The following is a 103,511-nucleotide window of genomic DNA, read 5'->3' on the forward strand; positions in this document are numbered from 1 at the left end:
TGGGATGCCCAGGGTGCATGGATTAATGAAAGTGGATTAATTAAACAATACTCAACTCCCATGTGGTTAATCTCACCTAGAACTGAGGCAACCCTCCTTCACTTTTGTTTCATTCTCTTGCAAAACCGCAGAGGGCAAACCAAGGCATTGGGCTCCAGTATGGATAAGTGTGTCTACATGGGGGCTTAATGTGATTAAATCCCCTCCAGGCTAATTGACGCCCATCTCTCTGCAGGTTCCCGCGTGGGCAGAGCGAGGTCCGGTGTCTGGTGGCTGTCTCGGCTCCCCTCGCACAGCCCGGCATCCGGAGTTTGGAGCCGGCACAGGAGCCAACAGCTCTCACCCAGCTCTTCAGCCCGGCTTGCCGGCTGCAACGCTGCACGGAGGACAGCCGTGGGTCCCACCTCTGCCCTCCTGCACCCCCGTCAGCTTCTACAGCTGCCTGCCCCCCCAAGTGGGACAATCTGCACGACCCACTTCATGGCCCCAGCCATCGCAGCACCACCGGCACCCCCCAGCACTGGGTGGCCCCCAGCCCGCTCGTGAATCACCTCCCCCACTGCAGGGTGCTGGGGTCCCACTGGGTCAGCTCGGGGGCGGCCTGAAGGGCTGTCCCAGCCTTGCCAGGGTGAGACCTGCCTGTCCTACGCAGGCAACACCCCCTCCCTGGGGTGCCCCGGGGCACCCAGAGGTGCTGGAGGTGTGGGAGGGTGTGGGGGTGCAGAGGTGTGGGGATGGGGGGATGTGGGGATGGAGGGAAGGGGGGGTGCAGAGGTGTGTGGATGGAGGGAAGTGGGGACGGAGGGATGGGCTGTGGGGACAGAGGGAAGTAGGGGTGCAGAAGTGTGGGGATGGAGGGATGTGGGGATGGAGGAATGTGGGGACGGAGGGGTGTGGGGATGAGGGCTGTGGGGATAGAAGGAAAGGGGGATGGTGGGGTTCAGGGCTGCAGGGATGGGGGGCTGTGGGGACGGACGGGGGCGGGACGCGCCGCGACTCCCTCCCTCCCTCCCTGCCTCGCTCACTGACCGATGGTGGTGATGACGGTGATGGCGAAGTAGAAGGAGCCGGCGAACTTCCACTGGCGGCCGGCGCGGTGCGGCTCGGCCTGCAGCACCAGCCGCTCCAGCTCCCGGTAGTCGTCGGCGGAGAAGCGGTACTTCCTGCGCAGCTCCCCGCGCTTCTGCTCCAGCAGCCGCTTGCGGCCGCTCTCCGCCTCCGACTCCAGCGCGTCGAAGACGGCGGCGCCCACCAGCAGGTAGGAGAAGATGCAGAGGATGAGCGCGGCCGTGCGCAGGTTCTGCCGCTTCATGGCGGGGGGGCGAGGGGCGGCACAGGCGCCTCCGACCGGGCTCCGCGCGGCCCCGCGCGCCCCCCGCCCCGCCCCGGCCCCGCGGCGCCGCCCACCCGCGCGCGGCGGGACCGGCTCCCGCGCGCCCCGAGCCCCGCGCTGCGGGGGAGCCCCCCGCGGGGCCGCGCCTCGGTCCGCGCCGCTGACGTCAGCAGCGGCCACGGCCACCGCCGCCGCGACCGGCTGCGGGGCCCCGGGCCGGGGGGTGGTCGAGGCCCGGGCGGTGCGGGACGGACCCGCGGGTTGTGCGGGACGGTCCTCGGGGCTGTGCGGGACAGGCCCCCGGGCTGTGCGGGAAGGACCTCGGCGCTGTGTGGGCCGCCCCTGGTCCCGCAGCCCCGCCGTGCCGCCCCCGCGCCGGCAGCCCTCTCCCCGGCGGCTAGATGCGGCTGCGTGCGTGATCCCCGCGGTAGCCGGGCTGCCGCCGTCGCGGGAGGCCGGGCCGCTGCACCCGGTCCCGCACTGAGGGAGCCGAGGAGACGCCGGATCCGGTGTTTCCGTCGACTTCTCCGGCGCGTCCGTGGGCGGCTGCGGGCATGGGGGTCGCGGGGCCACCGGTCCGGTGCTGGCGTGGGGGGCGGCGAGCGGAGCCTTCCCGCGCCGGCGCGCTGCGGCCAGCCCGGGTGGGCTCAGGGGTGCGGGGGCATTGGCCGCGGTGGGGGACGGAGCCCACAGAGGCCCCGTTGCTCACACGGGTCTCCTGAGCTTTTGTTTCACCGGATGTTTCACTGTCCAAAGTGGCAAGGTGCGTCTCCGAGCTGTCTCTCGTGGGACGTGGGATCTCTGCGACAAAGAAACCCTCCTGCTTCTGACCGGGAATAAAACCAACGAGGGGAACAAACCAGCGGGCAGGCTGAGGGCCCGCTTCACCCGTCCCGCTGGGGAGGACACGGCGCTTTGGGCTTTTGTCGCAGCGAAGGAGGTTTGAGCTGGGCCTGAGAAAAACTTCACCGTGAAAACAGTGAAGCGCTGGAACAGACTGCACGGGGAGATGGTGGCAGCCCCGTCACCGGGGGAGTTTAAAAATAAGCTGAGCAGATGTCTGGGCGTCTGCTGACAGCGCTCTGGGAGCAGCCAGCGCTCCCCTGGAGCAGGGCATGGCCCGATGCCCTCCAGGAGCCCCTGCCAGCCCAGTCCTCTGCGCTTCCACGGACACGGTGCCCTTTCCCGTTGTAATCGTGAACTCTTTCTCACCCTGGACGCTTGCCACTTCCCTCCTCCTTGCCAAGCCTCCGTGCCAGCACCATTAGTGAAAGTTGTTACCGAAGAAAAAATACCGGCTCCGGCATCCGTCACCAGCAGCAGAAGCTGTCGGCGGACGGCTGTTTGACATCGCGGCGCTTGCAGCCTGCTGAATCCCGCAGCAAAGCCTGCGCTGGAGGGACGGGTCTGGTTTCTGTTCGCCGTGGTGGTGTCCGCACCCCACGAACGGGGCCTGGGGGGCTGTCAAACCTCCGCACCCGGAGCGACGTGGGGGCCGCCCGCGAGAGAAGATGCGCTTCGCCTGCTGCCGCCCAGCTGCTGGTGATTTTTTCCACTGCTTGTCAATGGGATCCCACCTTGAAGACAGGAGATGGAGTTGCTGAGTGAGCTCCTGGTTGTTCCGTGACAGAGAGAGCAGATCTCACGGCAATCGCATCGCTGTGTGCCTGGCCCACATCTCTTAGGAGGGGTCTGGGGCCTCCGGTGCCTTGCAGGCCAAATTCTGGCATCCCCAGATAATACGTGGAGCAGAAAGCTGATGCTGTCGTGCATTGTCTGCTGCTCCATGCAGATGTAGGGCCAGTGTGCCGGTGCAGATTCAAGCTTGCAAAACCCTGGGAGATGGTCTCCAGCCACGGGAGAAGATAGGCAGAAGCTACACGTGCAGTTTCCTCTGGTGGCAGCATCAGTGCTAAATGGCCATGGACTGCCTAAATCCTCCGGTTTGTTTCCGAGCACGTGTCTGTGATGATAGCCAGCAGTGCTTGGGCAGAGAGGGCAGAGCATGGCCTTCTCAAAGCGCTACCTGCGCAGGGAGGGGGTCTGGAGTCTGATCTCCCCCTCCCTGTGGCTGGGGCTGCTCGGGGCAGGGCCCCAGACCTCTGCCCCTGCAGAATGGACAGCTCGCAGCGCTTCCTCAGCATGCCTTCTGCTAGCACTCTCCTCTTTGGTTCTTGTGGTGGGCAGACCTTGGTTGGCTCGAAGGTCTTCTCCTGACCACAGAAGAAATCATCACCTGGCAGTGTCTTGTAGCAGGGGTCTTCCCGCAGCACGGCCTTTCCCTGCCGCGTGGGGAGTTACAGAGATTCAGGCAAATCCTTTTTATGGAAATGGGGATGCCGTTCATGGAGCAGCACTGGAAGAGGGTCTCGTTCAGCAACGGGCGTGACAAAACGGCTGCCATCACTCCCACGGGGGCTTGGGACATCACCGTCTCCTCCTTTCGGGGATTGCTTTGACCTCGTGCAGGACCCAGGCCTCTGTGGAACAGATGCTGCTCAGCAGGAGCAAGGGTAGCAGGATCCGTCTCCTGATCAGAAACCCCCCAGCAACAAACCCAGCGCTGCCGAAGCCAGGACCCTGCGGGCAGTAACGCTCACAGCGCTGTGTCCTCCGTGGGGCGGAAGCTTCACGGTGAAGGCGATGCCGAGATCAGCCTGCTCTGCCGTCTCACTGCTCACGCGTGGCCTTTTCCCGCATGCAGCACGCACCGGGGCAAGAGCGAGACCAAACTGTGTCAGATGGCTGCTGAGCAGGGCCGTCCCTCCTGAGGGACGGGACAGTTTCCCGCTTTCCCGCTGGGAAGCTCCCTCAGCTCAACCTTTGTCTTTCCCCTGGCTTCGCTGCGCTTGAGAAAGGTCAGGCTGGAGCCGCAGGATCAGGCCAGGCAAGATAATGTGCTTCATCATTGATTTCCAGTGAGAAGTTGCATTATGAGATTAAATGTCTCATTTTTATTGCATGGGGAGGCAGAGAGAAAGCAAGAGCTCTGAAAATAAAACAGAAGTCGAAGTGTTTCTGTTATAAGGGGCTTGTGACCGGGAACCAACGTACCTTGTTTGTTCGGTGCTTTGGAGGTGAACTTTGAGAAGCTGCTTCCTTCTGAGATTGGTAAACAAAGTCAAACCTCATCTGTGTTTAAACCAGTGCCTAACTGATGTGTCTAATTGGCCCACATCTACTAATTCGAGGCTGGTGGGGGATTTATTAAAAAGCTTTTCTGGTTTTAATGGATTGAAATAAGCAAAGCTGCTTAACCGTCTCCGACGAAAGGCGCGAAACAGGGACCGGCAGCGCGGGTGTGTTGGAGTCGGTCCCGCAGCCCGAGGGACGTGGGGAGAGGTGGGGGCATCCCGCCAGCTTTGCTCAAGCTGCTGCGGGCATCGACGTTGCCTCGGTCCGCGCTGGCCTGGGCCGACAGCTCCTGGTCCCCGAGCAAAGGGGTCAGCGTTAGCAGGCGGTGCAGTGCCGGCGGCCATTGCTCCTGCGCCTGCGCTGCCCACCGACGCACGGCTGGCAGCCGGGGCCGAGGGCGGGCTCGGGCAGGCGTCAGCCCCCTCCCCGGGTTTCAGCCACAGCGTGCTCCAGCTCTCCAGGGGCTCGAGGACCCTCTTGACGTGCTCTACCTCTTTTGGTTATTTTTAAAGACCAAATAGATGTTTTGTTTTGCCTTAGTAAAAGCACCAGCTATTCTGGCTTTCAAGCCATTTAATACCGAGATTATAGCCACGCAACACCACAGGATATTTTTAAAGCAATGGATTAGTTCATTTCTAAAAAGGATGAGATACCGAGACACGAACAACAACCAGCCGCAGCTGCCCAGAGGAGAGCGGGACTCCAGGCACTGCCCGGCTGTCCCCGGCCAGGCGGCACCGAGAGCCGGGCACAGAGAGCCAGCCCTGCTCTCCGCACCAGCGTCACGGCGAAGCCTCCTCTGCGGACACAGAGTCCCTGACCGGATCCAGGCTGGCGCAGCAGCGTTTGCTTCTGCCCCATGACTCCGTAAACCTTCCTGTAACACACTGTCCTGCTAGCCAGAGCTGACTTGTCTCTGTCCTACAGGCCATGCTCAGGGCTACTGGAGGCTCAGGAACCTCACGGCTCGCTCTCGGCGCTGGGATTTCCCCGCTGCCTTCCCTCCCTGACTCTCTGTAGCTCAGATGGCTGCAGGCGCTTTGCTCTGCGTTGTAATCTGGAAGCTCAGCGAGGGAATTAATGAAGCGCTGGATATAAACTGGTGGCGAATGCGGATTGCCTCCGCAATGGGTGCCCTCCATCCAAGCCACAGATGTGGCTTGCAGGTTTCAAACCCCAGGGCAGGTGGAGACAGCTCCACCTTGCCTGGTACCAGCCATACTAAACCTCTGCCGTGCCTCCCCCCGATACCCCACAGCCCGTTGGTGAGCCTTCCCCAATTCCCCTTCCTACCCAAAACGGGTCCTGCAAGGGACCCCACAGCCCCATCCTCCCCACCCCTGCTCCCCCTGGCAGCCTGACCTGCCGGTGCTTGCACACGAAGCAGACCTGGGCTGGAAATGCTGACAGTGCTCTTGACAGTTTATGGTCACAAACTCTATTTTCAGCCTAATAAGTTTTTTATACGGTTGGAAAGCTGTCAGTTGAACATCAGCCAGGCACAAAGTACCTGCCATAAAGTGCCTGGACTGCGACCAAACGGGAAAGGTGCTGCTCTGCTTTAGCAAGTTCTGGATCTCAGCCGCTTTAGTTGGTTCGTTTATTTGGTTTGAGGATCCTGGCTTTAATAATAAAACAATAAGACAAAATAATAATGCCCCTGCTTAATAATTTGTGGAAATATTTGCTAAGCCTGTTAAATCAGAGCTGACAGCCAATTTGGGCTGAGGGTGGCCCAGCTCGCCTCAGGGGTGCTGCTGCCGGTGCTGGGGTGGACCGGTCCCTGCAAGGAGCCACCGGACCCCAGTGACGAAGGAGAGAGGCTTTGGGAACGTGTGTGGAGAAGGGTCCCGCTCCCAGGGAATGTTAATCTGGAGGTGATCTGCCACAGCCGTGACCGCAGTCTCACCACAGGAACACGGCCGCGTCAAACCCTCAGCCAAGAGCAGAGCGGGGCCTGATCCTGAGCACGCCTCTGCTCCCACCGCAGCAGCGTCGCGTTGCTAGAAATGACTTTCCTGCATCGCAGCGCGCGGGGCTGCCGGGAAGTTCGGGGGGGTGGGGGTGGGCAAAGGGTCTGGGAATGAATTGCAAATATGCGAGGCTCTTTCAGAGGGTGCCCCGGTGACAGCTTCGCCCCTGTCCTGGCACTGCCACCGCAGGCACGGGAAAGGTCCTGGACCGCTGCAGGGTTCCTGTGGGTTCCCCTGGGCGAGCGACGGGCTCCGGTGTGCTGCGTACCGCATCGCAACCCGCGCCGGGAGCCCCGCGGGTGGCTTCAGTGCCGAAGGTGCCTGCCCGCACGGTCACTGCGCTGGCCGGGTCCCCGCGTCCCCTGGCACCGTCCATCCCGCGGCCGCAGCGGGTCCCGCCGCAGGGCACCGCGGGCTGGCTGGGGCGGGAGGACTGCGCGCGCCTGCCGGGGGTCTGCGTGCGTGTGCGCTCGAGGGAGCAGCGGCGACGGCTCCCGTCCCGCCGGCGAGCTGAGCCGGGGCGGCGACCTCGCGGCGTGGGAGCTGCGGCCGCCCTGTCTGCTACCCCGGGGCTTCGCTTCCCAGGCAGGCAGTTTGCAGCGAATGGCTCCTTCCGATGCTAAAAATAACCTGGTAGGAAGCAAACTGGCCCCAGCACTTCAACTGGGGATAAGTGCATTTATTAGTAAAACTCAAGGCGACCTTTCCTGTTCTGCCTCTGAAGCTCGGGGAACTGGTGCTGAGCTGCTGACTGCACCGACGTGTTTCGATGCAGTGCTGGGTTCCACCAAGATGCGTTTCTCTCTCCCTGCTAGCGATGCTCCACGGGCTGCTCCCAGCCTCAGGGAGCAGCTCCGGCTTTGGGGCCACGAGCAATTTCCCAGCCGAGGGAGCTGTGATTCGCCCTGTGAAAATGCTCCCAGCTGCACCGTGCCGGAGAGCACAGCAGGTTCCCGCTGACGAATGAATAAACCAAAATGAAAATATTTATTTTCTCTTGCAGTGAAAGCACCATGTTTGGGCCAAATTTCTTCCCCTACCTCAGAACTGCAGATATTACGAAGTCCTATTTGTACGCAGAGATTTTCCAGCTGCTTCTCTCCAGGCTTTGCTCTGGAAGGATTATCTGGGGAGATGAAACACGTCCCCTCTGAACTGCAAATGCAAAGACGTTCCTGTGTGCGCCTGGCCCAGCGGTTTGTGCCCTGCTCCAGCCCTGGCCCTTTCTTTCCAGTCATGCTCAGGGCTGTGCGGCGTCCCTGGGGCAGAGCAAACGGCGGCACAGGAATCGCAGCTGTTCCGGGCATCAGGACACCAGGTCTGCCATGAACCAGCTACGGGGAATCAAATTAACACGAGGCTATTCTGGAGGAAGCAAACCACCCGAGCTAAACGGGAAAATAAACCGGAGACTTCTCTGGGTTCAGAAATATTTTGCTAACTCTTAGGTCCCTTGTAGGAGTGTCTGTTGGGGCGGGAGCAGAGCAGTGACAGGGGACAATGCTTGTCTGGGTATCCCCTCAGGCACCTCCACACGGGGCCAAGTGGCAGACTCAGGGCATGGCCCTTTTTGGGTTTCTGGCTTGGGAACCGCGTTTGAGTGGTCGCCTTCGTGTCGGGGGATTGGGAGCTGCGAGCTGTCCCCCAGCCTGGGATTTGCAGATGCTGAGGCGACTGCAAGTCCAGCGCCCGTTCCTGTGCTGTGCCTTTGGGAGGTGATGCTGCCCCATACTCCCAGCCTGAGTCTGCTGCTCGGGTTCACCCACAGACCACCCTCTGCTCCTCACCTTTGTGGCGCTGGAAAGGAAAAGAAACCCTCCTCTCGCCTTCCGTGCTGCTGGGTTTGCTCCCGTTGGGGCTGACCAGACCTGCTGGCAGTAAATCTGGAGACAAGGAGTTACAAATGGAGACCTGGTGAGGAGAGGGAGGGGGCACTGACCCACCCAGTGACTGGTTCCTCCACCACCAGCTGTGGCCACAAAATCCAGCCATGGAGAGATGGCTCATGCTCATCCCTGTGGACAGGTGGGTTAAAACACAGACTTCTCCGTAATATTTCAGCTCACAGGGCCTCTCTCCTTCACTGTGCACCTTGCGCTGCTGGCAGCTCTGCTCTGCAGCCGGGCCTGGGGAAACCTGCCCGAGGGCTTCCCCACCTCCCAGCTCAGCGCGGTGGGGTAGTGGCTATGGTGATGGGACCGTTGTTTCTGCTTTGCGCACAGAAAGATGCTTTTGGGAGGCTGCAGCATCGCCTGCTGGGTACTGCAGATCCGCTGGGGTCTTGGAGAGCCCCAGGCACCCAGATGAGCTGCACCCCACAAGGGCTCTCGTGTCACTGGCTCCTCTGGGCTCTCAGCACGGCCCTGTGTTGCCATCCCAGCATTGCACACACTTTTATAGGGGGATTTTTGCCTCCACAACCAAATAACGCTTCATTCAGTGAGAGCAAAATTAACTCTGTCCCAGCCAAAACCAGGACAGAGTGCCTGGCTCTTGGCATCATCACCACCAAACCTAGCCCTGAGCTCTCCTCTGGGCCAGCAGCTTCCCGATGCCATGGGACCTTCCCACCTGGAACGGCCTGGATCGGAGGCACAGGGGTGCTGCAGGCTGCTCTGGGCTGGTAAGCGCTGACTGGGGGCTGTGGTGTGCAGTTCCCCACCTCTGCCGAGCAGCACCTCAGCATCAGAGCAAAGGCAGCCAGGATGGAGTTAACCTGTCTCCTGCCCTTGGGTGTCCTCTGCACAGCATGGAAGCAGCCTCTCTGAGGAGGAGCTGTGCTGCTACTGAGAAGCCTGAGAGCTTTCTGGTGCTCCTTAGGGTAATGTTTTTGCCCATGAGCCCAAACAAGCAGAAGAATTTCACGCTGGCTGGGCTGCGCCCTGGCACGAAGGGCTCTTCAGGGAGCTGGATCTGACCTGAGCAACTCCTGGTTGGGACAGAGTGGAGATGTTCGGGGAAATTCAGACGATAGTCTCCTCCCAGGTTGCTGAGAAGGCAGCGCAGGTCGTGATGCATGGAGCAGCTCCGGGGGGTTTCTCGCTGCCCTGCTCCCTGTGCTGAGCCCTGCCTTGAGCAGCACTGATGGCAAGGGGTGCGGAGGGCTTGCCGCTGGGGGATGTTCGGAGGGACAATCTGAAAAATGGCACATCTCTGTGAAGCCTGGGCTCCCCACGTCCTCCAGGACAAATCGCTGCCTGCAGGGCGCAGCCGCTCTGTAACGCACACACAAAGTGTGTGATGGCTGCAAGCTGCGCAGGGCGGCCGCTGCCGAGCTGCAAGCGCGTGCCTTCGCTCTGGCTCTCCCCAGGTCCCACGCTACATGGCAGCACCTATTTATAACTGCATACACTGCAGGAATAATATTAGAATGATGGCCTCACACAGTCACGCTAAATGTTATTCTATTTATGTGATTTGCTCTTCTTCGCAAGCTGTTGGTCTCCCAGATGCCAAAACACTCTGCCTAGCATAGACAAAGACTCAGATTTTTCTCTTTTATTAAAATCTTCACCAACAGCACCCAGTCCCGGGTATATTTACCATTTTTTTCCCAGGTCATCTGGAGTAATTGCATCTACTATTCCTTCGCCAGTCTGATCAATATCCTTGGTAAATAACATAAACTGTCAGGTCTGTTGTCCCTGTAGCCAAAGGTACTTCAGCAATGAAATTGTTTTGCTGAAGAAATAAATGCCTCTCGCCGAAGCTGAGGATGCTGTGACCTTTCATTAGTGACCTGGGTGACTCATGCCTTTTCGCGTGCACGCTGCAGCCTCCCACCCTGCCGCAAAAGGCGCACCATGACGTCTCGCTGCCTGGTGCCCGGCGTAATGGGGAGCCAAGACCTGCGGGAGCCTCCTGCTCTCGCTGCTGCTCCCACTTCACACGTGGTCTGCACGCCTCTGCCCAGGCCTGGGGGCTCTCATGTTACGGAGTTGCCCTGTTTGCATGGCCGGGACCCCGTGGTGCAGCATCCCGGGGCTGGCCGAGCGTTTGACCCTTTGCACCATCTCAGTCCCACAGCGATGTCCCTGGCACCCCCAACCCTTGGCCGAGAAGCAGCTCCTGCTCCCCTGGGCAGTGGGAATCTCTTGACAGAGTGACAAATGCATAAGCCCATGTTTTCAACCCACGTTTGTTTAACAAGCAGGGCTTTACTGGCCTTACCAACCCCCCTGAAGTGAGGAGGGCAGCTCGGTCAGAGCCAGGTTTCAGCCAGAGGCCAGGTATGGCACGCTGTGAACTTTTATATTCATGGGTGGGGGCAAATTGTCCTCCTCCAGCGGGCTGGTGGCTGAACCTCGGCAGCCGGCAGCTGCCGAGCGAGGCCTGGCAATCATCTGCCGAACTCGAGGAGTCTCTGCGGCTGCTGCAGCACTCGCTGCTCACTCCCGCTCCCCACCGCCCGCGCCCAAAGCCTCTCCCCCCCTCGCTTTGCCGGGTGCCTCTGGAAACACAAAGGGCCTGCAGACACGACGTGTTTAGTCTCTGTTTAGAAATCTGTGCAAAGTGGAATAAAGAATTAAACAGGGTTGAGCCCTATGCCTTTAGCTGCTGCTGCTAGCCATACTTTCTTCTTGTAGAGTGTTTTGCTTGCCAAGAAAAACAGTTTTGCATTTTAGGGAAAGAAAGCGGTTGTACATCTGTGCATCTGCACATGTGCCTCTTAATTCTGCCTGAACAGCTTCCCGAGGCTGTCAGCTCAAAAGCTCTCTTTAATGTAACGAATCTTGACTGTGTTTGCAACAAATCCTCAACCAAGAGGGTTTTGTTTAACGAGACAAGAAACGCTGCCAAATTTCCAGGCTTGATCCCAATCCCATTAATGTCAGCGGGAGAGTTCCCACCATGTTTGGTTTGTTGGTTGTGTCTAATCTGGGCAAGGGAGTTAAAAATCTGTTCTCGGGTCATATTCGCAGACGAGTTCATTGCTCCACTGTGCTGTGCCAGAGAGGCTGCGGGAAAAGCAGATGGTACAGGTGGGATTCCTCTCGCCTGGCCTTAGGCGTCTTCAGGTCCAGCAACAGATAGCCAAGGGAGGGAGAGAGGCCATTCAGATCCTCGTAAGCCAGAACCCCAAAAGAGGTGAAATTAATTTACTTCTTCCCGCAGAGCCATTTCACCCCATGAGGATCTGCAGCTCGTGTAAAGGAACCTGACAGCGCTGGAAGGTCTCTGCAGCAGAGGGGAAAGGACCCTGCTCAAAGGCAGTCCCTGAGCGGGTGGGTGCCGACCCGGGCGCTGCCGCAGGTCTTCTGCTCAGGTCTGCTCCCTGCGCCTGTGCCAGCCAGGAGCCGAGGCTGACGCCTGGTTCAGGATGCAACCACGGCACAGCAGCTCCCGTGGGCACTGACCCCCTCCTGCCAGCAGCAAATGCTTGTGCACGGCCCTGCCAACAGCTGGCAGAGCTGCTGGGAGAAGGGGAAGGCGGAATATGGCAGCTCCCCACTTTCCCTGTCCCCTTGCCCGCTCTGAAACGCACGCTACCTCCTCCCCTCCCCATGCTGCAAGTGGGGACTGGCACAGAACAAGAGCTGCCCGTGCTGGTTGCTCTGGGGACAATCCCACCGCCCTGCTCCCAGGGGATAAAGAGCAGTGGGGAGGTTTGGAGGGGTCAGCAGAGCCCACCTGTTTTCATTGGGTCCCCAGCGGTGACTGCACACCTGCAGTGTCCCACGGAGCGCAGCGGCTGCTCTGTGTGAGGGAAGGAGCCTCCTGTGACAGCGAGGGCTGGAGGAAGGAGGGCTGCTTTGCTGCTCCATCACCAGCTCTGAAAGCTGGGCAGCAGGCTCATGTGCCAGCGGTTGGCCCTTAATTGCACATATACCTAATAAAGGGAAGGAGCTTGTTTCTTCACTAGGGGAAGCAACAATATCTGAGAATCCAGGGGACTGCAAAGCAGGAGACACCAAAAAACTTACCGTGTCTCAGGGCCATCATCCCAATACACAGCTCCTTAATGGCTTTTGCTGATTTGACGGATGCAGGACACAGAAAATTAGCAGATTTACGGCTGCAACTGTCGCTGGGGCTCAGAGATGCTTCTTGGGATACAGATCTTTAGATCCTCCTTAACAATGACACGAGGGGGCACTGGAGAAGACAGAGTTGGGCATGGAGATGCAGGGGGTGAGAGCAGAGTTTGCTGGCACTTCTCACGCAGCGCTCCCTCGCCGGGATGCAGTGATGCTTTATTTCAGTCACTCGTGAGCCAGATGGGTGCAGTGATGGGCTGCTGCAGCTCCCATCGGCTGTGGGGGGCCGAGGCCAGTTCTGTGGGGAGCTGTCACACCTTGGATGGGGTCCATGTGTGAAGATGGAAGAGCTGGACAGCTTTTGGAGGTGTCGGTATTTTTTTCAGGAAAGGAGGAGAAGAGCTCAGAGCTCTGGGGAAGCCGAGCCAGGCCTGCTCCTAATGTCCCGAAGATCTTCCCTACTGCAGAGACAGAAGAACATCTCATTTGGGAATCTGAGCTTTGTCTTTTGGTTTCCCCTGGATGAGGTGGGAGCTGACAGTTTTGGGGCTTTGCTGGCCCCTGCCAGGTGCTGAGCAGATCCTGGGGACCTACCTTAGAGCATGCCTCACCCAGCACTGCTCTGTGCCTGCTGCCCGCAGTCTCACCGCACAGCTCCTCGTCTGCAGAGCCCTGGGAAACTCGTCACTGCTCCCCGCAGCCGGCGGGCCTCTGCCCCAGCCCGCAGGCCGCCTGGCTCCCGTGTTCCTGTAAAGCCTTAAAAGAAGCCAGGCGACTCAGGACTGAAAGCGCAAGGTGTTTATTTGCACTTCAGACATATTAGCTCCGTCTGAAAGCCAGCAGCAGGTCCCTCCGTGCAGCAGCAAAGGTGGGGCTGTGCGAGGACCATGCTAAACATCGGGCTTCGGTCCAAAGAGCGCAGCATCCGTGGGTCGGCGCTTTCCCAGGGCTGGCTGAATTTAACTCGCTATCCACAGCCTGTAGCTGAGCTGCGAGATCCGCTGCTGCAAATCACGTTGCTCCTTTCACAGGACCGAAGCATTCAAGCTGTTCATGGTGGGGAACGCCAAGATCAAAATCCAAAACGCCTCTCGGGAGCCTCTGCTCCCCCGAAGCAGAGATCCCCCCGCCAGCGATGACACACGGACTGCGCTCGCCATCGAATCTTGCCTTCACGAGCCTTCACACCAGCGTTGCCTCTCTTTTTTTATCATCTCTAATTTTTAGTTGACATGCCTAATCCCCTCACAAGGCTGGATGCAAGAGTAAGATGCAGCCACCCACCTGCAGAATTCGGAGCTCTCCTGGGATGTGCCCGCTGAAAGCGGCGGTTCAGGCTGCTGCAGTCATTCGCCTTGCAAAAATCCAAACCCAACAGCCTCCAGAAACTGGAAAGTGCCAATTTGCTGTCTGCTATATGCGCTTCCAAAAAAGAGTGAGTAATGCTCAAATACTTTTTTCTTCTGTGAAGGAGGTGGGCAGGAGAGGATAACACAGATCCTGAAGCAGCTCAGTCACCCAGGAACAACTAACCCGGGAACTGGCACAGCTTAGTCATATATTTAAAACCTGATATTTTTATGAATATTTCCATATCCAAAGCACTTCCCCCTGCAAAAATTCACCCTCTCAGCTGTCCTGCGATGCAGGGAGTTATTCTGGTGCCCTCTCCTTGGATGAAGGAGGGAATCCTGTCTCAAACCCACGTCCATTGCGGGAGAGGGGATGCAGTGGGGGTCAAGGCGTCGTTCACCCCCATCCCTCACTCGCTGAGGAGCTCGATGAGCAGCCAGGGAGCCAGGGGATGTTAACTGGCTCGGGCTGCTGCATCAGGGGCTGGACTGAGGAACGCTTCAGGGCTGGAGGAAACGCAATGTTCATCTCTTTCCGTCTCCAGGCGTGCTGTGGGAAAAATGGTTGAGTTGAGTAGTTTTGCTCTAAAACCTGGTCCCAGTTTGCTCTCTGATGCTGACAGTCCTGTCTGTCCCTTGTGCGAGATTGGAGCCAGGGAGGCTGCAGTCACCATCCCTCTGCAAAAGAGGCATCTAGGGGGGGGGCTGCTCCCGAGAAGGGGCCAAGCACAAGCAGAAGTTCAGCGTCCTTTGGAGGGGTGCTGGGTACCTTAGAGCTCATCAGAAGCTTCCTCCTCACAAAGAATGATGCTCATCTTCCTCTCATCCGCCTGGCAGGAGGTTTTTCTCCCAAAGGTGGACCCCAGGGACTGGCTGGCTCTTTGGTGGATGGCCCTCATATGTGACATACAGTCTTTGCTGGTCATCACGTAGAGCAGGGGGTTGAGGGCGCTGTTGAAGCTGGCCAGGCCCCTGGTCACCTGGTAGGACACGTAGATGTTCTTTGAAGCTTGTGTGCAGGACCCATGCAGCTGCCAGCCTCGAGACAACAAGTTGAGGTTTCTGAAGATGTGGTAGGGGAGGAAGCAGATGGAGAAGAGGACCATCACCAGAATCACCAGTCTGATGCTTCTTCTCCTGAGCCTGAGGTCCATGGTGTCATTCCTGCAGAGCACCACCACCACGTGGCAGTAACATCCGATGATGATGAGGAACGGGATGATGAACCCTGTCACGGTGACAGCTGTGGTGTATGGCAAGTAAACGCCAAGGTTCTCATGGCCCGTCGTGTCATGGCACCGCGTCCCCGTGTTGTCCATCTTGCTGAAGGCAAAATCGGGAGCTACCTGTGCGATGACCCACGCCCAGACCGTCGCGCTGAGCCACGCCGAAGACGTTGCGCCATGGCACCTGCCCCGTGCCTTCAGCGGGTGCACAATGCCCAGGTAGCGGTGGACGCTGATGCAGGTGAGGAAGCCGATGCTGGCGTAGAGGTTGAGGTGGAAGAGGCCCCGGGTGACGCGGCACCAGCCCTGCCCGAAGAGCCAGGCTCTGTCCCGCAGGTAGTAGCTGACGAGGAAGGGCAGCGTGCTGACGTACAGCAGGTCGGCCAGACCCAGGTTGCCCACCAGCAGGCTGAGGGGACGGCGGGCGCTGCGCCGGGGCCCGCTGCAGAGGTGCCACAGCCCCAGCCCGTTGCCCGCCAGCCCCACGGGGATCACCACCAGGTAGACGGCGGGCAAGAAGCGCTGGGCGAAGGCGGTGTCCACGGGGCACAGGGCCCCGCTGCCATTGCCGGGTCCCGCGGCGAGACCCTCCATGGCCATGGGGCGCTGGGCGGCGGGTCCTGGTGTGGTGCTGGTCGTGGCCACGCTCGGGGGTGCCGGTGCCGGGGACGCAGTGCCCAGAGCGGCAGCCCCGGCAGCGCGGCGTGTCCCAGCCGCCGCAGCAGCTGCCCGCGCCTCCCCGCGCCAGCCCACTGGAGCTATTTTGAGCCGGGCGCCGGGGACACGCATGGCCACAGTTATTTCAGATGCCAGGCGTGCCGGAAGGGAGCAGGGAGCAGGGAGGGTGGCTCTGCCTCCGGGCGGGTGGGAGATGTGTGATGGTGGGGGGTCAGAGCTTTCCACCTGCTTCTGTCCTGTCCCTCTTGCGGTGAGGAGAAACCCCGCCATCGCTCCAGACCTGGGGCTGGAAGGCTGCAGCCCGTGAGCCACCCCTCAGTCCCACTCCCGAGGGGCTTTCTCCCGGCCCCACTGCTCAGACCACGCTGCCCACCCAGCAGCGCCGGGAGCGGGGGCAAGGCAGGCTGCACCTTCCCCACAGCACGCAGCGCCGACCTGCGCTTGCTGCCTACTGCTATATGCTCCCCAAAATACAAAAATCCTCTTCCCCACCCCCTTCTTCATCTCCTGCCTTCCCTGTCGCAGGGGATGTCACGCAGAAGACACCCAGATACTGTGAGGCTGGGGGAAGAGCTAAAGCTGCGACCCCAGAGGAGACCCCCGAGGAAAGCCAGCCCCCTCTTTGCATTGCTGAGCAGCTGCTGCTGCATAAACCAGGCCAGAAATATCTCTGTCTCCAGGCGCAGGAGTAAACAATCAGAGGGGAGAAGGTTTACCCTGGCGAGCTGTATGGAAATGACCTTGGCAAAACAACTTCAGTTGGAGGGCTGGGGCCAGCAAGGGCCAGGGCCACCTGCCTTCCTGGAACCTAGTGTAGGGCAGGGCTTGGGAAGAGGCTGGTGTCTCCTCCACTAGCAGTCCTGCTGAGCTGTCCTGACTGCCCTCCCGTCCTCGGGAGCAGCTGAATGTCTGTGCTGGACCTGGTCAGGCACGGCAGATCAGGGCCAGCGTAGAGAAGCCCAAGACATGGTAGCTGCTTGTGGTGAGTATCAGTCTGTTGACTCCAAGAAGCGCTTGCTGGAGCAGATAAGCGATGGGAAAGGCTGCAAGTTATTTCCTGCCTGCATGATAAAATCTGCCTACTATAGGTGTGCCCTGAGAGGTGAAACTTTAAAGCAGTTTGAATGGGGCGAGGATGTGGCTTTTCTGAGGTTTGCAGATGCTCTGGTGGGACTGTACTCCTGAAGCAGCAGCAGCAGTGGAGGGGGTCCACAGGGGCTGACCCCTCAGCAAAGCAGTCCTCCATCCTGCCCCCTCAGCCTCCACACATTCCAGCTGCTTCTGCGGTCTGGGGTTGGGGTGGCACTTGCAAAGTGACTTTATAGAGGTGTTGAAGTGCAGCGAGATGAGAGGGACAAACCGGGAGCAGTCCCCTTTGTCCCAGAGCATCAACCATTGGGGAAACGGAGGCAGGGACAGCAGCTGGCTGGGAGGATGGCTGTAATCATGGGAAGGGTCAGCAGCTGCTCTCAGCAGCGTAGGCAAAACTTTGTCCCCAAAATGAAGGCTTGGGGCTGGGTGCCTCCTGTCATGGGAAGGGAGGAGCAGGGCAGGGGAGCACTCCACATCTCCTGCTCCCTGGGCCTGCTGGAGGCACAAACGTGGCAGCACGGCTCCTCTCTTGTGTCTGCCTCGTGTGTGCTTAAGGTGCTCCCTTGACCCACCATTTCACTCTCAGTGCGGGCGCTACCACCCAGCTCTGCCTGAGCACCCCGCACTGGGACACTCTCCCTGGTTCCCGGCTCCGGCACGCGGCAGCGATGCTGCTGCCAGCACGTGAGCACAGGGCTGGGAGAGCTCCTGCAGGCAGCAGACACGTAACCTGAGCGATGGGCCTTCAGGCAGCCGCTCAAGGCTCTCCACCAACAGCAAAACAAGGGCCTTGGTCTACTTTTTTTATTGAGCACTGCGCTCGTGTGCTCGGAGAGGTATCTGATAACGTTTAGCTTTAATCAGGGGCTCGTCCAGCCCTTTCTCAGCCAACTCCATGCATTTAAAAATCATCAGTCATGAGAATGGCTTGACAGAAAAACTCTGATGCAGGTTGTTTACTCATGCGTTACCGCAGAGTTTCTCCTTCAGCTGCTACGTGCGCGCGCGCTGAGATGAGCTGTGATCCGTTGCTCACTGCTCGTTCGGGAATGCAGTTGTCAATCACGTGCCCTTTATGTGTGCAGAAGTGGCACTATGCCTCGAGGACAGGGTGAGTTGTCTGCTGGTTTGCAGATTGTTTCATCCTTACAGCTGACCATAATCATCTGTGGATGGCAGAGTATTTACCCACCGCCCCACAAGAACGGGCAAAGCCCAGGGCCCGCTGCGTTGGAGGCTGCAATAAACGTCACCCTCAAATAACCGCATGTTTCCAGGGTAGCAGGGCTTTAGAGGAGACAGCAAATATTGTGAGACTGGCAATCAAATTGCAAGAGCTGATTTCCCTGAATTCTTAGGGAAAAATAATTCTGTTTTATTCGGATTCATTAATTCACTATTTAGATGTTTTCTGCTTAGTGAATCAGGGAGAAATGGCATTTTGCAGGGGAAAAAAAAAAAAAAGATTATAGCAGAGGTGCAGTGAGTCATTTCTGTCTGAGGAGAGAATTGCAGGTTGCTGCTTAAAAAGTGACCTTTTGATTTTCGCCATTACCCAGAGGTGGCTGGGCAGGCTTTGGGAGGGGGTGAGAGCCCTGGCAGCACTCTGCTGGCAGCTCACTCGGCCTTGGTGGCCGTGCCCCAATGTGTTCAAACAAGAACTGGCTGGAGAACAGGATTTTCAGTACACAGAATATGTCTTCTCCATGTGAATCGAGGAATGATGTGGGTTTAAAGTCTACATGAGCCTTGTGTCACCGCTTTTTGTCACAGTCGTCACAGAGGTGAAAAAAGCCAACAAAAGCTGCGGACTGGGCCACGTTCATTCTGCGATTTGCTGCCTGCCAGAAGTTCACCACGTCCCCTATATCAAACTGAATTAATGATTTTTGTTTGGGCAGAGCACCAGATGATCACAGTAAATAATTCTCTTTGTAAGCAATGTTTCACTGCATGAGTAATGAGATAGATATTTTTTTTTTTTTTTTTTTTTTTCCTTTCCCCCCCCTAAGAGGTGACTGAAAAGCATCCTTGACTTTAATTTTATTTTCAGCACTTTCCAGGGGCCGGGGGAGTGGGCGAACGGCTGCCTTGGCCCTGCTGCCTTCCCTGCTGCTTGTGGGGGGGGCTTTTCCCTGGGCAGGAGAGGGGAGCTCCCTCTGCCATTCAGCCTTTTGCCCCTACACCCCCAAATCTGCCCCGGTATGGCATTGGCCCGGGACGAGAGGACGGTCAGCTGGTGACGATGGTGGCACGACACTGGGGAAATCCTGGCCCAGGCTGAGCAGAGGAGGTTTGGGGCTGCCGGGAGGAGGGGTGAGTTATAGGGGGAGAATTGGGGCTTTGGTTTTTGGGAGGCTGAGAAGAGGCACGGTCTGGTCTGTGCCCGGGGCTGCAGCCCCAGCAGTAACGCAGCCAGCACCATGCCGTGCTCTCCTGCGCATCCCGGCAGCGAGTGGAGACCCCGCTGCCGCTATGCCAGGGTCGCTCCCATCGGCAGAGCGGAGGGAGCTCGAGGCTGGGCAAAAGCAAAGGGGCAGAATTTAATCCAGCATATAATATACTGTAATAATGTTTTCAGTGCTTTGATTCACATATCTTTTTCTTTTTAATTTTCTTATTCTAAGCAGCCTGAACTGAGGTGCCTCCAAGCTGCCCGGCCATGGGTCAGGCCTTTCCTGCAGCAGCCGAGATGGCCGTGAGCAGCAGGGCTCCCGAGGGCACACCGGAGCTGGGCCCACAGACAGGCTCAGACAAGCTCCACACCTAGACGAACACATCTTTATTCTCAGTTCCACGAATACGCATCTAAGCCATCCAGATCTCGCCTGGACACGTCGCCTGAACCACTGCTCCTTTCCAGCTGCCCTTGTCGCCCGGCGGTGGGACGCGCGTTCCCTCCGCACGCTTGTGCGAGGCCGTTAGAGGGCATTTGGGTTTCATTTTTCAGTCACCCAGCAGGATTATCGCTGTGAGAAAGTAAAGGCAGAGCCGCCCAGCAGCCCTCCTGCGCCGACTCTTGCACAGCTGGAGCGGCTCCAGCCCATCGAGACACGGCCCCGACTCATCTTTACAATTTGTCTTCTCTTTTTCCTGCTTTTCTCTTGGCCTCGGCTCGCGGGGTATGTGCTTGGACGGCAGGCGGTATGTCTGCTGCTGCGGAGCGGTGTCTCCTGCGTCTGAGCTCCTCGCTCGCCGAAGCCCTGCCAAACCGCCAGCGCTTTGGAGAGGAGGAGGCCAGGCGGAGCAGGAAGGTTCGTGTTTGTTCTGGAGTGGTGCGGGGAAGGTGAATTAGAGCTGCCATCAGGAGCACGCCTCTGCCTGTGCCCAGGAAGGCGGCTGCGGGGTTGTGGGGTGGGTTATGGTGGGATGGCCGAGCTCGAGCACTGCCGAGCTGCACAGCCTGGTGTGGCGGTGACCTGTGGTGCTTGCCCGATGTGCCTACCCCTACCCCGGCGGGCTGGCGTGCGAGGGGACCCCGGAGTCATGGGTCTTGAGGTGTTGGAGGTGGTTCCCCTCGCGGCCTCCACAGAGCAAGCTGCATGCGTGACATGGTGGAGGAGCAGCATCACCTCTCCAAAAGCCTCACTTATCCAGGAAAGGACCAGTTCCCAGTTTCTCGGATGGGTTCATGCTCATGCAGTGGTTTCCCCATTTCGTTCAGCCTAAGACACTCGGTAACCCTGCCTGTAACCCTGCCTGGGGCAACAGGGTGCACAGAGAGGGCAGGTGCTGCATGACATGGGGGTCTTGTTCTCTATTTCCGCCCTCCTTTGCAGCCAAAGTCCATCGGTTCTTCCCCAGTTTCCCAAGCGACGCATCCTCCATCTCTACTGAAAGCACAGTGCGGCGGGCTTGTGCCAGACTCTGCCAGGATGAGGCGTTGGCTCCGGGATGTGACTGGGGTGGGTACGGCTACAAACGACCTCCTCTTCCCCTCTGGAAACGCAGAGCAGAGTGACAGGGAGATGGAGCGGGGTGCTGGCATGTCCCCCATGTTTAGGGAGCAGGGGTATATAGTAGAGCGGGCGCCTGGCCCCAGAAAGCGCTGGCTGCATGTGAGCAAGGTGGTTTTGCACCGTGTCCGCACTGGGGCTGTGCCAGGCTGATTAAAGGGGAGGCAGCGCTGCCTCGTGGGTGTACCCAGGGAGCCAGGCAGGAGCTGCAAATGCATCTCTGTCCATAGGGACGGGTCAAACCCACCTGTGGGGCTCAGGATTATGTGGGATCCACGGTGCTCTCGGATTCAGATCACCAGAGACCCCAAAGTTCAGGTCTGCACGTGCCACCAGCTGTTTTCCAGGCACAGTTTCAGGAGATGGTTTATCTGTCCCTGACACACGGTCAGGTCGTGGCTGGGGAGGGGGCGTGGCGTGCCCACAAGTAATCGGGGGTCCTATGGCTCGTGTTGGCTGCCATTTCCCTTTCTTAGCCAAACGTTTTGCCCAGAGACGCCCACTTACCGCCGGGGATGCCGCCGGCAGAGCCGGGCAGGGTCTGGCCATGCAGAGCCGCCGCTGAGTCTCCAGCCGGCAGTAGCGGTTCTGGTTGGAGACGCGGGTGGAAAAGCCCACGCCGCAGGTAGCCGAGCAGGCGGTCCACTCCGTGCCCCACTCCTGGCAGGGGTACGGCAGCAGTGGGGATGCTGCCCCAGGGACTGGATGAAAAAAGATGGGGAGAGAAAGGGTCGTTGGAGCCCGGCGCTGCACAGCGTGCCCCGCGGGTGCTGCGGGCAGAGCCCTGCATGGCGGGGAGTTCTGCAGTGAGGTGTCTCCTGCTGGTGTTTGTGATCTGGGGTGAGGGGACCACCTCCAGCGACCTGTGTGGGCATCCCCTCGCTGGCATGTCGTGCATCTTACCTGCCCCAGCATCCCGAAGGAGGTGCCGGTCCCGGGCCTCGCAGATCCACTCAGGGCAGCACTTCCCCGGGACCTCCACACGCCGTGGGTAGGGGCAGTCCGGGGTGGGCAGCCGGACGTCCTCCTGGCAGAGCGGCACGCAGGTGAAGCCCCCGTCCAGGCAGCGGCACTGGAGTTTGCAGCTGGGCTGGAAAACCTCCCCGTCCCGATAGACCCGGCCGTTCAACTCGCAGCCCTCCTCGCTGGCTTCAACTGCAAGCGACAGCCGGGGAGCCCGTTAGGGACAAAGTGACGGAGAGATGTGGGTGGCAGAGGGGACTGCGGGGGGGAACTGTGGGGCTGGCACGGACTGACCTGGGGGACTACAGAAGTGACTGAGAAGTGCGTGGAGCAGACATGCAGCAACGTATGTATCGCCCAGCCTCCTCCCCTTCCCTGCCTCCTCTCCTCCTCCTCTCTCTGTGTTATCAAAGCAACAGCTCAGCAGCTGGTGGGAAAACCACTGCCCTTCACCTCCGACCCTCCCATTCAAGGGTTTCAGGCTAGAAGAAGTTTGTCTGAAATTTCCCTGCAGGACCCCCAGGCTCCAGCCCCGGCAGGGTGACAGCAGCATCTTCGGGACCCCCGTGCCCCCCCTGCTCCAACCACCCCGACACCCCAGCTGGCCGGCGGCTCGCTGCTCACAGTTGCAGGTGGCTCCTGTCCCCGCGGCTGCTGTGCTGTAGTCACAGACGAGGCCCTGGCTCTGGTCGCAGACGTGGAGGAAGTCGCAGGGCTCTCCCAGGCGCCGGGCGCAGATCCTACAGCAGCCGCAGCCGTCCAGGACCAGGGGGGACCCGCGGGGGCAGCGGGGGGGCACCCAGGGGCAGTAGCATGGCCTCCGGCACAGCTGGGCGCACACCTGCGGAGGCAAAGCCATCGCTGATTCCACACCGTCTGGTTTTTAGCTAAGGGCTGCTGTTGCACTGGGAGAGCCAGGTAATTCTCTCTCAGTCATGGAAACAAATTTTCAGTGGAGGAAGGCTCTGCAAATCCGTGGGAATACGGTGGAGCAGCCTGGAAAGCTGTTGCCCTCTAAAGGTACAGTGCGATGGGCACCCATGGAAACCAGGGAGAATCAGGGATACTCAGCACCCCGCAGGGTGGGGATGAAACTCCTCTGAGTACACAGGAGGAGGATGGAGCTGCAAAGCCAACATCCCAGGTAGTGGTGGTCATTCAATGGGGCTGGCAGCCCCAGAGGCAGCCGCGCGCTGCCCTGAGCAGCCCCACGGGAGGGGGGGAAAGCAGCCGACTGCTACGCCTGCCACCGAGGCAGTGGGTTGTGCCCAGCTGGAGGGCGGCTTTGCAGGGGCTGAAGGCACATAGTGAGAGCACAGCACCTTGCTCCGAACGGTCTGAACAGCTCTCACTCCGGTGGCAAGCAGGGCCTCGCCTCGACAGTGAGGGAGCTGAAGCCGAGCGAACCTCACTGCTTTCCTTCCTCCTCCAGGTGCCTCCTCCGCCTGTCCCCCGCTGCAGCATCCTCCGCTGGCGAGGAGCCCTGAGATGGGCTTGTTTTCGAGGCCTGGGAGCTACGTTTCCCCTCCTAGCTAGACTGAGCGATCGCTGCGGCGATGGTTTCCCTGCCCAGGAGGCTGCTCGCAGGGCTGTGCCTGCAGGAGCTCACCCGGGCGGGTGGCCGTTTCCATCCACGGCCCGTTCTGCTCGCGCCATTACCCTGGCACGGGCAGCTTTCACAGGCGGCGCTTGCGCTCCTGCCATGCCGTATCTGACAGGGCTGCTGCGTGTCGGGCCTGAAGCCAAGTGAGCCGGCGCTGCGGTTTGGAAGTGAATTCCGTGCCCGCGTGGGATGGCAGCACGTGAGCCCCGCGCCACAGCCCTGTGCAGCCCTGTCACTCTGGGGCCGCACCACCGGCACGTGAAGCGCAGGCAGCAGGTCGGCAAACGTGCAAGCAAAAAATCCAGCCCTGAGTTGGTCCAGACACTGGTATCTCTGCTGAGGCTGCCAAGAGATCGATGGGTTCGCTGGACCTTGTGGGTTTTAGATACCATTTTTTTCCTTTCTCTTTTAGCTTCTCCCCGTAGCATCAGGTCTGACGTGACCAGTTAGAGAAGGTAGGTACTGGTGTGCTACCTGTTCCCTATCTGCAGCAGTTCAGATGCTTTTTATGGGATTGTAGAAATGTCAGTGACAGCTGGAGATAAAATATATACAAAATGTGCTGGGCAATCTGTCTTGTTCTAGTTTTATCAAAGAGCAGCATTATTAGCGTGGCAGAAACCAGAGAGACACTCGTGGCAGGGCCCAAAGGACTGGCTGTGGTGGCCAGGTTTGGGCTGGAGGCACGAGGGCCCTTGGTGGTTCTCCAGACACTCATGAGCACCTGGGGCAAGAGTCATTTCTCTGTCACAGCTTACCCAGGCAGCCAAGGGCATTTTTCATCTTTCAGGAGGTTGCTATTACAAATCAATGTTTTAGAAAGATTAGCCAAGCCAACTCCATTAATCCATTTCCCCTGCTCTTTATAATTAGCTTGTCTTTAGATGACAGTGTGGCTCCTGTCAGAGATCTTAACTCTCTGGGAAAGGAGTCAAGCAGGCATGATGCTGCCATGATCTCCCTGCTTGCAGAAGGTCTGCTTTGGGATTCAGGCAGCAATTAGAACTTGTAGCTGAGATATCCCAAACTTTTCAACTTTCCTGTTCTCTACACAGTCAATTATTTTCACACAGAGTCCAAAAGGGGAAAAAAAAAACCAATCACTACAACAACCCAAATCCTGTCAAAGGCATTGGCTTCGCATGAGCATCCCGGGGAGGGGTGAGAGCTGAGTAATGCTGAGGCTGGTGCTCGCTGCTTGGCCCGGGAGCCTGGGCAGGGACCAAGGAGTCTGCAGGAGCCGCTACCGCCGAGCTCGCCCACTCACAGGGACGCAGACCACAGCCTGGGAGAGCTGCAGGGACGGGCGAGCAAACAGAGCGCATTGCTGTCATTCCTGCCTGCTCCGTGGGCTTGCACAACGGATGCCTTTGGCTCATGGACATTAAGCCCCTGCTGCTCAATTACGAATGTCTCTCCCAAGCAAAGCTCTGCCCCTGTGGGACTGCATAATTACAGACGGTTTGCCAGCCGGTGTTAGCCACCGGGCTCGTTCTGACACCCCAGTCCTCCCTGCATCTCGCTTTGCAAGGACGGGGTGCTTCCCCCAGTAAGGCTAAAGCCACCCCAGGGCCCCGTCTCCCTTACCTTGGAGAGGATGCAGAGGAGGGAGAGGAAGAGGAGCTGCTTCTCCAGCTGGAGCCTCATGCTGCTCTCCCCTCCGCCACTTCAGCACCTCACCCCCCAGGCAGTTTGGAGGCAGCGGCGTGTTCGCAGGTTTTAAAGCCCCGGGTAGGTCCCGCTGGTGTTTATACTCTCCCCGTTCTGATGTCACTCACAGGCTCCAATATAAACATCAGTAGGTTTGGACAGGCATCAAGATTTTCTTTTTTTTTTTTTTCTGTCTTTTTTTTTTCCAGCCCACATTCCAGCTGCCATTTCCACTCCCCTCAAGGTGAGCACGCGCTGCCCACCGAGATGCGAGCGCAGGGAAGGGCCGCTCGCCCTGGGGAGCACCGGAGAGGGGCTGGGGAGCCAGGCTGGCGGGGTGAACCGGCTCCTTGCTGCTAGCCGCGGCCGGGAGGGAAGGTCCACGCCTCTCTCTACTGATCAAGGTCTGCCCAGACAGAGCCGGTGTCTTCCTCCTGGGTTTGAGGGGTTTGATGGGGCTGTCCCTGCCACTGTCTGCTCGGGGACATTGCCACGACTGAGCAGGAGCGGGACACCCACCCCTACATTTTGAGCAGAGCACAGTGCATGGCAGGCTGTGGGAGAGGGCTGAGGTGCCCACGCTGCACAGAGCCTTGAAGTCAAGGGCAGGATCCTGACCCTCCGTCGCTGGGGACAGTGTGTGACTCGCTTTTGGTTGCCAGCAGTTTTGAGGTTGCAGCAGTTTGCCAGGCAAGCTCTCCAAGCAGCAGAGGTGCGATTCCCGCTCTGTGTCTCCGGCACAGCAAGAGCAGGAAAGGGATTTTCTACCACAGCATCCCCCGTCCTGGCTGCCCAGGGAGGCTGCTGGGGCAGGGGGCCCGTCGGGTGCATGGCAGGTTGTGTTGCCCCGGGTACGTGATGCAGAGAGGGCTGCAGTCTGGCGCTTGCAGAAGCACTGCTGATTTCAAGCCTTGTAAACCCAAATTCATCTCCTGAAAAATTATGACCGTCTTGAGCAATCACGAGAATTTAAAATCCAGTTTCAAGGAAGAGGAGCGGGTGCTCAGGATTTGCCTCCCAGTGCTTTACCGCAGTCTGGCCTGTGCGAGCTTTCCTCTCGGCCGCTGTGTCTGGGGTTTCAAGGCTGGCTCTTAGGAAAGAAGAAACTAAACATCTCAAGACCCTCAGGAAACTGAGCCCCTTCTCCATGTTCCCACCCCCCAGATCTTATCACAAGATGCAAGAAGCAGAGTTTGTGAGTCCAGAGCTTGAAGGAAAGGCCTGAGCTCATGTAAGGATGCGCGGTGCCCTGCAGCTCTCCCCAGCCCCTCTCCTGCACCCCCTTGCCTGCAGGATGTGGTCTGGGGGCCAGGAGCTCTGCTTCTGCCCTGGCTCAAGGGACAGATCCTGGCAGCTGTGCACAGACTCCGTATCTTGCAGGAATGATGAGAACTGCTGCTATATGTTATATGACATACGCTGGCAAACACAGAAGGGGCTGGGTGCTGTAGAAGAAGAGCACTTGAATTGTGCAACTAGGAGGGATGCCCCATCACTCCCACCAGCCTTTTTTTCCCTTCTTTTTCTTTTGCTTTTGCAGAACAGGTCCTCAGTCACCTGAGCAGCAGTCCCGACCTCAGCTCCGCTGCTTGCCGTAGCCTGGAACCAGGGCACAGAGCAGAAGGGCAGAGCCCAGCAGGGAGCAGCACGCAGTCTCCCGAGCCTCCACTTTGGTTTTGCTTCGTTAGCTGCAATCAGTCTGTTAACGAGGTCATGGCACCTTATGGAAACATCAGGATACCTTCCAAAGGCTGCTGTAACTTCCCCCAGCGCTGGAGTCTCCACTCCTCGTGTTGGAGCCCCAGCTCCCTGCATCACCCAAGCCATGCCCGGAGATCCAGGGCTCTGCGCTGACAGTGCTGCCCGTCGCAGGGGACGTGTGAGGACCATGCATTGCTCCATCCTCGCTAGCAGGTGGGTGCAGGCCCTGCCGACGGGTGCTCACAAGCCGGAAGGTTCGATACCAAAGGCTGGAGGAACATCTCATGCTGCTGCTGTGTCCCCCACTCCCTGGAGCTGGTGCCCTCCCGCCGGCCACTGTGCTCTGGGTGCCGCAGCCCAGCCAGACCTCCCGGAGCTGGCTGCAGCGTCTCGATCAGCAACGGCTCGAGAGCGGCCAAAGCGCTGATCCAGCCTTGCCGCAGGGGGATGGGGCGTTCAGCTAATTATTCCAGGCTTGTGTTCATTAGGGACTCCTGACTAATGGGCATGACTCCTTTTCCCAGTTGGAAACCAGGTGAGAGTGCTCGTAAGGGAAATAAAACTCTCTCGTCGCCCTTAGTGAGCAGCTCTGGGGGCAGCCAACAGCCCCAGGGGTGAGGTCTCAGGGGGCAGCAGGGCTCGGGGTTGCCTGGGGAGCCCACTGCCTGCCCTCTTCTGGGAACAGGTTGGCTCTTTGGGGTGAGGACCCCTTCTTTACCCTCTCTGGCAGCTAGGGACAAGAGGGGACATTGCCCCACCTCCACCTGATGTCACCATGATGCTGCTGTAGTAAGGTGACATTGCTGTGATGGTGTGACATCACCGTGATGGTGTGACATCACCAGGAAGCCAGCAGAGCTCAGGCAGTGACAGAGAGCCACAGCACCAAGTCCAGCAGCCAGACAGGAGCCAAACGCACCGTCCCGCACCCAGCCAGCTGCCCGCACTTCAGACGGCATCGGCATCGGTGGTGCTTCTCTGGGGTTTGGGGTGCCCAGAGGAGCCAGCTGCAGGGGTACCCACAAAGTCCACCTTGACTCTGCCTTCCCGAGGAGGCTTTTCCATGGGTGACATGGGCTTGAGCTTCCCTTCTCCTGGCTGTTGGGGTCCCATGTGCCCACCCAGGTCGCCGTGCCGGGGTGCCAGGGGCTGCAGGCAGAGCCCGGCAAGGCGACATAGCCCTTGCGCGGGTTTTGATTTGCGAAGCCACACGAGAGCAGCACGTTAGCAATTCATTTGGTAAATACTCAGTTATAACTCTTCCCCTCTGGAGCATGTACCCCATATGTGTTCTGCACCATACATGGGATTTCATAGCTAGTAATTAAGTCCATATGTTGGGCTCCGCAGTTTCCATGGTATTATTCTCAGGATTTTTTGGGGTTGTAATTTTTTTTTTTGTGGTCAGTTGTGCAAGAAAATAGTTGATACAGGGATCTGAATACATCTCCTTTGAGTCAGCCGCTGGCAAGCTCTGCTGTTTCTATAGACAAGAAGGAACTGACCCGGTGAATTTACATTTTAGACAGCTGGGGGTCTTTTCATGTCTGTGCCATTTAACGTGCCATCGCGAATAACTCTGCAAAGTTCTCATTTGTGCACCCTGCTCTGCTGAAATTGCATCCATCTGTGATGGATACAGACCACGTTCTCCTGCCACCCCCTTCCTTTGCTTGAGATTCTCCCCTTCTTTACTCTATGCCATGTGTTGAACACCCTCTCTAGAGCTGGCTGAAGTCAGACCAGGGTCTGGATGTTCGTCTCTGCTGGGGAGAACCTAGGCTGTCCTGGGTCCTTGCTGACTCTAATCCTCTTCACATCAGCAGTGGAATCGCGGGTCCAGGGTGAAACCAGTTCCATACCTTGGTGGAGAGGACATTCCCTTTTCTTCTGGGCACTCCTGGCTCAAATCCCTGCTGCAGGGGAGCAGGGCTGTCCGTGGAGGGTGGACAGCACTGGTGGGAAAGCTGGACAGACACCCAGCTTGGAAAAGCCAAGACCTCTGAGATGAAAAGGAGACATCTCAGGTCTCCCTCAGCTGATGGACACTTTGGGGTGGCTGTTGGCTGTTTTTCATGAGACTTCTGGAAACACCTCGGCTTTGGGAAACTTTGAAATACCTTCATTTTTGGCAGGATGGGAAAGTTGTTTCCTACCCAGAACGAATCCAGCTCCAGTTTCAAACAGCAGGAGCCGAGAGAGATGGTGATGGCCATTTCCATCCTCGTCTAGCCATTTTTATTCCCTCTGGTTCTTGCACCTTAACTGGAGAGTGGAGCCAGACTGGGAGAACTGGCCACCCCAAGGGACGAGGGACAGGCCAGGCAGTCTTTTACCTTGAGGTCACTGCTTCCACCCCAGAGCTGGGCTAGGAGAGACTGAAAGTATTTACCATCTGGTGCCTGTCCAAGTGACTTGTGAGAAAAGAATTCAGGGCTGCCGTCCAGTTTCTGATGGTCAGGCAACTACATCAGAAAACCTCGGCTTCATCTGGGACCAGCTGACCCCTCCAAACTCCCAGCCGCCGCGGCGAGGCCGGCGAGGGAGCGAGCAACAGCTGGGCATTGCCCTCTCCCAAGGAGAAAGGGGCTTTCGGGTGGGGAGTGGTGCATGGTGGTGGGGACACTTGATCCTTCACCATTTCCCAGGCATTTTTAAGTAGATTTCATTAGAAAGAAGCACTGATAAATGGGACTCAGTGCTGGTTCTGGTCTCAAAGTCTGGCATTGCCGAGAGGAAGGAGCTGAGCGATTACATGGGGAGCAAATGGACTATCACAACCAAGCAAGGGCCTGCTTAGCCAAAACTGTAGTGAGATCTCATCATTCAGACTGTGGGGCTTCTCATTAGTACAGCCCAGCCTTATATCAGCTGTTGTGAAAGGACAGCGCTTTTTCTTGATAGACATATCAAACCCTGGGCAGTAATTCTGTGTGATTTTTTTTTCCTCAGTCCAGATGAGAGCAATTCATAATTGTCCGCCTAAGTTAAACATTCAGATAACCCAGAGAACAAGACTTTTGTAAAACAAAGCCTGGAAACTTCAGCCAGACGAGTCTTTCCATTATTATTTGGAAAACAGTGTCAGAAATCATCATGTATCAAACATTATGATCCTCTGAGAGTTTATTTTTGGTATCAAACATTGTCAAACATAAACTTCTTTAAAAAAAAAATCTCACTAGAAGTTTTGTCTTTCAGACAAGATACAAACCCCAGATCCTAACCCTGCATGGCTAACTCATGTTTCCTGATCAAATTGCTCATTCTTTTTGACTATCTCTGTGTTTCTTGTGGTTTCAGGCTAAAATAGACAGTGTTTTTCCTTCAGTTCTTGTCTTGCTCAACTGTGCTATGTGTTCTCAAGCAGCTGCCACGTCCCTTGCAGCATCAGATAGGCTGCGGATTGAGGCATCCACTAAGGTACAGCCAGTGGTGCTGTAAGGTCTCGCCAAACTCACCTTTTAATTGCAGCCAGCTCCGCTTTAGGGCGGGAGAGCTTGGGTGATGTCTGTCTTTCCTTCCAGCCCTATTGTCTGTGACTTTGCGAGAACCTCTGAGGATGCAAGTGCTGCACCCGTGCAGCAGCTAGTGCTGTGCCTGGGGAACGGGTGGTGCTGGAAGAGGTTTGGGTGACATGGGTTGTGTCTGTTCCCAAATGTCACAGCCCTTCACATCCCTGGGTCTGGCCTTGGCTCACCATCAGCAGGAGCACTGCGAGCTGGAGCAGCTCAGGGCGCTGGTGGATTCAGGATGCTGGGACTGTGTGCAGGGAAGGGAGCGTGACGGTGTTGGGACAGGATGGTGCTGGGGAGAGGACAGTGACCTGGGGCAAAGATAACCCTCTTCGACTGGCATATCTCCAGCAGATGCTCAGCACAGCTTCCTTGCAAACTCCTGGTTGTTGCTGGGACCTTCCCAAAGACCTTGTGCACCAGGCACTTCTTAGCATCCGTGTTGCTTGGAAGGAGTCTGGCCCGTGCAGGGAAGGGGCTTCCAGCTTAGACACTGGGCATATGAGCAGGGCTCAGTGCAGTCAGCTGCTCTGGGGAGGCTGAAGAGCTGCCAGTCCACCTGCCTTGCACCAGGGTTTCATTCACACCCAGCACTCAAAAACCCCGAATGACTGGTCACCACCCAAAACCAGTTGGCAAGGGAACCTGCTGCTGCTCCCCAGGGCTCACGCTGAAGGCTTTGGGGGTGAATCCCGCTTCCTACCTCCACCCCAGGGAATGAAGCAAGGGCTGGGCTTGCTCTCCGTCTCCTGAGCAAGACTAGAAAGGCTGAGGCCAGTGATGCCTCCATGTGCAGAGGGATGCCAGTCCCCCAGCCCTCCCCCACGCCCCCTCCCCGTGCCGGAGACATCTGGAGACAGGTCCCAAGCATGCACTTCACATAAACCACCTCCTTTTGTCCACATCCCCAGCCAAGTCAATAAAGACACGATTGAAACCTTTAGTGTGTGTGTGGGATCCAGTTGAGAAAAACAAACCTCTCGGTCTCACTATGGTTATGAAAGCAACGATGTCGCCTGGAAAGTATGTACCAGCAAGCAGAGAGCTGCCTGTGTCGAGGGGCGAGCGGAGGAGGTGGGCACCAGCTCAAATATGACTCAAAATCAGGGGAAATTATTTCTGATGAATGTAATTACTTCGGCTCCAGCCCTGATCAATATGAGGAGCTAAAATGCTCATAAACCGGCCGGGAATGCGAACTATGCAGAATGATTTGTAAAAGGTGTTTGGCTGGGCGCGCTCTCGCCTGGCTGTCAGGCTGCCCACGGGGCAGGGTGACCTGCTGCCGTGGGAGGTGGGAGAGCCGCGACTTGCTAATTGCAAACCGGTGGCCCCTAACGAGAATTCTCCACTAAGAAACAGGGAGGCAGCTGCCTCACACAGGTCCCGAGTCTAATTAAAAGCAATCAGCCTGCTTGGCCAGGCTGCTTTTGTGCTCTGATCGCAGAGCAAGAGCCAAGACTGGCCCTTTACAGCCAGGCTGGCTTACGCTGGCCCCCGTGGTGTGGGGAGGTTTCGGTGGGCTGGCACCCAGTGCAGCCCAGGTAGGGGCTCTGCGTGAGCACGGCGGGGGGCTGGAGACCTGCAAGACCATGGGGACGGGGCTGGAGCGGACGGTGTCCTCAGACCTCATGCTGGCTGAGCCCCAGCTTTGTCAAGCGTGGCGTCGATCTGAACGGGAGAGATGCTTCCTCCTCGGGGGCATGGCTGTGTCTTTGGGAACCGGACCCACAAAAGCCGACCAGGAGGAGGAAGCGCAGCCTGGGAGATCCCCTGCAGCAGGCTGGTCATCGGGTGGTGGCAGGAATTTCCTCCTGAGAAAGCCAGCAGAGACTGGGGGACGGTGTCCTGGGGCACGAGAGTCTCCTGTGAACTGGTGGTTTCCCTAAGGTTGGTGAGGAGAGGGAAGGAGAAAGGCTGTGACAGTCTCATTTTTGTCCTGCTGTTGCCCAGGGAGACTGGAAAACCCCACTACAAATGTCTCCCACCACCCAGGCTGCTTCTCAGGAGAGCGTCCCCAGAAACCACGGTGGCAGAGAGGCAGAAGCAGGAAAAGAAGATGAGCAGAGCCCCTGGGCTGGGAGCTACCTGCAGCCCAGCACCGCGAGGCAGGAGGAGATGGAGTGATGAGTGCTTCACCTTCCTGCTCGAGGAGCACTGGAGCTGCTCTGCTGCCCATCAGACAAGGCGATGTCTCCATCTTCTGTGGTGACAGCTCCATCTTCACCTGGCTGGGTGAGGCTGGAAGTTACAGCCACCACGTGCTGCTGCTGCACTGCAGCCATCCTACCTCGCTCCCACCAGCTGCTCGCTTAGGCCTCGCAGGAAAACTCCCCCATTCTTACCTAATGGGACTCCGTCGGCTTTCAGCTATGCAAGCCCTGCGTGAGGTCCCTACACCCACGACCCTCCTAGCCATGGGAAGGGAGACTGTTCTGGAAGATTTTCTTTCTCTGACTGAAGTTTTTTGATGGTTTTCTTAAAAAAAAAAAAAAAAAAAAAAGTCCGCTCATGACTCGTGACTCACTGGGATGTGTCACGTTCTGGATTAGCATCTGCTCTTTCTGGGCTGGTCCCCTTCACCGCAGCTTGCCTCTTCTGTTTGTTTAACTGGGCCAGTTCTGTTTCTGGAACAGAGATCGGCACCTCGCTGGCCTCAGCTGCACCACTGGGAATGGCTCCTCCAAGGAGGCTGCTGGTGAGCTCCCTTTGAAAGCTCAGACAGCTTGGGGTGAGAGGAGCCCACCGAGCATCACAGCACATCACCGAGCTGGCCACAGACATCATCTGGGAACATCTTCAGAGACATCTCAGCGAGGTGAGCATGGTGGTGCTGTGAAAACCATGTGTGCCTTGACAGTGGCCCAGATCCCTGCAGCCCCAGGCGAAAAATTGCAGGAGCTGCTGCCGGGGCTCACTGAGCAAGGCTCCCGCCCGCAGCCATCGCCTCTGCCTTGGGGAAAAATCCCCACGGCTCGTGGCGGAGCCGCAGTGGGACTGCCTCCTGCCCTCAGCCATGCTGGGAACTGGGATGGGCTGGGCTGGGAATTGCAGGGCATCCTTCATGTGGTCCTCAAATCAAGACCCTTTGGGATTGGGTTACCACCTGCTGCAGGGCTTTGAGGAGGGAAATACAGAAAAAGAGTCTGGCTGATGAGACTGGCTAAAGCCAGTTGCCCAGGGCTGCCGATGGGAGCAGCTCCCAGGACAAGTCGAGCTGCAGCCAGCCAGGCTCCCCTTGCTGGTTTGGAGTCAGCTGGAGCCCCAGGGGAGAATCGCACAAGGCAGCTCCTCTCATGGACCAGACTCCAGGAGGGGAAATGCAGCCAGGAAGCCCTGGCACTGTGGGCCAGGCCAGACGTCTGCTCTCTCCGCCCCGGCTGAACTCAGTAAAGGTCGATACGTCCTACAAGGGCTGCCAAGGCAGAGGCTTAGAGCGTGGAGAGCTGGGTGTGCATGGGGCAGCCAGGCTGCTCTTCAGCCCTCGCTAACGGCCCAGGCTGGAGGGAATGCTTTGAGGTGCTTTTGGCTGCCATGCACGCTGTCCATGACGCATTTCTGATGTTATCTCTGTCCCCTTCCTGGGGCAGGGAGCTCCCTAGGCCACATGGAGAAATCCTGGTCTCCCCACGCTGTGCTTTTGCTGGAAACCACATCTAGCACAGCATGGCTGGGGTTAGGAGAGCTGTTTCACCGGCAGTTGGCTGCTCTCTCCACTGCCAGAAGCTGACCGCATTCAAACCCTGGTTTTCTTTACATCCCCTGGTCCTGCTGAGATGTGGTCTGCTGCCTGCGCAGGCAAAGCCACTCCGCTGGCCTGCCATCCAGAAAACATGCTCTGGATCTCCTGTTTGAGAATTAAACACAACCGCTTTGCAAACCACAGTGCTTGAGTGTGAGGCAATGAGCTGAGAGCTGTCAAAGCAAAGGGGAAGCTCCTCTGCGCTGCGCAGCCAAAGCCGAGCCAGCCTGGTGCGCGCAAGTGGAGCAGCCACACGTGCAGAGGCTGTGGCTACGAGCGACGTCAGCCACCCTCTACACGCAGCCCCGGCCTTGAGATCTCACTTTGCTGCTGCTGCTGTTCACCAGTCCCGCGTGTGACCCCTCCACGGAGCGGGTGCTGGGCGTGAGAGGAGACCAGCGGTGCAACCTCTGCTGCAGACCAGCCTCCTTCTCCAGCGGCTTGGCCCAGGGATGCTCTGCACAGCCCAGGGTCCCGTCAGCAGGGCAGAGCTGTGTCTCCAGTTTCGGCTGCCGCAGCCTCTCTCCCCAAAACCTGTCCCATGATGGTGCCTCTGTGCCTTCCCCTGCGTTACACTCACCCTGATGCCACCTTTGAAGGCACCAAAGGTGCTACAACACACAGAGAGGCAGCTTGAAGTCTCTGCGGTGGCACACAGCTTCTGCTTGGACCTGGCCACGTCCTCCACAGCCTGGTTGTCCCCACACGGGGCCACAGGCACCTGCTTTGAGCCAGTTTTCCTCTCCCAGGACCTTCCCCTGCCTGGGCTGCTCTGTGGGGTGAGAGCCCAGCCTCTCTCCTCCTGCCTCGGAGCCCTGGCCCCTGGAAACAGCTGCAAGGAAATAGCTGAAGGTATTGAAAGACGAGGCAGGAAACGCTCCGAATTTTTTTTTTCTAAATATAATGACACTAATGCTGTTTGCAGTGTTAAAAATAGCAGTGGAGGGAACCTGCCTTTTTCCTGTTTGCTTTCAGCTCTTGCTTTCCTGCCTGTCTCTGCGTTCTGGGGATCTGCATGAAAATAAATCCAACAAAAAAGATCTCAGCAGCGTGCAAAGCAAAGCCAGATGGATTTGGCCTTGGCTCCAGCTTCCCCCAGCAGGGCCGTGAACCCCTGTGCAGCACGGGGGTCTTGAGGCTGCGAGCTCCCCGCCTCGGGCAGTTGTCCCCCAGCTCCGTGCTGTGGTGGGACCGTGTGCTGACCCTGCTGCTGGGGACCTGGTCACTCTGCTGGGTGTCTCTGGGAGCCGTGTCCTGGCTCTGGTCGCTCTCCTGACTTTCCCAAGAGCCTCAGTGCAGCGAGTTGGCTCTGACCACCACTGCTGCTCTTCCTCCCACGGCTGCAGAGCCATGCTCGTGCCCGGGGCTGGGTCTGAAGGTGTGCGACCGCAGGAGCCCTGGGCAAAATCGCCCTGTGCCCAGCAATCCCACTGGAGATGTTTCTCCAGATGCCTGTGGCTGGGCAGGAGCATGTCCCTCCACTAAGCCCTGCATGTGCCCGCTCCCAGGTCTCCCTCATAGCTTCCTTTGGTGCATTGGGAGGATTTTGCTGCCAGTCTCTCTCCCGCTCATTAGAAAGCAATGGCCACGCTCAGCACCTGCATCACTGAATGCAGAGACTGATGCATTCAAGCTCACTTTGGCAGCACTGAGCCGGACCAGGGAACCCAGAACTTGAGGAATCAGGATGTGGGAGCCAGCTCCCTGCCCTCTATGGGGGAAAGAATAATGCCGAAGCACAGCGAACCGGCCGGGGAGACAGTGTCTGAACAGCAACGTGCCTTTCGTTCAGGAGGCGATGCCGCACCCCGGGTCAGCGCGGCTGCCTGCCGGCTGCAGGTGTTCAGATGGAAAGCTAGGCACTCACTTTTCAGCCGAGCAAACCGGGGTGTGCGTGTCTTGGATGGAGGCTGCTGCCTGATTTATTACAGACTCAGCTCTAGGTGCCTCAGGAGAGTAAGTCCTGGCAGAGGATGAGAGGCGAGCGTGTGTATGGATGGATTGCAGCGCACAAAATGCTGCATTGTAGTAAGACTGCCTGGAACGCGCCAAAGCTGGGAGCGGGGAGGATGAATGAGTCCTCCAGCCTGGTTTGCATTCCTCTGCCCTCCCCACTCCTTCCTCCAGCTGGTGAACGGGGCGGGCGGGCAGCCCTGGGCTCTCGGTCTGTCTTGGGAAGCCACGAGGCAGACGAGCGCTGGCTGGGAGCGTTGCTGGCCTGGCAGAGCACGCGGAGGGTGCTGGCAGTGCCGGGGGACCCGCTCCGCTGTGAGCATCCCCCAGAAGGCTGATTTTGGCAAAAAGTGGTTTTCCATACAGTGACAGCTTACCTTATTGACCTCAGGTTGCTCTTTCAAAAGTCTCCATTTAGCTGGAAATTAGGTGCTTAAAATGTCACCGGACTGTCATGAGTCACTGTCCAGGCCACTTTCATACGACAGAGCCAGTTCTCCCATGTGTCACTGGAAAGTCCGCGCTTGAGCCTGGCGTGATGTGATTTTAAAAACACCTTCACGAGAAGCTGCTCTGTTTCCTTCCCCCCTCCAGCTGCTTTCCTGGCCGTGCTGTAGCCCCGGCCCCTGGTAGCCAGCCCACCTCTCCTGCGGCTGTTCGGCTGCCGCTTCCCTGCCAGGTGTACATGGTCCTGCTAGCGCCGGGTCTCTTTGCGGTCAGGGACTGTTCGGGTCTGGCAGCAGCGGTGTGTCAGCAGTATCTGAAGGGGTCATCGATTTGCGGAGTGTGACGATGTCCTGGGCTGGTGGATCACGCCCAGCTGCTAACAGGGCACCCCTCTGCTAATGGGGTTTCATCAGGGGCTCGCTGACTGTGCTTTTAGGGCTGATTTGGGCACCAAATCTGTGATGGGAATGGGATCCTGACCCCACCTGGTGCTCATCAGCAGCCTGTCTTCGTGATAACTGGGGCTGAACCAGAACCGTTGACAGGGGATGGACATACAGCCACGGGGACTGACAGCCCATCCCTGCGAGCTCCTGGCTGCTTAGTGCGTTGTGTCTGCGCAGTCGCTCTGTAAGGCACAGCGGGGTGCCTGACCCTGATTTACAGACGGAAGCTGAAACGCAGGGACTTCCCAGGCTTTCCCCTGTGCCCGCTCCTGCTGCTGACCTGCAAGATACCCCATCCACAACCGATGTCTTGGGTGCGAACAGGGAATGGGACGCAGCCTTGGCATCCGGGCTGCCACCAGAGGAGAAAATAGCCCTGCGAAAGGACTGCTGTATTTGAATGCTCATCTTCTTTTCCCCAGCCAGGCCTGGCGGGTGAACCGCAGGTCCCGGGGGCAGCGGGAAGCGATCTCGCTCCGGGACCACCGGAGGTGGCTGGCCTTCCCGCGGGGCGTCTGCTGCCCTGCTGAATCGGGGCCCATCACCCGCATCGCCCCGGCTCCGGGGGGCTGGAGCCGCAGCCTGGGGTGGAGGTGCGGGCGGCAAGGGTGCCGCAGCCCTGCAGCCCCGGCCCCACAGCCCCTGCAACCCCAGCCCTGCAGCCCCCGGCCCGCAGCCCCTGTCCAGCAGTCCCCGGCCCTGCAGCCCCCGGCCCCGCAGCCCCGCTCCCGCAGCCCCCGTCCCGCAGCCCCCGCTCCCGCAGCCCCGGCCCCGCAGCCCCTGTCCCGCAGCCCCCGGCCCGCAGCCCCCGGCCCCGCAGCCCCGCTCCCACAGCCCCTGTCCCGCAGCCCTGTCCCCACAGCCCCTGTCCCGCAGTCCCTGTCCCGTAGCCCCGGGCCCGTAGCCCCGGGCCCGCAGCGGCGCGCGGGCTCTGCCTCCCCCTGGCGGCCGCTCTGCTCGGGCTCGGCCCCGCATCTCCCCCCGGCCCCCCCGCCCCGGGCCCCCCTGCCGCCCCCCGCTCCCCCGGTGGCCCCCCCCCCCCGTGGCGGGGTGCCGGCGGGTGCGGGGCTGCGAGGCAGAGCCTGCTCCTTCCCCGCTCAGCCCCGTGCCTGCAGCTGCACCTTGCGCCGGTGGGCAAAGCCCGCCCGCTGAACCCGCAGCCAGCCTTGCGTCGGCCTGGGGAGCGGGAGGGAGCGCAGCCGGCCTCACTGCAGGCGGCTGTCTAAAAACCGAAGCTGTTCTCTTCCCAATCATCTGTTTTCCATTTCTTCTGCAGCCGTTGAAGCCAAGCACAGAACGGAACAAGAGCTCCGGGAGATCCTATAGAATATTAATGGGGTCGGGGCCCGGGGTTAGATGAATTAAAGGGTCTCCAGAAATCTCCAGCTCAACATGCCGAGGGTCGGTTTCTCTTCAAACATTTTTCGCTGGAGCACGAGGCCGTGCCCGGTCTGCCCTGGGGCTCGCAGCCGCCGTTCGCCGGGGCAGCAGCCAGGCAGCCCCCTGTATGCCCCAGCAGCACCGTCCCTGCGGGGAGCCAGCACTGGGGAGGTGGGTGGGAGCGCCCGGCTGTTCCCCTGCTCCCTCTGCTTCTGCTCCCCTTCACCTGCCTCCCTCCCTTCCTGCTATTTCTCCTTTTAACAGCATCCGATGCGATAGCCCCTGGTGTGGACATTTCTGCTGGTGGTCCGCAAGCCCGGTTTGAGGAGAGAACAACTCCTGGGACCAGGACCCCATGTGTCAGTGCTGTGATCACTTGGGATCAGCCAGACCCTAGCTGGCATTGCAAACTGGGTGATCTGGGCATCCTGGGATGGCAGCCTTGAGCTGGGACCAGGGAGGACAGTTGAAGTTACTGCTCTCTGGGCATGAAAATAGCTCCTGTACCTGTGAAACCCACTGAGAGGTAGCGTGGAGCAGTAGCGGGGATGGACCAGTGCCAGGACCAAACCCTGCTGCCTGCCAGGTTCGGGGGCCCTGCAGGGTCTTGCTGCGCCCTGGGTTGGGGTGGCAGCGGATGGAGGGAATCCCCCAGCTTTGCTTTGCAGGATGGGTCACTGCAGCTGTCAGAGCCCTGGGAACACTAACGGGATTTACTGGCCCTGAGCAGCCTCACCTGGTGGGCCCAGGAACTCTATTTAAACTCAGCCCAGGGCACCAGGCTCTTCCTGACCTGAGCTGGAAGAGTGCTGGGCTCTAGCTCAGCTGCAGCAGGACCTGGCTACAGGGCCCTTGGTCCTGACCTCAACCTGCTGACTGTCTTCCTGGCTTGGGGTCAGCCCTGCCCCATCCCTATGGACCTGCCTGGTGCTACTGAACCTGATCCTAGCCATGACGGGTGGACTGACTTCCCCGTTTGACCTGGGACCTGCCTCATCGCTGTGATGTTGCCTTATGGTCTGTGCTCTTGGTTGGACCTTGCTGCTGCCTCTGGGTCTGTGCTGCTCTGTAACACCTGGATTTGGGCATAGATCCAAACATCTGGACTGGGATGGAGATGCAGGTGGGTGACAACAATGGACTCCTTAGCCCTGGCCCACGGGTGCTGCTGGGAAGACCAAGGACCCCCTTCAGCTCTGGCACTGCCATGCTACAGCCTGAGCAGGATGGCTTGGTTGCAGCTGGTGGAATAACACAGCACTAGATCCCTGATGTGGTGGGGTTTCAGACAGCGGCAATGCCCTCTCCCCCGGCACTGAGGGGCCCACGGGGAACCTCTCCCCATGTGTGACCTGTCCCGTGCAGTGCCTCCTGTGCCCCTGCAGCAGCTGGCCAGCCCCGCTCCCATCCCTCTGCCCCCAGTCCCACCCCGAATGGCTGCATGGTGAAGGGCTGAGAGCTCCGTCAAAACCCCTGAAAAAGCACAAAGCTGATCCTGTGGATCCCTGGGGAGGAAAAAACAGGCTCCAGAGGGTGGCACGCTGCGGAGAGGTGAGGCACGGTGTGAGAGCGGGAGCTGGGAGCTCGCAAATCCCCTTGGGGCCTGCCCGCCCTGGGCAGCGGAGCTGGGCTGGGGACCCTGGGGAGATGGGGGTTCTCCCGCTGTGACAGCACCCTGCTCATGAGCTGAGGCTGCGATGTTAGAAAGAGTCGGAGGGGGGCAATACCATGCTGCTGTTTTCCGCTGCTCGGTCCCAACCAAAGTTCTCTAAGAAGGTCGGGTTTGGCAGAAGCGTTCTCCCTTTCTTTAGTGTGCCGTTGCAGTGAAGGTGGGGTGCGTGGTGCTGGCCTGTGGCCTCTCGGCCCTGCTGGGACACGCTGTCCTGGGCTCCCCTCTGTCCAGTAGCAGCCCGGGTGCCAACGTCTGGCTGAGCGCTTGTAATCTAATTACCTGGCTTATGCTGGGGTCTGGAGGGCAGCTCAGCACCCCCAGCGCAACACGTGCAGCTAAACCCCAAGCGCGCAGAGTCTCGCTGGGGCTGGGGAAGCTTGTTCCTGCTGGTCGCAGCTGCCAGGTGTGTGTACAACACCCTGGCCAGAGGTTTCATTTGGGATCATTGCTACTCTTCCATAATGCAGTGACTCTGCAACTTTTAGACAGAGCTTGGCCATGGGACAGGGTGTGACACCTGATCTAGCTCCTTCACTGCTGGAGCAGCCTGTGAGGATGGAAATCTGCTCCCAGCACAGCCCTTCCTGGGAGGAAGAGGTGGGAAAGCACCATGGGTTTGGGGCTGCAGAACTTTGCATACGTGTAAAACTGCACAAGCCTTGGCTCTCTGGGTCCTGCCCTGCAGAGATAAAATCAGAGGTGTCAGCCCATGTGTCTCCTGGTCCTTGTTCAAAAAGTGGGTTTGAATAGAGACAGTGTTAACTGCCCACAGCTGGGCTTACACTTAGCTGAATCTGCATTGCTCTGCTCAGTGACCCCCTCACAAGAGCAGGGCAGCCTGCTCGGTGTGGAATTTCCTCGAGAGAAGTCCTGCAGGAAGGGGTGTACAGGGGAGTTGTTCTGGATGGGGCTTGGCACGCTTCCCTCCGCTCCTCCCCAGCAGGTCCCAGTGCGACGGGCTGCGCTGTGGGTGCGGGGAGCTCTGAGCTGGGCCCAGCAGGGCTAGTCCAGCTCCGCAGGAGAGGTCAGGCGGGTCTGAGTGGGACACTGGGATCATGTTCCAGCCTCAGCCTGGACGCCATGCTGCTGCTCCTGCAGATGTTTTGATCTGCAGGTGAGCTGTGCCTCTGGAGACAGTGGTGAAAACCCTCAGGAAAAGCACGTTGTGCCAGGCTGGGCTGAATTTGGGTGCAAACCTTGGTCTCTGGTGCATGGTGAGCACTGGTCTCAGCAGAGCAGGGCCTAATCCTCTCTGTCCTCGCAGGACGGTTCCTCCTCCTGCAAAACGGCGAGAATGGCTCTGCCCTGCGTCATGCCTTGGCTCCTCAGAGTGCTGCTGGAAGGCTGTGCTCAGGGCAGCGGAGCTGTGGTGCTGCGTCCCAGCTCTGTTACGCCCAGTGCCCTGAATAGGGGATGTGTGTGTTTAATCAACAACGTAACAGAGGAATGTGCCCAGCAATGACCCCACCTCCTTATTGCTGGGAATTGGACCGAGCTGCACTGGGACCTGCCCCAGCATGACATGGGGACCCACTGGGATCTGCTGGAACACGCCCGGCTCACGTCCTGCTCTTGTCTCTGGGTTTCCCTTTGTGAAAATCAGGGCCAGGGCAAGGTGGGGTGGGTGTGTGCATGGGCTGGGCTCCCCTGGGGTGGGACAGGAGACCCTCTCAGTGCCTGCACATGGTGGAGTCTCTGGGCACTGACCCAGACAGTGGGGCAGGAGGGGGGATCCCTCATCATCCCAAGCTGCTACTGCTGGGAAGGTGGCTCCAGTCCTGCAAGTAGCATCAGGTTCAGTAATTCCCGGGCAGCAAAGCCTTCCTCCAGTACCTGAGGCATCTTCCTTTGTGGTGAAGGAGGTGGGCTTCTTCCAGTGTGTTTGGCCAGGGAAGCCTTGTACCCACCCACTGCCTTATCTCCTGGCCTCCTTGGGATGATCTTGGCTGATAATGATGTTGGCCTTAATCTGGGAAGAGGTCACATCCCGGTGAGGTTTCTGTCTGAGCTGCTGTGCATGGTTCAGGTTTCTCTCTGCTCCTTCACTCGACAGCCTGGCACAAGAGGGATGGGGCCATGTCTTTCCACAGGTTGGAGCTGGCTCCTTTTCTTCCCCCCCAGGAGGAATCAAAGGGCAGCCAGAGCCCAAGGGCCCAGGAGGAGATGAGCTGTCTGCACCTCGCCACCGTGGCACAGCAAAGTGGACCCTGCTTCTGTTTGTGGTGCTGTTACCCTTGGTCTTGAACTTGCGTGCTTGATTTTAATACTGTGAAACAGGCTGACAAAGCGGGCAGGGCAGCGGGAAGGGTGGTGCTCCGCCAAGGAGAAGCAGCCCCATGCTGCAGGGACTGTGTGCTTCTCTCGCCTGTGGGCACCGGGTCCATCTGCACCCTGTGATCCGATGAGCTGGGTGAGAGCGGGGCTGCCTCTATCCTGAGATAATCCACAGCTTCCAGGGGGGCCCTCATAGGCATTTCCAGGTCTGAAATGCTGCCGGATCCAGACTACTGCTCTTTTTCACAGCGCAAAGCACTGGCTCTGTATTTCTCTGCTATATCACCTTTGAAGCTGTGCTGTACCCTTGTCCTGTGGGCCCTGGAGGAGCCAGATTTCCACATAGCTCAATCCCTTCTGGTGCAGGAGATGTTCAGAATAGGTTGAAATATATTAGCAAGGCCCGATGCTTGGTGCAGATTGGCCCTCTGTGTTAGTCTTAATCCGGTGAGGGGATTGGACTGCTCAGTGACCGGGCTGGCAGCAGCCCATGTGGCTCTGCCAGCGGCTGCATCCCGGGATGTGCCTGTATGCCCAGGTGTCTCTGCTGGGCATGTTGTCCTCAGCCCGGTGTGCATTTCTGTGCTGCTCAAAAATGCACTGAAATGGGAAATGCAACCTGTTTACAGGGTAGACTCATCTGTATGTCTTGGGGGGAGTTTCCACTGTGGACGTTAGTAGATCTTTCTATTTTCAGGCTAGTATTGCATTTAGCGTGTGAAGGTTGTGGTTTCTGTGGGAGCAGTGCCAGGCAGGAGCCCCCAGCAAGGTCTGCCCAGCGGCAGCTCTCGGGCATACCCAGGTAGCCATCAGCCCTCCAAGGAGCTGCTCCGTGGCACCGCATGGTTGCCTTAATGCTCTTGGGGCTGCAGTTACATGAACATCCCTAGGAAAAGCCTGTCACCCACTCCCTGCTGGCAGAGAGCAAGGGGAAAGCCTGCGTGGGACCACAGTGCGATGCAGGACCTGCTTCTGCTTTTGGAGGCCACTGTTGGGTCTGCTTCCAGCTCCTTTGCAAGGAGAGGGCAAACAAAGTCCTTTCAGGGAGCAGAGTGGTTCCTCAGCTGGGTTTTTGCCTTTCCCACTGACTGCAGGGTCCCATGACCCGCAGCAGGAACCGAGTGGGTCACAGCTGAGTTCCCACCAGTGACTCCAGCATGGGCACTGGTGATGGCTTGCCCTGGGGCAAAGGTTTTCCCTGCCCTGTGGGGAAGCTGCGGAACTTAAATGGGAAATGCTGAGATATGTTAGGGCTTTGTCTCAAACACAAGAATTTTGCAGAAGCAATGGATGAATGGATGTCTGGGCTGAGAGTGTCCACGCTTGCAAAAATAACCAGTATAGCAGTATGTTGTGGTTATGCAGGACATCAGCATTTATAATCCCTTACTGGTAGAGTTAATCTAAACACTTTTTCCTCTTAGCCACTTACAACAGGCTGTCGTGTGACACTTTGGTATCTGGTTAGAAAACAGAAACAAACAAACAAAAAACCCCAAAATGAAACAGAAGTGCTTTTTTTTTTTTTTCTTAAATCTAGGCCCAGTGTAAGCACATTCTTTAGTATTTTCAGACAGTTGTTTGCAGGTGTCAGCAACCCTGACACACAGCTGGCCTTAACCTGTAGGGGCAAGAGAAAAGGAGCAGGCTTTTCATATAAGCCCTGGGAAATAAGCATTGGAATATCTTCCAAGATCAGTTTTATCCCTACTTTGTTGCCTGGGATATTCCTAAAAATACAGAAGATAAATAATCAACAGCAGAGACCAGAGCCATGGGCAGGCTGTGCAGATGAGCAGTCGCTTCCCCTGGGGATGGCCTCAGAGCATCCTCATGTGGTGCCTTGTATGTGGCCAGACCACCCCAAGCATGAGATGTGTCCCTGTCCTTCTCACTGGCCCTGCTAGTCTGTGGTGGCTTCCATACATGGTAATTCAGCCTGGGGTGCCTCTTGCATCCCCCAGTCCTGTTAGTGTGTGCACGGATCCCTCACTCTGGCAGCCCTGGGGAAGCAGCAGAGCTGGTGCTCCTGCAGCTGCCCAGATGTGCGTCCTCCTGCCTGGGACTGCATCCTCCTGCTGTTTTCGCAGGTCAGGAGAGCCTCTGAACTCAGGGCAGTGACATGAACTGAGTGAGCAAAATCACACTGGGGTCTTTTGTAACCATGTTTCCCCCCAAGCTGTGGTTTCCTTTCTGTTCCTAGCAGTGAGCTTCTGGGGAGCATCTGCTATACTGAAGGGACAGAGGGGTTTGGTCTCTTCTCCACGCCAAAATGCCCTTCCTCAAAACTGAACCAGCACAGGGCTGTCTGTCTTTACCAGTGACTCAAGGGTGTGACCAAAATGGAAGGGAAAGCAAGTGAGGTCTGAAGTGTTGGGCTGACACAAAGAGCCAAGCAAGGGTTTGGGTGGAATAGAGGTCCCTTTCTGTGCCCCTCTGCCTTCCCAAATAAGAAGTCACCATCAACCATTAAGTAACATACTCTTGTTCTTGAGCCTTTTGGCTGCAGGGAGATGTGGTGTTCTCCATAGGAAAACATTCAATGAATATCAACAGCACAGCAGTCACCACAGCCACCTGATTAAGCCAGTGGTAAAGATGGATAAAGTGGATCAGGGTCAGGGCAATCAAAATCAGCCCAAGCCTTATTACTAAGGCTCTGCAACACAGCTGCGTGCAATGAATGCTCTCCTGGTGTTGACACTTCTGGAAACAGCTGAGTCTGCAGTGCACATATATTTGCTAAGCAGAAAAAAACCCTCAAAAGACCCTTACTGCACCATTCCCAGTTGGTGGGGCCAGTTCAGCTGCATTTATCCCTTTCTGACCTTTGCTAACAACTCTTCACCTGGCAAAAAACTGCACAGATGCCATTCTTCACCTCATAATTTCCTTTAATCTCAAATAAAGGATATATATGACCTCTGTCCTCCCAGTGTAGATGACACATCACGCAAGGCTGTGCCCGCAGAAGGCCATTAGCACCATGCAGCCACACTGGGACCATTTATGCTGGAGGTGCTTTGAACCAGAAGTCAGACCTCAAATAGGTGATGCTGGACATTCTCCAGGCAAAACAGGTGTTTTTCAAGTGCCTGCTAAAACAGCTCCTGATGTGGAGGGGAGACGGTCCATGTGAGCCGGGGCTCACCTTGCCCAGGGACAGTTTCACACCCAGTTGATAATCTGCACACTCAAGCATTTTATTTCTGCCTTCTGTGCACACCCAGGGGAGTTTTACCCAAATTCAGCACTTGCAAAGCTTTGGGAGCCTGGAAAATTTCAGTGGCTCCAGAAATCACAAGTTTTAGTGCAGAAAGTACCTGCTGCTTATTCCCACCAGTTTCCCGTGAGCCTGGCGCTGCGGGGCTCCATCCCACGGGCTGCTGAAAGCCCCGAGCAGTGCTGGCACCACGCTTGGCAGCGAACAGTTACTTTCCCCTGCCAGTCACTATTTTGTAAAGAATATTTTTGCCAGTTAACTGTGGCTAATGTGCTTTCATCTCTACAGTACGGATCCAGTCAGGGCATCTCTGAAAGGTGGTACTTAATAAAAGAGAACATGTTGATGAACTTTCCTCCCCAGCCAAGCCCTGTGCTTTTCCCACGGGCTCTGCTGCAGTGCACAAACCCAAATGACCTTGGGATTCAGGCTGAAAAACTCCTGTTTTCTCAATGCCTACTTGGCTTTGGGGCAGAAATTCCATCACTGCTCTCATGGCAAAGCTGGGGAGGAGTGACAAGGGACACTGGTGACATTTCCTTGTGGAGCAACGACCAAGCAGCATGTTCTGTGTTTACTAAGCGGTGCCTAGCACCAGTTTTCAGCCCCCACCTTCAGGGCTGCTCGCTCCTTGGGGCTGTTTCACGTCACCTTGCTGGGGCAGCAGCGTGGCTGTGACAACGTGGGGCTGGAGGAGCGCCCAGCCCTCCCGGTCCCGCTCCGGCATAGCTAATCCCCTGCTGCCAGCTTCAACAAACAGCGTCCCTCTGGTGTAAACACAGCTGGGGAAGGAGAAGAGGAAACTTTATTTTCCAACCATTTGTGGTAGCGTTCACGCCTACAGCCCGGAGCGCTTTCTCTGCTTACATGGCAGCGCAAGTAATAATAGTGTTTCACATTGGCGTCGTGGTTTTCATCTCCACGGCTCCCCACAGAAAGGGCCTGCGGTTTGGGGATGGCCTCACCTGAGCAGGTGATCTCCAATCATGTGGAATGAACCTGTGGTCCTTGGCTCTGCAGTGATTTTGGGAACAGCACCTGCCTACTCAGCGCCTTCTGGGCAGCTTGGAGTTCATCTCGCCCAGGGCTGCACCAGGACCCAAGGGATGTTCACAGAATCACAGAATGGCAGGGGTTGGAAGGGACCTCTATGGGACATCTAGTCCAACCCCCCTGCCGAAGCAGGGTCACCTACAGCAGGCTGCACAAGACCTTGTCCAGGCGGGTCTTGAATATCTCCAGAGAAGGAGACTCCACAACCTCCCTGGGCAGCCTGTTCGAGGGCTCCGTCACCCTCAGAGGGAAGAAGTTCTTCCTCGTGTTCAGACGGAACTTTCTCTGCTTCAGTTTGTGCCCATTGCCCCTTGTCCTGTTGCTGGGCACCACTGAAAAGAGTTTGACTCCGTCCTCCTGACACCCACCCTGCAGATATTTATAAGCATCTGTAAGGTCCCCTCTCAGCCTTCTCTTCTTCAGGCTGAACAAGCCCAACTCCCTCAGCCTTTCCTCATAGGAGAGATGCTCCAGTCCCCTCATCATCCTTGTAGCCCTCCGCCGGACTCTCTCCAGTAGCTCCTGATCTTTCTTGAACTGGGGAACCCAGAACTGGGACACAGCTCACTCTGGGGAGTGGTTCCACCTTCCAGATTTGCCTTTAGCTAAATGGGCGCGACTTAGTGGGTGCTCCAAGACCAAAAGCTCTGCGTTCTGCATGCTCAGTGGGGAGGAGCAGGACTTTTTGTCCCGGTGTCTCTCAACGATGCAGGCTGCCATGTGCACCTCCTGTGGGAGAGGAAGGCAGAGGGAGCAGAGTAAAACACGGCCAGGTTACTAAAGATAAGCAAGGAAACGCCGAGCAGGAGTTTGCGGGAGCTGAAGGCAGGCGTACGACGGACCCAAGTCTGCACAGCCACGGAACGGACCCGGGGAACCTCCGGGCAGCAGCTCCGCGAGCAGGAGAGCGGGTGAGAGATGATCGCTCCCGAGCAATTAAGTCCTTTTTAGGCGAAAATAAATACTGCCGCATTAGCTTAAGCCTGCGATCAAATCCGCCGATCGCATTCCGGTGCTGCGGGCCGAGCCCTCGCGGGGCGGGGCAGGGGGCGGGGCGCGGGGCGGGGCGGGGCGAGCAGGGCGCGGAGCGGAGCGGGGCGGCGGGCGCGGAGCGGGGCAGCGGCGGGGCGGCGGCATGGAGCGGGGGCTGTGCGTCTTCGGGGACCCTAAGGTGAGGTGGCAGCGCTGCCGGAGGCGCCGGGCCGGGAGCCGGGCGCGTACCGGGGCCGAGGCGGTGTGCGCCGGGGCGGGCGCCGGAGCCGAGCCGCCGCGCACGGAGCCGGGGCGCGAGTCGGAGCGTGGCCCGGGGCGCGGCGGCTGAGCCGGGAGGGCCTGCCCTGAAGTCCCGCTCGGCGGTACCGGGCGGGGTCTGCGCTGCCCCGGCCCGGTGCTCCCCGCAGGGACGGGCGGGAGCTGCCCCGGTGCCCCCCGGCATCCCGCCCGTTGTCCCGGCATCCCGCCCGTTATCCCGGCATCCCGCCGCCGGCGCGGTGCTGGGGCCGGCTCCCCGCCGAGGGGACACCCCCGCGCCCAGCCAGGGTCCCTGCCCCGGGGGGGGATGCGCTGGGGGCCCGGCTGGGCACGGCGGGGGAGAGGCAAGCGCGGAGGGGTCCAGCCCTGTGACCATTGCCTCGGTCCGCCACAGTGAATGGTTTCTCTTGCGTTTTTTGTTTGGTTTTGTTTGAGGGTTTGGTTTGGTTTTCTTCTTTTATTTTTTGGTGTTCTGTTGTTGTTTTATTTTCTCTTAAACATTTAGTTCAGTTACTCCTCAGATACCCCAGATACCGTCTTGGTGACTCCTGTCAGAGGGTGCTACCATCTTTCGCTCTCACCACACGCTGTATAAATACATCTCAAGATCTCAGATAGGCTCATACAGTAACAACTTCATTAGTCAGATTATAGCAGAGTTGAGAAGGAAGAAGATGAAGCCGATGTGGTGAGCAATAACCCTGCATCTGATGGCAGAGCGCTGCCTGTGCTGCAGGACAGCTCAGCTCTTAGGTTGTGGTCCCGGTAAGCTGGCATACGGGGACCGGCTTCTCTCTGCCTGGCTGCCTTCGGCCTCTGGCACTGACTGCCGGGCAGGGCTGGGTGCTTGGTGGGCAGCGAGTGGCTGGGGCAGAGGAGATGGAGAAAAGTGATGCGAGGGTCATGGTAGTCTCACTTTGGGAGAACCTGAGTGGTGGCAACTGTGTGCAGCTTTCCTGGGGAAGAAGGTTGCCTGCAAAAACCCCAAAGGCTTTTTTTTTTTTTGCTTCTGTTTGCATCCTGTAGCACTCCCAAACCACTTATTTCTCAGTTTGTGCTCACACCAGGAAAGTCTAGCATACTTGGAAAGGCCTGTGTGCACGGGCCTGATTCATGTTTCATTCCATCACTACGTGAGGTTTACTCCTTGAGGAAGGTGACCCATGCAATAGCGGGCAACCCTTGATCCCAAAATCCAGGGAATGTTGACATCTGCTAGTGGTTAGAGCTTTTTTTAAGGCTACTTCAGTTTTGGGAGATGTTGGTGTTTCATCAGCTCTACTGAGAACAAAAGCTGCTGGTTCACCCCAGTGATTTTAAACTTCTGGCTGAGAGAAGCACATTAAGTTCTGCTTTCACTTGTGCTTCTTCCTGCTTTTCCAGTGCGTGGGAGAGTGGGATGCTGAAGAGAGAAACCTAGGAAAAACCATGCAGGGTTTGACCGCTAAGATCAGGCTTCTGTTGTCTGGTTGCCAGCAATTATGAGACTGGTTTTCCTGAGTCAGGCAGTCCCTTTCAGTCCTGTGAACCTGCTAAGTCAGGCTTGGGGGAAAAAAAATGGGTCTGAAGGCAGTTAAAGAGCCCTATTCATTGCCCTGGACCCTCTGCCATTGGGAACCATCAGTTTTGTGTTTTAGAGATGTTTCTGGTAAAGGGAGCAGCTTCCAGCCCCAGCTGAACGCGGGGCCGGGGCTGCCTCCGCGTTTTTCGGGAACTCGCTGACTCCCAGCGACTGCAGCGGATGCACAGGGAGCTACTGGGGCTGCCGGAGGGCGACTTTGAACCCTGCTTATCGTAGGCCATAAAAGAGCGGAAAAGACTGCCATTCCTTGGACGCCGACCATCAACCTCTTCCCTCTCTGCTCCACAACCAGAGCAGAGACCGCATCCATGTCCTCGCTCGCTGCTGGCTCCTCTCCCCGTGGGCCAGCCCCAGCCCGGGGGCTTCGGGACACGTGGCTCTCCCTCCTGCAGCTCCCGTCTGCCCTGAGCCGCGTTGCGGGGAGCGGGATGGGAATGGGGGCTCCTGGGGTCAGGCCCGCACCCTCCCAGCAGCTGGTGCAGCTCTGCCCCTGGATACTTGTTTCTAGAATCACCATCAGGTCACGCTGGGCAGGGGTTCTTGCAAGCCCCCCCCGGGGCACGCTGCATGTGTCACGGCATGTGGGGGTCTGTCCCTATCCAAAGGGAAGCAGTTGTCTCCGACGGGCACAGGAATTGGGAGAGGTGGCCAGAACTGGCTGTAGCTGCGTGTGTCCCCGTCAATGGTTGGGAGAGCACTGGGTGACCAAACCCGGATGGCCCCAAAGGTGCCCGCTCTGCTGCAGAGTGCTGGCTCTACCCAGGGGGGTTTGGCTGGGCGTCCTGCCCTGCTCCCTGTAACACCACAGCCTCCCCCTGCTCGAGACAGACCTCCCCGTCTGCGCCAAGCTGATAGCACAGGTATTGGCCTTGGGTACGAAACTGAGAAGAAAAAAAAAGTTTAGAAAGGTGATCCTTATTGCGGGGAGTGCAAGCGCACAAGGGTGTGCTGAGGATGACGTTTTCTTCGGCTCACCCACTTCTCATGCACAACCCCTGGCTGTCTTGGCACGGGTCAAAGCCTGGTGCCGGCGAGGCTGCACCAAGCTGAGCCGTGCCTCAGGCAGTGGTGTGCGTACTCACACCCCCAGTGACCCCTGCGGGCACGCTGTCTGGTGACCTTCCCGCCTCCGCTTGTCAAACGCGATGGCCGTAAGAGGCTGGCTTGCTGCCGCTCGAGGTGCGAGGACTCTGTTCCGGCCGTGCGCGGGTGCGAGGTCGGTGACAGCTCGGGGAGAGACGTGGCCCTGCGTCCCCGCAGGAGCCATCCCCGTTGGGGGGGGGACACGCAGAGCCACCATCTCCTATTAACGGCACCAGGAGCCTTGTACCGAGGTCGGCGGAGGCTGAGCGGTTGGTGCCAGGAGGAGTGGTACGAAAGGGAGCTCCGCATGGGAGCATCCTCCTCCTCAGCCACCAAAGCCGTGTGTCGTGTGAATGCTTCTCTAGAAAGCAGGAGCACTTCCTGCGACGGAGCAGTACGTCGTGTCGGTCTCGCAGTCTGTGACATTCCTCTTTTAAAGGCTCAAACCTTAAAGCATGTGGCAGATTCGTCTCCGAAAAGCGTTTGTGAGTGTTGTCAGGGTTGTGGATAATACTGCGCCTCTTCTACTTCACATCCCTCTTGATCCGGTCCCACCTGGTGCGTCTAAATAGTGTTTGTGGTGAGTTTATGATGAGGAGAACTCGGGTCCTGGCACCGCGCTTGCATAAAACCGGTATTTGGGCAGCACCGTTCTTGCTTTTTGCAGTGGGTAGCACCTGCCTTATCTCTTCTTGAATTTTGATCTCTACTAACGTTTTCCTGCCACATGTATCCAACAATTGACAGATGACAGCTGTGATTACTCTGTTTTTCAGTTATTGAGATCAATAGAGTGAACTTTAAATTGCCACCTTTTAATGTGCTGATAAATAATCCTGGGCAAAGTCACTGCTCAGGGTTTTAAAATGATGCAACTTTAGCGGCTGCCTGGATTATCTATTAACATCTGCTGGAAACCATCGAAAGAAGAGGTGAGATGGGTGTTACTTTTACCATGGTGTTAGGGATGACTTTGTTCATTGAATATATTTTTAAAAAGACCCTAAAACCACCTAATACAGAAATTCCCTCAAATGCATTAGCCTGGATGGTTCTTTTTATACCACATAATGGGCAAACTGAGCAGTTAACTGCTCTGCCATGGTCTGCTGAGCAAACCGTAGAGTAATAGAGAAAATCTGTTGGTTGACTGTAGCTGAAAATACTTTCAATGTTTGGTTAACTTTTCCCTCTTTATTTCACTAAATTGAAAATAATCAGACTTGATCTTTGAACAGAACATTTTTGTTGGAAGTACCTCATTTTCTGTTTGAATTTATTTTTGAAGCATATTCATTTTCAAAGAAAACATGACAATATTTTCAGAAAAGTCAAGCCAGAGCCCTTAAAACTTCTCCTTTTTTTTAAGCTAAACCAACTTGCTGATAACTGCACTAATGAGTCACGTGCTGTGCCTGAGCGAAAACTTGCATTAAAATGGAAAACGCTCAGTTTGCTCTGGTGGCCTTGCTGGGGATTGTCTGTGCTGAGGGCGCACAATTTGTGGCCAATTATGTCTTTTGAACTCATCCCTCTGGCTTTGGAGCGCTCTTCAGTGAAGCTCAGAGGTGTTATTGAATTGCGCTATGGTTTGTGGATGCACTGGCCATTGGTCAGTGAACTCGCTCTCGGCTGCAGCGCCGTGGAGGTGCCGGAGAAGGGCTGAAGGGTGGCTGCACAGAGTTGGTCCTGAGGGCCCTCGCTGCAGCTGGGGGAAGAGCAGAGCTTCTGCCCCGGGAAAGCGCTTGAGACCTCCTCTACTTTCTCGTTCTTCACCAGAACAAACGTTGCCACGTGCAGGTTTGCTGTGAAAAAGGCAGGCAGCGCTGGTTCCGGGGTGGCTGAAGGCTCCTCTCTGGTGCTGGTGCAGCCTGTGGTGCCACTGGGGTCCTGGACCAAGTATCGAGATCCCTATTTAATCTGTGTGTGCAGGCTTCCTCTCCAGATAAACTGGAGGGCTTGGGGTGGGAGGCCACGAGTGTGTGGACCTCTGTGTGCCGAGGAGCAGAGCCAAGGAAGACGCACTCAGCTCCTGCGTTCACATTATTTCTGCTTGCTCAGGCATCGTCTCCTGGAGCCACGGTTCAGAGAAAGGTCTTTCGTCTTTATCTGGGTACTTTCCTTGACTTCAAGCAAGGTCACGTCACCCACTCCTATCTGGAAAAGTCTTGTGCTTTGTTTACCCAAAACAAACACGCAGGAAGAGAGCTGCAGCGTAATCTGCGGCCAGCAGCCGCCCCCGGACCTGGAAACCTGCGGGGTTTGCGAGCGAGGCGCCTGGGGGAGCTGAGCCGCTTGGGGTTTGCCTCTGCTGATTGCACCCTTATCTGGGGCCAGCTCTCGGGGGAGACCCTTGTAGGCACAGACCTTTACTTCTTCACCTGAATGCCCCTTGATAATCTAAATAGCCTAGATTAGTTCCCAGCTGCAGAAAACAACCTCCCAAACACTGATCTTGAGGAACCCCACAAAGTTTTGGGATGAGTAGCATTGCACAAGAGGTTTTTAGCACTTGGTTTAAGTCCCTCCAGACCCAAAGAAATGCATGATGGTGGAGGAAATCTGTTGCTGGTGCTGGAGATGAACCTTGCTGCTTTACAAGCATCTCACCGGCAGCAGCGGCAGAAGGAGGTGGCTTGCATGAGTGAAGGAAACCACTGCATTTGCTTTCTCATTGATGGCAGTGTAACGTTGGGATATTCTTGCAGGAAATGCTTGGGAAATATTTGGAGTGAGAAGACCCCAGTAGGTTCAAGTTGCTTGGGTTGCTTGGTTTTTATATCCAGCATGAGTGAGTTTCAAGCCTGCAGCTCCACCAGAAAGTGACCTTGAAGGGCTCTTGAAAACCTCAAGGAATGGATCTTGCATGGTTTTGAAATAGGAATCAGAGCTCAAGAGTGGAAAACATGCCAGGCGGCCACATCTGGCCATGCAGATCATGTCCAGACTCTGTTATTTTATCTGCTGCTTCTCGGGACATTTAGTCCTCATGAGCAGGATTGTGTAACTCGAGGTGGGGGGCAAGATCAAGTTTTGCCCTTTTAAAATCTTCATCCCTGTAGATTCAGATCGTGTCTTAAGGGTAGGAGAAGTGACAGGTATATCTTTTTACAACCTGCTAGTAGGGGGGTCAGTGGGGATATTCATGACCCACGGGCCAGCTGAGTGCGACAGTGGGGGGTCACTAGCTCAAGCTGCCCTGAGCCTGGCACCTGTATTTTGCATCCCACCAGTGCACGTTTCAGTGGTAGCTTCATGGGCCATCCTACACAGGTGGCCTGAACCCAAGCCCTGTCCCACCCCAGCAATGGTGGTCTTTCGCAGCAGAAGCGGTCAATGACAACCCTGGCTGTGAGTCAGAAGATGGGTGTCTCTGCCTGCATGGCAGGCATCAAGGGCTGCGGGAGGAGATGGGGATGGGAGCGAGCTCATGGGCATCAGGGCTTGTCCCAGAGACGGGCTTTGCCAGCTCTGCACCAGGAGCTGGGCCAGCGGCGTCGAGCTCACGTCAGCTGCTCGTGGATGCCTCACAGGAGAGCGGGAGGATCTTGAGGTGGATAATTATGCATTGCCTTGCTTGTAGAGACAGCTTACTCGTTTTGCTTCCAGCTCCTCGTAGTTATTGTTTGATACATACCCTGATGCCAGAGGGTTTGTGGATTTTAATTAGTAACCCTGGGTGGTTTAGTTGCTCATGCAAATATCCAGTCGTCTTCTGAACCCTACTCAATTCTTACCCTCAGGATCCTGCAGCAGTCATCTACACAAGAAAATTTCAGTGTTATAACTGACAAGAACTTTGTGTATTAAGTTGCTGCTCTGCAGTTTCAATGAAAAAATAAAATTAAATTAAATGTGTATTTTGTAGGCTATTCTGTTGCTTAAAAGAAAACAGTTCTGGAAATACAAAGATTTAGCTGAAACGTTTTACAGCTAATATTTTCCTTCTCAGTTTGACTTCCAAGTTACATCTGTCATGTTCCTCCAAAAGCCCCAACTGCCTAATGGAAAAAGCTTGCTTTTGTTTTTCTGGGGCTCTTTCTCCAAAAATCTGTTGTTTCAGCAATAATCAGGAATTGGGGCTTCAGAGTGAAGAGATCTGGGTTACTGTCCCATTTTTAATGAGTAAAAATTCAAGTGTTTTGTTTTTAAACCAGCTTGTTAGCTCTCCGGGGCAACTCTTGTTCTTTTTATTTTTTGCAGCACTTTGTACCATGGGACTGACTCCATGCTGAGGATTAGAAAGCCTGTATGCTCTGATAATACCAAGTAATTAACAGTATATCAGGAGCTGATTCTTGGAAGTGAGTCAAAGGTTTTGTGTAATGACTCTTAGCAAATTAATTGATGCTTGGGTGTCTGTGGATTCAAGGAGCAAGCTGGAAAGCGAAGGTTCTTGGTCTTGGTTTTTTTCAGTCTTCCCAAACTCCAGACCATGTGAGCTAAATAAGGATGGGACAGTTCCTGAAGATTACTGGAAACAGAATAAATTTCTAAAGACCTGTTAAATGTGTGAGCTACAGCAGGAAAAAGAAAATACTTAGACAATACTTAGATATTGAAAAATAATCTTTATAATGAAGGTGTTTTAAAAATGAATGTTTTTGTGCTTCCTTGTCATTACTTTGTCCCTGTATTGGCCACATTTATACCTGTGTTAGCACCGGCTGCTTATCTCTAAACTTTTGCTGCAGCTCTAAGAGCACCTCATTGATTTCTCGTTATCTTATTGCAGGTCGAACTTCACGTCCACCTGGATGGAGCCATTAGACCAGAAACCATCTTGCACTTTGGCAGGTGAGTTATGAGGGGAAGAAACTCTGGGAGCTGCAGTTCAAAAGCATCCTCCCTTCTGCCAGAAGAGCTTGTGCAGGCAAAGGCTGGGGAAGCTCTCTCCCTTGCTGTGCAGGCAGTGAAGCCGGCTGGGCTGGTCTCGTCTCTGCATGGACCGGTCCTCTGGCTGCACGGTGTGAGGATATTGAGCACTTCCCAAAGTGCAGCGTTGCAGCGGGGCTGCACTAATAGCAGGAGCGTGACCAAGGTGGTCGTCGGTCCTGCGAGCTGGGTAAGCTGAGAGGAGCCACCGTGAGAAAAGTACAGAAGACGTCTCCTAAACTGAGCTGTCTGCCTTTGAGGTGTACCCGGGAAGCGTCAGAGTCAGTGCACTCACATTTCTTTTTTCACATTCCTCATTGCAAAAGCAAGTGAAATGAAAGCAGGCTGGGAGCGTCTTCTCAGTGGTGGTGCCGTGCCATGGTCTTGGGAGGAAAAACCAGCTTGGGTGCTGGTCCCTGCGCTGCTGCTGTGTGCAGCCTCTGCAGCGCAGGCTGCCTGCCCGGTGCCTGTGGTCAAGGAGTTGTGCTCGTGCAGGGTGACCCGGGAAAGCACTTGGCAGTGACTTAGAGAGGCTATTTCCTTGACAGAGCCCACATGCATCTTCTTGCTCCAGTGTAGCTTGCGTGGGAAGCACCAGGGGGAATGGTTAACTGGTGTGAGGACCTGGCTCCACGGTTGTAAGCAAAGTAAACTTAAGACTTCTTTCAGCTGCCACTATTAAAAAGCTAATGAACAATAGCAGATGCCCTCAGATCAACAAAGTGGCAAGCTTAAAGATTTTGAGAGCAGCTCTTAGGCACAGCTCTGGACCTGTGGGGAGGAAATCTGTTCTGAGGAGGGTGGAAAGTGGTTCTGGCACCCTGTGAGCCCAGCAGACTCCAAGGCAATGCGATCCTAGGGGGAAATGCTCTCTCTAAAGCAGCTATTTCTGCAGGGAGCGGCCATACATTTCGCAGTGCAGTCAGAGTAAAGAAGGTGGATCAGAGATGTCCATCTCGTGCGTTGCAGGACATTGGTGCAGCGAGCTGAGTTGGGGTGCCTGCTGGCTCTGTCCATGCCGCTGGTGGGCTGCAGGGCTGGGATAGAAGTCCCAATGGACAGAGGAGTCAGTTCTGGCTCCCTGGGGCTCTGCTGGGTCCCTGCTGCCAGCAAAGGACAAATGCTGGTGTAGTCCTCCAGGAGGGCTGTGGGAGCTCTGAAGCCCAGGAGGCACCAGTTGTCTGAGGATCCTGTCCCTCACTCTTGCTTAGGACAGAAACCTTCGTTGCTGAAGTGTGTGCCGAGTTCCCTCTTATTTTTAAACAGCCCTGGCATCCCCCGGGGCTGGCAGCCCTCGGGTGGAGCGAGGCTGTGCTATTCACAGGCTCTAAAACTAGCCCTCACACAAATGTGAAAGCAACAGGGCAGTGCGGGAGGCTGTGGGGGACTGCCTTAATAACCTCACCCGGGACACAGAAGGCTGCTTGTGGTCTATTTCTAAAGGTAAAGAGCTGGAAATAAATTTGCCAGGTGGTGGCTGACTATGTACAAATAGCCTGAAGCCACTGGGATGCACAAGCCCCCTTGGGCAGTGGCTGAATTCAGCTTTTTTTAGAGACTTTGGCTCCAATTCTGTCAGGTCTGGTTCAGGTTTGCATCCCCCCTGCCCAGCCAAAGGGTTTAGAGCCATGGCAGACCCCTCCTGGACCTGGGTGTCCCCAGGAGAGGTGCCCTCTCCGCGGTGGGACAGAGTGCGCGGTGCTGCCCGTGGCTGGAGGGAGCTCTGGGCAGGACACCGAGGTGCCGGGGGGCACGAGCATGTTCCCCTGGGGCGGCTTTGCTGCGGGAAGGCTGCCAGCTACCAGGGGGGTTGGACTGGGGGAGCAGCAGCTCCCAAAGCCACGCTGGGAAGATCCGCCAGAGCCCCTCAGCTGGAGACCTGACTCCAGCGTCCCTGCGCTGTGGATCATCCCAAAGCGCTGCTGCTGCCGGCTGTGCGGAGGCAATCCTACGGGAAGCACATGAAAGAGGTCAGGGAAACGGCTTTGCTGTAGCAAAGTTTCCCTAGGCAGGTGGAGGAAGACGCAGGCCGGTTCCTGGAGCAGAAAGTGATGTGTCAGTGCCATGGAAAGGGCATGGCGGGGAGGAAAGCTGATGCCTTTGGCGGCGACGAACGTCCCCTGCCGAGTGCCAGCAACTTAATCTGTGCAGATTGCATGTGAAGGCTGAGCGTGGGGCTGGTTTCCCTCCTGTGGAGCAGGGAATGAGCAATGTTTACTGGGCGCAGGAGCGGGGTCGTTTGGGCTGCTTCCCTGCGGATTGCTCATCGGGGTGGCTCCTGGCATCGGCACGCTAAAGCTGTCTGTGGTGTTTTATCTCTATTAGCAGAGAGACCCATCAATCAGCCATAATCCATTGTGGCAGGAAAGAGGATTAAAAACAAGTGTCTAGTTATTATTCCTAATTTAGGTTGGCATTCATGAGCAGAGTGACAGCCTGTGTGGTCGGGGTGGTGAAGCCTGCCTGGGAAGCGTGCAGCATCCTCGGCTCACAGCCCCCTCGAGCCCAGCTGTCACCCCACCGGGGACACCTCCGCCCACCCAGGACTCCACGTCTTCTAGGGACAAACAGCTTCTTCCCTCTTGGAAGAGTTTAGATGGGCTTTACCATCTCTGTCCCTTTGGTGAGAGCGGTTGTTGGGACTGTCATTTGCTCCTGCACGGGAGGTGACCCCGTCAGAGAAGATGCCACCATGATATTGGGCTTGGGAATCAGCTCGCTCGCAGGAGCTGCTCGCATTAGACCCATGACCCGTGACACTTCTGCATGTGTGATCCTGGGCCTGGGAGCATCTCCATGGTTTTTCAACCCTTTGAGCCTCCATAAGTGGAAATTAACTTTTCTAAAGAATTTTGGCAATTATGCCACTAAGACTAGGAGGTGCCAAGAAATAATCCAGAGCCCATTTAGATGAACTCCTTCTTCAGCTTAAAATGTGCTCTGGCTCTGTTCCTGCCGGGTCAGTCTGGGCTTGTATTTCAATTTGTTTGTGCTTTGCCTGTATTTTGGATTGCCTTCCTCCCCGCTGAGATTCAGGGCTGCATCTGTGAGGAGATTCTGGAAGGACAACATGTGCCGTATCTTTTCTGTGAAGAAATGGCATTTAGTGCTGCCAGCGCGGGGTGCGGTTGCCATACGAAATGGACTGAATAAAAATGCGATAGCCTTCCCTCTCAGTAACACGTGGCTTCACTTTCAGGAAAAGAGGGGTTCCTCTCCCTGGCAGCACTGTTGATGACCTCCTGAAGCATGTCAGCTACAAAACACCGCTGACACTCACCCAATTTCTAGAGAAGTTTAATTACTACATGCCCGCCATTGCGTAAGTACTCCACTTTTTGCTTCTTCCCCCTCAACACTTGGCAGGACCCCTTGGCTGATTTTGCTCAGCCTGGATGGTCACCTTGTCCATGCTCCGGTCATGCAAGGGTGATGGGTCCCGCTGCCATCCCTGCAGGGGTGACCGCGAGGCGGTGAGGAGGATCGCCTATGAGCTCGTCGAAACGAAAGCAAAAGAAGGCGTCATCTACGTGGAGGTCCGGTACAGCCCTCACCTCCTGGCCAACTGCCGCGTGGATCCCATCCCCTGGGGCCAAACCGAGTGAGTGATCCCGCCGTGCTGGGGAGCCGGTGGGTGGCTGGTTAGGCAAGGAGAAGCCAGGTCCCTCGCCGGCAGTCAGTGTGTGTTCAAAGTCTGGTGTAACCAAACCTTCTCTCTCCTCCAACGCAGCGAGCACCGGCATGCTTCCACCTCTCTTCCCCATTGATAGGTTTTTCCACTTTGTAATGTCTCTGTGTACCGCCGTGTTGTAATGTCCTTTGCTTTGGGCACCGAATTCTGCATGTGTGGAGCAGCTGCGCTCAAACTTCTGGCTGTAGCTGTTGCTTCTGCAAGAGAAAGCAGCGTTCAGATGCGGATTGCCTGCCCGCAAAATGTGAATTTGAGCTGGCGGAGATGATGGGCAATGTTGGAGGGGACTGGTGATCCAAGCCCTGCTTTACATGTCGGCCCCTCTGTGCTGTATGCCTCTGCTTACCTCAGTGCTGGGCTCTGTGGCCCCTTGCAAAATGTGCCGGGATGGGTGCTGAGTGCTTGGGCTCGTCCCTGCCCGGCTGCAGGCAGTTGTGTGCCCCAATGAGATGCTCTGGCAAAGAGTGGGTTCCCCTGCTCGGGCAGGATTGGCATCCAGTTCCCCGAGGCTTTTCTAAATCTTGCTGTAATCTTTGCATGCTTTTGTGCCCGACATCTGGCAGATCTGGGCATGGCATGGGTGTACCAGGTGCTCTTTGGCTCTGGGCGGTCTCGTCGGGCTCCTCTGGATGTTAAGGCGAGTGGGACGCCGGGCAGCCTGGGTTTTGCGTGGGGTGTCCCGTGGGGATGCTGGGCTGGACCTGCGGCTCCTGCCTGCTTCCCTGGCGGCTATCTGGCCTCTCACTGATGATTTTTCTTCTCTACAGGGGAGACCTCACTCCAGATGAAGTCGTTAACCTCGTAAATCAGGGACTACAGGATGGAGAAAGGGATTTCCGCATCAAAGCCAGGTCTATTCTATGCTGCATGCGCCATATGCCAAGTAATGTATTGCAGCTCCCCTGCTGCTCTGCTCCCCTTCCCTGACGCGTGGCGGGGGGTGACATCCCCTGGGTTCAGGTCCCCACAGAAATGTGGGGAAAGCCCCGGTCCCACGGCCCTGGGTCCGATGCGGGACCAGACAGTGCTGAGGAGGAGCAGCTCTTTCCTCTGCTCCCTGACCTGTGGGGAAAGGGTCTGCTGGATGCGAGAGTGGGGGTCTGTGGGTACAACCAGTGTCTGAAAGGTCTTGCTAGTGAGGCAAAGCGGGCTGGCTCTTCTCTCCTCTCCTGGGGGAGGTGTGATTTCTGCTCATACCTCGCTCCCTGCCTGAAGGCTGGAGCTCTCCTTGGGCCAGTTGAGGTCGTTGCCACAGCGAGCAGTTGCATCTGCTGTGGCTGTCTTGTGGGTCCGAGAGCAAATGTCCGCGGGAGGAGGACCAGGCGTGAGAGCTCACGCTTTCAGTGCTTGTGGTCACGCTGCTACAGCAGCATACTCCTTCATCGGCCCGGACCGCGGGTCAGCCAGAGAATCCAGTCCGCTGGCTGGAGCCTCTGCTGGTTTAAGATGAAAACATGAGTAAAATGTACTTAAATCACACACATAAATTATTTTTTATAAAATCAGCAGCTCTGAACTTCATCAGTAACAGGTGCTGTGACATAGAATGGGGAGAAAACCCAATTTCCAGTGTTTCATTGGGCTGCTGAGTTCTGTGAGCGTCTTCCTCTAGGGAAAGATGCAGTCAGAGCGGGGTTGTATGGCATGTAGCTGTCTCATATGAAGACTTTGTTATGAATATCTTCATATCTCACAACAGTTTTATGTAGGCTTAGTAGAGTAGATGGCGGAAAGATGTTTGCTAATGAGCACGTGGTTAATTTGTGTCTAGAAAAGAGAAAAACTCTGTTCTTGGAAACTGGGAGATTTGAGAGCGGGGTGTTTTCCTGCCTGCACAATCAACCCTAAACAATACTTTGAAAACTTGTCTCTTAAATTTCTGGTTTCTAGGAAAAAACCTTTTTTCTTTGTAGAAACTAGAGAGCTGTAAGGCAGCGTCACACTTGTCTGCAGTCACAGTCCTGGCCACGGCACAGGTGGCCCAGGCAGAAGGTGGTGGGAGCCCCAAGGGCACGTGCAGCTTGTGCTTGCACCGCAGGAGGGATCGCTCCTGCAAGCAACCGAGCTGGCGTTCTCCTGCCTCTGTCCCAGGGCACCAACTCTTACCCAGAGCCAGTGATGCCCTGGATAGGAGAGTCTTCGGCACCGCATTGGGGTGTGCTGCACAGTGAGGAACAACCCTACAATTTATGAAGTGTTGAGAGAAAGGCGGAGATGCCAGCCAGAACCAGCTCGTTAAACTTAATAAAGTAATGGCTCTAATCTACTAAGTTGGAAACTGGTGAAAAAAGAAGACGAAATTGCACACATTTTTTTTGTGCTTGTATGATTTGGGGATTGTACAGAGCAGGTGCCTGTTTATTGTTAACACTACAGCTATCTCTGTTTCTTGGCCTTTTTGCTAAGGGTAAGTGCTGTACGAGCTGGTAGATGCATGTCCTTTCTCAGCAGTTATCTGTCCTGATCAGAGATAACCCTGAAGTAGTCGTTGGCCATTTGTTACTTTACTCTGTCACTGACGCCAAGAGGATAAAACTTTGCAAGTGATAAAGGTCAGCTTCTGGGAGGCTGACCAGCCTCTTCCCACCAGGAGCAGCATCCATCATCTCGTCTGAGGGAGCTGTGGATGCTCTGCAAGCAGGGCAGGGCTGGCTGTTGTGCAGGGTCCCCTGAGATCCCCCCCAGCCCTAACTCCTCCGTGACACAGCACGTCCGAGGGGCTGGTTCCTCCCTTTGCCTCCCCTTGCCCAGCCCGGGACACGGTGACAGCTCAGGAGCGAGTTGAGGCATCTCTCCCATGCACCATGCTACAGCACCTGGGCTGTGCAGTTCACCTTACCTCGGGCCAACTGCAGGCATCACCACTCTTTGGAGGTTTTTTCTTCCCCCCCCCCCCCCCCCGAGTGAGCAGAAAGACATGATGAGAGATCTTTTATAGCTGGTAAACGCATTTGATTTCCCTTTCACTATTGATGGACTAATCAGTTGGCACTTTTATTTGCCTGAAGATGGCAGACCTTTCAAGGAGTTTGTTACCTTTCTTTCTGAGGGTCAAATTTTAGGAAAGACCAAAGAAAGTAGCTCTAGCCTTCTAGTTATAGGACCAGGGTTTATTTAGAAAAATGCTGAAGGTGCAGCCCTTATGAGTGCTTTTTCCTGATCCCTGGCGCTGTCTCTTCCAGGCTGGTCTCCGGAGGTGGTGGAGCTCTGCAAGAAGTATCGAAACAACTCTGTGGTGGCCATAGACCTGGCTGGGGATGAGTCCCTGAAGGTGGAGAATTCCTCTGAGCATAAGAAGGCTTACGAGGTTTGTTGAGTAAGCTTCTTAAAATAAACTAAAAGAAAAACATATATTGAGGGAATGTGCGTGAGGGGACACACAGTACGTTGTTCAGACTACCAACAGCTGGGATAGCTTAAAAATTCATTGCAGCTATTAAAAACATGCAGTTAAATAGCAAAAGTATTTGTTTATATTTCCAAACTGATTAATGGCAGGCATCACTGCTTAAACATGGCCTTATTCATGCTTTATATTGCTTAGACATGGCCTAATCCTGCCTGAGCTCCGTGCCTGGAGCTGGGCATGCAACCCTGTACCGCTGAGGGCATTGCGGGTGGCGTGGAGCTGGTGTCCCCCCAGCAGCACCCCGCTGCTGTCGGCTGGGGTCTGCCTCTGGGGCTGTGCGAAACCATGGCCGAGGGTGGAAGAGACTGGCCTTTCCAGTCTGCAGCTGGCAGCAATCACCCATAGAGCGGAGAAGAATCTGCATGTTTGAAGTGCTTTTATCTGATCATCTCAAATGCAAATGCTGGAATGGCTTCAGGAACCTGATCCGAGACTCTCAGTAGACCTCAGCGCTTCGAAGCGGCTGGAAGGGAAAGCTTTGTGCCCTGCTCTTCTTTGCTGGTGGGAGTTTGGGGTTGTTGGTCCCCTGCATCAGTGGGAGAGGAGGTTGTGCACCATCACGGCCAGAAAGGATGGTGGTTTGTGAGCAATGCTCAGGGCTGAAGCGACACGAGGCTTTCTTGGGGTCTTTGTCCCCATCATCAGGAGCCGACGCAAGGTCCGGCTGTTCTCCTGCACCGTGCGGAATGAACTGAGTGGCTATAAACTGAGAGGTGGGCACAGGGTTGTATTAACTGACAGGTGGGCGCAGCTCATCCTGCCCTGGTGTGCTGGCAGCACCCAGGTCCAGACTCCTCTGTCTGGAGGATGTGTCTTGGCCCCATGCTGGGGGCTTGCCCAGGCTCCGAGATGCTGAGGCAAACCCCGCTCCTGACCATCGGCCCCTCCTGGCCTGCGTGGCAGGGAAGTGCTGCCCCACTGCTGCTACGCTCCACGGGGTACGTAATGCGTCCAGGGAAATCGGAGAGACTCGTGATTCCCTTGGGCTGGGACAGGCACGTTCTGCCTGGGAGCGCTCGCGGCTGCTGGAGGGGAAGGGGCAGATAACAGCAAAAACTCTATGGTGGCTGCTGGCTGTGGAGGAGCACTGGGGCAGAAGCGTACGGCCAAGGATCCCAGGACCACCATATCCTTGGAGGAGAAGCCAAGGGAAGCACCATGTGTCCTTGGACAATTGGTTTGAAAAGGGGATTTCACCGCTCCATGGAAGTCCGTGGATGGATGTTAAATACAAGCTCCCTCCTGGATGCAGTGGATGGGGGGTCAGGCTTCAGTAGGCAGGAGTGTTGGTGGGATGTCCTGGTATCTGTGGTGTTCCAAATCTGTCTGCTTGTATCCCTGGCTCCTGCTGGGATAGCTAGGGATGCCTGTCATGGCGGTGGAGGAACAAGAGCTTCTAGTTTGTCTTCATCCCACGTAGAAACAAGTGCTGGTGCGAGTCTGTCTCTCTTCTTGGTCTGGTAATTTGGCCAGAGGGACTTTGTTATTTCAAAAGGTGTAAAAAAAAAAAAAAAAAAAAAAAAAAAAAAAAAAAGGCAGCTGTTTGGAAAAAATCAACAGTCACTTAAATGTAGGGAGCACAGAGTGCCTTCCAGGTCAGTGCACACAGGGCTTCTCTGTAGCTGCCCCAGAGAGAGCCTGGCCTGACCTTTGCTGCACCTGAGTGTGCAGCACATCAGGAGCTCAAAATTAAGTAACTGAAAAAAATCACGAGCGCAAAGCCCTGAAGGAGTGCCTGGGAAGAGCGTCTGCTGCGAGACAGGGCTTGCAGCCCGGCTGCTGCCGCCAGCTGGGTGGCCCTTCTCCAGCAAGCTGGGAGCCGGGCTGCCCTCGACGCTGTGTGGCTTCCCAAAGCCCGGGTGGTCTGCAGTCACCCTGGCAAGGGGCTGTGGAGACCATCTCAAAATTCCGCCAAAGCTGCACCCACAGGGTGCTCCTGGGTGGGCTGCCTCCGTCCCCAGCCCCTCACGGGAGGGAGGTGCTGGGTGTCAGAGCATCGCTTCACCTCTGCGCCGGGGGCTTTCAGCTGCTCCTGTTGGCTGCAGTGGCCAAAAAGGCCAAAAAGGTAAAAGTTTCAAGGACAGGAATTGCTGCAAGGTTCACGCAGAAGGGCAGGTGGGTGGAGGAAGGGGAGCTTCGAGCTTGTTGCTCTCTGGAGAGGAGGCAGCGGTGAGCTCACCCGGTATTAAAAGACCCTGAGGAGTCTGGCTGGGCTCCACGGGAAGGTAACCAGGCTTTCTACGTTTCTCTGCCTGTGGTGTTACCGAGCTCATCTCTCGCAGCCTGTGCTACAGCAGTGAGCATGCAACTCTTGGGGTGCGCGGCTTGTGGTTTGGGGGCTCTTTATGCAGAGCTCTGTTGCTCCCGCTCGCTGTGTCCTCAAGAGCGGTGCAGCCCAGGGCATTGCTGACCTTGCTGCGGGTGGTGGGACAGGAGCGTGTCCTCTCTTGCTTTGCAGGAAGCTGAAAGATGCGGGATTCATCGCACCGTCCACGCTGGGGAAGCCGGCCCGGCTGCCATGATCAAGGAGGTACGAGAAGCTCGGAGCAGAGAGAGGGGCAGGGGTGGGAAGTGCCCCTGCATCCCCTGCACTGGGGAGAGCAGAGCCCGTGTCCTCTCCGTATGGGTAACAGAGCAAGTATCGGGGACCCAGACACAGGTCTGGCCCCAACGGCTCAGCGAAGGATCTCCCTGGAGCTGGCTCACCAGTGTGGGCTGCACCCGTGGTGGGCAGGGATCCCTGGGCAGGCAGGAGCTGAGCTCGTGCTTGGAGGCTGTACGTGGTTTTCCCATGCTCTCTAGGCAGTTTATCTCCTGAAGGCCGAGCGCATTGGCCATGGCTACCACGTCCTGGAGGATCCTGAGCTCTACAAGGAGCTGTTGAGAGCAAAGATGCATTTCGAGGTAAGGATGTGCGGTGGGAGGGTGACAGCCAGGTAGCTGCTGTCCGAGTGGAAAATCAGCCCTCGGTTGGGCTGCGCTACAGCCAGAGACACGACCTGACCCCCAAACGCTGACCATGTGTACGGTGACGTTGCCATTGAACCTGGATGACTAAAGCTCTGCAGCAAAAATGGTGGGGACAGCTGGCTGTTTGCTGGGATCTTTGCTGCAAGCACAACAGCTTGCAGGAGGTGTGTAACAGAGAAATGGATTCTGTGCTGGCTGAGGATAAATTTTGGGCAGCTTGTTCGCTAATTTATATACCTCAAGCCTGCAGGCTTCTCCTCCTGCAAATCCAGCTGCTGCACTGGAACCTGTCTGGGTGGAGGGTGGGAGTGCCTGGGAGTTACTGTGCATGGGCAGTTTTCCTTGGCTTTTCCCCAGAATGGTGTATCCAACTAATACATGGAGTATATATGTGCATACTTACTGCCAGTGGTTTCTTCGCCGTGGTTGACACATGGCAATGGCTGGCTGGCCATGGCAAATAGCCCACCGGCTCCTGCCGCTGTCACGCAGGCTGTGGGCTCTCTTCCGTGTCCTGGGACGTGCACCGCTCCATCGGAGCAGCGCTGAGGGGCAGCTGGGAACAAAGCTCTGAACCTGTATCTGGCTTTACCAGCGTGCTTAGCTATCTGTGTTCACAGCTGGGGTTCAGATCTGCATGGCTGACTCTGGATCTCGTGTTTAACTCCCCCAAACAGGTCTGCCCTTGGTCCAGTTATCTCACTGGAGCATGTCTTCCGGACTTCGGGAAACACCCCGTAGCGCAGTAAGACTTCTCAGTAATGTGCAATCTTAAACTGATCACCCCAAATCCTGGTTATTTACAGCTGCTTTATTGTTTTGCAAAGGTAACACAAATGTAACCACTTAGAAAACATGTGGTATATCCTCGCCCTTTGGCGCGGAGGGGCCGGTGCAGCTGCAGGGGGTGCGGGGTCCCTCGGGGGGGCTGTCCTGTCCCTCCTGCCCCTGCTCTGCGCTCCGGGGCGTGAGGTCCCGCACACCGGCCGTTAGCCCTGGGTTGTGGGAGAGAGCTGCGGTTGCCGAACCTCTAAGGGATGCCCCGCTCCTCTCCACCGGAGAAGCCGATCGGTGCGGAGCGGTGGTGAGCCGAGCCGAGCCCTGTGTTTGTGTCCAGCAAGGCAAGCTGCCCGGACAGCTGCCACCTCTTTGCTCTTACTGCGCTTCGCCCCGAGGAGCGCGCGACCAGTGCCGCATCCAGGGTTTTACCCGCCGGTTCAACCCAATTTCCTTACAGATTTAGGAAGGATCGCGCTAACTATTCTATCAACACGGATGACCCCCTCATCTTTAACTCCAATATTGACAAGGATTACAGCATAGTGAAGGACTACATGGGCTTCACTGAAGAGGAGTTCAAGAGAGTGGTAAGTCGGTCTCGGCTGGGTGCTCTGCTGATGTCCTGGTGCTGCCCACAACAACAAACTGTTTTTCTTTATAAGCTGAAGAATTTTCCATGGAAATCAGAAAATCCTGCACTGGCTTTGTAAGCAGGCGGCTGAGGGGGGCTGGGCTGGCTGGAGGGGTGCTGGCAGTGCTGCGGGGAGCTGGGGGATGTGGGTGCAGGGTGGGCTCTGCGGGGGCTGCGTCACCGGGGCTGGCAGCTTCGCGCTTCACGGGGAACAGTTCAGAGTGGAAATTGTCCACTGATGTCCTCACAGCAGGTCTGAGCAGTAAGGCAGGAAGGTGCCTGTTGCTTTTTTTTTTTCTGGGTTTGGAATTGCAGGTAGGTTATTCCAAGGCCTGGCCCAGGAATTAGCAAGACTGAGCAGGTTCAGAAGTGCTTGCAGTTTTGGCGTGTATAACATGAGTATGCAACAACAGAGCTGGAAACAAAGTGACTGGTGGCTTCGGTTTTGGCACACACAGTCATTTATGTGTCTTGATTACATCCTTGACTTTCTAATTACTCACCCAAGATGGAAAGACAGGAGAATTGTTGGGACTTTGATGTAACTGCTTGCCAAGCGAACCTTTCCTGGTTTGCGCTGAGAGTCGTGCTCAGCACTTTCACCTGCGTGGCTCCCAAGATATTTGCTTGGATTGGGAAGTGCAGGATGCGCTTTACAAGAGAGCATCAGTCCTGCTCTCGGCTCTGGCTGGAGGAACAAGTCCCCTGCTCCTCCAGACATCACTCTCTGGGTCTGGAAGGGGGAACAAGGGCAGCTCTGAGCTCTGGGGTCCTGGATACGCGGCTGTTCTGCTGCCAGCTGTCCTCTTCTGCTCTTGGGAAGACCAGGCTGTTCCTGTGTAATAAAATAAAGGTCGAATGAGCAGGTAGCGTTGCACAGCCAGGCTGGGTCCCAGCAGCAGCCCATCAGGCTGCCACCACCGCTGTGCTGGGAGAGGCTCTTGTCCAAAGGGGAGCCGGCAATGTAGGGACAGGTCTAAAGCACGTATCCTAAAAACTCCAAAGTATTGAAAGACTTTTGCTTTGTGCCTGCGTCGTTCCTCTTGGGACTGTTGCTAGTGATGGCAGAGCAGTTGCGCTGTAAAAAGAGGCGGTGGAAATGCATTTCAGAGTGGAAACTTTACACTCTCCCTCACCTGCTGCTGCTCAGAGCCAGATGTTGCCATGTGCGCAACCACGTGTTCATGCCTGATGTGTCTTAATGCCTCCCTTGTGTTCCCCCTCTGTCTCCCCAGAACATCAACGCAGCTCAGTCCAGCTTCTTACCGGAGAAAGAAAAGCAGGAACTGCTGGACACACTGTATGAAGCCTATGGGATGGTCCCCAGCGCATCGTGACCCATCCCTGCGAGCCAGCGTGCAGCGGTGGCCCTTCTTCATGCGTGCTTGACTCTCCTCTGTGCTAGTGGGAGCACCGGGAGAAGGTGCCCGGAGCTGGTGTCTATGACTGGCACCCCTGTGTTAACCCTTACCGTGCTAACCAGAATCAGGCTATCACATACACCTACCTATTGCCCCAGCAAACTGTCTCCCAAATGGATATCCAGCTTCCTAACTTGCTGTTGTGCAAGCAGACCAAAACTGCCTCCTGGCCTGACTCCCTCCTCCATCTGCCAGGGTTTCTGTACTGCAGATGAGAACAGAAGAACCTCCCCCCTCTTCCCCTGCTTTATCTGTCCTGCCCCGCTGATGTGCCTAGCCCGTGTCTGCAGCGCAGAAATAACCACCTTTAACTGTGACTGTGGCCTGGGTTAATCTTCACCTTTCTAGGAAAAGGTGTGTTAGTGCTGGCAGGGAATGAGCAGGCATTTCGGAATCAGAGGCTTTATTACCATCCCTGTGGGCAGAGAGATTTGTTCACAGCCATGTTTACCAAGGGTTAGTCTTGTACTAACAAGACTGGAAGAAGAGCAAGCTGGAAGCTGATGCTCTTGCCTGTGCATAGGTCTGAAGGACTTTTAAAAAAAAAAAAAACAAAAAAACAAAAAACAATTTTTTTTTAACTTTCTTTCTGGGATAAGGACTCCCATGTATCGGGCTCCCAACGTCCCTGCTGCAGAAGCGCGCATGTTGGGCTCAGGCTCCAGCTGTGCTCACAGCTGGCCATGATCGTGCTCACATGTGCATAGGAAGTTGGAACATGATTTTACCATTTTGGGCCAAAATTTGCCTTCTGGGACTTTTCCCAGTTTTGTACTCATGCTGGAGAATTCCTGTGAACTGCAGTTTGCTCTTCCTCTATCTTTGTTTAGGACTTGGAAAAAACATGATTGATCCCCTGTTTTAACCATCTGCTCTCCACTTGACGTAATCTTTAGACATTTAAAACTAAATAAGTAAATTAATAAGCTAGGGCCCAATGTCACATGTTGACTCGGGTCCCATCCGAATCAATTCTCTCGCTCATCCACAACACTGGCTAGAAGTCAGATCTTCAGTTTGGTGGAGAATTTATACAGAAATACTCACCAAAATTTCTAAGCAGTTTTGGTGTATCATAGTATTTTTACTAAGTATGCAGTAGAGCCGTGCATCCAGAGAACAGACCATCATTTTCTTACGTGAGTGCGTGGTGTGCGTTAGCATCCCAGGTGTCTGCCAAGATGCTTGCTCCAAAGATACTATACCAAAAAGTTGCCTTTGACAGGGGGCCGTGGTCACCGTTACAACGGACAGCGTGTGAGGCTGCTCCAGTCTCAGCCAACAGCAACCGTGTCCTGGGAGTATTTCCATTCTTTCTGGGCTTCTTCTGAGTAAAAAACTCATCTCTTAAGTACATGGTGCATATATATGCCTATATATATATATAGCTAGCTAGATGGATATGAGAGAGTGAATTTCTTACTTTTATAAAGCAAATGATAAAGCATCACTTTTAAGAACATGACTGCAGTAAGAACCAGGCTTTTTTGGATAATTTTTCTCCAAAAACTGTTTCTGAAAGAGAGTTGCTTGTTTGGATTCTGGACAGTTGATTGTTAATCCTGTTTAATAAAATAACAAATTTATATTAAATGGTAAATCCTTTTGCCTTTCTGTTCAAGGGTGATTGCTAGGAACCGTGGTCCGTGTCCCACAAGGTGAGCCATCGGGGCTTTGGCAGCCCGATCCCTGCCTTCTCCTGTTGCCAGGTCGGAGTGCTTTGCCACCAGGGAAGGTGCCCTGCTCACTTGCTAGACAGGCAAGTTGGATTTATGGGTGCAGGTTGATCCAACCTCACGTGTCCTTTTCCCTTCGGTAATCAAAGGGACGTGTGTCTCAGTGCTGGAAGCGGCAGCACTATCATCGCGTACTCTACTTTTGCTGGTGTGTATCAAAAATAGTTTACAATATTTTTTCCCCCCGTCTCCTGAGTTTTGCAGTGTCAGTGGATGCTAAGAGCCCGGAGGGGTGCAGCCTGGGCTGCCTGGCTGTTGGACTGCACTGTCGGCTCGGGCAGGGGAGCGCTTGCTGAAAGACTTTCCGATCATTTAGTACTCGGTTAGAGTTCCGGGAGGTCCAGCATGCCCCTATGTTCAACTCAAATGGAGGGCTTGGAGCATCTGTGTGCTCAGTAACTTTGCAAGTCAGGATGTGGCTGGATTAAGCCGGTGCCCTTGGTCTTTCAGCACAACTGGTGACAGCAGCTGAGCTGGCTCTTTCTCTTGCGGGGGGAACCTGATGCCTCTCGCCTGTCCTCTGAAGGTAGCTGGCCAACAGCTCCCTAATCATCTGCCTAAATATAATGCTAGAACAGATATTTTCTGACCAGGGAGACCTAAGATTAGCCTGCATTTGACTGCTGGAGGTCTTGCTTGGTGCACAGTCCCTGTGCACCACCTCTCAGTGTTCTCTGTGTGTGTCAGCGTGAGCCAAAAATACCGTTTGGTGACAGTGAGGAGAGCTGGAAATGGGGCTTAAAGACCCAACTGTGCGGTCAGCCAACCCAGGAGCTACCTGCTGTTTTGCCCTGAGCATGGGGAAATGGGAGCAAGCTCTTGGCCGCCATCCGGGCCCGGAGCTGCAATAGTATCCAGGCAGCTCCGGGAGCCGAGCTGGGGTGCAGCTGCCAAAGCAGCAGATGCAGCCACTACCTGGCTGCCAAATCCTCATTTCCTGTGGGGGGCTGGAGCCATGGACATCTCTGCTGGCCCCATGGCCATCGCTCCTCAGAAGCCCACAGGCAATTCTCCCTCTGTCTGGCAGCCGCTTCTCTACTTATTTATGGCCTTGTTTTCTCTCATAAATCTCAAACTCATAACATTCAGTTCTTTCCTAGGCTGTTAGGGGGATGCTTGTCCCTGTGTCACCAGTGGAGAGTATTTCTCAGGCCAGCTTTTCCTTGTCCCCGCGCCGTCCATCGATCCCAACCAAGCTGTAGCTGCCTCCCGCAGCTCCGGCAGGATCGGCTCTGCCCGGGCTGGGTGAGACCCCAGCAATGTCCTCATAGCTCTGTGCTGCAGAGGGAAGACGCCTCTTCCCACCAGCACTTCTTCTGCTGGTGTCTGGGCCACTCCGCCAAGCCTCAAGCCAGCCTTGACTTCTGGGGCCGTAACGTGGAGGGGAGCAGGGCTGCCACGGGTGGATGAAACACCCGTGGGAAAAGCGCTGCCTGGCAGCAAGCCTGCGAAAGCAGGGGCTGACATTTTGCATTTTCTGTGTCCAACTACGTCTGCTTCCACCTGGGTACTGCAAACGTATGGGGTCTCATGGACCCAAAGGGAAGGGACTCTGTCATAACACAGCTCCATATCTCCCTGCTGCAGGGGGGCTGGTGTAACCGCCCTGCAGCTCAACCAGCTACAAGGCAAAACAGGAAGAAGAAACATCCAGGTAGAAAAAAACACCTTCAGTACTCAAAGGCTGTGTTCTTTATTCCAACAGCTTGTATAGTTTTATCAAACCATCTTTAACACAAAACGTCTCCTAAAAGAGAGAATGATGTGAGATCCTACCAGAGATCATCGCAGCTAACAGATTGCAAAGTTAAGCCTGAATTTCAACAGTCAAACGAGCAAAATGTTTCTCCCCTCCCCTTAACATCATCTTAAAATGCTAAACCCCAAAGAAAAAGATGCCTGTGGCTGGTGCTGCTGGATCTGTAGGTGGAGCTCATCCACACAGAGCTGTGCTTTGGTCCTTTCCTGATGCTAAGCGGCAGCAGCACAGGTAAGTGGTGCTGGACATGAAGGCAGCGGGACTGGCTGGGTCCCCTCCCCACTGCCCACCCTGACGAGGGGCCGCATGGACAGTCCAGAGGCCAGGTCGGGTCTAAGATACAGATAAGGGTGAGGCTTAGAAAAACCAATAACCTAAATTTCTAATCTATGGAAACAGAATAAATAATAGTCTAACTTTGCAAAGGAGGAAGGTACCTTGGACAGGAGTGACTGATGTGTCTATTATTACTGAAATTGTGTTTTCCCCTAGGGGAAAATTGCAGCTAAGGCATCTTGAGAATGGCTCATATCACTACAACCACGGCAGTGTTGCTCTAATTCGTTAGGGATGGGAGCAGAAGTCTTTTGGAGGTGCCAGTCCTTGCACAGCATCTTGTGGCTCTCTAAACAAAAATGGTTGCAGCAGAGGCATTTGACAGACAACTTGCTGTTCCACGTTGGCTTTTGTCCACAGATTCAATCGCAAATTCTTGTTTCATGTTCACAGCAAGGCCCTCCTCCTGCCCATCCCACCCTGCACACTGTCATGGGGAGGGGCTGTTTTCTTGCCCCTTTGGTCTTGTTCCAAGGTCGTTCTCAGAAGAAGTGGCATCTCTTTGGCTTTCTGCAGAAAGGAGGATTGGGAAGAAAGCATGGTTACACTCTGCTGAGGACACAAGCCATCAGTAATTACTACAGCTGATTTTATTCAGATTGCAACCTGAAGACCTATCGCTGCCCTCCTCAGGCCAGATATTCAGCTTAAGAATATTGGGTTCTCCCTTCACGTTCTTGGAGTTCAATGGCTTCTCAACAGGTCTGGTGGTGCTGGGAGGGAGCCTCGGGGCAGGGCTGTGCTCTCCTTGTCTGACCTGTAGCAGCAACTTGCAAGCGCTCCAGGAATATCTGCCCGACAGCCCGGCAGCTACCTGAGCTGCTCTCTGTCAGCAGAGCTCCAATTTGTCCTTTTTGTGGCCGGGTGGATGGACATGTGCCAGTACGGACACGCTGGGGTAATGTGTTTTAAAATATTCTTCTAGTTACAGATTGTATGTTGGAGGAGTGAAAAATGAAAGGGCAAAAAATGAGTTTATCCCCTACGGTGATGCTGTACCTTTTGTGGCTTATTAGTGAAATCGGGCTGGCTGGTTTGCTTGGGCTCTGAACAGAGGATTTATGCTGGTGGTAGTCAGCTGGTTGGCGTGTATTGAGCAGGGTGAAACTGCTGCGTATGGGCTACGGAGGAAGATTTGGAGATGGCTGGTGGTGTTTAGAATTATTTCTGTTGTTATTTAAAATACTGTGGAGCTATTTCAAGGCTGATTTTTTTTTTTTAAAAAAGTAAAACAACCAACAAAGAAAAAGCAAACCACAACCTGTCCTACACTTGATTTTTACAAAGCCTAAGATATATCTGATGTGCAGTTTGCCCTGGGGAGGGTGTTGGTCAGTCCGTGTCCTGTTTGAGCAGCAGTGCCTCTACAAACCAGCAAAGGGCCTTGGCTGGAGCGTGCAGGGAATGTGCTGGGAACCCTGGGACCATACTGTTGGTTGCAAAAGCCCCTCAGCCCGGGGAATCTCCCACTAGCTGGGTGACCACCGAGCGTGAAGGCACTGACTGCAGCCAGGAATGGGATCTCCTCCCGAGCATCTGTATGATGCTCCCAGAGACAGCACTGCTCAGCTGCGCTGCCATGTCGTGCCTTGCCCTTCCAGCCTGGGTGCCAGAAGCTGGGCTTACTGGCGTCTGCGGCAGCTCACCTCCTCCTTCAACGGCAAGGTCACCTAGGTCCTCGGTCAGCTTGCGCATGCTGATGGTGGTTGCATCTCGCTGGATGTCATGGACAGCGTTCCTCCGACCAGCCCGATCGCAGGAAATAAAGTCGGTGTACGTACTGGACTCGACCTCCATTGCATCTCCATACACCTGCAAAATGCTGCGGAGAAAACACAGCTGTGAGGTCAAGGATGCTCAGCAAGCCTCGAGTCACGGCTCCCTCCAGGTTAGGTTGCTCTGTGGAGTTAAATTACAGCATGAAAAAATCGTCCCTGTAACTCTGCTCTGGCTCCTCTAACACGAGCTACTGAAATCTCAGATATCAACCCAGTCATGTGGGGTGGCGTGTTGGGTGACCCCCCCCCATGTTGGGTGACCCCCCCCCCGTGTTGGGTGACCCCCCCCCCGTGTTGGGTGACCCCCCCCCCGTGCTGGGTGACCCCCCGTGTTGGGTGACCCACCATGCCGGGTGACCTGTGGCGTCAGGTGACCCCCCCATGTTGGGTGACCCACAGAGCCAGCTGAGGACAGGTAGGCAGGAAGGATCCACCCCAGCTGCCTGACTGGCCCTTGTTCTGTCTTTCCATTGCAAAGCAAGGCAGAGCAGGCGTTTGCCTCTCCTTTTGAGCTTCTGGCCTTCTCCTTTAGGAGCTGCAAAGTTGCTTGCAGAAGCTGTCTCCTACAGAAAAAGTTCTCCTTCCTCCTCAAAATGCCACGGGAGCTTTGAACAGAGGCCAGATTTGGCTCCCCGCGGGGGGTGTGTGTGTGTGTGCTGATCCAACCTGAATTTGTAATGGGAAACGATCAGTCTCCAGTGGAAACCCCCTGGGAAGCTGGGGCAGCAGGGCAGCGTTTAGAGGTGCGGGGCTTTGGATCAGTCCTGGCATCCACTGGCTGTCGGATGTTGCTGAAAAAGTGTTGGGCTGGACTGCTTCGAGACAAGCACTTCAACATGTGAAAATCAGCCCTGCCGCGAGCTGTCTGGATCCCTTCGCTCCAGGCTTGTGTCGGTGCCAAGCGCAGAGCACGAAGAAAGGCTCGGAGCGGCCACTCGTCACCCGCGAGCTCTGCTGTGAGCCAGCTCTTAGCTCAGCCCAAAGAGTCCTTAAGTTGTTGGTTTTCATTTTAGCTGGCAGATTAACTTGCCAGCATTTGTGCAGCGCGCAGGGTCCAGGGAGCTCAGCAGCTCGGGGAACGTATCGCAGGCGCGCTGGGTCCTGGGCACAGAGCTAGCGAGCACACGCTGCCTCTGCAAAACCTGGAGCTCTGGGTTCCTTCTCCCCTTTAGTCAGTCTCTGTCTGTTTTTCTGGGTGGAAATTAGAGATTAATAGCTGGTTTATCTCCATTTTTGCCCACTAAAAAAATGCCTTTAGCCCTGCTGGTGTTGTCAATACTAGAAGGAGGTCCTGATGAGAAATGCTCGTGTGCAATGAAAAAATTCAATTTCTTGTCATTCACTTGCTTTTGTGTCTTGGAGTTAATGACGTACGGAGACAGTTGCTTCGCCTCCTGTACAAATCCTGCTTAATATTCATCTTCCTACCAGGGAGATCTGCTGGCACACCACCAGCCTGGGCAGGAATCACACTCCTCACTCTGTAATCCCCGATGTTATGGCAGTAGAAAGAAGATGCTGGCGAAGATGCAAACGCCAGGATAAAAGAGGTTAAGTTCTCCCAATTCCTGAGATTGAACAGGGTGCAGTAACCTCAAACTTTCATAAATCCAGTACATTTTTGTAGCCCCAGGGACTCCTCTCTTGTGCTGATGCCGGCTCAGGGAGCGCTGACACTGGCTCACAGGTGGGACGTGGGGCTTGGACCACCCAGACGTCCCAGGAGAACCTGAGTCTCAAAACCCAGTAAATCCTTGCAAACACCCGGCTCCTCCCAAGGCTTGGCATCCATCTAGCTTCTGTGAAATCGGCCCTGGGAAAAGCCGCATCTTTTGCCCTAGGAAGAGATCCCAGCTGTTGTTTTTCCTCCTCTTCCCTCCTTCCTTTCCAGGCTTGCCCTTCCCGAGATGAGGCGCCCGCTCTGGGTGCAGCAGGCTGGCTGATCTCAGTGAGCAAAGCACCTTTTCCCCGGGACAGGACAAGCATCCATCATTCCCAGACAACTCCTCCTCGCAGCTCATCGGAGCCCAGAAGCTGCTGATCTTCTGTAGCTGCTGGCCAGATGTCACACAGACTTGGGAGGCTTCCCTAAGCCTGGGTCCATCTCCACATCAGCGAGGCCAATCCAGACCTGATATGCTCAGGAATCCTGCCCTTGCACCAGGGGCTGGACCACCCGGTTTGCAGGACGGACTCCACAAACTGGGGAGCAGGAGCCGACCAGCCCTGGGACGCAGCGTTTTCCCGGTGTCCTGTGACGTAGCAGCCAACGGTGGATGTGCTCCACGGCGGCAGTGCTGTGCCGAGGGACTAAATGCCCCTTCACATGGGAACAGGATGGGATCTTGATTTAAAAGAAGGGAAGGAACCCAGCGTGCAGAAGCAGGTCCTGCTCGGGGCCGCTTTGGGTCCCGGCTCGGTGGCCGGGAGATGGCGTGTGTGATTTATTTTCCATGGCTGGGAGAGTTCCTGCCTTCGGCTATCCATGCAAAGAGCTGGAGAGAGGCGGATTTATGAGAAAACCTTTCAAATTTGTGTGGTTCCTTCAGGATTTTCCAGGTGGGCAGCTCTCAAAAGCCTTACAAGCAGACCCCTCCCTGCTGACAGAGGCACTCCAGCCTCAGCCTCCGGGAAGATGCTGGACCGAGAAGGTGATGGGAGCAGCTGCCTCAATTTTTGATAGAAAAACCTGGTTTTTCAAAGAGCATTTCCACATTTCCAGGCAGGTGCAAAACAGTTCAGTGGGTTTTTAGTCAGTGGAAACATCTTTTAACATCTGCCAGGGACTAGAAAGGAACCACTTTCCCTGTTGCCCACGTAGTTGAACCTGAAACTGCGTCACCGTGGACAGTCATTTAGCGGTGGCAGGGGGTGCAACAGGGGGTGCATCACCCGCTGGCTCCCCACCTTCATTTTTTCCTACTGCCGTGGGCTGGTGGGGGGAGATGATGTGCCAGCTCTTGCCAGGCATTGCAGCAATTAGCCCACAGCACACAAATACACTGCTCAAAGGGTTTCCAGGGTGCTTCAAAGAGATGATTCAACTTGTCCCCAGAGGGTCGTTCTCTGCCTCCCTTTCCTCCTTGCTGCTGACGGCAACAGAAATGGTCCCTGCACCCTCGGTGCAGCGGGCCAGCCCGTGGGGACAGGGCGGGGGCTGTGTGGCATGGTGACAAAGGCCATGGGCAGGGGCCTGGGACCTGCTGCCAGTTGCAGACTCCTCAAAAGCTTTCTGTGCTGCATCGAGGGAGGCTGTGGCCCCTCCACCATGGGGATGCAATGCTGACTGGCCCAGAGCAGCAGGCCACGAGTGACAAAGCCCCTCGCAAGCTGCCACAGGCACCAAACGTGTCCCCAGAGCCACCTCTGCTTCCCCAGCCTGCTGAAATAACCTGGCTCAGCTGAACCTGTCATTTAGCCTCAACTTCTTTTTCCATAGTGTCTTGCGAGGACTAAAAAATCTGGAGCTGTAATAGTCTTGGCTTTGCTGGCATGGACTCGGCTTCCGGAGCGGTTTTGCTGTCGGACTAAAGCTGGGTTTGCGGCATTTCCCAGAGAAGTCACCCAGCAGCTGACGGAGCAGCTGGCTCTGCTCTGGGGTCTGCAGCTAAACCGGCCCTACCCACCCAGGGCTGAAATGTACCCATTTAGAGGGTGGATGCTAATAAATTACAGGGTTAAATGTTTCTTCTGCCTTTTGGTAGAAGAAACTGGGGCATTCCTTTTGGGTCAGCTGAGTGCCCCTCCTGGTGCCACTGACAAGCCAGCGTTTAATTTCCTTTTTCCCCCTTGCCAGTTTCTCCACAGCACAGATCGCAGGGACTACGAGCAAATAGTTACTGCAAATAATATCAGAGTGGCAGACAGATGACCTGGAAACACCATGGGCAGGTTAAACTCGACACAGGGCCGTGCGCCTGCAGAGCAAACGCAAGCCCTGCGACCCGAGCCAGCAGCCGGGGTCTGACTCCGAGGGATCGGATGGATGTCAGTCACACCCGGCCTCGGACTCCAGTTTCAAGGAAACCCTTCGCATGATATTGCATCTGTCCCTTCTCTAGGTTAAACTGTAAGCTTTTTATGGCTCGGAAGGGCTATTTTTGGACTCTGCACTGATGCTGGCTGCCAGCAGGCTGTGCTGAATTCAGCCTGCGTCCCCTCCGCCGCCTGCTTTGCCTCTCCTTTCTGCTCTGCCTCGCTTACCTCTTGCCTTCGTTAGTACTTTCCTCTCCACCTAACCGGCATTTGCAGTGAGTGCAAAGGGTCTCTGGGTCAGAGAAACTCCCTTTCATGTCTGCATGGCATCCGTGGCACTTCTGGGCGTAAGGCAGCTCAGTCCCCTGCTTGGACATCCTTGCCCCGTGGGGCAGCCAGCAGAGCGCTCCTGGGCTGCTGTAAGGAAGGAGGTTCAAAGCTTAAGCAGAGCGGTGGCTTTCCCTGCTTAGCTAAGCCTGGATCATCGCCTGATCCCGCCCTGCTTTCCGTTGGAGACCTCCCTGTTGCCCGGGGGCGAGCGGGGGCAGCTCCCTGCCCGCCGTGCTGCCCCTGGGACACCCGAGGAGGGGAACCCTGGCCCCTGGCCCCGCTGCAGCCCCAGCAGGCAGCCCCGAGGGCAGGGGCCGGGAGGTCGAGGTCCGGGGGACAGGAGCCCCGGCAGACTCACTGCCCGGGGTGCTGCTGCCCGGCGGTGGCCTCGCGCCAGCCCGTTGGCAGTGGCAGTTGGGACCAACAGCTGTGGGCTCTGGCTGGAGATGGCTCCCTTGTCCCACAGCCCGGCCGGGGACGTGCCCTCCTGCCTGCTTGGTGTCACACCAGAGGATCTAACACTCTCTTTTTGTCCCCAAACTTCTGGAGTCATAAAGCCACGAAGCCAAGCTAAACCTCGCTGTGTTTCTGGGGTGAAATGTCAAAGTTCTGCCGGGGAACAGGGATGTGACCCCTTCTTCTGCTCATGCATCGCATCCCACTTCTCTTCATTGCCAGCCTGCAGGGACCAAGCCATGAAGTTCCTATGGTCGTCTTCGAGCCTTCCGCATCGTGCAGTGCCCCTTGCCCTTTCATTCCAGGGTACAGTGGCTATTATTAGACCTCTCCTGCTGGAGCCAGGTCCATAACAACAGCAAAACATACTCAACAGCCCTGCTGGGCTTTTAAAATATTTACAGTGTAAGATGGTTTATTGCGGAGGGGGGCCTGGTAGAGCACAGAGACAAGAGCACCGGGATTTCTGTGCTCCCTGCGGGTCTGCTGTGAGGTTTCCTGCTGGGAGAGTCGCACCCAGCGAGGAGGAAAAAAAATCCCGTAGGGCTGAAGCCAGCACTTGAGGTCAGGGGGTTTCCACCAAGTGCCTGACAACTTCCAGCTGGAATTTCAGCGAATTTTCCACTGGCTTTTGTCTGGGAACATACGCGAGGGGTTGCACATCAAAGGAGGAGGGCTCTGAAATCGCGTTATCAGGGCTAGAGAGTATTTTTAGACCTGTACTCGTGCCTTCAAAGCCTTGCTATGGCTCATGACCCCCACGCACTAGAGCTTAGATCTGTGGCCAGAAGCCGAGCTGAAGCTGTGGATGTCACGTTGGGAGCCCAGTCTGGAAGCGGCTTCATATGCAACAAGCACTGGTAAGGCTGGTGGCAGGGTCTGCGCCAGGCACAGAGCACCCCTGCTTTCCTGCTGGGTCTATGTCCTCCAAAATGTGACAGTGGTGGGTCTCGCTGGCCAGAGTGGATGTGCTCCAGACTGCTGAGCCCCGAGTTTCCCGGCTGGGTGAGAAAACAGGCAGGACCAGGGCAGCAGCCTGATCTACCAGGGCACGTGTATCCATCTCATGTGCTGAACAGCTTCTTTCCAGGCAAGAATAGCATGGAAAAGCCTCACCACACTTCAGTGGTGAAGAGGTGTCAAGGTTGGGCATAGCACATCGGTATTTCTGGAGGCTTTTGCTGTGGCTTCTCCAGCCACTGCAGTGGTTTTGCAGAAATAGAGCTTCTAGGCTTCTCTAGGACTTGGTGGAAACATAATTCACATAGGAGGACAGCAGATACCACAGGGGGACTAAGGCTTGGTGTCCATAAACAGATCCCTTTTTCTGCTTTGGCCTGGTTTTACAGTATAAAGATTACTTCATGCCTGTAGAACTGGTAACTAATTGCTTAGCCCCAGGTTTAAGATTAGGCTTGGATGGACTCCTCTATGACTTCACAAACCTTGCATTTAACTCTACCAAGCTCTCCAAACTTCCTCCTTGCCTTCAGCATGTCCCCAGGAACCCCCGCCGGAGTGTCCCTGCTGTCCCAGGGCACCTCCCACTGCCCCACGTCCTCCTGGCCACTGCCAGGCTCCCAGCTGACATAAGAGATGCTCCAGCCAAATTTCAAAACCACAGCTGACCCTTGGCATCGGGTAGGGTGAGTCCTTACGTGCACTGCTGCGGTCCCCAGGGGAGAGGGGAAGGCTTGAGGAGGAGTGGGGGAGGCAAAAGGGGATTGCTCAGCCCTGTCAGCATCTCGTTAGCATCAGGGTGTGTGGGCGATGCTGGGAGGGAGCTGCCTGTCCAGCCGTCTGTCTGTCTGTCTGCCGAGAGGGCAGCCCGGTGCCCAGCTCTGGCTGCGCGGCACAGCCAGCCTGCATCCCCATGCCTGGAGCAGGCAGCACCCCGCTGCCAGTCCCCACGGGGCATGGGTGCTGAGCATCTGCTTCAAAAATCCTCTGCCACGAGAGGAATCAGTTTGCCTTGGCAACCAGGGTTTGATGGAGCTCTCTGCTCCTCCCTCCCCTCAGCACCGAGCCTCGGCTGCAGCTTAAGCCTCTTCTGCAGCTTCTCACTAAGTTGATTAATGGAAATAATTGGTCTCTTCATGTATCTGGAGACTGTTGCCGTGACAGCAGTTGTATTTTTGTTTTGTTCCCAGGTCGGGCTTGTTTTTCACATCCCACAGCTTTGAGGTGCTAGTAAATCAGGGCACTGATTCTCCCCCCAGCTCCGAAAGATGCACATCCCTCCAAGGGATGGGGTCTCGGACCAGGATGAGGCACGCTATGCCCCGGCCAGCCCTAGGACATGGCAGGCTGGCATCCTTCTCCCCTCCGTTTTTCACCCCCTCAAGCCAGGCTCGCAGTGGGTGGATGCGGCGCTCTGACTTCTGCACAGCAAGGAGCAGTGAGCCAGAGCCCTCGTGTTCACCCAGCATGGCCACGAGCACCCGTTCCCTTGTCAGCCAGCACCCATGGGCCTCTCTGTCCCTGCAGAGACCCTTTCAAAGCTGTGAGGAGTATGAGGCTATGAGTCCCTTCTCCATTATTTTTGTTGTCTCCCAACTTCTTACTTAGCTGCCTTTATCTGTCAACATATTTTCACATGAACAAAACCAGTGACTGTGTGGAAGATCTGCTAACGCCTGAAGTTGCAAAGCAGATGAACCACAGACCAGTCACTTTAAACCCTTCAGCTGCAAAAGTCCCACGGCTCCTGTATCAGGCATGTCCCAGCAAGACTCCTGTGTTATCCTTGCTTGTGATGTGCAGACATCCCATCACGCCTGGGCCACGGGGTGGATTCCTTTGCGGTGGGAATCCCCTTCAGGCTTGGGTTCCCTGTCTTCCCCCAAATCACTGAGGAAGAAAAGTCCCTGCTGTATTTCACCTCAAAGGCTGGAAACTCCCCAGCAGTCCCACAGCTCTGCTGATGACACCAAGGCACTGACCTCTTGAGTGAGCATCACCTACCCAAACCCCACTGCAATTCCTGGCCTAAGGATGCTCACCTCCAGCACAACCTCCCCAACACCTTGCAGGCTTCCCTGGGAAAGGAGAAGTCAAATAAGCACAGATGAGATGCAGGTGGGGCTGTTTTCTAGCACAGCTGCCCTGGTCACCTATAAAAGGAAGGTGAAGGCACAGTAGGTCTTGATGGGATAGCTCTGTTTCTGGGTGGAGGAAGACCTTTCTACAAGGACACAGGTAAGCAAGAATGGTCTTTATTTTTATGTCCAACAGGAAAAAGAGAAATTTTGTCCAGCTTTTCTTTGTGATCTGAGGATTTGAGCTCTGCTGCTGTGTGAGAGCAGTGTTTGCATGGCTGGGAAGGAGAGCTGAGCTTGGAAGTGGTGTTGTGCAGGCTGTAACTATGCAGTTTGGGCTGCTGCTGGTTGAGGAGACTCTGCTTAGCACAGGGTGCATGAAGCTGAGAGCCACCTGCCTTGGTGTTTCCTCATTCAAGCTTGCACAATCCCGTAGGAACTTGTATCCAGCATGGAAAGAGTCCTTCTGACTCGCTGTGGTGTAAGGGGCTGAGCGAGAAGCTGTGAAACCTCCTGAGGTTCGAGAGCCCTGGCAGCTCCCAGCAGTGCCTAAAAATAACCAGGGCCACTCTTCAGAGTGTCAGTGTGGAATGAGGCTGATTAGCAAAGCCTGGCTTAGCTCTGCTCCCTGGAGCTGGCTGCCCTGTCTCTCCACCCCACTGCACAGCAGAAAGCACCAGCAGGACTCCCAGCCCAGGGCAGGGGCAGTGCCTGCCTTGGAACATGGGAGCAGGGGGAAGGTCTGCCTTCGGGAGCTGTGAGCAGGGTTAGGTGGCTGAGATGCTGCTATTGGTGCTTTACACGCAATAGCAAAGGGAAGCGTAGGAGTTAAACGCCGGCTGGCAGCAAGAGGTGTCTGAGCTAAGCCCTTTCAAGTGGCTCCGTGGCTTCTGTTACCCACTGGCATCAGTAACCCCTTTGGCTGTGCTGCCCTGCTGGGACCCCTGCCTGGACAGGGAAAGCTTTACTGGCCTGCACACCCCCTTCTCTGAGTATTTCTGTGATGGCTGGAGAAATTCTGTACATCTGTGCCAGGTGATAGCAGCTTCTGATCCTTTCTGTAGGCAGGGTAAATCTGCCTGCGTAAGCCACCGGGGATGTGACATTCAGACACAAGTTGAAGTGGTGCTCGAGACGTGCCTGTAGTGTTACACTGGGGATGCGCAGTGATCCTGGCAAGTTACAGTCAGAAAAGGGAAAGCTTCTAATGAAATGATTTGCTAACTATTTTTATGGACCACTGAAATGCAGCCGGGGTGTAGAAGGACACAGGGTGTCTCTAGCATACACAGGAAAGGTGCTGCATGCAAGAGACAAACTGGTCTGAGAGACCTGCAGGATGAAAGTCTACATGCACCAAAGAGTCCTGAGATCCTGTGTTGCAAGATCTGCAAACGCTACGGCGGTGGCAGCTCTGTGCAAGGGAAAGCTCAGTGCAGGAACAAGAGAAAGCAGCAGGATGACCTGAGGGCTGAGGAGATGCTCTGAGCGTGGGAGCCATGCGAGACAAACCATGGAAAGGGCTGACTGAGCTAGCAGATCTGCCACTTACGTGAGCCCCACAAAAGGTCAAGCTTTGAGGGTTCCCTGGATCTTGCTGGGCTGCCTCTATGTGCAGAGCCAAACTCATTTGCACAGTTATGTACAGGCAAACCATGTTCCCGTGCAAAGCGTGCGGGAGCCTGTGGGCAGCGTTTGCACGCGACATCCCCGTCGCTGGCAGGGGAGATGGCATGCGGCACCGCTCGCCCTAGGGCTGCCCTTAGCCAGCCTTGGAACGTGGCTTGGTACAAGTGCATGGCTGTGAAATATGGAAAATACAGCAGGAAAGTCATTACAGCAGAGATGTTGATATTTTTTTCCTCTTAGCAGCTTTCTAGTATTTAGTAATTCAGAATACAGAGGGAGGTCAAATGACTTGATGAAACAGGAAAAACATTCCTGTGTATACAACCCTGTGAATCAAAATTATATCTGTCCATAGTGTGACTCCCTACCTGATTTAGTTGACTTTCCTTCTGGACATGACTTCAGACTAGTTTCTTACGCAGCAAGGCAGCAGCTTCTGGGGAAGGAAAAGAAAATAAACGTAAGAAAACATTGTCTGTGCTGTTGTTGGGCAGCACGAAGCTCAGCTGCTTTTTGCACCGCCTGCGACTAGGACGGCAAAGGGGACGTGGGGTCTGGCAGGGCTCTGCCCAGCAGGCGCAGCCGAAGCCCAGCTTGGCGAGCACGGAGACCCCAAGCGAAGGGCCGTGAGGTGGTGGTGTCCGCACGGCACCTTCTTGGGAGGGTTTCTGCTAAGAGATCTGCCTTCTTGAGTCTAAGAGCAAGGGAAGTCCAGCCATGGGCCTGGCTTCACAGAGAAGTTCTCTCTGGTTTTGCTTCTCCTTTTGTTAACCTCGTGTGGGTGTGCTGGGGAGAACTGAAGCCACTTGCGTCTCCTGACCTGCGCTGCGGGGGACCCGGCAGCTGCCTTGCGAGTATAAATGAACATCGGTTTGCAGCTCCACTGCCCTTCAAAGAAGTGAAACTTCCATATCGGCCTCTCTGAGGCAAAAGGGGAAGTTTGATCTGGTACTTTTGGTCGCCTTGCTGGGTCTGTCTCCTGCTCCTTGGGTTTCTTTGCTGTTTGTGCACAGCTGTGCCTTCTCCTGCTGGCCCCAGGCCCTGCTCAAAGACATTTCCTCTGTGGCCTTCCCATCTGTGGGTGCATTGCAGTCTCCTGACATGCAGAGCCCAGCCAACAGGACACTTGCTTATTTTAGCAGCTGTTTCAGTTTTCAGGCTTTTTGGAACATCATGGACTGTTTTTTCACTTTGTCCCAGGGACAGATATCAGCAGAACAGAAAGCAAGAGATGAACCATTTAACCATATAAACAGTAGCTCATTCAGCAATTCATCTGTCTAGCCCATTGGGGTTGAGTACCACTGACTGGAACCATTCCCCATCATTTTCCAAGCTGGGACAGATCTACAGCCTTGCTCTTTATTTTTCTGACCCACTTTTGAAACTCCCCAGTTGCTGGAGCCGACTAATTGCTGGCTCTGGCCCTGCTTCAAGGACAGGGCACTTGCTGCTTCTGTGTGTCAGTTTGCCCATCTGTTAAATGGAGCTATTAATACTCGCTCCCCTCGCTAGATGCTTCAAATATTTGTAAAGCACTTTCAGATCTGCAGATGACAGGATTACAGAAGTGGAAAATACTAATTATGATCAGGACAGTAGCCAAACAAAGATACAGGGATTTAACAATACACTTTTGTTAGTGTTTACCCCATTTACAGAGAAGTGCTTACTGGAAACACTGCAACGGAAAAGAAACGGCATTCTCACAACTCTGGGAATATGCATTGCCCTTTTGGGGCACCAAGCAGGCAAACAAAAGCAGGAAGGAAGAAAGCCAGCTTTGGAAATCCATGAGTCTTTATTTTCCGCCTTTGCCTTCCTGCCTTGCTCTGGCTCATGTGTTACGCAGCCCAAGCAGTCAAACCTCCAGCACTTCAGATGTGTTGCAAAATATCTCGGCGTACATGGCCCTCTGCCAGGAGAAGCTTAAAGCAAACTGGAGCAATGATGCTCTGAAGTAGGGGTTCTCACTGAGCAGCCCTGTTCCTGATGGGATGTGGGGAGCAACCCCCCATTTTATTTCAAAAAAAGCTGATTTTTGGAGACAAACTCTTTAGCAACTGATATTGGCTTTCCAACCCTGCAGCCTTGGCTCTGGCTAGGTGTTTGTGCCCATAGCCCTTGCTTGGGGATCTAGAGCCTGCAAATCGGAAGCTGGGCCCCTTGTTCCACCCCCAATGGCTCATCCTCTTCTGGATCACCCAGTTCTGCTGCTCCTGGGGTGATAGGCAGAGCTCTGCAGGTCCCTCTGTGCAAAGGCCAGGCTGTATCCCACACAGGGAGCTTGGGGATTTAAGGCTGGTGAGGTGGATTAGTCCACGCAGTGTGACTAAGGATGGGCTAAAGTAACTCATTAAAGAACACTTTACATCTCCTAATCTAGTCATACAAGCAATCCGGGTACCATGGCTTATTTTGGGACCCCTGTGGAAATGTTCATGGGACAGCTAAATGTCCATACCCCATCAGGAATGAGTTACAAAGGCACCAGCATGATGCACGTGTTAGGGGTTCAGATTCCCTCCGTGTTCATCAGCTGTTACCCAAAAGGAACAAACACACGAAACAAACTTGGCGCTCTCAGCGCTGCTTCAGAATGAACCTATGTTCCAAACAACCCCAGAATGCTTTTTGGCAGAATTCAGCATTATTCTACACAACAGCTGTTATGGTGCTGCTTTTGATCCAGAGAGGAAATCCTTTCTGGTTTCACGCAAGGTGACGGCAGCGGGGAGAAGGCCGTTCTCGTGTCTCTAGGCTCCTGGGTAAGCAGGCTGCAAGCATCGCTGATCAGAGCGGCAGCCCGGGCCTCCCCGAGCAGGCTGCGACTGCCTCATTCAGTGCCCTGTACCCAGCGGCAGCTGCAATCCTGGGCCTCGGAGGGGCAAGAAGACTTGTAATTGTAGTGGAATGTTTTTCATAAGTCACTAATTACTCTGAACCAGGAGGTTTTATAATGCTTAAAATGCAATATCCTCTTAATCATACCCAGGACTGTTTTGTTACCGAGATAACTACCTGATATCCATTAAAATACCTTCTGAGCTCTTTGTTCCAGTGCTATCTCATGGCAACGAGCGCCACAGATTAATTACACTTTGTAGAAACAGTATTTCCAGTAAAGCTGATGACGCTCTGGTGGGGACACGTTTGGCTTATGACATCACTGCAAGTATCAACAGAAGTTGGCATTTTGGTGCTCACTAGGGAGTTCCCAGGGCAGCAGCCTGTGACCAGCAACGTGCCGGCGTGGAGGAGCTGTGCAAAGAGCACCGAGCCTCGCCGGGGCTGTGCTGGAAGGAAGCATTTTGGAACTTGCCGCGCAAATGACAAGCGTGTGGTGTAAAGTCTATACCCCCGCAGGCTCAAAGGGAGTGAGAGTTTTGAAATGGGGGACTGGGTGGTTCATAGTCCAACTGCTGTCCTTCCTGCTCGCGCCACAGGTGCTGGCTGAGTCCTGGAGCGATGCCTCGGCCTCTCTAACTGCCGTCATGAGGAGCTGGGGACAAAGTCTGTGCAACAGCTGAACCTTCCCTTCTCACTGGTAGGTGTTGGCAAGCCTTGAGAGCAGCTCCCACTATGACTTGGCTTTTTCTAGTCATGGGCTAGAGACGACTAGAAGTGTGGGGATTTTTTCTCTCATCCTGTCTAAGAAATGGATACTGTGTTGGAAAACTTGTTTTCTGGATCAGTCCCTTTATAAAGCTTTGGTGACACTAAGGAAACACTTAGGAGCATGGAGAAACAACTGGATCTTGGCTTTGAATGTGAAAATGGGAGAGAACAGAACAGGGTGGCATAGAAAGGCAGACAAAAAGCTGAGGCTTCTGCTGTTCCTTATGGACTTGCAGATTAATCCTGGATTCTGCCACACACCTGTTTGAGCCCAGGAAAACCATCTGCTTTGTGTGTAGCCCATGTAAAACAGTAATAACGCTGGTGTTTGGTTGCCCAGACAGGCTGGGGGGATTAATGCCCAGCAGCATACTGCAGGAACTGGCTCTGAGATGTGGGACATCAGGAAATCTCAGCAACTTGGAAAATGCTTTCCATTGTTATTTTGGGGAGCAGGGTTGTATGCCTGTGGGTATTCTAAGCGGGCTCAAAAGTGGATGTACCTTTCTTTGGGATAAGAGGATAAGGAAAAAAGCGAAAACCCCACATTCTAGCTCACGGTGTGCCTGTATACCTCGTCAGGATCAGCCACTGAGTACAGAAATACCAGGTGTTTGGAAGATGCATGGCTATGAACATTCTTGGGTTTCCATCTCTCCATGACCCAGCTGCCTACACTGGGAGCCCACGTACTATATTTAATGGTCTCCAGCTCTTTGAGGCACCTGAGTCTGCACTCTCTGGAAAGTATCCCTGACAATGAAGGCATGGGGGACTCGTAGGTCTGTGTTGAGCTTGGTCTGAAGGACTCAATGCCCTGATCTGTGTTTGACATATATTAAGCACTACCGATGCATCCATGTTTGCACGGCTGTTTAACCTGCATCTGCTCTATGAATGAATCCAGGCATTGAGTAACTCTTTGTCCATCCTTCTTTCCCAAACACCATCCCTCATGAGAGCAGAAACATGACAATTTCTCAGTTGGCATGGTGGCCCTTTCCAGCTGAGAGTCTCGGAAGCCAAGGTGTGCCCTGCAGCTACCCAAGCCAGGCATGCCGACCTCGTCACAAGCAAAGAGCCCAGAGCTTGAGGAGCTGCAACCAGCTGATGGCCTCTGCCCTGGCCAAGCCATCCCCACACCGCAAGTCTCCTCTTGCCCTTGCACTGCTGCAGCATCCCTGCTGCAGCTGCCTCTGGCTAATTGGAGCCCAGCATGTCCTCCTCCTAGTTTGTGCCATCAGCCCAGCCACCCTGGGATTGCTTCTGGGTTCATGGCTACACGTGGCTCTTGTTCCATAGGCGTAGTAGGGGGTTCCACTTACCCCTTCCAAGCAAAGGGAAACGTTTCCTAAACACCCCTTTGGGGCCAAGGCATTAGATGCATGTGAAAGCTCACCACCACAGCTCGCTACCAGCTGCTTAGGGGAATCCAGAGGGAGGAGAGAAAGACACACAGACCCGAGGTGAAGGAATTTGCAAAGCCTCCTGAGAACACCACACAGCAGTTCTTTTTTTATCTCAAGCCTTTGCCTTTTGAAACATTTGCTTGGAAAGCTGCATGCCAAGGAGTCTCCGAGCCTACTTCTGCCACCACGCTCTGCAAAGCCCTCGCTCACGCTTTGAAGAAGAGCCTCGGGCAGCCCCGCAGCTCCCGGCAGCCCTGAGGCTGGATTTACACCACAGCCCTGTGCAGATGGCATGCTGGGCTCCTGTCGCACGGGCTGGCATCTGTTCCCACGCGAGCACAGAGCCTCCCTGATGCTGTAAGGGATTCCCTCTGGTGAGTCGCTCAGAATAAATGGACACAAGTCAGAAACTCAGCCAGAAATCCCCGTGGGGGTCACTGATCCACGCTCCTTTGTGATTTCTAACTGCAGAGTCTGCTCTCCTTGCTACCCCGTCGCAGCACGTACTGAACTGCGTTATTTTCCAAGTGAAGCAGCAGCCACCTTCCTGCCATCAGCCTACGAACGGCTGCTCCCAACAAGCAGAAAAACCAGGATGCAGCTTAGTTTTTTTTCAGCCCACGGTCTGGGGGCAGCAAAAATCTTGCTGTTCACAATTGGTTCTGTAAAAGTTAACTGTATCCCTAAACAAACCACCCGTTCGCAGCGCAGCGCCGGGGGCAGCAGGAGAGCAGCCCCTCGCTGCGCGCCCATGCGGGTCTCCCGGCCGTCGCAGCCCATCGCCTGCCCTACGCGCCCGCAGCAGCGCGCACAGCCCTACTTACGGCCACCCCGGCTCCCGCTGCTTCGCCAATCCCAAGTTCCGCGGTCCCACCGCCGAGGAAGAAACCGAGGATGGATCACACCCTCCTGGCGTCTCTGCCTGCTGTGGCGAGCAGCCAAGCCGGCCGAGGGAGTCGCAGCCAGTTTCAGACTTGCAGTTTCCTCGTACTGGGAGCTGCTAAATGAAGTTGCACTTCTGGGGCCGAGGGGCGTGTTCTCCTCCCCTCCCGAGTCAGTCCCTGCCTGCTGTAATCCAATGCTCAGCCTGATGATGTCAAGCAGCTAGCGCTCGGCTCCTACCTTACAGTCGGCAGGAGGGATCTGTTTCCTTCTCACGGCGATCTTTGTTTAGCTTCGCCTTGTAACCCCATCTCCCGGCAGCTGCATGTGCCCGAACATCCTTCCTTCGATGCTCAGCGCTGTGGCTTTTGCTGCAGGGCCCTTCCTCCTGCCCGTGGTTCCCCAGGCTTCTCCGGTGCCGGGCTCGGGTGCAGGTCCCAGCTGCATCCCGCCGTTCATCCTCTCTGTCAGGGCCTGGCCAAAGGCACCGTCGCACCCTGTGCAGCCTGACCTATTTTACCAGCTGTAGTGCCAGTGAGGTGTCTCCCAGGAAAAAAATAGCTTTGTGGTTTTTTAGAGTGTCTTTTGCTCTGCAGATTCCCACGGGGTAAGATCCAAGCGTGCTTCAGCTTATCTGACCTGGGGTGCCAGCATAATTTTGGGGTGAAACACAGAGTTGATGATAGCAGCCAGATTTAAGTAGGGTAAGATGCTTAGGGCAAGGCAATACCACATATCAAGCACAAACCTTTGTATCCTCCCTGCTGTGAAGCACAGCCCAGGAGCTCTCAGCGAGCTTGGGGCCACTCCAGGGGAAAAGGAAGTTTTGGCTGCTCTGGCTGCTCTTGTCACCCTGGGGCCCAGGAGCATCCCTCTGGGTGGTGTCACATCAGCCTTGGAGACACAGCAGGGTTCCTGAAGGCAAATGAACAAGCTGGTTGCAGGGCTGGGTCCCTAGCCTTGCCCCTGGCCCGTGCTCCTGCCCAGCCCTAGCAGCACAGTGGGAAGGTGTGTGAGCACACAAGGGTGTAGATATTGCTGCCTGCTCCTGCCTGAACGCCCAGACTGGAACAGTGCCCATTAGTGCTTTACTGAGAGAGTGAAAGACTCGCTCCATCCCTGCTGTAAGGATACTCTGGTCCTCAGCTTTGTAATAGCGAGAAGAAGTGGCACAACTCCACTGGAAAGCATGAAGGGCATTTGCTAAGGACCGGATCCAGTCCCTGCTCGAGCTAGACAAGCTTTTATTTCAGGTTGCGTGAAAAGTGAGCAGTGTGAGCCAGAAGGATTTGGTTCTCCCCATCTGCCACCTCGCTGAGCACCAGACAGACACAGAGAGGGCATCTCTGCCACCCTGCAGCTCTCCCACCACAGATGGGCCCTGGAGCTCACTGCCTGCCTCTGCTCCAGCAAGGAGCACCAGCCTCTCCTCTCGCCCCAGCACCGGCTGCACTGCCAGACCTGCTCCACCTCCGCTGGCCTCGCCGCCTCCAGCCAGAATCTGTTTGTGTGCACTCGAAAACGAGCTGTTTGCCATGATAGATACCCACACCCCTGCCATTGCAGGAAGAGATAAAAACACCAACAAAAGAAGCAGGCAGTGCAGGAAACACCCTGATAACAACACTGAGACATGGAGGAAGGAGAATGGACCTCAGCAGAGCAAAACATACCCATCCTTGGTGCATCCCCAAAGTGACCTCGTGTAGCTCTGCCTCCCAACCCAATTCTGGTTTATTTCAAAACCAGCCCTGTGGGCAGCCAGTTTGATTTCCTGCGATGTATCGCTTGGCAGAAAGTCATCTCTCTCCAGTGCTTCTGAGTCATGTGTTACTACTTACCCGAAAGTAACGGTAAAGGATTCACCACAACGCCCTGCCTGTCTTCACAAGGTGCAACAGAGGGAGGAGGGCTCTGTCATGCTGTGCCAAGGGACTGGCATGGCCTCAGGAGGTTGCCACGCTGGCCTGGCCAAGGCTATGATTTTCTCTTTAATCCAGCTCATATTTGAAAGGGATCCAGAAGGCCACAGCTTTACACTAATGCTTGGACTTTTCAATGCAGGGCTTGAAGGCCAAATCTGGGAAGGATGTAAATTCTGCACCAGCAACCCAGGTATTTTCTTGGCAGCCTATGGCCTGCGCCGTGCCAATACATGTGATATACAGCAATAGTAACAACAAAGCACTTCAAAAAGCTGAGAGCATGGTATATGATCTGTACTTCTAAAATAAGATGTGTCCTAACTATCTGTCATACTCAAACCTCCCAATTCTGCGTGTCTGGTCCTGGGAACAACCTCCCCCACAGCATCCGTCGGAGCCCATCCTTTCCTGCACGCGCTCATGTATGCTTACAGTGTCCTCCTCACCCAAGACCATCCCCTACAAGCACTGGTCAAACATTTTCCATCTAAACTCTTTTTAAGTAGAAAAATGCAATCTGGGATTTCCTACAGAACGTATCTGGGGTTTTTCCACAAAGGGAAAAAAATAAATCCCAAGATGCCAAAATGTTTACGTGAAATCTTGATGCATTAGGATAAAAATGTGTGGTTTTCAGTGTATTCGTTCTTCCAAGTTTTAAATGAAAGTTGATGGTTTTCTCTGGAAATCCACCCTAACTTCTAGCTACTTCTCAGATTCACCGCCTCTTGTCCCGTTGCTCTGTACACCACAAGATGTTCACCCGGAGGTGTGGGTTATGAGCAAGTGCAGTTCCTCCCTCACCATGACGAGGAGACGTTACAGCCGCCTGGCGCGGCACGCTCCGTGTGATGGATGGTGTTACAGCCTTGAGTCGACTCACTCGGCTGCACCCGCAATCAGCCCTTAATGGCTGGCTATACTCTTCTATGGCTCCCACTTGACCAATACGCCTGCCTTAGAGGTTTTTGCTGCTTGTTGCATCCATCTGCTTTGTACTGTGCTATCTTGCGTGGTCCAGGACTGGCGTTAATGACATTCCCTGCTCTGGACAGCGAGGTTTGGCTCTGCTCTGGTGGCTGCTGGTGCTGTTGACCATGCAGTTGGTCTGCAGACAACTGCAGGGATCTTTTCAAGTTCCGCATCGCAGAGTGGGATGTGGAGAGTGGCACCCAGCGAAGGGACGGTCCCACAAGGCCCTGCAGCTTGTGCTGCTCTGGTGCGGCACAGGGCGAGAGAGAGCACGGCTCGGGGAAGGGCAAGAAGCTGTCCCACGAGCTGACTGTCAACTTGTAGCTGGAGGAGGGACAAAGCCAGAGCGATCTCGTAGGGCAAGTGTCAAAATGAGGTGAGAGTATCCCCAAGAGTGCTAATGTAAAGAAACACACGCCCGGAGCAGCTCTGCGGTGCCGGATTGCGCCCTGCCTCCAGCAAGAAAAACCACCAGCACAAAGGACCCTTCGGGAAGCTCCGAAGCCCAAAGAGACAGGCTGTTGCTTCAGAAGGATCTGACCTGCCTCTGACCTGAATGTTTGTGCAGCCTGAGCCTCCCTTTCCTCAGAAGCTCACGCTGCCGGGCTTAGAGCAGCGCTTTGATAGCCCCCTGATGCAGCGTGAAGCCTCCTCGTGTCAGAGTGGCTTCCCAATGCATTTCCCAGGCATCGAGTGCTCTGTGTCACTGGATGTCATCAAGATTGCAAGGAAATGTGGAATAGCACAAGCTATGCATGGAAAAAATGTGACAACCTGATTTTTTTCCAGACTTCCGCCCCCAAAATAAAGACTTCAAAGGAACTTTTGATGAAAAAAAATGCAGAACGTATTTCAACAGTCTGCTGGGCTCCCTAAGGAAAGTGTGGATATTCTAAGCGATCAGATAACAGCTTGCACTCAGAAATTCATCAGAAGAAGAGAAACCGACAGGTAAAAGCAGCTTTAGTGACAAGCCACTCTTTTTGCTGTTAAAGGAAGGACACGGTTTGCTGTTGCTTAGGGAAGAGAGAGTGGGTGTTGGGATGGCTGAATGAATTACTTGGCATTCAGACCCATTTTGTTTTTATGAAAGTTGCTCATCCAGAAAGGTTCATCAACACGTGAAACACAGAAAAAGCTTGTAATGAGGCTAAACTCATTAGTGATCCTCCTCCAGGGTCAGCTCTATTAGCGGGCAGGGGCTAGGAGTTGAGCCTGGCGGTGGGGAGCCCCTCTCGGCATGGGGACCGCGGGGACGTGCATCGTGGCTGCTGGCATGGTGGCTCGGCACGGGGCTGTGATGCCAGCAAGGCAGAGCACACTCAAAAAACTGTTTACTTTGAGGGAGCTATTTTTAGCTCCAGTAATCTGTGCAGAGATGATAAAGCCTTTCATTGCAAAGCGAGTGGCCGTGCTTTGCTTCTGGGCAATTTCACTCCACGAGCTCGTCGGTTCCCCCTTCCTGGCCACTGCTCCCCAGGGACCTCTTCTCCTCTGTCTGCTCAGCCAGACTCCTCCAAAAGGCTTCTCCCGGTTACGTAGGTTGGAGTCTCAGCCCAAACCTACTTTTATTTCCTTTTTCTCTAGGGAGCGTATTAAATTTGGAAAAGAAATGAGCTTTCTTTTTTTAATAGTCTCTGAAGTCTGGTTCAAAGCCTTTGCTGAAAGCCCATTGTGGACGTGCACCCTCTAATCCTTCATTTCTGCAAAATTCTTCCCATCCAAAGGCTCTTGCAAAAGAAGTCACTCAACAGTTACCTCTGCAGCTGCAACAAATACAAGCAGGTCTCAAATTCCGATCTCATGGCAAGCCAGAGCCGTCAGTCAGCAACAGCACTGCCCTATGCCACGTGTTACCCGAAGGGTCCCCAGGCCCCTTGCAAACTCCCCCACACCCTCCATATAAGATGCACTTTACCTGCTGCTGATAGGAGCAAGCGCCGCAGCTGGCTACCAGCACAAAGACTACAAAACAAGCATAAATCCTGCTCGGTAAGGGATTTGTTTGTTTAAAGGAATCCAGAAGCTTCTCCAGTGTAAACCCACAAAGGTCACGCATCCAGCACATGCTTCACCAGCAAATTGGCCCACTGGTAAAAGCTTTCTTGTTTGGGACCCAGGGTGAATAGCAACATCTCTGCCAGCTCAGGGACGTGTTCAGAGGTGGGGGGGAATATGCAAGGATGAATTAAATAAGTTATTTCTGCTTGCTAAGAAAGAGCTAAAAATGATTGTTGGGATGAGAAGGTGAAACAGGAGATGTAGTGCTGAAATTGATGGCGACGTGACTGCTAAGATCTTGCTGGCGGGGAGCAGGAGATCCTCTGAGGCCCGCGCACAGGTACTCCTTCCCTTTGTCCCACTGTTTCTGCTAGATGAGGTATTTGGAAGAAAACAACTAGTAGGCTGGGTTTCCAGTCTCCCCTTTTGGAGAGCAAAGGAGTATACCAATAAATGAGAAGAAAACAGTCCTCTCTCTCAGCTTTATATCTGCCAGAGCCACCCAGCCAACAGTTATGATTTTTCCCTGGTGTTTGGCAGCCAGACAAGGATTCCTGCTGCAGATGTGCAGAAGTCGTGTAAATATTTTGATCCTGAGTTGGGCTCTCAGTTAAATGCGCTTTCACGTGATTTTATTCCACGGACCTTGAACAGAGTACTCCTGCTTTGGGATGGTGAGGGATCAAACTCAGGTTATTAATCCTCTGTTGTGAGTCAAAGGACTGCAGTCTTCAGGCTTCACCACATACACTCACTCTCTACCTAAGGCTGGGAAAAGGTTAAGCGTAACCTCCTGGCATGATTCCCTGCTTTCCGTGTCAGTTCACGGAGGGGGTACGTGTAACTAGATGCCTTCTCGTGAAGCAGCTGGCCACTGCAGCAGCCAGGTCAAGCTCAATAAGGCTGTTCCCGTGTCGTGTGCCACCCCACGTCCTTAGACACGGCACCGTTTATCTGTTCTTAACTGTTCCTGAGGCCAAGAAGGCTGAGACTGGGGAGGTGCAGCATCCCTGCAATTTGGTCTGACAGCAGCAGGAGTTCAGGGCGCTCTGTGGGAAGAGCTCCATGTTCTGGTCAGGGAACAAAATATTCTGTTTGTTCTGACAGCGTATGTGAAATAAAAACAGGGTTTGCTTAGTGACCTGGGAGCATTTCACTCGGGCGTTGCAGACAGCCCTCTGCTCCCAGCACCGCACTGGGAACCTGCCCTGGGTTTCAGGTGCTGCCCAGGCGTGCAGCGCTGGCACAGGGAGGGGGAAGCAAAGGGGACAGGGCCACCCTGCACATCGTGTGACCTAGCGAAGGGCTCTGCCACCCTGGGGTGGGCACAGGGGCTGACGAGGCCCTGCTGTTCCTCACCAGCTGCATGGCTACTGGGAGGAAGGCAGGATGCTGCGGGGAGTGGGATCTGCCAGGAGACAGAGCCATCAATCCTGGAGTGATCCTGGTGGTGTTACACCAGTGTCTCAGACTGAGATCCCACGCTTCGTCCCTGCTGTAGTAGTAGATATTAAGGTATAGCCCCAGCCTCAGAAAGCTTAATCCTTTAAATAGCCAAGACAGGGAAAAATAAAGGAAAAGAGGTATTATCATTTCCTTTTGGCAGTTGGCTGGTCGAAAGACAGAAGGCTAAACGAGCACTACAGAGATAGATTATCACCCAGTTCAGAACATTAACCTTGTCTGCACTGTTACTGGCAGCTCCCTCATGTCCATCACAGATGGACAGCCCAATGCTCCCATGGGTCCTTGCCAGCAGATCCTCCTCACCTAATAATGGCCAGTCTCACTCCCTGCTGTTCTTGAGATGTAATTGTTTTACTGCATTTTGTGTCGTGGTTATTCCCTTATGGTTATTCTAGCATTTCCAGGTTTTAAGGGGTTCCATTTACTCCCTTAATTCACTGTATCTATTTCATATTCTTGTTTTCTCCCAAAGCTGGGCTGGGTTTTTTTGGACAGGTGTAAAATTTTCACTTTCATGCAGGGTTACAGCTTTTTGGACACAGAGTTTAATGCTTTCGTACAGATCTCAGCTGCCACTCACTTTTGTGGATTAAATAATTTCCTTTTGTAACATCTCTCAAGTAATTGTGTTCAGCTTTGTAAAACTTGGCCTGATAAAGCATCAAGTATCTTTATCAGATTATCCATCACAAGAATAATCTAGCAAAGGTGTTTAAATATGCATCAGCTTCCTTGAGCCATGTGTTAAGATCTTAGCTCCACACAACAAGCTAAATATCTGTAAAATGGCCCACTCTGTAGACGGACACCTTGCGAGCTGCCCTTCTCTAGCTGGCCATAGCTGCTGGGACCTGGCTGACTGACCGAGCTGCTAAGCAAGTGGATGCTGTGCTGAATGGGCGCGTGCATTGTACAATTGGTACCCCAAATTGCCTCTGCTCTTTCCATCGCTATGGCAGCCAGCAGGACATCTTGCTGTTTGGACAAGAGGTGTGTGCTCTACAGCAGCGCTGCCTGCTTTCCTGCAGAAATGAGGGCTCAAACTGAGCAACTAGGGGAAAAATCCTCTTTATTTTGACTAAGACGCCTTTTTAGTTATTATTTATCCAAGTCTCCAGGCAACATAACATATCATTAATAATACAATTAAATCTTGGCAGTTGTCAAGGATGAGTTGAACAAGAATGCAGCCACTTGGGCACCTAGAAGCATTCCTTTATGTCTCTTCATTGCTGTGGGGAGTTCATCCTCAGCTCTCCAACAGCTCCACCAAACACAACACTTCTGTGCTGAAGGCAGCAGATCACTACTTTTTCAGTATCTCAACCAATCTGGGAAGTAAGCCTGCTAGCTGTTGCATTGCTGGCTAAGAAGAAATCATGTGAAACTGAGAACTAGAAAGAATGGAATAACAGACCCCTCCTTTTCTTCTACTTACTTGCGTGAAGGGGAAAAAAAGACTCATTGAATCTCCTGGTTTATCAGACAAATTTAAGATGTGAAATTAGAGAAACCTCACAGACTGGATGCTGAAATGATGGATGTTGGAGAGAGAAGTGTGTGATTCCACCTGCAAAGTAATTACTAATCTGGAGTAAACCACTATGTGATAGGGATTTTTACCCTGAGAATTAATATGGAGGGGCTTGTGCACTATGAATTTCATCCTAATTTGCCACGTACTGACTTCCTCATGTAAATAGGTCGTTTTGGCAAGGCTTATGGTATATTTACCGCTATTTGTTCAACGCTGCTTCAAGCTGGGACACCACCACAGTGCAAACAATTGAGCAGTGTGTGCTAAGGATACAGCCCAGCCAGAGCCAGGAGCTGACACTGGCACCAGCAGCAATGGTATCCAAAGAAGCTAAGTTTGGGAAGCTGTTAGGAGTCATCTTTCATCATTCAGCATTTTCAGTTGGGTTCATTTAGTTCCAAGCTGGGTAATTACAGCCTCATTATTTTTCCTTTTACAATGAAGACAAGACTGCAAGCCAGGCAGAATAATTCCCCGTTGCCGTTGCCAAGATATGACAGCGCATCTACGCCATAAGGAATGTGTCATGGTATCAGTTTTATTAACAGTAAATAATGGCTCTTCAGTTAAGCAATATCTTAACGCTATCTGGTGCCTAGCCATAGAATGCTAACTACATTTCAACCCCTACAGACAGATGATTAAGTAGAGATTACCACTGCCCACCACATTCCTTGTTGACCAGCATGCATCAGGTTTCGCACGTTATTTTCTTCACTGAAATTAGTATCTGGCTACAATCAGGCTTTCATTCTAAAACCACAAAAGCTCATCTAAAAATAATACGTCAAAGTTCCTGTGACAGTAAGTAGAGGCCAGGACTGAGGGAGCAGCGGTGGATCAGACATCGGAGAGCAATTCATCCCGCCTGTCCGTCTTTGCTGGGTAACCACCATGGATTAGACACTTGCCTCGTAGGCAGCTTCAAGACAGCGAGATGAAACCCATCCGGGCAGGCAAGGAAGAGGCACCTCGTTCACACTGTTGTCTCACCAAAGGCTCTGTGCTCTTGCAGGGACTATTTCTCAGCCCAGAAACCACTGTTAGTGCGGTGAAATTTTCTGACATACACATGAGCACCAGCGTGTCTGTTTCTGCTTGCTTTGATGGCTCTTGCATGAAATTGTTTGAGGACTTTAATGATACTAAATACACGTTTGGAAAAAAGAGCTTTGAAAAGAAAACATCCACGAGAACTGCATTGCGGGTCTGCCAAGGCATTGGGTTCTGCGCAAGCCCCTAAAACCGCAGTAACAAACACAGCTATATTAACACACATTTTAGTTAAAAATTGTGAGCCATCCTTCAGAGTCTGAAAAAAAAAATTCGCCATTCTCTCACAAAGACAGCAAATTCAGAACCAAACTATTACTTATATTAGGGGGAAATCACTCTGCTTCTGCCCCTGCGATGCCTGTGGAGGTCAGGCTTAGCAAGGTGCCCTGCTGTTGTCTCCTGCAGACACTCTCCATTTTGCAATAACGTGACATCCTCCATGTACATTGTAAAAATTCGTGTGTGGGAATCTGTAGCAAAGGCTCAGTGTTCTCAGGTGCGTTAGGCAGCAGGAAGCTGGTTTGTAAAATCCCCTGATAAACCAACACTCAGCCCTCAGTTCTTCTCCTTCCTTCCCTTCCAGAATGAAGCCTGTGGCTGTTTCTGCCCCGGCTGCACGTGGACCCAGTGAATACCGAGCCTTGTCAGCTCTTACCCTACACTGCCTTCAGCAAACTGCTTGATTTAGGGTCTCTCGGGAAACAACCCTTTTGGACTCAGCGATGCGACTAGAGATGGTATGGTATTATTAGACTCCCCTAGGGTACATTTTTTTCTAAATCGTCTAGGATGGGAAAAACATTTATATGAAGAAGAGTGCCATGACTCACTCTCCAACATCACAGAGGTTCAGAGCAACCAGAAAAGGGTTAACAGCACAGCCGCCCCCCAGTAGTATTTCAGAGTTTCTAAATACGGAGTTCCTTTCTGATCTGGATGCCCATTTTTGTTATCTTGAAAGTATTTCTGGAACTCTTGGCCAGCTTTAAACAAACAAACCGCGAGAAATATTTGTGAAGATAATGCAGTCGAGAGTGTTTGGTTAATGAGCCTTCCTAAGTTGAAGGATTTCATTTTTAGACTTCATTTCTTTAAAGCTCATGAACAGAAGAAAAAATTGCTCCGGAGATGTTAAATCACACAACCATCCCAGCTATTGACTTCAGAAAAACAATCATTCAACTTAACAAATCTCAAACGTGGGAAGGGATTTATCTGACGCATCTATATGATCACGTGAACTCCTTCCTCAAGGAGAAACAGTCTCTCTGCTGGAGACACAAGAGGAAGGAACTGTTCTCCCTTCTTTAAAAAAATACAATAACATAAGCAACTGTAACATGCTAAATGCTTCCTGGCACAAGTGCAAAAATGCAACATCTAAAATGTCAGCTGGTACGCTGGGAGGATTCACGTGATTGAAAAGATTTATGAGAAAAAACTATTTCACTAGCTTCAGAACATCTTGGAAAGCAGCAGCAGCACCGGTGTGGGGGACAATGGAAAAAGAGGGGGAAAGAAATCTGCAGCTAAAAGAAATGACCATGGCCAGCATGATCCTGTATTGCTCTTTTTAGTATGAGAAAAAAATTGGGTCAGGCACTCATCTGATATTAAGATGTGTGGAAAAATGAACAAACGGAGCCTGCCACGACCCCTGGATATGCTGGTTTTCTCACTTTATGTATTAACTCGCACAGTCCTGTGGCTCACCTAAAGCCCCACAACTTGTCACTGCCCAAGTCGGGATTAAATCCAGAAATTCTTGACTTTTCCTCACACTGTTGTTTCACTAGAAGCTGTTCTGCTACAATGCTTGCTCATACAAGAAGTCTGGCCAGCTGGATTTCAGCTCAGGCTCTCATGGGAGAGATGGGGTCACAGAGACAGGGGCCATAAATCCTGGTTGAATAAAAAAAAAATACATCAGGCAACAAAAAATTGTAAAAACATTTGAAACAATAAACTCACCAACATTTGTAAGTGTGCTTGGACAATGTTCGAGTAGAAGATTAGCTTGCTTTGTGGCTGGCCACTCTGTAGTGGCTACTGGAAAGCAGGAGCCTCGCTGCCCAGTACAGCCCGCGGAGCTGTCGCATCCCACCCGAGCCCAGACCAGCGCGCAGGCGGAGCAGGGCTGCGCTGGGCTCTGCGCTAACTGCCTCCCCTGCGGGGATGGTGCCCAGCGCCAGCGGTGCCCCTGGCTGCAAGGCTGCTCCTGGGACAGCGACCACCAGCTCCCACCCCAGCAGGGCGAGGGCTGCTCCAGCGGCGCCCAGCAGCCCTTCTGGGGCAGGCGCTGCTCCGCGAAGGCCCCGCTGCGCACCCCGCGCGTGGCAGGGATACCACCCTGGCACCATGGGCGCCTTTCTCTCCCTCCTCCCTTCCACCAGCCATCTGCTGCCAGTCCCTTCCGTGGGTCATTCACAGATGTCAGTGCAGGTCTTTTGTACAAAATACTCCCTCCGGAATACCTGTTTCTTTATGTGGGTTCTTTTTTTTCTTTTTTAATAAGCTTTTTCAATGTTATTTAAATGCTTTTCAGTATGTTTAAATTTCACTAATGCTTCCATAAATAATGAGATGAAACAGCTCAGTAATACCATTCCAGGGTGTTGGATAAAGGTGGACATTCCTCTCCATCTGTTTTACCAATAACCTAAACTAACGCATTTTCCAGACCATAGCACATGATCTGCAGTGAAGTCAGTGAAAAGGTCTCTGGTGACATATAACGACTTGAGGAGATTGAACAAAGGTGTCCTATAAAATAAATTTCTGGCCAAAAAAAACTGGAAAGGCACAAAGATTACAATTCTCCTATCATAACAGCAGTGACTCATCCAGTCGCATAGTCACTTGGGGTGAAAAAAAACCTAACAGTTACTCAATCTCTCAGGGATTTAGACATGGAAGAATATATTATGCAAGCTTTAGCAGCGTTACTAATGGCCTTGAAGCGCACAACTCTGACTCTCACTCAGCTCAGCAGATCACAAATAAGATGACTCACGTATCCACGACACGATAGGAAAACGGAGAGCCTCAGCAGCGCGGAGGCAGGTGCTAATGCAGTCACTGAGCACGCAGCCAAGGGAAGCGGAGAATTATAAAATCGTGAGCAAAGGACTGCAGAGAAAAGAAGCTTGCATGTTTGAAGACTCCGGAGCGTGGACTAGGCTGATTTTTCTTGATCTCAAATTGCAGGGGTTTGCGAGTGCGCGGCCAGCCTGCGCGCAGCGAAGAGCCACACTGCCGGCACCGCTCGCCTGCGCTGCACCAGGGACCGCGGCAGGCAGCACGCCACGAGGGGAGACCCCGGTCAAAGTCACCTGGCAGCCCCACAAACAACAATGTTTATACTTGGGAGAACTTTCCACCCTGCTGGAACATTGTGATTTTGTAGAAACCATGAGCTCTGACCATTTATGGACTAATTGAACCCAGTGGCGGTTTCAGCCGTCGCAGCGTTCTGCCCGTTATCTGATGACTGACTGCCTCACGGGTGGAGGGCTTTGACAGCTGCTCTCAAAGCACGGTTTAAGATCTGGAGGCTGTAACAGAGCTCAGCCTAAAGCCTGAACTAAACTGCTGGAAAAGCAGTTGTCCCTAAAGAAAACTCTGTAATTCTTTATGCTCTGGAGATCCCACCAAAGCACAGTTACAAACACTGTTTAAAGCCAAACACTTTACCGAAGTCCAGTAATTAGGAGGGTTATATTAGGAAGCTGATGCCAATACCTCAAAATTTGGAAGTTTGTGCAGGCCAGAGCACAGTAAGATGTTTAGACCTGTGTATGCGTCAAGGCAACACTACTATAGAAACACAGACTACAGATGATTTTTTAATTTTTACAGCCCTTCCAATTTGCAGTTCCCTTCACCTGACTGAAAGATTCTGGATGGTCAAAGAATTATTTTATTATAACCTGTATATGGGATGTGTTATCTGCAAAAATATAGCCCATGCAGAGCAGGGACCATCAAATACTGCGGGGAACCTCAGGAAAAGTTCTGCATTTTTGCTATCATGAAAGGGAGACCCTGGAGATTAACGAGAATAGCACTAATGCACAAGCCTGAGTGACATATTTTTATGAGCTCAGCTGCACAAAGAACTGCAAAGAACGACTTTCAAATTACTGTATCGGACTCATTTCCTTTAAGTGTTACCTAATTTAAAGGTTTTTCTTCTAGGCATTTCAACTAATGTATAGATAGATATGGGATGTACCGTACAGATCTGTAAGGGATGCACCGGTTCACTCTGCTGTCAGAACCAATTAACATACCAGAGTAGGGTATTTTTGTACAAACCAGGATAACCTCCTGCCACATCCTGTCTCGTTCCCACAGCTGACAGTCACCAGGCTGACTTCATCCTTATCGCCTGTTAAACACGTGTGGTTTGAGGTGACGTTATGCAGAATCGGAGGAGGTTTATGTTGGGAAGTACAATGAGCACTTGGAAATCTCCTGTTACGTGGACAGTGGAAGGAAAAAGCTTTTTGTCTGTAACCTTTGTCTTTCCCTAAGAGAATCCAGTGGAGGAGCCCACAGTACTTAACAAAACTATTAGTCTCATAAACTTCCTGGGAAGAAAATATTCTCAGACTCAGGATTTAGCTGAGTTTTATCAATATATTAGCAACATACCCATGAAATTATTTACCCAGGATTATTGGGAAGGGAACACAGAATTTTGGATTCTGCCTTTATTCTGCATACATTCATGTGAACAAACAGTGAAGTGGCAGGGATGCGGCGCAAGCCTTCTCGCAGATCCAGCTGGTGCACCTGAAAAGGTGAGAAAAATGCGTTAGTAATAAAGCAAAGGCTCACGTATTATCTGAAGGAAGCACAGTTTCAATGACTGATGGTGTGATCTTTTTCTGAAAGAAGCCTGTATGTCTTTACGAACGAGGCTGATCACCAGAGAGATGATGCTGTTAGTGTAACGTTCGTGTATTCTGAGTGTTACCGTTGCAATGGAAAAGAAGTGGCTGGTTTACTGGATGCTTTTTGTCATTTCTTGGCAATTTCCGATGGCAATAAAGCTGCCATTCGGATTACTTGTCCATTTCTGTGATGGAAGCAGGTTTTTTGGAAAGGGACCGTGTGACGGGAAGAAGGCTCTGACACAGCGGGAAGTGATGTGCAATAGCCGGAATCGATCCAGCCAGGACAAATCCTGCGACCTAAACTGGTCAGTTCTGACCCTGCCCTCTGCTATTTCGCAACACCAATGCCAGCAGCTCCAGACTGCTTCCCGAGGCTTCTGTGCCACTTCTGTCACCTCGCCGCTGACGTGACATCCGCGCAGCCATCTCCCCTCCATTTCCTTTGCCCCCGGGCTCTGGTGACGAGGAGCGCACCCGCTCAGCTGTGTGTGTCCCCCCCGAGCCCCCTCACAGGCCCGGGCACCGCTCAGCAGGGGCAAAAGGGGCAGAGGCCGACGGGGTTCCGCCGCGCTGTGCAGGCCGCGGCGGGACGCGAGTGCGGCTGAGCGGGCCCCACGCCGGGCGGTGAGACCGACCGCGCCAGCGCATCCTCTGCACGGGCCGAG

At 54.7% G+C, this 103,511-nt stretch overlaps 5 protein-coding genes and 1 long non-coding RNA gene across 12 annotated transcripts in view; 2 read left to right on the forward strand and 4 right to left on the reverse strand.

The window, feature by feature from the left end:
• The window catches only part of KCNK15 (potassium two pore domain channel subfamily K member 15), a 5,799-nt gene extending 4,426 nt beyond the window's left edge, over positions 1–1,373 (reverse strand). The window contains exon 1 of the mRNA XM_075438506.1: positions 1,030–1,373. Coding sequence (XP_075294621.1) covers positions 1,030–1,312 — 283 coding nt within the window. The 5' untranslated portion in view covers positions 1,313–1,373. The remainder of the gene's footprint in view (positions 1–1,029) is intronic.
• Positions 1,053–7,876, forward strand: LOC142363529 (uncharacterized). Its single transcript, XR_012765784.1, has 2 exons — positions 1,053–1,258; positions 7,448–7,876. It is a non-coding gene; the product is annotated as an uncharacterized LOC142363529 (long non-coding RNA).
• On the reverse strand, positions 6,978–15,709 carry LOC104328824 (P2Y purinoceptor 1). 6 transcript variants are annotated; one of them, XM_075438511.1, is made up of 3 exons: positions 12,369–15,709; positions 12,076–12,162; positions 9,928–11,402 (listed from the first exon to the last, which is right to left on the reverse strand). In XM_075438511.1, the coding sequence occupies exon 1, from the start codon at positions 15,598–15,600 to the stop codon at positions 14,545–14,547; it is 1,056 nt and encodes a 351-aa protein (XP_075294626.1). In that variant the 5' UTR covers positions 15,601–15,709; the 3' UTR covers positions 9,928–11,402; positions 12,076–12,162; positions 12,369–14,544. The 6 variants fall into 6 exon arrangements, with proteins under 6 accessions (XP_075294627.1, XP_075294626.1, XP_075294623.1 ...); XM_075438508.1 differs by having other exon boundaries at positions 9,928–11,456; positions 12,076–12,274; XM_075438512.1 differs by lacking the exons at positions 9,928–11,402; positions 12,076–12,162 and adding an exon at positions 6,978–9,579.
• A 4,883-nt stretch (positions 15,710–20,592) lies between these two features.
• CCN5 (cellular communication network factor 5) lies at positions 20,593–25,013 on the reverse strand. The gene is made up of 5 exons (XM_075438513.1): positions 24,880–25,013; positions 22,314–22,530; positions 21,630–21,881; positions 21,234–21,427; positions 20,593–20,709 (listed from the first exon to the last, which is right to left on the reverse strand). The coding sequence occupies exons 1-5, from the start codon at positions 24,937–24,939 to the stop codon at positions 20,686–20,688; spliced, it is 747 nt and encodes a 248-aa protein (XP_075294628.1). The 5' UTR covers positions 24,940–25,013; the 3' UTR covers positions 20,593–20,685.
• A 22,426-nt stretch (positions 25,014–47,439) lies between these two features.
• ADA (adenosine deaminase) lies at positions 47,440–69,634 on the forward strand. The gene is made up of 11 exons (XM_075438836.1): positions 47,440–47,519; positions 55,000–55,061; positions 58,339–58,461; positions 58,597–58,740; positions 59,598–59,713; positions 62,013–62,137; positions 64,698–64,769; positions 65,042–65,143; positions 65,887–65,954; positions 66,447–66,576; positions 67,856–69,634. The coding sequence occupies exons 1-11, from the start codon at positions 47,484–47,486 to the stop codon at positions 67,955–67,957; spliced, it is 1,080 nt and encodes a 359-aa protein (XP_075294951.1). The 5' UTR covers positions 47,440–47,483; the 3' UTR covers positions 67,958–69,634.
• Positions 69,635–71,454: 1,820 nt separating this feature from the next.
• PKIG (cAMP-dependent protein kinase inhibitor gamma) lies at positions 71,455–89,128 on the reverse strand. Of its 2 annotated transcripts, XM_075438598.1 has the most exons (4): positions 88,930–89,128; positions 83,447–83,514; positions 73,519–73,694; positions 71,455–72,382 (listed from the first exon to the last, which is right to left on the reverse strand). In XM_075438598.1, the coding sequence occupies exons 3-4, from the start codon at positions 73,667–73,669 to the stop codon at positions 72,303–72,305; spliced, it is 231 nt and encodes a 76-aa protein (XP_075294713.1). In that variant the 5' UTR covers positions 73,670–73,694; positions 83,447–83,514; positions 88,930–89,128; the 3' UTR covers positions 71,455–72,302. The 2 variants fall into 2 exon arrangements, with proteins under 2 accessions (XP_075294713.1, XP_075294714.1); XM_075438599.1 differs by lacking the exons at positions 83,447–83,514; positions 88,930–89,128 and adding an exon at positions 77,890–78,038.
• Positions 89,129–103,511: the final 14,383 nt, after the last annotated feature.

The sequence above is a fragment of the Opisthocomus hoazin genome, chromosome 18 (genome assembly GCF_030867145.1).
Source record: "Opisthocomus hoazin isolate bOpiHoa1 chromosome 18, bOpiHoa1.hap1, whole genome shotgun sequence".
Classification (NCBI taxonomy): Eukaryota; Metazoa; Chordata; class Aves; order Opisthocomiformes; family Opisthocomidae; genus Opisthocomus; species Opisthocomus hoazin.

Bases quoted from the DNA above. Each gene is read 5' to 3' on its own strand.
- LOC104328824 (XM_075438512.1), bottom strand. From the start codon at position 15,600: ATGGCCATGGAGGGTCTCGCCGCGGGACCCGGCAATGGCAGCGGGGCC.
- CCN5 (XM_075438513.1), bottom strand. From the start codon at position 24,939: ATGAGGCTCCAGCTGGAGAAGCAGCTCCTCTTCCTCTCCCTCCTCTGC. The intron at 22,531-24,879 runs GTAAGGGAGACG...TTGCCTCCGCAG, and splicing joins TCCTCTGCATCCTCTCCAAG to GTGTGCGCCCAGCTGTGCCG. The intron at 21,428-21,629 runs GTAAGATGCACG...TTTTTCATCCAG, and splicing joins CCTTCGGGATGCTGGGGCAG to TCCCTGGGGCAGCATCCCCA.
- ADA (XM_075438836.1), top strand. From the start codon at position 47,484: ATGGAGCGGGGGCTGTGCGTCTTCGGGGACCCTAAG. The intron at 59,714-62,012 runs GTAATGTATTGC...TGTCTCTTCCAG, and splicing joins CTGCATGCGCCATATGCCAA to GCTGGTCTCCGGAGGTGGTG. The intron at 64,770-65,041 runs GTACGAGAAGCT...CATGCTCTCTAG, and splicing joins CGGCTGCCATGATCAAGGAG to GCAGTTTATCTCCTGAAGGC.
- PKIG (XM_075438599.1), bottom strand. From the start codon at position 78,002: ATGTCCAAGCAGGGGACTGAGCTGCCTTACGCCCAGAAGTGCCACGGA. The intron at 73,695-77,889 runs GTTAGGTGGAGA...TTTTCTCCGCAG, and splicing joins TGCACTCACTGCAAATGCCG to CATTTTGCAGGTGTATGGAG. The intron at 72,383-73,518 runs GTGAGCTGCCGC...TCCTTTCTGCAG, and splicing joins CCTTGCCGTTGAAGGAGGAG to AAAGCCAAAGAGATGCCACT.